The sequence below is a fragment of the Manis pentadactyla genome, chromosome 10 (assembly GCF_030020395.1).
Source record: "Manis pentadactyla isolate mManPen7 chromosome 10, mManPen7.hap1, whole genome shotgun sequence".
Lineage (NCBI taxonomy): Eukaryota > Metazoa > Chordata > Mammalia > Pholidota > Manidae > Manis > Manis pentadactyla.
The window spans coordinates 99,716,411-99,860,589 of NC_080028.1; the positions used below are offsets into that span (position 1 = coordinate 99,716,411).

The window sequence follows — 144,179 nt, forward strand, 5'->3', positions numbered from 1 at the left end:
GAGCCTCCTACAAGGCCCGCGGCGCGCGCGGCCCACGGCGGCCTTCGGTCTCGGGGCGCTGGGCGGAGAGCGCGGCGCGTTCGGACTGCTCTCTCCGCGGGAGCCTAGTCCACGCCCAGTGGGGGGCCCGGGGAACTGCGTCTGGGGAGAGGCCGCTGTTGCTGCGGGGTCTCTATCCCCGTAACGGCCGAGGCTGCCCATCGCCGCCAGAGACGGAGCGAGTCCCGCCGGATGGCGGATGCGGAGGTAAGGCCTCTGCTGCCGGGTCAGAGCCGCCTGCTGTGCCGGGGGTGCCGGCGCCCCGGAAGCCCGGCTCCCTCGCTCCTCAGTCCGCGCGGCGAGCCGCGGTGGAGGCAGATGATGGGCGCGCCTGGTGGGGGCGGCCGGCCCATGTCCTCGGCCTGTTGCTGCGCGGGTACGAGTCGGCTTAAGGTTTCTGGTAGCTGTGTTCGCAGAAAGGCAGGTCTGGGGCCCCTGATGAAGGTTCCAGCGAAAACGAACTTGCCCTCTAGGCCCACCCGGAACAAAGTGTTGGATTCTCCCAGAGGAGGACGCCGCCCCAAATCACTCACGGAAGGCGTCTCTTGATGCAACAAGCAAGAGGAATTTATTCAGAGGCCAGCTAGCTGGGGTCCACGCATTAGCCCAACGCAGCAGGTCTCAGCGAGGACCCCGAACTCACAAAGCCAGAAGTTTTCATAGCATTTTCAAAGGGGCAGTATTTTCTACAGTCACAATACAGTTTTATTTTTATTTTTATTTTTAGACACATAAATTTTCGGCTGACGCCTCATCCTGGGGGTCTGATTAGATAAAATCACTTTCGGAATGTTTAGGGTGGTTCTAGCAAGATAAGCTTAACTGATTGAGGTTGGCTAACTAAAGGTCACTACAATTAACACTGGCTGACTAACTTGTTTTTCAAAGTTCTAGTAATTTTTCTCCTTCTAGGTTAGAAAATGGTGTTTGAGCCTTTAAGATGGCTGTGCTTATGCTAACTTTTGATTCTTCAGGTTCTACATTTCCCCACTTCTCTTTAAGGGCATTCCAATCATGGAATGTCTGTATCTTCCTGTTGGGTGAGTGAATGATATTGTTGCTGCAACATTAGTACATGAACGGCACTCACTCTTTCTCTAACAAAAGTTATCAGCCGATTTAATATGCAGGGTCCCAAAGTGAGGAGCAACACAAAGATGAGTAAGGGCCCAGCCAGAGTGGATATCAAGGTCGTAAACCACGGGGACCTAGTGAACCAAGATTCAAATAGCCCTTGGCCGGCTTCTCGTTCTCTCTTTCTCTGGTCTAGCCTCTCCCTAAGCTTTGACATTGAATCTCTTACTATTCCGGAATGGTCTGCATAAAAGCAGCATTCTTCCTTTAAAGCTGCACACAATCCTCCTTCTTTTAGAAACAGCAGATGCAGCCCTCGTCTGTTCTGTAAGGCTACTTCAGAGAGGGAAGTCAGAGATTCTTCAAGTTTAGTAATGGATTGCTCTATGGTTTTTAGGTCTTCATCAATAGCTGTCCTTAGTCCCTCATAATGTTGGTTCCCTTGGATAATAGCAGCTGTCCCTGTTCCTACTCCGGCTGCGACTCCTATCCCTAACAACACGGCTAAGGTCAGTGAGACCGGCTCCCTCCTATATCTATGCCTAGGTTCAAATTCAGCTACGAATGAGAGGTCATCATGATACATCAACCTGGGCACCAGCTGAACCATGATACAGAAATCGCGGGAGGAGTTGAAGGCAGAAGTAGAGGCACATGGGGTCACTCCAGTGTTACAAGCCCACCACCCTTCGGGAGGAGGGACTAGATACTCATTTTCATCTGAGGAGGTCACAGCTATGGTTTCATTACACAAAGCTTTATGGGTGGGAGGGACTGAACGTAAACATTTTTCTCTTCCGGTTACTTCAGTCAGAGTTAGCTTCTTGTGGCTTCCCCAGCTACAGATCTCGTGACGGGTTGTCCTGTTAAAACTGCCTAATAATCCCAATCCTTCATAATAAGGCGGCCCAGAAGAGAAACACAACCAACAGGATTCAGTAGTGTTAGGGTTGGTGGTATTTAAGACCTGAAAAGCCCCTTCAAGGAGGTTGAGAAGGCGTTGTCCGGTGCCAGGAAGGGAGGTGGCTCGGCCAAGAGTGGAGGCGGAGGGAGTGGTGGCAGAGTCCATAGGTGGGGCTAGGGCCTGTTTTGGGGCTGGGGCTGGGAGACGCGGTTGATCCCGCAAGACAGCGTTGGGTCCTACTGGGGCAGCTGGAAGGGTCTCAACTTTGAGCCTGATAGTAAATATGAGGCTTTTATCATATCCAGATTCATAGTATCTGAGCCCCCACTGTCGTCCAGTGACCCATCCATCATACTGGCGCCCCTTATCACTGAACGTGATATTTAAGGGGTTGCATAGCCCTGTCTGCTCACAGTTGGGGGATGTGTGGTTCAGGACTACTTTAAGGAGGTCCCAACTGGACACGGGGTTCCAATAAACATTACCCGTAGTTTCACAGCCCCAAGAGCTACAATAAAAGGATTCTAAGCCCCCACACTGTCGGGCTTGTTGGTGGGTTCGTCCGTCACGGGGACAGACATAGAAGGTAGTGGTTTTTATTCTATTGCGTGCTCGGGGATAACTACACCCGCTGTCTCCATAGGAAACCTGGCTCTGGGCTGCAGAATAATCGCGGTCTGGTGGTCGAATTAGGTGGGCCTGTCTCCAAGGTATATTAGGTATGTCCCAGGTATCTAATCCAGCAACTAGGGCGCAAACATCAGGGTGCAGGGATGGCCACCAGGTCTTAAGGGGGGCAGTCTTAGAAACAGACCACACTGCCTCTCCTGTCTGAGAGAAAACCTGCCATGTCAGCAACCTGGGTTCATGGGGGTTAGGGTTCTGGAAGGTGGGAAGTAACTGGGTCATTAGAATTAGAATTGTTAGTGACACAATCATTTTTACACAAGCGAAATTTAAGAGGGTTATCAGTTCGAATTACTCGCCAGTCCGGGTCTGGTTGAGGCGCTTTCTTCAGATGTGAAGCATGTATCCAGGAAGAGATGCCATCTACTTTCACAGCTGTAGGTGTGGTCAAAAGGACGATGAAGGGTCCTTTCCACCGAGGCTCAAGATTGTCCGTTCGATGTCGCCTTACGTAGACAGAGTCTCCCACTTGGAATGAGTGAGGTACTGAAATGTCCTCTGGCCGATAGGCTTCTCGGATAGAGGCCCACACTTCTTTCTGCACAACTTCCAGAGCCCGTAACCTTTCAAGCAGAAACTTATTAGTCACAGATTCAGGGGATATGTGGAGGTGAGCTGCATTTAGTGGAGCCGGGGCTCCAAACATAATTTCAAAGGGTGTTAGTCTAAAACGGCTGGGGGTGTTTCTAACTCGGAATAAGGCGAAGGGAAGGAGGACCAACCAATCATATAAACCAGTCTCTATGGATAATTTAGTCAGGGTCTCTTTTAGAGTTCTATTCATCCTTTCTACCTGTCCTGAGCTCTGGGGCCTGTATGCACAATGCAATTTCCAATTCGTCCCCAAAATCTTGGCCAATCCCTGACTTACCTGGGCAACAAAGGCAGGGCCGTTGTCGGAGCCGATTACCTTTGGGATTCCAAACCTGGGAAATATTTCTTCAAGGATCTTTTTAGACACCGTCTGAGCTGTCTCAGTTTTGGTGGGGAACACCTCTGTCCATCCTGAAAATGTGTCTAAGAAAACTAGAAGGTACTTATATCCATACTTAGCAGGCTTGATCTCAGTGAAGTCAACTTCCCAGTAAGCTCCTGGGCGATCCCCTCGAAGTCTTTTCCCAGATGTTACTGGATTTTTACTCACATTTACTAATTGGCAGGGAACACAATTTCTTACAACCTCGTCAGCCAGTTTTCCTAATCCAATAACATGATAAGGGGAGTCTTGAACCAAGGTCTTTAGGTTTTTTGCTCCCAAATGTGTCAATTGATGCAATTGCCTTAAGTATTCTTCTGCCTCTCTCTTAGGCAGGACAACTCTCCCTTTTTCAGACTTGTATATCTCCTGGGGTGAGGAATTTTTAAACCCTAATTTGTTTATACAAGCGAGGTCTTCGGGTGTATACTGGAAGCTCTTAATACAAGTGGCCTCTGGGTACACTTGGAGGGGTAAGATATTCATTCCCTGGGCTGCTTGTTTTGCAGCTTGGTCAGCCCTTCTGTTTCCTTGAGCTATTAGAGAGTCACTTTTTTGATGCCCAGGGCAATGTATTATTGCCACTTCTCTAGGTCTATGGATGGCTTCTAACAAATTTAAAATTTCTTGTTTGTTTTTAACATCTCTCCCGGCAGAAGTCAATAACCCTCTCTGTCTATAAATAGCCCCGTGTATGTGAGCGGTGGCAAAAGCATATCGGCTGTCGGTATAGACGTTAAGTCTCTTACCTTCTGCCATCTTTAGAGCCTGAGTCAGAGCGACAAGCTCTGCTCGCTGTGCAGAAGTGCCCGTTGGAAGTCCACTGGCCCACACGATTCGGTTATCATCCACTACTGCAGCTCCCACCATTCTCTTACCATCCATAATGTAACTGCTCCCGTCTGTATACCAAGTCAGGAGTCCTGGCCCTTCTAAAGGCTGATCTTGTAAGTCCTGGCTGGTCCCCGTCTCCTCAGCCAGGATTTCCTGGCAGGTATGAAGTACTTCTTTTCCCAAATCGGGGAGCAGAGTAGCTGGGTTTAGGATGGCGGGTGGGGCAAATTCCACACGATCACGATTCAGGAGTAAGGTCTGGTAGTGAGTCATTCTGGCATTTGACATCCATCTTTCGGGTGGTTGCCGGATTATGCTCTCCAACGCATGTGAAGCAACCACAGTGAGTTTTTGTCCCAGTGTTAGTTTGTCAGAATCTTTAACTAGGAGGGCCACAGCTGCTACTACTCTCAGGCAGGCAGGCCACCCACTACTCACGGGGTCTAATTTTTTTGACAGATAGGCGACAGGTCTCTTCTAAGGTCCCCATTGTTGGGTCAACACTCCTCGAGCTACTCCGCTCCGTTCGTCCACAAAAAGGACAAATGGCTTAGTTACGTCTGGCAATGCTAGAGTGGGTGCTGAGAGGAGGGCTTTCTTGATATCATCCAAGGCCTGTTGTTGCTCAGATCCCCAAACAAACGGGGCTGTCCCCTTGGTAAGGGGGTACAGAGGGGCGGCCAAGGAAGCATATCCGGGTATCCACAATCTACAAAACCCTGCTGTCCCCAGAAACTCGCGAACCTGGCGTGCTGTAGTGGGGACCGGAATCTGCGTCACAGTCTGCTTCCGGGCTTCAGTAAGCCACCTTTTCCCTTTTCTCAGGGAATATCCCAAATAAATCACTTGTTGTTGGCAGATCTGTGCCTTCTTAGCAGATGCTCTATACCCTAATTTGGCAAGTTCAGTCAAAAGGGCTTCAGTGGCCTCTTGGCAGGTCTCCCGGGTGGGAGCGGCTATCAATAAGTCATCAACATATTGCAGCAAAGTTACCTGTGGGTTTGAAGCTCGGTAGAAAGCCAAGTCCTGATGTAAAGCCTCATCGAAGAGGGTGGGCGAGTTCTTGAATCCTTGTGGCAAACGAGTCCAGGTCAATTGCCCAGTAGTTCCTGTGGTGGGATCTTTCCACTCAAAGGCAAACAGCGGTTGGCTGTTCTGGTGCAAGCGCAGACAAAAGAAAGCATCCTTTAGATCTAAAACTGAATACCAGATGTTTTTTGGGGCCAGGGAGCTTAGTAGGTTATAGGGATTTGGCACGGTGGGGTGAATGTCCTGTGTCCTTTTGTTAACTTCTCTTAAATCTTGTACTGGTCGGTAATCTCCCGTTCCTGCCTTTTTTACAGGCAGCAAGGGGGTGTTCCATGGGGATTGACATTTTACTAATATTCCCTGTTCCATAAGCTTCTGGATATGTGGCCTAATTCCATCCCTGGCTTCTTTACTTATTGGATATTGCCTCACAGTCACTGGCAAGGCTGAAGCTTTTAGTTCTATGATTACAGGGGGCTGGTTCTTGGCGAGCCCCATGCCCGCCGTCTCCGCCCAGGCTCCTGGGAATCGGTCGAGCCACTCCTGACTAATTCGGGAGAGCTCTGGTTCCATAAAAAGACAGTATTCGTCTTCCAATCTTATGGTCAGAATACTCAAGTTCAAAGGCTTATTTTCCTGATTAGTCACCAGAGGTTTCTCAGCTTGAAAAGATATTTGGGCTCCTACTTTGGTCAAGATGTCCCTTCCTAACAGGGGCGTAGGGCATTCCGGTATAATGAGGAACGAGTGACTTACTCGTCCTACTCCTAAGTCTACTGCCCTTCGGGTGGTCCATGCATATTGTTTCTGGTCTGTAGCTCCAATCACCCAAGACTTTTTGCCAGAGAGAGGGCCCTTGTCTTTAGTTAATACAGAATGTTGAGCACCGGTGTCTACTAGGAACTCAACGGGTTGCCCCTCCACTCTCAGAGTTACCCTGGGCTCGGGGAGGGGTTCCGAGCCCCGTGCTCCCTAATCTTCGTCTTCCAGCAGAGACAACACCTTTTTTGGAGGCTTCTGCAGTGGCTTTTTAGGGCATTCTTTCACCCAATGTCCTTTCTCTTTGCAGTATGCACATTGATCTTTATCCAAAGGAGGCCGGTTGCCCAGGTGCCCTGCCTTACTAGTTCTACCACTAGAGGGCGGGCGTCCCTTACCTTCTACTACTGCGGCCAAGATTTTTGTTAAATTTCTCTCATGCTTCCTATCCCTCTTTTCCTCTTTACTCTCTTTTTCCTTTTCCTTCCTTAATTCCTTCTCTTCCTCAGTCTCTCTCTTATGATAAACTTTCTCAGCTTCTTTCACCAAATCTCTCAACGACAAATCCTGTAAGCCTTCTAGTCTCTGAAGCTTCTTTCTAATATCAGGCGCTGATTGCCCAATAAAGGCAAGAGCCACTGAAGCACTGTGTTCCTCAGAAGTGGGGTCAAAAGGAGTATACCGCCTGAAGGCTTCCATCAGGCGTTCTAAGAACACTGCGGGTGCCTCAGCGGCTCCCTGACTAACCTCTCTTACCTTGGCCAAATTGGTGGGGCGCCTTGCAGCCCCGCGGAGACCTGCCACCAGAGCCTGGCGATAGATGGTTAGTCGCTCCCTACCTTCTGGAGAATTAAAGTCCCAGTTGGGTCTGGTCAGTGGGAACCCCCTTTCTATATCATGAGGGAGTTGCGACGGTCGTCCGTCAGCTCCAGGCACGTTCTTTCGCGCTTCCAGGAGGATCCTTTCTCTTTCTTCCGTGGTGAAGAGTACCTGTAAGAGCTGCTGACAATCATCCCAAGTGGGCTGGTGAGAGAACATCAGGGACTCTATCAGTCCCATTAGTCTCTGCGGTTCCTCTGAAAAAGGAGGGTGGTTAGCTTTCCAATTATATAAATCGGCAGAGGAGAATGGCCAGTATTGCAGAGGTTGGAAAGGCGGGTCTCCTTCCTCCCCGAGAATGGGGGCCCCATAAGACCTGAGGGGAAAAATACCTGATGGGTCCAATGTGGCCCCTCGGCGCTGCCGAGTTCCCTGGGCCGGTCCCGGAGCTGGCCCCGATGCCTCGGTACCAGAGGCTAGAGGCATCGGAGGTGCCGGGGCCGGAGGCACTGGGGCCTCGGCCGCTGGGTCCTCGGGCGCCGGGGCAGAGGCAGGAGGGTAAGGAGGGGGATCATCAACCATGAGCAAGTCTTGAGTGTCAGGGTGTATTTTGGTGGTCTCTTTCCCTTTTCCCCGAGGTTGAGCCTGAGCCAATAAGACTCGAGAGTTCGCTTTCTTTCGCACCCAGGGCTTTACCCAGGGCGGTGGATTTTCCACCAATTCTTGCCAGACCACAATGTAGGGCTGCTGATCCGGATGTCCCCGAGTTGAATTCTGGAAAACAACAGCTTTTACTGCAAGCAGAGTGGAGAGGTCAAAAGTCCCCTCCGGGGGCCATCCAACGTTAAAAGTGGGCCACTCGGAGGTACAGAAAGTCTGCCACAGCCCTTTTTTAACTTCTACCGACAAGTCATGCGCCCTTGCTCTCACTTCTGTCCAATGACCTAACGTCAGGCTAAGGGGGGTCGTCACGGTCTGTCCCATTGCCAGTATAACAATTATTAGACACGTAAAGGACACATAAAACAGAGACACACAGAGATTAAACACACAGCGGCCGCTTTTTGTCTTCCTCAGATTTCTGACCAAGAACCGGAAGGAATCAGTGGGCTGATACTCTCGGCGCCCAAAAACCAACCCTATCTCATCCGGTTCACTTTTGCGGAAAAACAGGTGGGAGGCCACCAGGCATCCCTGGCCCTCCAAACTCCCCGGGGCGTCCCCCAGGGTTGCAGCCTGCGGTGCTCCAAGTACGTCTACCGACCGCAGTCGCGACCCCTTACGGGACCGGGACGGCTGCCAGACAGAGGGTACCCTTTTCAGAACTCCGACCGGTCTCACTGAAAAGCAGAACACAGAACACAGACAACTCAAGGCGCCACTAATCTTACCTCTTCCTCCAAGAATGGCTTCGGGAGTGAAGCGGGGTGAGCGCACGATCCCGGACGAGCCCCCAAATGTTGGATTCTCCCAGAGGAGGACGCCGCCCCAAATCACTCACGGAAGGCGTCTCTTGATGCAACAAGCAAGAGGAATTTATTCAGAGGCCAGCTAGCTGGGGTCCATGCATTAGCCCGACGCAGTGGGTCTCAGCGAGGACCCCGAACTCACAAAGCCAGAAGTTTTTATAGCATTTTCAAAGGGGCAGTATTTTCTACAGTCACAATACAGTTTTTTTTTTATTTTTATTTTTTAGACACATAAATTTTCGGCTGACGCCTCATCCTGGGGGTCTGGTTAGATAAAATCACTTTCGGAATGTTTAGGGTGGTTCTAGCAAGATAAGCTTAACTGATTGAGGTTGGCTAACTAAAGGTCACTACAATTAACACTGGCTGACTAACTTGTTTTTCAAAGTTCTAGTAATTTTTCTCCTTCTAGGTTAGAAAATGGTGTTTGAGCCTTTAAGATGGCTGTGCTTATGCTAACTTTTGAAAGCTAACTTTTGATTCTTCAGGTTCTACAAAAGCATCTTCACTGAGGCGAGACGAAGCGGGTTCGGGCGCAGGAACCTCCCAGAAGGAGACCCCTTCTCCTCCCGTGTCTGACCGAGACCCATCAGAGCTTCCGGAGAAAGGCAGGAGACTCCCAGAGAAGGAGATATGGCCCTGAGGGGCCAAGGCTGGAGGGATTTCACCTCATTCAGAAGCTGTCAGTCACTGCAGAAGAGGGAAGGGAGCTGGGGCCGAGGATGGTGGCAAGGGGCAGGCTGGGTGAGAAATGCCCCCTCAGTGGTAGATGCCGAGTTTTATCTTCAGCCCCCACCCGACCCTCCTTTCCTTCTCCACCAGTTCTTCACAGAAGCTGGGCGGCTTTCTAACCATGTGCTGTCACCATGTCGCTCATCTGGAGATGTTCTGTCTTTCCGGATCCTACAAGGTTAAGAGTAGTAGTTCAGAAAGCTATAGGGTTATCTTTGTCTCATTTGACAGGAGGGAAGAAAGAATCTGAAAAGGGAAAGGACTTGTTAGGATCAGGAAGAGGTGGGTAGAAGTCAGTCACGGACTCCTGGCTTGCTGCTGTCCACACAGACGTGCTTGAAACAAATTTCCTCTTAAAAGATCCTTTTGAGGAACCGCAATCAAATTAGGAAAGAGAGTTTTAAACAAAACCTTTGTTTAAGGCACCTATTCCCTTTTTGCAAAACTTCATGAGGATTCTCGGAATCAAGGGGTTAACATTATTGGTAGTAAAACAGATAAACAAAATAGCCTTTGGTTGTTTTTCTCCCCCTGGAACATCAGTTTTAAAGAGGGCATCATATTTCATATTATGAGATGCTATTGTTTGCTTATTAATTCTATTTTAAATGTTTCTGTGTTCGTGAGAGGGAGCATAGTAGTTAAAGCAGAAAAGAACATTGCAGGTTCAAACAGGCACTAAGGAATGCATGTTATCTTCCTTTTCTTCCTCAGGATCAAAGATGACCCAGCTGGTGTATAGTTTTAGTAGAAAATTGAGGAGACACAAGGACAGCCAGCTCTCATTATTCTGTTCCTCCTTCCTTCTCTTTCAGGTGTGCCTTTGCAGGTCTCTCTGCTCTTCCAAGAACAACAGAAAATGAACAAATCCCAGGTGAGTTTCTTTTATTCCCTGTTCCATGTCCCAGTGGGTTTCCTAGCTTCTATAAATGTGTTCACATATTATGTTGGAAATATGGAAATAAGTAAAAAGCTTCTTCAGGTAAATGAAGAGTGAGTGAGTGGCCCCTAAGTAGCGGCAGAGGTGACTGTCATCTGTGTAGATTATGTGATTCTAGAGTCATCAAGGGTGAGTGGCACATTTGTCTTTGGTCTTCCTGATCTACACAGGATTTTCACTGATCACAAAGAGAAACATTCCAGTATTACGGGCACAGAAGGACTTTCTGGACTGGAGTGTGGAAGAAATGTCTTTGAAGGTCTTCATGTAGTGAATGGCCTTGTAGGAACCCCCCTGTTGCCTGTAATTGTTCTTGGCTGGAAGTGGAGGGCAGAACTCATTAGAGTTCCAAAGAGAGCTTTCTGAATATCCACTGCGATCAGGGAAAAAACCTAAGGCCGTCTGGAGGAATGAAATAAATGGACTGCGTGTCCTTAAAATAACTCCTGAAACTGTATAGGTTGGACAGCAGATAGTTCAAACTCATTATCTTTGGCAAGCGTTTATCTGTCCATTCACATTTTTTTATTAAGGTATCATTGATGTACACTCTTATGAAGGTTTCACAAGGAAAACAATGTAGTTATTACATTCACCCTTATTTTTGAGTCCCCCCCCATATGCCATTGCCGTCACTGTCCATCAGCTTAGTAAGATGCCACAGAGTCCCTATTTGTCTTCTCTGAGCTGCACTGTCTTCCCTGTCCATTCACATGTTTTTATCATGGTAAAATATACATAATAAAATTAGCCATTTTAGCTGTTTTTAAGTGTACAATTCAGTAACATTTATTACATTCACAATGCTGTGTCACCATCACCACTATTTCTAAACCTTTTCATCACTTTAATCAAAAACTCTGCAACTCCCCGTCCTCTCACCCCCCCATACCCTGGTCACTTCTCATCCACTTTTTCTATGAATTTCCCTATTCTGGATATTTTATATAAGTGGAATCAATAACCTTTGTCCTTTTGCTTCTTGCTTCTTTCACTTAATATGTTTTCAAGTTTCATCAATGTTGTACATGTGTCAGTACTCATTTCTTTATTTTATTTTATTTTATTTTATTTTTTAGATAATTATTTTTTATTGAAGGGTAGTTGACGCACACTATTACATTACATTAGTTTCAAGTGTACAACACAGTGGTAGAACATTTATATACATAATTCTAGGTTCCAGCTATCACCCTACCAAGCTGTTACAATATCTTGACTATATTCCTTATGCTATACATTACATCCCGGTTACTTATTTATTTTACCATTGGAAGTCTGTCCTTTTTTTTTGTGTGTGAGGGCATCTCTCATATTCATTGATCAAATGGTTGTTAACGACAATAAAATTTTGTATAGGGGAGTCAATGCTCAATGCACAATGATTAATCCACCCCAAGCCTAATTTTCGTCAGTCTCCAATCTTCTGAAGCATAACGAACAAATTCTTACATGGAGAACAAATTCTTACATAGTGAATAAGTTACATAGTGAACAGTCATCACAGAAACTTTCGGTTTTGGCTCATGCATAATGAACTATAAACAGTCAGTTCAAATATGAATACTCATTTGGTTTTTATACTTGATTTATATGTGGATACCACATTTCTCTCTTTATTATTATTATTTTTAATAAAATGCTGAAGTGGTAGGTAGATACAAGATAAAGGTAGAAAACATAGTTTAGTGTTGTAAGAGAGCAAATGTAGATGATCAAGTGTGTGCCTGTAGACTATGTGTTAATCCAAGCTAGACAAGGGCAATAAAACATCCACGTATGCAGAAGATTTCTCTCAGAACGGGCGGGTGAGGTTCTAAGCCTCACCTCTGTTGATCCCCAATTTCTCACCTGATGACCCCCCTGCGACTGTGCCTGTCTTAGTTTGTTCCTCCCTTTGAGGAATCTTACCCGTCTCTGGATAACCAGTCATTTTCCGGGGCCATACAGGGAAATGTAAAGTTGGTAAGTGAGAGAGAAGCCTTATTGTTTGAAATGGTTAGCTTTTAATTTCTTTGCCTATTTATGCCCTGTAGCTTCTATGTCCAGCATTTGTCTTGGGGTATCTTTACCACTTGGAAGAATTATGATACTCGGTAAATTTGATATGAGGCACGAATTCAATTTAAGGGTTGTAATTAGGAAGGAAGAAGAAAAGCTATAGAAGTAGCAGGCGGAAGAAAACATGGAAAGATTGATTATTTCTTTGACATATCTTCTTGTAGAGTAACTTCAGCATGTATAGGTTTTAAGCTACTACTTAAATTGCGCACACACATTAACATAATAGGAGTATAGTTACATAACCAAAGCATATCTGTAATTACCAGCCATCTCCAGTGAAACCAAGAAAACCAGTTAGGCACCTTAGGCATTTGTGAAAACTTATCTATGATATGGTGGATATTGTCCAACTGAACTTGAACAGTCTGAGAGAAATCAGACAAATTAAAACAACCCATTCCTGGGGAATGTTCACATCCCTTATGTTCTTTTAACAGTAAATAGTCTGTAGTTGTAAGATTTCGGAGCGCTACAATTTGCACTTCTCCTAATTCTTGGTTGAGTTCCAACAGTATAGATCCAGTCAAATTTGTTGTTTTACTGTATGCACAGGCCAGCTTAGATATCTCCTTCATTCCCATGGCAAGTCCAGGAGCTGGTGGGATGAGTGCATCTACAGCTGTAGCAGTGTGTGGATCTTTGTTGGGGTTTTTTGATGATCATCTTCTGGCATGAGTCTTCCAGAGAGTGCTGATGTTGGAAGTTCTCTTTCATATCGTATCTTAGTTCATTTTTGGGGTAGCCCAATTAGGCTTTGATCCTCTGTATAAACACAAACAGACCTTTGCCTACACTTTTATATGCCCTTTATACCCTTGTGTAGAACTCATTGGAGGTTACCACACAGGAACTGCCATTTTTTTTTTGTTTTTTTTTGTGTTTGTTTTGTTTTGTTTTTGGTATCACTAATCTACACTTACATGACGAATATTATGTTTACTAGGCTCTCCCCTATACCAGGTCTCCCCTATAAACCCCTTTACCGTCACTGTCCATCAGCATAGCAAAATGTTGTAGAATCACTACTTGCCTTCTCTGTGTTGTACAGCCCTCCCTTTTCTCCTGCCCCCCCATGCATGTTAATCTTAATACCCCCTACTTCTCCCCCCCTTATCCCTCCCTACCCACCCATCCTCCCCAGTCCCTTTCCCTTTGGTACCTGTTAGTCCATTCTTGAGTTCTGTGATTCTGCTGCTGTTTTGTTCCTTCAGTTTTTCCTTTGTTCTTATATTCCACAGATAAGTGAAATCATTTGGTATTTCTCTTTCTCCGCTTGGCTTGTTCACTGAGCATAATACCCTCCAGCTCCATCCATGTTGCAGCAAATGGTTGGATTTGCCCTTTTCTTATGGCTGAGTAGTATTGCATTGTGTATATGTACCAAATCTTCTTTATTCATTCATATATCGATGGACATTTAGGTTGCTTCCAATTCTTGGCTGTTGTAAATAGTGCTGCGATAAACATAGGGGTGCACTGATCTTTCTCATACTTGATTGCTGCATTCTTAGGGTAAATTCCTAGGAGTGCAATTCCTGGGTCAAATGGTAAGTCTGTTTTGAGCATTTTGATGTACCTCCATACTGTTTTCCACAATGGTTGAACTAACTTACATTCCCACCGGCAGTATAGGAGGGTTCCCCTTTCTCCACAGCCTCGCCAACATTTCTTGTTGTTTGTCTTTTGGATGGCAGCCATCCTTACTGGTGTGAGGTGATACCTCATTGTAGTTTTAATTTGCATTTCTCTGATAATTAGCGATGTGGAGCATCTTTTCATGTGTCTGTTGGCCATCTGTATTTCTTTCTTGGAGAACTGTCTGTTCAGTTCCTCTGCCCATTGTTTAACTGGGTTATTTGTTTTTTGTTTGTTGAGGCGTGTGAGCTCTTTATATATTCTGGACGTCAAGCCTTTATCGGATGTGTCATTTTCAAATATATTCTCCCATACTGTAGGGTTCTTTTTTGTTCTATTGATGGTGTCTTTTGCTGTACAGAAGCTTTTCAGCTTAATATAGTCCCACTTACTCATTTTTGCTGTTGTTTTCCTTGCCCGGGGAGATATGTTCAAGAAGAGGTCACTCATGTTTATGTCTAAGAGGTTTTTGCCTATGTTTTCTTCCAAGAGTTTAATGGTTTCATGACTTACATTCAGGTCTTTGATCCATTTTGAGTTTACTTTTGTATATGGGGTTAGACAATGGTCCAGTTTCATTCTCCTACATGTAGCTGTCCAGTTTTGCCACCACCAACTGTTGAAGAGACTGTCATTTCACCATTGTATGTCCATGGATCCTTTATCAAATATTAATTGACCATATATGTCTGGGTTAATGTCTGGATTCTCTAGTCTGTTCCATTGGGCTGTGGCTCTGCTCTTATGCCAGTACCAAATTGTCTTGATTACTATGGCTTTATAGTAGAGCTTGAAGTTGGGGAGTGAGATCCCCCCTACTTTATTCTTCTTTCTCAGGATTGCTTTGGCTATTCGGGGTCTTTGGTGTTTCCATATGAATTTTTGAATTATTTGTTCCAGTTCATTGAAGAATGTTGCTGGTAGTTTCATAGGGATTGCATCAAATCTGTATATTGCTTTGGGCAGGATGGCCATTTTGACGATATTAATTCTTCCTAGCCACGAGCATGGGATGAGTTTCCATCTGTTAGTGACCTCTTTAATTTCTCTTAAGAGTGGCTTGTAGTTTTCAGAGTATAAGTCTTTCACTTCTTTGGTTAGGTTTATTCCTAGGTATTTTATTTTTTTTGATGCAATTGTGAATGGAGTTGTTTTCCTGATTTCTCTTTCTGTTGGTTCATTGTTAGTATATAGGAAAGCCACAGATTTCTGTGTGTTGATTTTGTATCCTGCAACTTTGCTGTATTCCGATATCAGTTCTAGTCGTTTTGGGGTGGAGTCTTTAGGGTTTTTTATGTACAGTATCATGTCATCTGCAAATAGTGACAGTTTAACTTCTTCTTTACCAATCTGGATTCCTTGTATTTCTTTGTTTTGTCTGATTGCCGTGGCTAGGACCTCCAGTACTATGTTAAATAACAGTGGAGAGAGTGGGCATCCTTGTCTAGTTCCCGACCTCAGAGGAAATGCTTTCAGCTTCTCGCTGTTCAATATAATGTTGGCTGTGGGTTTATCATAGATGGCCTTTATTATGTTGAGGTACTTGCCCTCTATTCCCATTTTGCTGAGAGATTTTATCATGAATGGATGTTGAACTTTGTCAAATGCTTTTTCAGCATCTATGGAGATGATCATGTGGTTTTTGTCTTTCTTTTTGTTGATGTGGTGGATGATGTTGATGGACTTTCGAATGTTGTGCCGTCCTTGCCTCCCTGGGATGAATCCCACTTGGTCATGGTGTATGATCCTTTTGATGTATTTTTGAATTCGGTTTGCTAATATTTTGTTGAGTATTTTTGCATCTACGTTCATCAGGGATATTGGTCTGTAGTTTTCTTTTTTGGTGGGGTCTTTGCCTGGTTTTGGTATTAGGGTGATGTTAGCTTCATAGAATGAGTTTGGGAGTATCCCCTCCTCCTCTATTTTTTGGAAAACTTTAAGGAGAATGGGTATTATGTCTTCCCTGTATGTCCGATAAAATTCCGAGGTAAATCCATCTGGCCTGGGGGTTTTGTTCTCTGGTAGTTTTTTGATTACCGCTTCAATTTCGTTGCTGGTAATTGGTCTGCTTAGATTTTCTGTTTCTTTCTGGGTCAATCTTGGAAGGTTGTATTTTTCTAGGAAGTTGTCCATTTCTCCTAGGTTTCCCAGCTTGTTAGCATATAGGTTTTCATAGTATTCTCTAATAATTCTTTGTATTTCTGTGGGGTCCGTCGTGATTTTTCCTTTCTCATTTCTGATACTGTTGATTTGTGTTGACTCTCTTTTCTTCTTAATAAGTCTGGCTAGAGGCTTATCTATTTTGTTTATTTTCTCGAAGAACCAGCTCTTGGTTTCATTGATTTTTGCTATTGTTTTATTCTTCTCAATTTTATTTATTTCTTCTCTGATCTTTATTATGTCCCTCCTTCTGCTGACCTTAGGCCTCATCTGTTCTTCTTTTTCCAATTTCGATAATTGTGACATTAGACCATTCATTTGGGATTGCTCTTCCTTTTCTAAATATGCTTGGATTGCTATATACTTTCCTCTTAAGACTGCTTTTGCTGTGTCCCACAGAAGTTGGGTCTTAGTGTTGTTGTTGTCATTTGTTTCCATATACTGCTGGATCTCCATTTTGATTTGGTCATTGATCCATTGATTCTTTAGGAGCGTGTTGTTAAGCCTCCATGTGTTTGTGAGCCTCTTTGCTTTCTTTGTACAGTTTATTTCTAGTTTTATGCCTTTGTGGTCTGAAAAGTTCGTTGGTAGGATTTCAATCTTTTGGAATTTTCTGAGGCTCTTTTTGTGGCCTAGTATGTGGTCTATTCTGGAGAATGTTCCATGTGCACTTGAGAAGAATGTATATCCTGTTGCTTTTGGATATAGCGTTCTATAGATGTCTATGAGGTCCATCTGCTCTACTGTGTTGTTCAGTGCTTCCGTGTCCTTACTTATTTTCTGCCCAGTGGATCTGTCCTTTGGGGTGAGTGGTGTGTTGAAGTCTCCTAGAATGAATGCATTGCAGTCTATATCCCTCTTTAGTTCTGTTAGTATTTGTTTCACATATGCTTGTGCTCCTGTGTTGGGTGCATATATATTTAGAATGGTTATATCCTCTTGTTTGACTGAGCCCTTTATCATTATGTAGTGTCCTTCTTTATCTCTTGTTACTTTCTTTGTTTTGAAGTCTATTTTGTCTGATATTAGTACTGCAACCCCTGCTTTCTTCTCACTGTTGTTTGCTTGAAATATGTTTTCCATCCCTTGACTTTTAGTCTGTACATATCTTTGGGTTTGAGGTGAGTTTCTTATAAGCAGCATATAGATGGGTCTTGCTTTTTTATCCATTCTGTTACTCTGTGTCTTTTGATTGGTGCATTCAGCCCATTAACATTTAGGGTGACTATTGAAAGATATGTACTTATTGCCATTGCAGGCTTTAAATTCGTGGTTACCAAAGGTTCAAGATTAGCCTCTTTAGTATCTTACTGCCTAACTTAGCTCGCTTATTGAGCTGTTATATACACTGTCTGGAGATTCTTTTCTTCTCTCCCTTCTTGTTCCTCCTCCTCGATTCTTCATATGTTGGGTGTTTTGTGCTGTGCTCTTTCTAGGAGTGCTCCCATCTAGAGCAGTCCCTGTAAGACGTCCTGTAGAGGTGGTTTGTGGGAAGCAAATTCCCTCAGCTTTTGTTTGTCTGGGAATTGTTTAATCCCACCGTCATATTTGAATGATAGTCGTGCTGGATACAGTATCCTTGGTTCAAGGCCCTTCTGTTTCATTGTATTAAATATATCATGCCATTCTCTTCTGGCCTGTAGGGTTTCTGTTGAGAAATGTGACGTTAGCCTGATGGGTTTCCCTTTATAGGTGACCTTTTTCTCTCTAGCTGCCTTTAACACTCTTTCGTTGTCCTTGATCTTTGCCATTTTAATTATTATGTGTCTTGGTGTTGTCCTCCTTGGATCCTTTCTGTTGGGGGTTCTGTGTATTTCCGTGGTCTGTTCGATTATTTCCTCCCCCAGTTTGGGGAAGTTTTCAGCAATTATTTCTTCTAAGATACTTTCCATCCCTTTTCCTCTCTCACTTCTTCTTCTGGTACCCCTATAATACGGATATTGATCCTTTTGGATTGGTCACACAGTTCTCTTAATATTGTTTCATTCCTGGAGATCCTTTTGTCTCTCTCTATGTCAGCTTCTATGCGTTCCTGTTCTCTGATTTCAATTCCATCAATGGCCTCTTGCATCCTACCCATTCTGCTTATAAACCCTTCCAGAGTTTGTTTCATTTCTGCTATCTCCTTTCTGGCATCTGTGATCTACCTCCGGACTTCATCCCATTTCTCTTTTATATTTCTCTGCATCTCTGTCAGCATGTTTATGATTCTTATTTTGAATTCTTTTTCAGGAAGACTGGTTAGGTCTGTCTCCTTCTCTGGTGTTGTCCCTGTGATCTTTGTCTGCCTGTAGCTTTGCCTTTTCATGGTGATAGGAATAGTTTGCAGAGCTGGGACGAGTGACGGCTGGAAGAACTTCCTTTCTTGTTGGTTTGTGGCCCTCCTCTCCTGGGAGAACAGCGACCTCTAGTGGCTTGTGCTGCACAGCTGCGCGTAGACAGGGTTTCTGCTTCCTGCCCGGCTGCTATGGAGTTAATCTCCGCTGTTGCTGTCGGCGTGGCCTGGCTCGGGCAGCTACTCCAAAGTGGTGGAGTCGCGTTGGAGGGGTAGCGGCCAGGAGGCTATTTATCTCTGTGAGGGCATCCTTGATCCCTGCTGCCCAGGGGGTTAGAGTGCCCAGAGATCCCTGGATTCCCTACCTCTGGACTAAGTGTCCCACCCTCCCCCTTTAAGACTTCCAGAAAACACCTGCCAAAACAAAACAACGACCACAAAAAAATAATAAATTAATTAAAAAAATAAAAAAATTAAAAATGGCCGCTCGTTTTCCGTTATTCTCTGGCTCCAGCCTCAGGCAGCCGCTCACCAGTCTTGCTGCCCTGTTTCCCTATTATCCAGGGCCCCGCACATGCACTGTGTCTGCGCTCTGGTCCGGATGGCTCGGGATGGCTGTTCAGCAGTCCTGGGGTCCCTCTCCCTCCCTGCTATGACTCCTCTCCTCCCGCCGGGAGCTGGGGGGAGGGGTGCTCGGGTACTGCCGGGCCGGGACTTGTATCTTACCCCCTTTGCGAGGCGCTGGGTTCTCGCAGGTGTGGATGTGGTCTGGGTGTTGTCCTGTGTCCTCTGGTCTTTATTCTAGGAAGAGTTGTCTTTATTATATTTTCATAGATATATGTGGTTTTGGGAGGAGATTTCCACTGCTCTACTCACGCCGCCATCTTGGCTCCCTCTCTCATTGATTTTTTCTATTGTTTTATTCTTCTCAATTTCTCCTAGGTTTCCCTGCTTGTTAGCATATAGGTTTTCATAGTATTCTCTAATAATTCTTTGTATTTCTGTGGGGTCCGTCGTGATTTTTCCTTTCTCGTTTCTGATACTGTTGATTTGTGTTGACTCTCTTTTCTTCTTAATAAGTCTGGCTAGAGGCTTATCTATTTTGTTTATTTTCTCGAAGAACCAGCTCTTGGTTTCATTGATTTTTGCTATTGTTTTATTCTTCTCAATTTTATTTATTTCTTCTCTGATCTTTATTATGTCCCTCCTTCTGCTGACCTTAGGCCTCATTTGTTTCTCTTTTTCCAATTTCGATAATTGTGACATTAGACCATTCATTTGGGATTGTTCTTCCTTTTTTAAATATGCTTGGATTGCTATATACTTTCCTCTTAAGACTGCTTTTGCTGCGTCCCACAGAAGTTGGGGCTTAGTGTTGTTGTTGTCATTTGTTTCCATATATTGCTGGATCTCCATTTTAATTTGTTCGTTGATCCATTGATTATTTAGGAGCATGTTATTAAGCCTCCATGTGTTTGTGAGCCTTTTTGATTTCTTTGTACAATTTATTTCTAGTTTTATACCTTTGTGGTCTGAAAACTTGGTTGGTATTATTTCAATCTTTTGGAATTTTCTGAGGCTCTTTTTGTGGCCTAGTATGTGGTCTATTCTGGAAAATGTTCCATGTGCACTTGAGTAGAATGTGTATCCTGTTGCTTTTGGATGTAGAGTTCTATAGATGTCTATTAGGTCCTTCTGTTCTAGTGTGTTGTTCAGTGACTCTGTGTCCTTACTTATTTTCTGTCTGCTGGATCTGTCCTTTGGAGTGAGTGGTGTGTTAAAAGTCTCCCAAAATGAATGCATTGCATTCTATTTTGTCCTTTAATTCTGTTAGTATTTGTTTCACATATATTGGTGCTCCTGTATTGGGTGCACATATGTTTATAATGGTTATATCTTCTTGTTGGACTGAGCCCTTTATCATTATGTAATGTCCTTCTTTATCTCTTGTTACTTTCTTTATTTTGAAGTCTATTTTGTCTGATACTAGTATTGCAACACCTGCTTTTTTCTCTCTGTTGTTTGCATGAAATATCTTTCTCCATCCCTTGACTTTTAATCTGTGCCTGTTTTTGGGTTTGAGGTGAGTCTCTTGTAAGAAGCATATAGATGGGTCTTGCTTTTTTATCCATTCCATTACTCTGTGTCTTTTGATTGGTGCATTCAGTCCATTTACATTTAGGGTGACTATTGAAAGATATGTACTTATTGCCATTGTAGGCTTTAGATTCGTGGTTACCAAAGGTTCAAGGTTAGCTTTTTTACTACCTTACTGTCTGACTTAACTCGCTTATTGAGCTGTTATAAACACAGTGTGATGATTATTTCTTTCCCCTCTTTTTCCTCCTCCTCCATTCTTCATATGTTGGGTGTTTTGTTCTGTGCTCTTTCTAGGAGTGCTCCCTTCTAGAGCAGTCCCTGTAAGGTACCCTGTAGAGGTGGTTTGTGGGAGGCAAATTCCCTCAACATTTGCTTGTCTGGGAATTGTTTAATTACTCCTTCATATTTAAATGATAATTGTGCTGGATACAGTATCCTTGGTTCAAGGCCCTTCTGTTCCATTGCATTAAATATATCATGCCATTCTCTTCTGGCCTGTAAGGTTTCTGTTGAGAAGTCTGATGATAGCCTGATGGGTTTTCCTTTGTAGGTAACCTTTTTTCTCTCTCTGGCATCCTTTAATACTCTGTCCTTGTCCTTGATCTTTGCCATTTTAATTATGATGTGTCTTGGTGTTGTCCTCTTTGGGTCCCATCTCGTGGGAGTTCTGTGTGCCTCTGTAGTCTGAGCAACTATTTCCTCCCCCAATATGGGGAAGTTCTCAGCAATTATTACTTCAAAGACACTTTCTATCCCTTTTTCTCTCTCTTCTTCCTCTGGTACCCCTATAATGAGAATATTTTTCCTTTTGGATTGGTCACACACTTCTCTTAATATTGTTTCCTTTCTGGAGATCATTTTATCTCTCTCTGCATCAGCTACTATGTGTTCCTGTTCTCTGGTTTCTATTCCATCAATGGCCTCTTGCATCTTATCCATTCTGCTTATAAATCCTTCCAGAGTTTGTTTCACTTCTGTAATCAACCTCTGGACATCTGTAATCTCTCTCCAGACTTCATCCCTTACCTCTTGCATATTTCTCTGCAGTCTGTCAGTATGTTTATTATTCTTATTTTGAATTCTTTATCAGGGAGACTGGTTAGGTCAGCCTCTGCAGATCTTTTCCCAAGTGTAACTGTCTTGGACTGGACTTAATGATTTGCCTTTTCACGGTGATACCGGTGGCTGTAGGCAGGTTGCGGGTGTGTGAGCTGGGAGAAAAAAGTCCTTTCCTGCTTGCTGGATGCCTTGCCCTTCTCTGCTGCCTTTCATGGTTACCTGCACTCCTGGAGCAGCCACCGTGTTAGTCCCCTAAGCTGCTGTGGGTGGGGTCTCCATCAGAGCAGCACGGAGCCCTACGGGGAGTGGCAGGTCCTCTGCCCATTTTTTAATTGGATTATTTGCTTTTTGTTTGTTGAGGTGTGTGTGCTCTTTCTATATTTTGGATGTCAACCCCTTATGTGATATGTCATTTATGAATATATTCTCCCATACTGCAGGATGCCTTTTTGTTCTACTGATGTTGTCCTTTGCTGCACAGAAGCTTTTCAGCTTGACATAGTCCCACTTGTTCATTTTTGCTTTTGTTTCCCTTGCCCGGGAAGATATGTTCCTGAAGAGATTGCTCATATTTATGTCCAAGAGATTTTTGCCTATATATTTTTCTCAGAGTTTTATGATGTTCCTGACCTACATTCAGTTCTTTGATTCATTTTGAGTTTACTTTTGTGTGTAGGGTTAGACAATGATCCAGTTTCCCTCTCTTACATGTAGCTGTCCAGTTTTGCCAACACCAGGTGTGGAAGAGGCTGTCCTTTCCCCATTGTATATCCATGGCTCCTTAATCGTACATTAATGATAAAGTATGTTTGGGTAAATATCTGAACTCTCTATTCTGCTCCACTGGTCTATGGGTCTGTTCTTGTGCCAGTAGCACATTACTGTGGCTTTGTAGTATGGCTTGAAAATGGGAAGCGAGATCCCCCCTGCTTTCTTCTTCCTTCTCAGGACTGCTTTGGCTGTTCAGGGTCTTTTGTGGTTCCCTATGACATTTAGAACTATTTGATCCAGTTTGTTGAAGGATGCTGTCGGTATTTTGATAGGGATGGTTCAGGGACCTGGTTTGTGTGTCAAGTTCATGGGGGTTGTCTGGTTGGGTAAAGCCACAGTTATCCCAGGTGTGGTCATAGACAAGGTCCAGGCTTTCCCCACGCCTACCACTGTGGCAGTGAGTCGTCCAAGAGCTTTTGGGTGTTTTGGGCTCCTGGAGGGTGTTTACCCTGCACTTGGCACAAATTCTGAAGGCCTCATGCCAGTTGGTACAAAAGGGCATCAAGTGAGACTGTGATGAGACCTGTGCAGCTGTGTTCACTGCTACTGAGCAGGCAGTCAAGGCCGTTGTAGTCCTTGAGTGTAATGGATTCATGAAGGCCCTGTGAGCTAGATGTTCATGTAAATGGAAACAGTTATGGATGGGGCCTTTGGCAGTGGCTTGAGTGGACACGCCAACCTGTTGGATTCTGGTCACAATTATGGAGAGGAGCAGAGGTCTGGTGGCTGTTAATAGAGGAGCAACTGGCTTCTGTGTATCACGCCTTGCTGGCTATGGAGGCCATCATCGGAACAGGTCCGACCAAGGTAATAACCACCTATCCCATCGCAGGGTGGGTGCGAGGCTGGACCCAAAGCCTGGGAGTGGTATGGCACAAAGGCCTCCACTGGCCAAATGGGGGTGCATACTTGCAGCAGCATAGCATCCTCTCCAATAGCCCCTTGAGTAGAGATCTCCGATGCTTATTTGGGCAAGTGACGTATACAAGTGGAAAGCAAGAAGAACTTGCCCTTCAGCCATTGGTAGGCAAGAGTCCTTATCACCAGGGAAAAGCCCCTATTCCTGAAGATACCTGTTATACAGATGGCTCCACCTCTCGGCAGCCCCCTAAGTGGAGGGCTAGGACTTTACATCCTAAGACTAAGTCAATATGTGTGTTAGAGGACGCAGCGGGGAAGAGCATTCAGTGGACTGAGTCACGGGCAGTATGGCTCACGGTCATCCAGGATGATCATGGCCTCCCGTCTAGTTGTGTGCACTGACAGCTGGGCTGTGTGCCAGGCTTGACCCTGTTGCTGCCGACATGGTACCATGCCAACTGGATGGTTCGTCACTGGCCCCTTTGGGGGCAAGAGCTGTGGCAAGACCTATGGGCCTTAGTCAGACTAAGACAGTTACTGTCTATCATGTGTCTGGCCATTTGCCTTTGATGTCCCCAGTGAATGATGAAGAAGACACATTATTGGCCCAGATGCGTGGTCTGGAAAGAAAGTCTGCCTCCGCTGTATCCCAATGTTTGGGTCCGCGTTTGTTGCACACATTGCAAAAGAGAATTGGCGCTACCCTAATCTACAAAATTTGGTACTGGAACAAGAACAGAACAGACCCATAGACCAGTGGAATAGACTCTGGAGCCCTGATATAAACTCACCAATATATGGTCAATTAATATACGAAAAAGGACCCATGGATATACAATGAGGAAATGAGAGCCTCTCCAACAGCTCATGTTGGCAAAAGTGGACAGCTACTTGCAAGACAATGATACTGGATAATTCTTTGACCCCGTACACGAAAGTAAACTTGAAATGGATTAAAGACTTGAATGTAAATCATGAAACCATAAAACTCTTCAAAGATAACTTAGGCAAACATCTTCTGAATATAAGGATGAGCAAGTTCTTCATGAACGCATCTCCTCGAGCAAGGGAAACAAAAGCAAAAATGAACTCGTGGGACTACATCAAACTAAAAAGTTTCTGTATGGCAAAGGACACCATCAACAGAACAAAAAGGCATCCTAAAGTATGGGAGAATATATTTGTAAATGACATTTCCGACAAGGGGTTAACACCCAAAATATATAGAGAACTTAACACGGCTCCACACCCAAAAAGCAAATAACCCGATTAAGAAATGTGCAGAGGATATGAAGAGAGACAGTTCTTCAAAGAAGAAATTCAGATGGCCAACAGACACATGAAAAGATGCTCCACATCACTAATCATCAGAGAAATGCAAATTAAAACCACAATGACATATCAACTCACACCAATAAGGATGGCCATCATCGAAAAGTCTAAGAAGAACAGATGCTGGTGAGAATGTGGAGAAAGGGGAACCCTCCTACACTGGTGGTGGGAATGTAAGCTAGTTCAACCATTGTGGAAACAATCTGGAGGTTCCTCAAGAATATAAAAATAGAAATACCATTTCACCCAGGAATCCCACCCCTTGGAGTTTACCGAAAGAATACAACTTCTAAGATCCAAAAAGACATATGCACCCCTATATTTATCACAGCTCTTTTTTACAATAGCCAAGCTAAGTGTCCATCAGTAGATGAATGGGTAAAGAATATGTGGTTCATATAGAGAATGGAATGCTATTCGGCCATAAGAAAGAAACAAATCCTACCATTTGGAACAACATGGATGGAGCTGGAGGACATTATGCTCAGTGAAATAAGCCAGGCGGAGAAAGACAAATGCCAAATGATTTCCCTCATTTGTGGAGTCTAACAATGAAGCACAACTGAAGGAGCCAAATAACAGCAGACTCAGAGACTCCAAGAAGGAACTAGTGGTTACCAAAGGGGAGGGGTGTGGGAGGGCGGGTGGGGAGGGAGAGAGGGAGAAGGGGATTGAGGGGTATTATGTTTAGTACACATGGTGTGGGGTATCACGGGGAGAACAGTGTAGCACAGAGAAGGCACATAGTGGATCTGTGGCATCTTACTACACTGACGGACAGTGACTACTTTGGGGTATGGGTGGGGACTTGATAATATGGGTAAGTGTAGTAACCACATTGTTTTTTCATGTGAAACCTTCATAAGAGTGTATATCAATCATGCCTTAATAAAAAATGAATTAAAAAAAAAAGAGAATTTGGGCTGTAGCCCGTCGGTGGGGCTTGCCATTGACGTTTGAAGAAGTCAGCAGAGCCCCGAAGGAGTGCCTGTGGGATTATGATGGGGATTATGTTCAATCTACAGCCGTTATAGGAAGAAGCATCATCCAACTGAATCTTCGAATACGTGAACACGTCACCTCTTTTCATTTATTCAAGTCTTCCTTAGTTTTTCTCAGTAATGTTTTTTATTTTTTTATTAAGGTATCATTGATATTCAATGTTATGAAGGATTCACATGAGCACCGTGGTGGTCACTAGATTCACCCATATTACCAAGTCCCCCCACCCCCCATCGCAGTCACTGTCCATCAGTGTAGTAAGATGCTGTGGAGTCACTATTTGTCTTCTCTGTGCTGTACTGCCCTCCCCACTACCCCCCTACATTATGTGTGCTAATCGTAATGCCCTTTAATCTCCTCCCCCCTCTCTCCCCACACACCGTTTCTCAGTATGTTTTCCTGTTTTCACTGAAGTTTGCCAGCGGTCCCCTCCCCATCCCCTACACGTGAGGGAACGTTTCCCCCTCCCTGCTGGATGCAGCGTCCTCTCCCTAGCGACAAGGTTCCCGCCGTGGAGCGAGCGGCTCTAGGTCTGAGGAACGTGGTGTCGTAAAGCCGCGAGTGTCGTAAACCAGGTGCGGCGCGGAGAGGCGCAGGACGTGGCTGGAGCATTGGGACGGCCGCAGGAGGAGCAGACGGCCGGCCTCAGGTGTGGGCGCGGAGAGCCGGCGGTGCAGCAACGGTGAGTAGCGGAGGGGAGCGGGGAGCGGCGGAGTGAGGGGTAGCCGGGCAGCTGGGGCGGCCGAGCAGGAGCGGCCAAGTGGATCGGAGCGCTGTCTGCCCGCCGCAGCTGCCGGAGCCGCGCCGCGCCGCGCCGCGCCGCGTCCGCTCCGCTCTCCCTGAGCCGTCGCGTCTCTCCCCTGGTCTGTGTCCGGCTGGCCGCTCCTGCCGCCGCTGCCGCCCCCCGGGACGTTTCGCCGCCGCCGCCTACCCGGCCCTGTGGTGGCGGCGGGAACGCGGCCGGCCAGTTTTCTGGTCTGGGCTGAGCGGGTTTTGCCCGGTCTTCAGCCCCTCGCCGGGCCGGGCTGCGGGCTGCATGTCGGCGAGCGCGGGTCCCAGCGTAGCGCGCCGCACGCGGACCGGTCTGGGCCGCCGGTGATGAGGTTGGGGCCGGCAGGCGAATCGCACCCGCGTAATGAACGTGGCGGGACCGCTCCGCGGGGCCCTCAGCGGCCCCGTTCCTCGGGTTCCAGCTGGCCACGGCGAGGCGATCCCCGAGAGAGCGGTTCTCGTTCCGTGGTGAGCTGGTGCGGCGGCCGGGGTCTCCGGCCACCAGCGGGCACCTACTTGCCGCCGTGGGAGACCTGGAGCTGGCGGCGAGATGGGCGGCAGGTGCTTTTACGGAGTTGTTACCCGGTCTCAGGGACGGGGAGGCACCACACCCAGATCCCCTCGCCCGGGAGAGCTGCTTTTCTGCGCCAGCATGGGGCTCTGCGTGGACGCCTTTTTTCTCTTTGGTGTTTTTGGGGAAGTCGTTATCCGGCCAGAGTAGCGGAGCGCTGCACCCGGGTAGTGGAGCTTGGATGGCGCGCTGGGTCTGGGGTGGCAGGCGGGTGGGGGAGGAGCGGACGGATCGAGGGTTTTTGTGTGAGTTTTGTGAGTTGCTTGCATGTGTGCTTATCTCGGGGGCGATACTGTGCTGTTCTCTACCTCTTGTTCAGTGAGCAGTGAAATGTCTGCTGCCTGCTGTTGTCTGGACAGGTCCTGTGGCGAGAGGAGGGAGACTTGTGCGCCCGGAGGCGGCGGGCACTGGCGAGGTCCCCCGCCTAGAGATCGGGTACCTGTTTGTATAGTAATGGGCGGTAACGACCCTGCCGCCGGCTGCAGCCCAGGCTGTGTTAGGAATTTCGCGTAGCTATCCGACCAAGCGGCACCTTTTGGCTCTTGCGTTGTTTTTATTTATTTATTCATTTATTTTGGTATCATTAATATTCACTTACCTGAGCAGCATTGTGGTTACTAGTTTGTCCCCATTATCAATTATCCACCACATTCCCCATTAGAGTCACTGTCCTGCGTTATTTTTAAAACTAGTTTTTAGAACTAGGGCAATAAAGGTGCCTATGTTCGTTGGATTGCTGTACCTTCCAGTAAAATGAGGAAATGTGTGTTTGAGTGCCAACTCTCTGCCGCTACCCAGGCTCCCTGGCTCCCTTTCTCCCTCCCCTCCTGGACACAAAACTCGAGTTTCTGTAACTAACCGTTCCTGGCAGTTTTAGATTTTGTGTGGGATTTCCTGTCTAGAAGCAGATACCAAGATTTTAACTGGTTCATGATGTTTCCTTCCAATTGTAAACACTTACAGTATATTGGACTGACCCTGAAATCACTGCTTTCATGAGTGATTTTTAGTTATTCGAGTAAACATTTGCTTTTTTAATTAATTGATTATTTATTTATTTATTTTGGTATAATTAATATACACTTACATTAGCAACATTGTGGTTACTAGATTTCCCCCTGTTATCAAGTCCCCACCACATTCCCCATTACAGTCACTGTCTATCAGCATAGTAAGATGCTATAAAATCACTAGTCTTCACTGTGCTATACTGCCTTGCCCGTGCCTACCCTCCCCAACCCCCTATATTATGTGCAGTAATTGTAATGGCCCTTTTCCCCTTATCCCTCCTTCCTCCCCATCCTCCCCATCCTCCCCAGTCCCTTTCCCTTTAGTCACTGTTAGTCCATTCTTGGGTTCTGTGATTCAGTTTTTTCTTTGTTCTTATACTTGACATATGAGTGAAATCATTTGATACTTGTCTTTCTCTGCCTGGCTTATTTCACTGAGCATAATACTCTCTAGCTCCATCCATGTTGCTGTAAATGGTAGAATTTGTTTTCTTCTTATGGCTGACTAATGTTCCATTGTGTATATGTACCACATCTTCTTTAACTATTCATCTACTGTCGAACACTTAGGTTGCTTCCATTTCTTGGCTATTGTAAGCGGTGCTGTGATAAACATAGGGGTGCATCTTTTTCAAACTGGACTGCTGCGTTCTGAGGTTAAATTCCTAGGAGTGGAATTCCTGGGCCAAATGGCATTTCTATGTTGAGTTTTTTGAGGTACTTCCATAATGCTTTCCACAATGGTTGAACTAATTTACATTCCCACCAGCAGTGTAGGAGGGTTCCCCTTTCTCCACAACCTTGCCAGCATGTGTTGTTGTTTGTCTTTTGGATGGTGGCCATCCTGACTGTTGTGAGGTGATATCTCATTGTGGTTTAAATTTGCATTTCTCTGATAATTAGTGATGTGGAGCATCTTTTCATGTGCCTCTTGGCCATCTGAATTTCTTCTTTGGAGTTGTGTGTGTTCAGGTCCTCTGCCTATTTTTTAGACGGGTAATTTGCCTTTTGGTTGTTGAGGTGCATGAGCTCTTTATATTTCGGCTGTCAACCCCTTACTATATATGTCACTGATGAATATATCCTCCCATACTGTAGAGATGCCATTTTCTTCCACTGATGGTGTCCTTAGCCGGACAGAAGCTTTTTACGTTGATAAAGTCCCGCTTGTTCATCTTTGCTTTTGTTTCCCTTGTCCGAGGAGGCATGTTCATGAAAAAGCTGCTCATGTTTATATTCAAGAGACTTTTGCCCATGATTTACTTCTAAGAGTTTTATTGTTTCATGACTTACATTCAGGTCTTTGATCCACTTCGAGTTTACTTTTTTTGTATGGAGTTGGCCCGTAATCCCATTTCATTCTCTCTCTCACATGTAGCTGTCCAGTTTTGCCAACACCAGGTATGGAAGAGGCTATCATTTCCCCATTGTATGTCCGTCCATCCTTCCTTTATCATATATTAATTGGCTGTGTATGTGTGGGTTATATCTCCGTCTTCTATTCTGTTCCTTAGATCTACAGGTCTGTTTTTGTATCAGTACCAAATTGTCTTGATTACTGTGACTCTGTAGTAGAACTTGAAGTTGGGGAGTGGAATGCCCCTCACTCCCGCTTTATTCTTCCTTCTCAGGATTTCTTTGGCTATTCAGGGTCTTTTGTTGTTCCACATGACTCTTAGAGCTATTTGCTCCAGTTTGTTGAAGAATGCTATAGGTATTTTGATAGGGATGGTTCAGGAACCTGGTTTGTGTGTTAAGTTCTTGGGGGTTGTCTGGTCGGGTAAAACTAAACTTACCCAGACGTGGTCATAGACAAGGTCCAGGCTTTCCCCACCCCTACCACGGTGGCAGTCCGTCGTCCAAGAGCTTTTGAGTGTTTTGGGCTCCTGGAGGGTGTTTACCCCGCACTTGGCACAAATTCTGAGGGCCTCATGCCAGTCAGTACAAAAGTGCATCAGGTGGGACCTTGATGTGACCTGTGCAGCTGTGTTCACTGCTACTAAACAAGCAGTCAAGGCCGTTACAGTTCTTGAGTGTAATGGATTCATGAAGGCCCTGTGAGCTAGATGTTCATGTAAATGGAGACGGTTATGGATGGGGCCTTTGGCAGTGGCTTGAGTAGACACGCCAACTTGTTGGATTCTGGCCACAATTATGGAAAGGAGAAGAGGTCTGGTGGCTGTTTAAATAGAGGAGCTACTGGCTTCTGTGTATCACGCCTTCCTTGCTATGGTGCGCATCACCGGAACAGCTCCAACCAAGGTAATAACCACCTATCCCATCGCGGCGTGGGCGCGAGGCTGGACCCAAAGCCAGGGAGTGGCATGGCGCAGACGCCTTCACTGGCTAAATGGGGGCGCAAACTTGCAGCAGCATAGCACCATCTCCGATAGCCCCTTGAGTGGAGATCTCCGATGCTTATTTGGGCAAGAGACGTATACGAGTGGAAAGGAAGAAGAACTTGCACTTGAGCCATTGGTAGGCGAGAGTCCTTATCAGCAGGGAAAAGCCCCTATACCTGAAGATGGTTGGTATACAGACCGCTCTACCCGTGGGCATACCTCGAAGTGGAAGGCTTTGTCTTTCTGTCCTAAGAGAAAGACAATATGGGTGTTAGAGGGCAGAGAGGAGAAGAGCAGTCAGTGGTCTGAGTCACGGGCAGTATGGCTCCCGATCACCCAGGATGATCACGCCCTCCCCTCTAGTTGTGTGCAGGGGTCATACCTGCGTGTGTTCCTCGGCCTGTGTCTCGGGACGGAGTCAGTGTCTGGAAGGGTGACTTCCTAAGCCGACAAAACGAGGCGCTCTGTCTGCACCTGAGGATCCAGACTTCCCTTCTTCTGGGCCGGTGAGCCCAGGCTTCCGTGGTCCCGGGAGCACTCACACAGCGAGCAGGCTGCGGTCTCGCCTCCACACCGGGAGCTCTGGGTCAAACGCTTGGATCTGGAAGGCAGGTGGCTCTGGCCTGAGGTGGCCCTTCATTCATCACCCAGCCTACAGTTCCTTTTCGCCTCCAGATCCCACGATCCCGTGTTCCCCCACTGCAGTCCGGCCCCCCTACCCACAGATCCCAGCTGCTCACACACCTCCTCACACTCTTCCCGGGAGACCCAGGCCTTCCAGCCCATGGATTGGGCGAATTGGACTCGCTGTTGGTGGAACAGACGACTCTTGGAACGGTCGTTCCCATAGAGGTGCCAAAGGATGGCCAGTTTGTGGCCTTCGTCCTCCTCCATGTCGTTGGCCAGGTAGCTGGGGAGAGACATCGGGCTGCTGGTCAGGAGCAAGACGGGAAGGATCCCCAGCCGAGGTTAGCTTCCAAGGAGAGGCACAGGCTGAACTTGATAAAGGACCTATGGGAGCCCTACCAGCGTCACACAGGGCCACCCAGTCATCAAGAAGCCACTGCGGGGCAGGGACCTGAAGGGCACCTCTCACAGCCGGATGCTGAAGACAAAGGCCCTCGGGGAGGCCTGAGGGCGAGCAGTGCAGTTTCCATGCAATGTCCCCATCATCTTCCCTGTGCCCTTTAAAGCGGTTGTATGTGCGCACCCTGTGGCTCCCTGCGGAGGGAGGATGTCTGCACATCCAGAGGGCAGGAACTGACTAGCCGGTTTCTGTAGTCCTAGCTTCCCTACCATGTGGCTCAGGCTGGAGGATGGGTGCCACATGCCCTTCTCAAGGCTCTCCTCCTCACCCTCCTAGTCCCTGGCACGGAATGCAGTGTACAAGATTTCGTTGAATGAATGGATGGACGGATGGACGGACGCTTTTGTCTCACAGTCAAATGCCATACTGATCGCCTCATGGACTCAGTGTAGCTGAAACGATTACAACACAAAGTAGTGTGCTGAGGGCTTTATGAACATGTGGATATTTTGACAAGACCTGCCTGCAACGGTGTCTGGTCTGATGGTTTGGAGAAGGGGAGGGGGGACATAGGAAGTGAAGTAACTATTACCGAGAACGTGACATGACACTAGGATTTTAGCTGATGTGCTACTGGGGGACCACAGTCCAGGGTCCAGGGGAGGCGTGGGAACAGTCGTGCTCTTTGCTCCGACTTTAAGGATAGGTCATTTTCTTCCAACATATATATGTCTGAAAGACACCTACAAGTCAGAAGACACAATGTGAAAACAGAGGGAAGGGATTTCAGACGGAGCATTGGAAGAAAGCAGTGCAATGTCAGGACCATAAGCAAGTGTGATGCTGACTGTGGGGAGGGTTGAGTTCAGACTGAGAAGGCTGGCCTCGGCTTAGAACCCCCTTAGCCGGTGGCATTGCTGAGGAGGGGTGGGGAGCATTAGACCTGTGTTCTCCGAGGATTTGGGGCGTGTAAAGCCTCGTAGGGAGCACGGGTGGGGAATGCTTACACTCGGTCTGTGTCACATGACGAGGGCCTGCATTGTGGCGTCCGCCTGGGAAGCCAGAGGAGGACGGTCCACTTGATGTGGACTCAGGCAGGAGAGTGGCCGAGGCTTCTGAGGGAGGCGGTGCGGTCTCAAGCCTGGCCACCTGGGGACAGCGTGGTGCCCATTCTGTCCCTCCTCTTAGGAGGGTTTTGTGTGGTCTTTTGTTTGTTCCTGTGTTTTAACTGGTGTTAGGCTTGTCTGTCTCCACAGACAACAGTATAGAAACCGCTCTGTTATAATCCTATCCTTGGTATACCAAAGTGAACAATACATGTGGAGTAAGAAAAGAGAACAGATGCAACGTCAGCGTCCCACACCTCTCCATCCACCCTCCCAGAGGACTGAATGTTGACGGCCGGCCACTGACAGCAATACTCACAGAGCTATGAAGAAGTGAATTCGCTGGTACTGCCAGGAGGGGAGGCCAGCCCGGCTGAAATACACTATGACCATGGCCAGGAGATACTGAGGAAGAGGAGAATGCCACAGGAGAGTTGTCACATCCCAGAAGAGGAAGGACGGAGGGGTGAGGGAGGGGGTGGCTGGGACAGACCCTGCCCGTGTGGGGAGAGGGACTTTAGGACGCTCCTGGATGGCAGGCTTTGCCGGTGGGACGCTGGGTGTTTAGGACAGCCGCCATCAGAAGGGTCTTTGATAAGCTGGCACAAAGGGGAGTCCCCAGGGCTGAGGCGAGAAGGACTTCCGGTGGCAGCCATAGGGGCGGACCCCAGAGGAGTGGGAGTGGGGGTAGGCTGCCCCTTCACACACAAGGTGCCTCCAGGCCCCGCAAAGGGCAGTGTGGACAAGGCACCGAGTTGGAGAGAGAGGGGAGACTGTGGGTTTAGAAGGCTTCCCTCTAGCCCCCCCAAGGGTAGATGCTGGAGAGGGAACACATCTCAGTGGAGAAAGTTACCTTGTCAGATACCCTCAGATTTTTGTCCCAGGCCAGGAATCTTTTCACAACACGGTCCCCTGGGAGGAGAGGCACAGGTTAGATGGACAGCCGGAGCAGGGCCGAGCAGAGAGCAGCCGTGCCTCCTGACGGGACCTTTTGGGGTGGGGTGGCTGAGGTGCACTCATTGGGCCAGAAAGGCGGTGCCACCCTTTTTTGGTGACTAGGGGGGGAAGGCATTGTCTCCCTTGACGGTCACATCAATGCTCCCAATGGCCTGTCAGCACCCTGCACGCTGACGGAGGCATTTAGATTTGAGAGCCCCAGGGGTGCAGTGGAAGCCGAGCTTTTGTGTGCCGAGTGTAGACTGCTTCTGCCTCTGGCCTAATCCTGCCTCATTTCTAAGTGTTCCTGGAGGAGTCCTCTGGGAACAGAGAGGTCACCAGCTGACAGGGAATTCTTTTCCATTGGAAAAGTATAGTCACTGGAAGTTTCTCTAAAGGGGAATGGGCTCAGGGTTCCCCCTACCAAGCAGCCTTTTGAAGGCCTCGTGGTGCTCGGGCAGCACCGGGGACACCCGCCGTCGCTTCAGCCTCATCTTGAGGCCGCACAGCATGTCCAGGTCCCAGGCGTCCTCCTCGCCTGTGGCTGCCTCCTCCGACTCCTCCTGGAGAGCAGCTGACCTCTCTCGCTTCCCGTGCCGCCCGGAGCCCTCTGGCAGAAGGCTGCTGTGTGCCTGGGCTGCTGGGCAAAGAAACCAGGTGACAGCGTCCAGCTGTTGTCTTTGCGATTCATCCCTCGCTCCCTGTGTCCCACCCCACTCCACTCCAACTGTCCCCAAAAGACAAGCTGCCCCCAGTGTCTCTGCTGTAGCAGACCATGGCCTTCTCCCCAGCCATCTCTCCATCCTTCTCCTTTACTGGCAGCCATTTCTAAGTGTCCCCGGAGGAGTCCTCTGGGAACAGAGAGGTCACCAACTGACAGGGAATTCTTTTCCATTGGAAAAGCATAGTCACTGGAAGTTTCTCTAAAGGGGAATGGGCTCAGGGTTCCCCCTACCAAGCAGCCTTTTGAAGGCCTCGTGGTGCTCGGGCAGCACCGGGGACACCCGCCGTCGCTTCAGCCTCATCTTGAGGCCGCACAGCATGTCCAGGTCCCAGGCGTCCTCCTCGCCCGTGGCTGCCTCCTCCGACTCCTGGAGAGCGGCCGACCTCTCCCGCTGCGTGCGCCGGCCGGAGCCCTCTGGCGGAGGGCTGCTGTGTGCCTGGGCTGCTGGGCAAAGAAACCAGGCGACAGCGTCCAGCTGTTGTCTTTGCGATTCATCCCTCGGTCCCCGTGTCCCCTCCCACTCCACTCCAACTACCCCCAAAAGACAAGCTGCCCCCAGTGTCTCTGCTGTCGCAGACCGTGGCCTTCTCCCCAGCCATCTCTCCATCCTTCTCCTTTGCTGGCAGCCATCTGCTCCCATCCACTTTGCCATTGTTTCGTCTCCCCATTCTCAACACCCTTCGTCATTTATATAATTCCTCCAGGTGCCCTTCCCCGTGTGTGTCCTTGTCCCCACACCTACACTCTCGTCCTCCAGTGCCTGGCCTTCTGAGTGTCTCCTTCCTTCACACAAGCCCCCCTGGGTAGGCCTTCCTGCCGTCGGCTCCCCGTCCTCAAGCCCCTCATCCCTCCGCTGCCTCACCTGGCTGTCCTGGTCTCTGTGTGTCCAGCATCACGTCCGGCTGGTGCCCGGAGGGGCCAGGCTGGGGCCTCTGGCTCACAGCCTGGGAACTCGATGGAACACTGGCCATGATTTCTGCCCGTCTCACCCTCTCCAGGACCAGACCCTGTCCAAAATCCTCTTGTGGTTTCTCACTGAATGTGAGCCCGTTTTCCCTGTTCCAAGCTAAGGAGACGCTAGGAGTAGAGAAAGCTCTGAGAAGGTGCTTCTGGCTACCTGTGCTGCCAAGCACCTGTCAACCAGGAGGGTTGGAACCCTTGTGAGGTCATAGGTTGCTGCAACCTAGCAACCAGTTTGAAGGAAATGCAGCCAACTGCCCGTCCAATCCCAACATGGGCAAACAGTGTCTCCTGCCACTGGCCCAAGTTGTGACCACTCCCGAAGATGATCCTCAAGCTGTCCAGGTCACCTTTCAGCCCTCCCCCACAGATGACTTGTCCTCTCCACTCTCCACTTGACACACGGGTGGACTCTCGCCCTCTGTCACATTCTCCTACGGAGCATGTCTAGTGAGTGGCTAGGAAATTCAGGGTAAGAAGAAACAGCCCTACAAGAGTAACATAGGTATGTAAGAAAGATCCCAGGTACATTGACTTGGCCTCAAAAGTTAATGTTAAAACACTTGACAGAACAGAGCTCTTCTGCTCAATATTCACTGACACTAGAGGGACTGTAGTACAGACCACTGTACGGAGGGACGCATCCTCACCCCTCAGGCACCTTTGAGCCCAAGAGGACATTTTGAGGACCTGGAATCATAGAATATGGTACCTGTGCTCATGCCCACTTCAAATGGTCCCTACAATTTCAGCAAGTTTATGGATTTCCCGGAGCCTGCCCCTCAATTCCAATTAAGTAACTCCATTCTCTGTATAAAACTTCCGATTATGTGTATCACGTTTTCCCGGAAATTTCACCACCATTTGTGTATCATATGAATAAAATGTCACATGCACAATGAAAAGGAGTTAAATACCTAGGAATAATCCTAACCAAGGAAGTGAAAGGCCTTTACCCTGAAAACTACAAGACACTCTTAAGAGAAATTAAAGAGGACACTAACCAATGGGAATTCATCCCATGCTCTTTGCCAGGAAGAATTAATATAGTCAAAATGGCCATCCTGCCTAAAGCAATCTACAGATTTAATGCAATCCCTATCAAAGTACCTACACCATTCTTAAATGAACTAGAGCAAATAGTTCTGAAATTCATATGGAACCACAAAAGACCCCAAATAGCTAGAGCAATCCTGAGAAGAAAGAATAAAGTGGGGGAAATTATGCTCCCTGACTTCAAGCTCTACTACAAAGCAACAGTAATCAAGACAATTTGGTACTGGCACAAGAACAGACCCATAGACCAGTGGAACAGTATAGAGGAGGCAGATAATAACCCAAACATATATGGTCATTAATATACAACAAAGGGGCCATAGATATGCAATGGGGAAATGACAGCCTCGTCACCAGCTGGTGTTCGCAAAACTAGACAGCTACATGTAAGAGAATGAGACTGAATTATTTTCAAACCGCATACACAAAAGTAAACTCAAAATGGATCAAAGACCTGAATGTGGGTCATGAAACCATAAAACTCTTAGAAAAATAAAATAGGCAAAATCTCTTGGACATAAACATGAGCAACTTCTTTATGAACATATCTCCCCGGGCAAGGGAAACAAAAGCAAAAATGTACAAGTGGGTCTATATCAAAATAAAAAGCTTCTGTACAGCAAAGGACACCATCAATAGAACAAAAAGACATCCTACAATACGGGAGAACATATTCATAAATGACATGTCTGACAAGGGGTTGACATCCAAATTATATAAAGAGCTCACGCAGCTCATCACACAAAAAGCAAATAAGCCAACTAAAAAATGGGTAGAGGAGCTGAACAGACATTTCTCCAAAGAAGAAATTCAGATGACCAACAGTCACATGAGAAGATGCTCCACATCCCTAATCATCAGAGAAATGCAAATTAAAACCACAATGAGATATCATCTCACAGAAGTTAAGATGCCAACATCCAAAATACAAAGAGCAACAAAGATGCCAAGAAAGGAGAACCCCCCTACACTGCTGGTGGGAATGTAAACTATTTCAACCATTGTGGAAAGCAGTATGGATGTTTCTTAAAAAACTAAAAATAGACATAACATTTGACCCAGAAATTCCACTCCTAGGAATTTACTCTAAGAATACAGCAGCCCAGTTTGAAAAAGACAGATGCACCCCTATGTTTATCGCAGCACTATTTACAATAGCCAAGAAATGGAAGCAGCCTAATTGTCCATCAGTAGATGAATGGATAAAGAAGATGTGGTACATATACACAATGGAATATTATTCAGTCATGAGAAGAAAACAAATCATACCATTTGTAGCAACATGGATGGAGCTAGAGGGTATTATGCTCAGTGAAATAAGCCAGGTGGAGAAGGACAAATATCAAATGATTACACTCATCTGTGGAGTATAAGAACAAAGAAAAAAGTGAAGGAACAGCACAGAGGCAGACTCATAGAACCCAAGGATGGACTAACAGTTACCAAAGGGAAAGGAACTGGGAAGGATGGGTGGGAAGGGAGGGTTAAGGGGGAGAAAAGAGGCATTACGATTATCACACATAATGTAGCAGGGAGCATCACGGGAAAGGCAGTGTATGCAGAGAAGACTAGTAATGATTCTGTAGCATCTTGCTGCACTGATGGGTAGTGAGTGAATGGAGTATGTGGGGGGGACTTGATATTGAGGGGAGTCTAGTGACCATAATGTTCAAGTAATTTTACATTTACGATACCAAAATATACAACAACAACAACAAAAATGCCACATGCAGAAAAAGACTTAGTGGGAAAACCTCCAATTCAGGAGAGACAAGGATGTTTTGTGAAGGTGGGGGCACACAGGGGCACAGACGCAGACTGGAAACCACCCACTTGAAGGCCTGCCACAAGCCAGGTGGCTTCTCCTGAGCTCTGAGCCTCTCCTTTTCACCTGGGCATCTGAATCTCACGTTTTCTTTTTCAATTTTTACTGTGGTAAAATAACATAAAACTTACTGTTTGACCCATTTTTAAGGGGACAGTTCTGTGGCACTGAGCACTTTAAACTTTGCAGCTGTCCCTGACCATCCATCTCCAGATTGACACTATACACTCATTAAAGAGCACCTGCCCCGTCTCCCCTCCACTCCCTGGCACCCACCATCCTCCCCTCTATCTCTATAGCTTTGGCTCTTCTGGGTCCCTCATTTAAGTGGAATCCTACAAAACTGGTCCATTTGTGTGTGGCTTATTTCATTCAGCACAGTGTCCTCAAGGGCCACTTATGTGGCAGCACACACCAGAACTCCCTTTTTAAGGATGAATAATATGCATTTTATATACATATACACATACCACATTTTACTTATCCATCCATCAGATATTTGGGTTGTTCCCGCATTTTGGCTCTGCGTCTTACTTTTGATCTGTTGCTTGAACTTTGGTGAGAAGGACATCCCTTTTTCAGGATATGCCTGAAGTTTTATTTTGTATTTTGATGACTTCCATTGTCATCATTGGAATGTTTTAGACCATACCAAGGATGAGTAAAGTCCAATCAGTTCATCTGGAAAACAATATGGAGGTTCCAAAAAGATTAAAAATAGAACCGGCATATGAACCAGCAATTCCACTTATGGGTGTTCATCCAAGGCAGATGAAAACAGGATCTTGAGATGTGTGCACTCCCATGGCCACCTCAGTATTATTCACATTTTCCAAGATAGGGAAGCAACCTAAGTGGCCATCAGCAGATAAATGGATAAAGAAGATGTGGTTTACATAGATACTGATCTGCACAGAATGGAATATTATTCACCCACGAGAAAGATGGAAATCCTGTATGGATGGACCTGAAGGGTATTATGCTAAGTGAAAGAGGCCACACAGATAAAGGCAAGTTCTGTGTGGTCTCACTTCCATGTGGTATCTAAAAAAAAAGGAATCAAATTTAAAGAAACAGAAAGGAGAGAAGGGTTTCCCAGGAGCTGAGGGGTGGTCTCTGAGCTTCCCCTTCTGTGACCCATATTGAAGCCCCAGGAAAATGACAGTGAGTCCTAAAGGACAGAAAAGAATTCTGTGATGGGGACATGGAGAGGTGGTGCTTGGTACGGAGCTCTCAGATCCTGTGCCTGAATTAAGGGCTACTTATTAAGGGCAACTGCTGGTGTTTAACTTTTATGCATTCCCCCTCCCCTATGGCTGAGACACTCTTAGTGGACCCCAAAATAAGCTTAGTTGTATTGTTGTCCTTGCCTCTCTGACAAGTGTTACAAAAAGTGACGTAAATACCAGAGTGCCCATTTCCATGCTCTGCTCTTGTTTTGAAATAAAGATTCATCCTTTGTAAGACATTTTCAGGATTGTCTCATTTTCTTTGTTGAGATAGCAAGTCCTTCCCCACCATCTGGGCTTAAATTTCTTCATCTATAAAATAAAACACTTAGGCCGAACTGAAAGGGGCTTTCCTGTGTTAACATAACCAAGGCAATGAGAAAGCAGCCACAGGAAAATTGACAGAACCGGGGACATAGTGTTTGGGGTGAATTGTATCCCCCCAAAACTCATGTTGGAGTCCAAAACCCTACTTGTAGTTGGAAATAAGGGCTTTACAGATGCAATCAAGTTAAAGTGAGGTGATTAGGGTGGACCTTAATCCAGTATGACTAGTGTGTCCTTTTAAAAAGGGATATTTGAACACAGATACAAATAGAGGAAAGACACTGAGAAGAGAAGGAGAGAGAGCACAGCCATCTAGAAGCCAAGGAGAGAGGCTGTGAACACATCCTTCCCCCACAGCCCTCAGAGAGAACCAACCCTTCTCACAGACACCTTGACGTTCTGGCCTCCAGACTGTAAGACAGTAGACTTCTGTGGTTTAAGCCGCCTGGTTAATGGTTTTTGTTACTGTGTCCTTAGGAAACTGATAGAACCAGTATTTTGAATGAGAAGGAATTCCGATTTGACAGTCACTTTCCTGACCCTGCTGCTTCCCCTTCCTTTAAAGTAAGATGGGTCCCTAGCCCTCAAAGAAGAAACCCTTTTTTTATGCCAAATCGGAAACATGAGCTTTCTTAGTTTCTGATGGTTCCCGGTCAGAGTAACCTCATGAGTTTTGAAGAGACAGTTGAAAGCTTTTAAGAAATAGAATGATTTCCAAATCTTGAAGATGGGTGCCAGTTATCTTCATAAAATTGATGCATTAAAGAGAAAGAATAATTAGGAGTAAACACGGGAAACAGCTTAAAAAATTAAGGGTGGGAGAGGCTTCTTCAAGTAATGTCAAAACATGAAAAGTATGAGGAGGAAGTGAAACAATTGTACACAACAGATTAACAATGTCTATGAGAAAATAAAAGTAAGTTAAAAAAATAGATGACAAATTGGAGAAATAGTTGTGTTTTACTCAAATACAAATACAAATAGAGTTTTCTATTCTAAATAGCAGTATATAAAGAGAGCTGAATGAAGCCACAGTAAAAGGTGGACTTCTGGCCAAGATGAACTCACAGGGTAGAACTCACCCTCCCAGATTCAACAAGCTTTCAATACGGGGGATGTGAACTGACTATTTTTAGCGGTTTGGAGGGAGGGGTGAGCACCGTGAGCAGCTCATGGCCCAGAGTGACCGGGTCACTGTACAGCGCAGGGGACCTGGGAGCGCAGGGATGGAGTGGAACGTTGAGTGGGGCACGGCAGCTGGGAATCAGCAGACACAGAGCCAGAGCCGGGCGGGTGCAAAGGCCATCCCAGTCTTGAGATGAGCACTGTTCCGTGCAGGTGGGCAAGGGAAAAACTGGCGGCCAGGACCCAGATTAGGAGTGCTGTGTGCCTTCACGGTTGGGTGCCAGGTAATCAATGCAGCTTCCATCCTTTACCTGGTGAAAATGGAAAAGAGCAGAGAAATGAACCATTGGAGGTTTCCCAGAGGACGGTGGTCCCTGTCACCTGAATTCCAGCATTCCATCGTTAAGAATTCTTGCACTGCCATGCTTAACAGCAACAAGAGCTGGGAAAGACTTCCTGGTGATGCAGCCACTGTGAAGAGCAATTTTGGAGGCACACGTTTTGTGTAGGATTAGTTTAGTACAGTAGTTTGGCAGGGGAAATCGGGAATGGGTTATATGCTCATTCATTTGGATGAATCCGTACTGACTAATTCCCTGTACTAATTCCCTTTTTAAAGAAAATTTGCTTGAGAAAAGTGTAATATAAATAATTCCTCTGTCCCTTTCATATGTATCTAAATCTTTTAAAAAACTAAGTAAGTCCCTTGTCAGCATTACAACCCAGGAATGTCTTTCCTTATGGGTGAGAGCCATTGCTTTGAAATGTAAACCTCAAAGAACACTGTCCTTCTCCCCATCACCGCAGGAGTTTAGGCTAGCAGGTAGGCACGTTGTTCTGAACTGTAACCACTGCTTGTCAGATCTGAGAAATTTTCTTTTCCCTTTGGATAAGGGCAATTAACTAGCATAATGGTGACCCGGATTACCAGGTGAATTTACCATGAACTATGGCAGAATATATAGCAAAAAACGCTTTTACATGAAAAAGGTTACCGTGTATCTTGAGTTCATGTGTGTAATGAGTTGTATCTGCTGACCTATATAAAAAGATGAGCTACATAAAATCACGAGGCTCATGCCTTCCTAATTTCCACATATGTGAAGATGTTCCCTGTTGAAGGGAGATTTCAACACCCTCCCAACCCCCTGCTTCAAGAAAGGATTGACCACGAACAAGGTTATATTATTTCATCCAAAAACAGTGATAAATCATTGTCCTCAGGATCCCACTTTTGAAAAGTGACATTTTTACATAACATAAACATAATCCTGTTTAAGAAGCAAGATCCCGAGTATGTTTTCTTTTTTCGATTCCTGTGTGTTCTCTGATTTTTTTACTTTTTATGCATTAGTTATGTAGAAATGCTACAATTTCCATTTGCGTCCCCTTCCTTGGAGGAACCATATGCCCGTGGTAATACGGTTTTATATCACGGCTGGGCATTAATCGCATCCTATTATCACTAGTACTTTAGTGCACCTTCTATTATCTCAGTGAAGTGAACACGGCACACACCCTTTCCTTCCTCTTCTGCTTGGGGGGAATCTCAGTTGTAACCCGAAAGACCTCAGGGCAAAGGACCAGGGATCCGAGACGCAATCACACAGGCTCTGCTGAGGTGGCACCTTTCCCTGCTCCTGAACGTAAGCTGGTCGCGGAACCCCCCGTCCCGCCGCCCTAGCTCTCGCACAGCGCCCCAAAGCCGCCAGGTGAGATTTAGACTGGCAAGAAATTCCCTAAGCTGACGGCGCATGGATTTATGGGAAAGAGAGTTCTGGCATTTGTGGGCCTAGCGGGTGTGTGGCCCCGGCAGACGGACTTCCGGCGTCCTCAGCGCGAGTGCCGCTGGCCGTGGGGGAGGGTTCGCACCGGCGCAGTGCTGCCGCGTCGACCTCGCTTCCTGCCCGTGCGCAGATCACCGCTAGCACCGGCTCCGACGTGTCGGCCAACGGCGGGTGAGGATCCCGGGCCTCTGAAGCTGGTTTCTGTCCGGTTGGGCCGGCAAACAGTGAGCGCGAGGTTGTGGGGTCGAGGGTTCACACGGGCCGGTCGAGGCGCGGTCGGGAAAGGCCCGGATGCCGCTGCGGGCCACGAGGCGCTTGTCCCGTGGGCGCAGGGCCCGCCCCTCGTTCCGCGACAGTGCGCTGTGTAGCGGAGGAGGCCGGAAGGAATCGTCCGCAGGAGCAGCACCCTAGAGCCCTGAGAGCCGCGGGCGGATCGTCGAGTGCCGGCGCGGTAGGTTGTGCGCCGCGGTCCTGGCAGCGGAGCGGGGCTCGGGAGAGCGCGCCCCGAACGGGACAAGAGCGCCGGGCGAGACTGCGGCCGTGATCGTGGCCGGTGCTCTCCGGGCTTCGGAGTTGCAGGTTGCTGAGCAGCAGGCGGGTCCCCAGCCTCGGCCGCTGACGTGGTCCCCAGTTCAGCCGGCACACCCGACACCGCCGCCTCCCCTCGCCCTTCCAGACTTCGAACAGGTCACCTGGGGTCCTTCAGTACCTTTGTTGTCTCGCCTGAGTGAAGCTGATCCCCTTGGTTCCGCCCTGTGGAGCACACAGTGTAGTCAGTGCGGGACAGGTGTGCAGGGTTCTCTCCTGCCACCTCGGTTGACGGAGGAAGAGGTTCGACCTGAGAAGGAAGGTGACTTGTCCAAGGTTCTGGGTCTGTGGTGGGATTCTTAACAGGGCTCTAACTTCCTAACAAGTGTTCTGGCCTGTATATTAGTTTTCTTAGTAATAGATTTTATGTGCAGTGGTAACCAAGTTTAATCAGGAAAATCAGAAACAAAACCGTGCCTCAGTGCACATTGATCCCATTTTTGACAGCTCATGTTCTCCGTTCCTGAGGATTCTTTGCTTCTAAACAGTTTAAGGGAACAGTAATGAAATACATAAGCAGTATAGTGGGGTTAATTTGTTTCTGTACCTTTCATTTAATGGTGCCAAGCTTTTAAGAAAAGGAATCAATGGTTATATTCATCATAGGAGGCTCCCATCGAGCTGTCTTCTGCTCCTGTTGGATGACGTGTTTTTCCTGGATGCCCCTTTTAGCCCCTTCTGAGTATTCTCAGGGTGTCCGATTTTAGGGAGCTTTTTGGTGGTTCTTACGCAGGCGTTTCCTGCCTTGGCAGGCCGCATTACTCATGACTCACTTATTTGCTTCTCCTCCTCTAGGTCCACCGTTAGCAGCCTCTACACTTTTCCAAGAGCAGCAGAAAATGCACGACTCCCAGGTGAGTTCTCCTATGTGTGTGCTCCTGCACTTTGATAGTGCATTTTAGGAGGCTTATAAGATCCATACTTGAAAATGGGAGTGTGGAAATAGGGAAAAGGCATTACCATGTAAAAAACAGTTATGAGAGTCTCAGGTCAGCACCAAGAGTCTGTGGAGGTCATATGTGTAGGTAGCACGATACTTGAGGGATATTGAAATAGAGCTGCAAAGGTGATTGGTGGGCCTGACAGTCACAGAGAAAGGGGAGACTTTTACATGACTCGGATCAGCAGTGTGAGTGGCTGACACTTTTGTTACTTTTGGGTTTTTAAAATTTCCTACTACTTATAAAAACGTCCTTGTTAAAGCTAACATAATTGTAGACAGCTTTCCTAATACAACCCTTAATTCGTTCTAATGTGTGCCTTAATCTTGGTGCCTGTCTAAGCCAAGGGCTTGCTGCCCAAGGAAAACTTGGTGCCTGTAAAATCTAGACACCAAAATACTATGATCTAAGGTATGGTTTGTCTATTTCACTTTGCAGTTCTGCCGGTTTTCGATTCATGTTTATCGTTAGGTATGTAAACACTGAAGACTGTTGTATCCTCTTGGTTAATTAACCACTTTGTCGTTGTGAAATGGCCTGTTTTGTCCCTGTTAGTTATTCTGACATGGAGTTTCTCTGACATTTATGGAGCCACCCCTGCTGTATCTTACTCCATTCTTTTACGTTTAAGTTTGCACCTTTCTAGTTAAAGTGATTTTCTTGTAGACAGCATATGATTGGGTCTTACCTTTTTATCCAGTCTGACCATTTGTGCCTGTTAACTGGGGTGTTGAGACCACTTCCATCTGACACAATTATTGGTGTAACTGGGTAGCTTGTGGTCTGTTGTCTTTGCGGTGTGTCCCATCTTCTTTGTCTCCTTTTTCTTCTTCATCTTCCTTCCTTTCACTTCATTGCATTTTTTGATTCCATTTTGTAACCTTTGTTGGGTTGTTGGCTGTAACATTGTTATTTTAATAGGTGCTTTAAGGTTTATACTATGCACCTTTAATTTATCATAGTTTTTCTTCAAGTGATCTATCATTTCACTAGAGTATAAGAAGCTCACAGTTACTTCCAATTCTCCCCTCGTGGTCTTTGCAGTGTTGTTGCACTTTACTTTCACAGTAGTACTGATCCCACAATACATTGTTATTTGCAATGACACAGTCAGTAAACCTTTTAAGAGACTTAACTAATAAGAGAAAATATATAGTTCCTATTTCTTTTACTTTCATTCCTTTTGTATAGATCCAGATTTTTATGTGCTCTTCTATTCCTTCTGCATGAAGGACTTTTTGGTGACATTTCTTGTAGCTAATGAAGAACCTTTCAGCTCTCATAGGTCTGAAAATGTCTGTATTTTGCCTTCCTTTTTAAAAGGATCTTTGCTGTTTTTTCCTCCTGTACTTCAAGTGTGTTCCTTCCTTACATTTTCTCCAAGACAAATTTGAGGTCATCTTCATCTGTTCCTCTGTATGGAACATACTGTTTTTCTTCTTCTCACTGCTTTAAAGTGTTCTCACTGTCACTGGTCATAGGCGATGTGCTGTATTCATCTTGGCTGCGGTTTCCCTCGTGTGTCTGTGCTTGGGGGTCATGCAACTTGTTGGATCTGTGTGTTTACGGTTTCCATCAACTTTGGGGAAAGTTTGACCGTGTGTCTTCAAATGGCCCCTTTGCTTCCCCCAGCCTCCCTTCAGGGATTCTCATTACCTGTATATTCCACAGTTTGACACTGTCCCACAGCTGACCGATGCCCTTCCTTTCCCTTTAATTTTTTTTTTCTCTGCATGTTTCATTTGTAAGTGCTTCCACTGCTGTGTCTTCACATTCACTGATCCTTTTTTTGGCAGTGCTGTTATTCTAACCCAGTGTAATTTCCATCTTACGATGCTGTGTCTTTTCTATAGAAGTTTTGTTTGAGTTTCATTTTATATCTTCCCTGTCTCTACTCAGTTCTTTTTAAATATAAAAAATATGATTATAAGTTATTTTAATGCTCTCTACTCATTGTAACATCTGGTAGTTCTGGGCCCATTTCAGTTGATTATTTTCCTGACGGGTTGTACTTCCCTACATTTTCCCCCCAGTTTCTCAACCCTTTCTCCCCACCTCTGTCTGTGTGCTCCTGCACTGCTGCGTGGCTGGAAACTCTCAGGGCAGGGGCTGTAGGGCTCACCCTGTTTATTTCCTGTTTCACGGGTTACTGTCCTTCACTGCCCGTCAATCAGTGTCTCGGAGACCCCTTGCTGTGCATATGTTCTCTTGTTTTTTTTTCTTGGGTTCCAGATATGAGGGTAAATGCAGTCTGCTCATCTCAGGTAAAAGCAGAAGTCCTAATTATGTTTTGACTCACTATTCGAAAGCCTACATGAAGGTTCTGGGGAAATTCACCAATTTTTTTGGTCATATTAATTTTTTACATTTAGATCACTGATCCAATTGGACTTTTTTTTTTCTACGAAAGTGTCATTGATATGCATTCTTAAGCTAATGATTCACATGAGCAACATTATGGTTACGATGTTCCCCTATTATCAAGTCCCCACCACATACCCCTTTGCAGTCACTGTCCATCAGCATAGTAAGATGCTATAGCATTCCCACTTGTCTTCTCTGTGCTACACTTCCTTCCCCGTGCAACCCCTATATTACGCATGTTAATCATAATGCCCCTTAATCCCCTTCTCCCTCCCTTCCCACCCACCCTTCCTAGTCCCTTTCCTTTGGTAACTGTTAGTCCATTCTTCGGTTCTGTGAGTCTGCTGCTGATTTGTTCCTTCAGTTTTTGCTTTGTATTCATACTCCACAGGTGAGTGAAATCATTTGATACTTGTCTTTCCCTGCCTGGCTTATTTCACTGAACTTAATACCTTCTAGCTCCATCCATGTTGCAAATGGTAGGGTATGTATTCTTCTTATGGCTGAATGATATTCCATTGTGTATATGTACCACATCTTCTTTATCCATTCATCTTCTGATGGACACTAGGTTGCTTCCATTTCTTGGCTATTGTAAATAGTGCTGCGATAAACATAGGGGTGCATATGTGTTTTTGAAACTGAGCTCCTGCATTCTTAGGGTAAATTCCTAGAAGTGGAATTCCGGGGTCAAATGGTATTTCTATTTTTAGTTTTTTGAGGAACCTCCATACTGCTTTCCACAATGGTTGAACTAGTTTACATTCCCACCAGCAGTGTAAGAGGGTTCCCCTTTCTCCTCATCCTCTCCAGCATTTATTGTTGTTTGTCTTTTGGATGTTGGCTATCCTAACTGGTGTGAGGTGATATCTCATTGTGGTTTTAATTTGCATTTCTCTGATGATTAGTGATGTGGAACATCTTTTCATGTGCCTGTTGGCCATCTGAATTTCTTCGGAGAAGTGTCTTTGATTATTATGCCTCTAATTGTTCTTTGTAATTGAAGATAATGAACATTTTACCTTGTTCCTGACCTTAGTATGAATTTGTCTAGTGTTTCTCCATTAAGTAAAATCCTGACTGTAGAACTGTGAGGACTGAAGCATAAATATATGCGTGTGTTTATGTGTCTGTGTAAACTTAAAAAGTATATATGTATATATATGTGTGTATTTGTGATTGAGATGTATACATCTATGTGTCACATGTGTGTACATTACCCTGCGCATAATCAGGTATAAGTGTGTGTATATATACATGTGTATATGTTCATGTTACTTAAGTATCCATCAGTTCCTATTTCTTACTTTTTTTCAATCAGGTGTGCATTTTGAATATTGTCAGCAGCTCTTTTAGGATCTTTGGAGGTATAAGATTTTTCTTTGTAGCTGTATTATTATCAGACATTATATTAATGGATTTCCCAGAAGTAAACGAGTCTGTATTCTTGGAATACATCCCATTTCGTTAGTATATATTACCTGTTCAGCCTAGTGTTGAATTTTGTGTGCTAGTATGTCATTTTGAGCATTTGTGTTGATGCAAGGAATGTTGATATTTTCTTTCTTTTATGAGTTGATTGGTCAGTCGTCTAAACCCTCTCACTGTTTGTCCTTTGGACTAACTTAACATGGAGCGCTGTCATTAAGTGATTTTAAAGGCTCACCTCACTTGCCCTGATCACCTCAGCTGTCCTACTCAGGTTTCTCAGTCTGTCTGCTCTGCTGCTGTGACCTGCACCAGTGCCTGCAGCGGTGTGTGTAAGCCCTTCATAATAATGGGGTGATGAAATGTGAATACTGAGCGCTTCCCGTCTAAATAGGAGTTAAACGTTTGCGGTTCCCAGAACTAATGCTGGGCTTCTTGTTCACAGAGTCGAAGAATGAACTTCACAAACAGTAAAAGTAGGAGAGCGAGTGACAGGCCTTTATATAGAGATAAAGTAAGAGGAAAGATCTCCTGGCTTGCACCGGGAGGGGACAAGAGAGCCCGTAGTTCTGTGTTGTCTAGGGGCTTTATAGGCAGTTGAGGATTTTCGGAACCGTGATAAGGGACTTAGGGGTGTAGGCTTGTTAACTGGTCCCTGAATATTTAAAATTAACACAAGAAATTTGCTGCTCTGATTTTTCTGAGATACTGGCATCTTGGTCTGGCCGCATATCATACAAGACTGCCTGCCCAGCCCCCAAGGTGGGCTGAGCTATTGACTGTTTGCTTAAGAGTATGTTAAGAATCTACTTATCTTCCTGGGTATTAAAGTGCAATCTTATCTTTAAGGTGGAATCCTTCCTGCCTTTTACTATGTTGTTTATGGCTGGGCTTGCTTGCCATTTTTAATTGCCCAGATTGCGAATAACCTCATCAGATTTGAAGGAGGAAAAACAGCACATAGGCCTTTTAGCATGTTAAAGTGAATCTTACACATGATTATAAATGATTAGCATAATAAAAAACCTGGGCTACTTTCCTTTATCTGGGGAATATTAACTGCTCTCCCTGAAAAATGACTCTAGAGCTTAACGTTTAACACAGAGTTTTGGTAGGGGGTTTCCTTGCATGTTGTTACACTGCTCTGACTATAATTACCCTGCCTTGCTTTTTCCGGAGGCCCTCACCCTACTCTGACTACACCCATGGTCCCTGTCTCAGAACTGCTCCTTAACAACAGCTTTGAAAGCCCTGTTTTTGCTGGTCTTTCAGTGAAGTTCCTGTATCCCCGTGTTCCTCTCTGTTGGATCTTGGGTCTCCGTGGATTATATCACTGAATGTTTTCAGGAAAGTCTTTTCTTCAGTGGTAATAAATTATCTTGCTTTCCTGAAAATACCTTTACAGTGTCCTTAGGCTTCCACGGTAGTTTGGAGTGGGGTACAGTTCTAGGTTCCAAATCCTTTCTCTTTCAAAAGTTGTGGCCATTTCTCCATTTCCTCTCTGACAAGGAGGGGGAACATCAGTTACCACATGAACTAGTGTTTTTTTTTTTCCTTTTTAGGAATTTTTATAAAGTTTCAATTTTGGATATTTTATCAGGAAATTTCTGGATCTCTGTTTCACCCCCAATATTATTGCTTGAGAATTCTATGGCCTGGTGACGTGAAGGCTCACGTGACTCCTAAGCTCAGGTATCATTCTGGTCTGCCTTGGACCATTTCCTGTTGTTCCTCTTCCTCATTCTCCCCCTGTGAAAATGTTGGATGTGTTGATCTGGCTTTTACGTCTCACATTTTCTTTCATCAGTGTAATTTCTTTTTGTCCAGGCAATTTCCTCAGTTATATATTCTCAGTTCCATTTGTTATTTGAGCTTAAGGATTTAAAAAAAATTCAACAATCCAGTCTTTAATTTCTATATATTCTCTGGTAGCTGTTTCCTAGCAGAATGTTCTTCTTTTATGGAGCTAATATCCCTCTTAATTTATTAAAAACATAAATCAATAGATATGTAAGGTGTTTCTTCTGTGGGTTTGGTCTTATCATTGCTGACTTGTTTACTTTGATTCTCATCTTTTATTTGTGCTGTTTTCTTCAATTAGCTGAAGATTTTTTATTTTCTTAATTTCAATTTTTTTGGAGAAAATCGATAGCTAATGTGAATATGCTCACCTCTCTCCTTTATGGACGGAGTGGTTGCAGAGCTCTAGAAGTGAATAGGGGGGATGTATATTTAGACAGACATCACTTCACTTTTATCTCTTCCAGTTTTTATTTTTTTATTCTGTTTACTAGGCTCCCCCTTCACCAAGTCCCCCTCACAATCACCAATACAGTCACTGTCCATCAGCATAGTAAGATGCTGTAGAACCACTACTTGTCTTCTCTGTGTTGCACAGCCCTCCCCATGCCCCCCTGCACATTATACATGCTAATCATAATGCCCCCTTTCTTTTTCCCTGCCCTTATCCCTCCCGTCCCACCCATCCTCCCCAGTCCCTTTCCCTTTGATAACTGTTAGTCCATTCTAGGGTTCTGTGATTCTGCTGCTGCTTTGTTCCTTCAGTTTTTCTTTGTTCTTATACTCCACATATGAGTGAAATCATTTGGTGCTTGTCTTTCTCCACTTGGCTTATTTCACTGAGCATAATACCTTCTAGCTTCATCCATGTTGTTGCAAATGGTAGGATTTGTTTTCTTCTTATGGCTGAATAATATTCCATTTTGTATCTGTACCACATCTTCTTTATCCATCTACTGATGGACCCTTAGGATGCTTTCATTTCTTGGCAATTGTAAATAGTGCTGCAATAAACATAGGGGTGCATCTGTCTTTTTCAAATTGGGCTGCTGCATTCTTAGGGTAAATTCCTAGAAGTGGAATTCCTGGGTCAAATGGTATGTCTATTTTGAGCTTTTTGAGGAACCTCCATACTGCTTTGCACAATGGTTGAACTAGTTTGTTTTCCCCCCAGCAGTGTAGGATGGTTCCCCTTTCTCCTCAACCTCGCCAGCATTTGTTGTTGTTGGTCTCTTGGATGGTGGCAATCGGTACTGGTGTGAGGTGATATCTCATTGTGGTATTAATTTGCATTTCTCTGATGACTAGCAATGTGGAGCATCTTTGAATGTGTCTGTTGGCCATCTGAATTTCTTCTTTGGAGAACTGCCTGTTCAGCTCCTCTGACCATGTTTTAATTGGATAATTGGATTATTTGCTTTTTGTTTGTTGAGGTGTGTGAGCTCTTTATATTATTTTGGATGTCAACCCTTAATCGGATCTGTCATTTATGAATATATTCTCCCATACTGTAGGATACCTTTTTGTTCTGTGGATGGTGTCCTTTGCTGTACAGAAGCTTTTCAGCTTGATATAGTCCCACTTGTTCATTTCTGTTTTTGTTTCCCTTGATATGTTCATGAAGAAGTCGCTCATGTTTATGTCCAAGAGATTTTTGCCTATGTTTTTTCTAAGAGTTTTATGATTTCATGACTTACATTCAGGTCTTTGATCAATTTCGGATTTACTTCTGTGTATGGGGTTAGACAGTGATCCAGTTTCATTCTCTTACATGTAGCTGTCCAGTTTTGCCAGCACCATCTGTTGAAGAGACTGTCATTTCCCCATTGTATGTCCATGGCTCCTTTATCATGTATTAATTGGCCATATATGTTTGGGTTAATATCTGGAGTCTCTATTATGTTCCACTGGTCTGTGGCTCTGTTCATGTGCCAGTACCAAATTGTCTTGATTACTGTGGCTTTGTAGCAGAGCTTGAAGTTGGGGAGCGAGATCCCCCCCACTTTATTCTTCCTTCTCAGGATTGTTTTGGCTATTTGGGGTCTTTGGTGTTTCCGTATGAATTTTTGAACTATTTGTTCCAGGTCCTTGAAAAATGCTGTTGGTAATTTGATAGGGATTGCATCGAATCTGTATATTGCTTTGGGCAGGATGGCCATTTTGACGATATTAATTCTTCCTAGCCAAGAGCATGGGATGAGTTTCCATTTGTTTGTGTCCTCTTTAATTTCTCTTAAGAGTGTCTTATAGTTTTCAGGGTATTGGTCTTTCACCTCCTTGGTTAGGTTTATTCCTAGGTATTTTATTCTTTTTGATGCCATTGTGAATGGAATTTTTTTCCTGATTTCTCTTTCTCTCAGTTAACTGTTAGTGTATAGGAAAGCCACAGATTTCTGTGTGTTAAGTTTGTATCCTGCAGCTTTGTTGAATTCTGATATTAGTTCTAGTAGTTTTGGAGTGGAGTCTTTAGGGTTTTTTATGTACAATATCATGTCATCTGCAAATGGTGACAGTTTGACTTCTTCTTTACCAATCTGGATTCCTTGTATTTCTTTGTTTTGTCTAATTGCCATGGCTAGGACCTCTAGTACTATGTTGAATAACAGTGGGGAGAGTGGGTATCCCTGTCTTGTTCTCAATCTCAGAGGAAAAGCTTTCAGCTTCTTGCTGTTCAGTATGATGTTCTTTGTGGGTTTATCATATATGGCCTTTATTATGTTGGGTTACTTGCCCTTGATACCCATTTTGTTGAGAGTTTTTATCATGCATGGATGTTGAATTTTGTTTAATGCTTTTTCAGCATCTGTGGAGATGATCATGTGGTTTTTGTCTTTCTTTTTATTTATGTGGTAGATGATGTTGATGGATTTTCGAATGTTGTACCATCCTTGCATCCCTGGGATGAATCCCACTTGGTAATGGTGTATGATCCTTTTGATGTATTTTTGAATTCGGTTTGCTAGTATTTTGTTGAGTATTTTTACATCTACGTTCATCAGGGATATTGGTCTGTAGTTTTCTTTTTTGGTGGGGTCTTTGCCTGGTTTTGGTATTAGGGTGATGTTGTCTTCATAGAATGAGTTTGGGAGTATTCCCTCCTCTTCTATTTTTTGGAAAACTTGAAGGAGAATGGGTATTATGTCTTCTCTGTATGTCTGATAAAATTTCGAGGTAAATCCATCTGGCCCGGGGGTTTTGTTCTTGGGTAGTTTTTTGATTACTGATTCAATTTCTTGGTGGTAATTGGTTTGTTTCGATTTTCTGTTTCTTCCTTGGTCAGTCTTGGAAGGTTGTATTTTTCTGGGAAGTTGTCCATTTCTTCTAGGTTTTCCAGCTTGTGGGCATATAGGTTTTCATAGTATTCTCTAATAATTCTTTGTATTTCTGTGGGGTCCGTCATGATTTTTCCTTTCTCGTTTCTGATTCTGTTGATGTGTGTTGATTCTCTTTTTCTCTTAGAGGCTTATCTATTTTGTTTATTTTCTCAAAGAACCAGCTCTTGGTTTCATTCATTTTTTTTCTATTGTTTAATTCTTCTCAATTTTATTTATTTGTTCTCTTATCTTTATTATGTCCCTCCTTCTGCTGACTTTAGGCCTCATTTGTTCTTCTTTTTCCAATTTCAATAATTGTGACGTTTGACTATTCATTTGGGATTGTTTTTCCTTCTTTAAATATGCCCAAATTGCTATATATTTTCCTCTTAAGACTGCTTTTGCTGCATCCCAGAGAAGTTGGGGCTTTGTGTTTTTGTCATTTGTTTCCATATATTGTTTGATATCTATTTTGATTTGGTTGTTGATCCATTGATAATTTAGGAGCATGTTGTTAAGCCTCCATGTGTTTGTGGGCCTTTTTAGTTTCTTTGTACAATTTATTTCTAGTTTTATACCTTTGTGGTTGGTAAAGTTGGTTGGTAGGATTTCAATCTTTCTGAATTAGTGAGGCTCTTTTTGTGGCCTAGTATGTGGTCTATTCTGGAGAATGTTCATGTGCACTTGAGAAGAATGTGTTTCCTGTTGCTTTTGGATGTAGAATTCTACAGTTGTCTATGAGGTCCATCTGTTCTAGTGTGTTGTTCAGTGCCTCTGTGTCCTTACTTATTTTCTGTCTGCTGGATCTATCCTTTGGAGTGAGTGGTGTGTTGAAGTCTCCTAAAAAGAGTGCATTGCATTCTATTTCCTCCTTTAATTCTGTTAGTATTTCTTTCACATATGCTGGTGCTCTGTTGGCAGCCGCACCCAGAGGGTGGCGCTCAACGTGGGGCAACTGGAAAGTCCCATACTTCCCAGTTGCAAAATACCCTACGTCACAAAACCACATGCTAATCACTCCTTAGCATAAGAACCAATCAGATCTACTAAAAATTGCCATGCTAATGAAGCATGTATAGCAGCACCAGTCAGCACAGAGCATGAGAGCTATATAAGCTGGCCCCTTCGTTTAGTCTGGGTCCTGCCCGACACATTTGTTTTACAAAGAGCTGAAGATTAAAGCTTTCTGCAGAAGAATCCTGCTGTTGTTGCGTGCTGTTCTTGCTGGCGAGGACGGGGCGCGCGACAGTGCTCCTGTGTTGGGTTCATGTATATTTATAATGATTATATCCTCTTGTTGGACTGACCCCTTTATCATTATGTCATGTCCTCCTTTATCTCTTGTTATTTATTTTGTTTTGAAGTCTATTTTGTCTGATACTATTCTGCAACACCTGCTTTTTTCTCCTTGTTGTTTGCATGAAATATCTTTTTCCATCCCTTGACTTTTAGTCTGTGCATGTCTTTCGGTTTGAGATGAGTCTCTTGTAAGCAGCATATAGATGGGTCTTGCTTTTTTATCCATTCTATTACTCTGTGTCTTTTGATTGGTGCATTCAGTCCATTTACATTTAGGGTGATTATTGAAAGATATGTAATTATTACCATTGAGGGCTTTAGATTCGTGGTTACCAAAAGTTCAAGGTTAGCTTCTTTAGTATCTTTCTGTCTAACTTAACTCACTTATTGAGCTATTATAAACACTGTCTGATGATTCTTTATTTCTCTCCCTCCTTATTCCTCCTCCTCCATTCTTTATATGTTAGGTGTTTTATTCTGTGCTGTTTTGTGTTTCCTTTGACTGCTTTTGTGGGTAGTTGATTTTATTTTTTGCCTTTAGTTAGTATTTGGTTGGTCTGCTTTCTTTGCTGTGATTTTATTTTCTCTGGTTACATCTATTTAGCCTTAGGAGTGCTCCCATCTAGAGCAGTCCCTCTAAAATACCCTGTAGAGGTGGTTTGTGGGAGGCAAATTCCCTCAACTTTTGCTTGTCTGGGAATTGTTTAATCCCTCCTTCATATTTAAATGATAATTGTGCTGGATATAGTATTCTTGGTTCAAGGCCCTTCTGTTTCATTGCATTAAATATATCATGCCATTCTCTTTTGGCCTGTAAGGTTTTCCTTTATAGGTGACCTTTTTCTTCATCTCTAGCTGCCTTTAAAATTCTGTCCTTGTCCTTGAACTTTACCATTTTAATTATTATGTGTCTTGGTGTTGTCCTCTTTGTGTCCCTTCTGTTGGGGTGTCTGTGTACTTCGGTGGTCTGAGTGACTATTTCCTCCCCCAGTTTGGGAAAGTTTTCAGGAATTATTTCTTCAGATACACTTCCTATCCCTTTTTCTCTCTCTTCTTCTTCTGGTACCCCTATAATGCGGATATTGTTCCTTTTGGGTTGGTCACACAGTTCTCTTAATATGTTTCAATGCTGGAGATCCTTTTATCTCTCTCTGTGTCAGCTTCTATGCATTCCTGTTCTCTTGTTTCTAATCCATCAATGGCCTCTTGCATCTCATCCATTCTGCTTTTAAATCCTTCCAGAGATTGTTTTATTTCTGTATTCTCCCTCCTTAGCTCTTGCGTATTTCTCTGCAAGTCCATCAGCATGGTTATGACCTTAGTTTTAAATTCTTTTTCAGGAAGATTGGTTAGGTCTATCTCCCCAGATTCCTTTTCAGGGGATACTGTCTGGGTTAATGTGGTCTGTATCAAATTCCTCTGCCTTTTCATGGTGATAGAGATAGTCGTGGGTAGTTGGTACATGTCAGCTGGGAGAACGTCCCTTCTTGCTTCTTTGTGGCCCTTGTGTCCTGGGAGAACAGCGACCTCTAGTGGATTGTGCTGGGCAGTTGCATGCTGACAGGGTTTCTGATTCTTGCCTGGCTGCTGTGAAGGAAGCTCCGTGCACCATTGCTATGGTGGGGCTGTGCCGGAGTGAGATCGGTCGGGAGGCTGTTTATCGCCGTGAGGGGCCTCAGAGCTGCACTGCCGCCTACGGGGTTAGGGTGCCCGGAGTTCCCCGGGTTCCCAGCTGCTGAGCTGATTGTGCCGGGACGCCTCCATCCATCTGTGGGGTCCCAGTCCCTTTAAGAGTTTCAAAAAGCACTTGCTTTTCTTTGTCCCAGGGGCGCCGGCTGTGGGGATCCGCTCGCAGGTTTTAGTGTCCCATTTCCCTAGTATCCATCACCCCGCGCACTGGGTGTCTGCACCCCCTTTGTGGATGGCTAGGGCTGGGTATTTAGCAGTCCTGGGCTCCCTCTCCCTCCCCGCTCTGACTCCTCTCCCCCCGCTGGGATCTGGGGTGAGAGGCACTTGGGTCCCGCTGGGCTGCAGCTTGTATCTTACCCCCTTTGCAAAGTGCTGGGTTTTTACAGGTGTAAATGTAGTCTGGCTGTTGTCCTGTATCTTCTGGTCTCTCTTTTTGGAATAGTTGTATTTGTTGTATTTTCAAAAATATATATGTTTTTGGAAGGAGATTTCCGCTGTCTTACTCAAGCTGCCATCTTGGCTCCTCCTCTTCCAGTTTTTTTAGTGTAGTAAAATAAATCACAGAATTTACTGTTTTAACCACTTTTAAGTATACAGTTCAGTGGTATTAAGTACATTCGTATTATTGTGCAGCCATCTTGTTCCAAGTCCTGAACATGTCTCATGTTGCCAGACTGAAACTCTGTCTCTCCTAAATACTAACTCCCCATTTCCCACCCTCCCCTTCGCACCCCTGACCCCCACCATTCTCCTTTCTGTATAATTTTGATGATTGTAAGTACCTCATCTAAGTGGAATCATACAGTATTTGTCTTGTGACCGGCTTATTTCACTTTGCATAATGTCCTGAAGGTTCATCCAGGTTCATGCTGCCAAAGCAGGTCTCCAGGGCTGGGTGTTCAGCAGTCCTAGGCTTCCACCCTCTCCCCGCTCTGTCTCTCTCCCTCCCGTTGGTGAGCTGGGGTGGGGGAAGGGCTTTGGTTCCTCAGGATCAAGGCTTTGGTATGTTACCCTGTTTCATGAGGTCTGCTCTGTTCTCCAGGTGTATGCAGTCTGGTGCAGCCTTCTTTCCTGTTGCTCTTTTAGGATTAGTTGTATTAACTATATTTTCGTATTATATGTGTTTTGGGGAGGAGTTCTCTGTCTCACCTCTCATGCTGCCATCTTTAATCCCTTTTGTCTATATTTAACTTTTAACCAGAAAAAGAAGAGATCAATTAGGCTTATCATTTTTGGGTGGATTGGCAGGATACATATATTATTTATTTAAAAATAAATTTTGGGTACTAAAAACTTTGTTGTTAGGGTGTTGATGAAGTATTTTGGAGACCACTAAACTACAGGAATAAGTCCAGAATTGCTCCATAATGTATTCCAGAATATCTTTGCACCTCTTTCTCTTCTCCCAGGTCTTTCTTAACCCTGTTCTCTCACACTGCTACATGCTTTTTAATGCTTCTTTGTCTCTGCTTATGTGATGGTGCCACATTACCCAAGATCTATTCATGGAAGCCCAGCATCTAACAATAGAAAATACAGCCATATTTCCTACCATTGTTAATTATAAATGATCCTAGCATGGTTGTCATAATATCTTATTACAGGATAGATGTTCATAACTATGATTGGTCTCTACTAAGATTTAAGCTGCTTAAGGGTAGGAAAAAAAAGATTGATTTAACTACTTACATTCCTGGAAGTTTTAGACAAATGGTAAGTACTTTTAGTTTTTTTGTTTGAATTAATAAGTTAATATACTGTCTGGGTTTTCCTATCATGGTATCACTTTATCCTACAAAGTAAAACACAAAAGTATAGAGTAGGCAACCTATATGATATTTATAGCAAATTCTTAAAATAAACATGTTATTTCATTTATTGTAATACATGCCTTTCTTGTCACCCACTGTGATCTCTTTGGCTTGAACAGAAATGTGTTTGTCAGGTATCCATGTCATTCAAGGACGTGACTGTGAGCTTCACCCGGGATGAATGGCTACAGCTGACAGGTACACAGAGGACCCTGTACCAGGATGTGATGCTGGAGAACTACAGCCACCTGGTTTTTGTGGGTGAGGCGTTCTCTCTGTGTAATACCTTACAGCATGCATTTCTTTCTTAGCTGTCAAAATTTATGGGCTCTCAGTGGAGTTTAATAATATTTGTGTGTACATCTCATGGGTCAAAGATAAATTTTCCCATTCATTCCCTCCATAATGAAAGGTTCAAAATGGCACCTTTATCATGTGACTCCTGAAGCTGCACCTTCCATGTCCTTCAGAGGCCCCAGTGTCCCAGCAGCTCATAAGAAGTCTTATCTCTTACCTCCCTCGGAGGGTATTGCGTCACCAAACCAGAGGTGATCTTCAGGTTGGAGCAAGGAGAAGAGCCTTGGCCACTAGAGGGAGAATTCCCAGATCATTGTGATCCAGGCGAGTTAATCATTACAGGGGGAAGCCAGAAGCCAGAGGAAACTGGGTCCCAGGTGTGTTGGTTCTGAGGTTGGGACCTGTGTCCTATGTCTTAGGATTTCTATTTACTGTCCTCAGCCCTTTAGAAGTAACTAAACAGCAAGCCAGCATACCTCAGATAACCTTCCATTTATCACTCTGAAATACAAATGCTTTCCTTTTTTGCTGTTAGGGAAATAGGCCATTCCTGTCCCCAGTATTGAAACCCTGCCTGTCTCAACTTAGACCTTCGTTCTTGGCTCCTCTTTTTCTAGTATTCCTTTCCCTTCCATTTTCATGGCCTCTACCCGCACCAGCAGACATTAATTAATTCTTCAAATGTTCCTACTATGCCACCCATCATCTTGGTGTTAGCGATATGCTGGTGAACATAAGTGTCCCTCAGCTCTTAGAGCTTACCTGTTAGCAGGGGAGATAGATGTAAAAAAATAAACCTACTTACCAAGTGGTGACAAGAACCATGAAGAAAATTAAAGCAAGCTAAAAGGAGATAGGGTGTGGGGTGTGCTCTTTTAAAGATTTTCTTTTTGATGAGGTCAGCATTAGAGCAGATAAAGGAGTCAGGTGCATTCTGGGGGTTCCAGACAGAAGGGAAAGCTGGGCCAAGTTCTTATGGCAGGATTTTATTAGAGGTACTCTGGGAATAGGGAGGCCAGTATGGCTTTAGGGAAGCATATGAGAGGGATGCTGGTGGGAGTGACATCAGAGAGCTAGCCAGAGGGCAAGTGATGTCTTTCAGGATGGCAAGGGCTTTGACTTTATTTTGAATGAGATGGTTAGCTATTAATGGGTTTCCACAAATGATTATGTTTTTTTTTATTAGGTATCATTGGTAAACAATCTTATGAAGGTTTCACATGAGCGACATTGTGGCTACTACATTCACCCATATTATCAAGTCCCCCACCCCACACTCCATTGCAGTCACTGTCCATCAGCATAGTAAGATGCTATAGAGTCACTACTTGTCTTCTCCATGCCATATTGTCTTCCCTGTGACCTACCTATATCATGTGTGTTAATCATAATGCCCCTTATTCCCCTTCTCCGTTCCTCCCCACCCATTCTCTTCACCCCCTTCCCTTTGGTAACCACTAGTCTCTTCTTGGAGTCTGTGAGTCTGCTGCTGTTTCGTTCCTTCAGTTTTGCTTTATTGTTATACTCAACAAATGAGTGAAATCATTTGGTACTTGTCTTTCTCTGCCTGGCTTATTTCACTGAGCATAATACCCTCTAGCTCCATCCATGTTGTTGCAAATGGTAGAATTTATTTTCTTCTTATGGATGAATAATATTCTTTTGTGTATATATACCACATCTTCTTTATCCATTCATCTACTGACAGACACTTAGGTTGCTTCCATAAATTGGCTATTGTAAATAGTTGAGCGACAAACATAGGTTTGCATATGTCATTTTGAATCTGGGATCTTGTTTTTGGGTAAATTCCTAGGAGTGGAATTACTGGGTCAAATGGTATTTCTATTTTTAGTGTTTTGAGGAACCTCCATATTGTTTTCCACAATTGTTGAACTAATTTACTTTCCCATCAATGGTGTAGGAGGTTTCCCCTTTCTCCACATCCTTACCAGCATTTGTTGTTTCTTGTCTTTTGGATGTTGGCCGCCCTAACTCACAACTGATTATGTTTTAAAAGAATTTCTTTGACTACCATCCAGAGAAAATTTGAGACAGAGGCAGGGGTGGTGGACAGAAATAGAAGCAGAAAGACAATGTGAAATGCTGGCTCTACCAAAGCACCACCCAAATCACCCATTGGTAAGGGAAATTTGTTTATTGCACACCCTGACAGTCTTAGTAGCATGATGATGGAGGGGAGTAAACAAAAAAAAAATTTTAATGAAGTTTGAGAATATGAATTAAAGTATATTTTTTAATGCAGGGGCTTGATAACCACTGGGTAAGGACACTAATGTAATAGTTTAGGGTTTGTGGACACAGCAAGGATTGAAGAGTCCTGGAGAATAAAAGTTCATTATTTGTTGGAAAGTTGAGCAGTTTGTTTATAAGGTTTTAGGGAAGCTTCTACAAATGTGAGAAATAGGTGAACTTGAAACCATGATATAAATGGAAGAACTGTTGAAAGCAGTAAAAAATCAAATGAACATTAAAGTCATTTGCAACTTTTAGTTTCCTGGGCAAGACTTTCCTGATGTAGTAAAGTCCTATTGATGAAAACATGGACTGGTAGTCAAGTTCATGTGGAGACAAAGCTGTGGGGGTGTTGATGGTTTCTGCTTTCCCCAGGGGAGGTGCTTGCAGGGCTCAGATGAGAAACAGTTTGTGTGGGTAATGTAGCAGTGGAGGGGATGAACATGGCTGTGTGTTCAGAGTAGGACTTGCTGTTGAATAGAATGTGGTGTGTGGGATAAAGGCAAACTCAGTATTTGAGCCACATGAGGAGGTGGGTGGTGGTCACTGAGATGGGAAAGTTGGTAGGAGCAGCTTGGGAGAAAATTTTTAATTGATTATTTTCGGAATTGTCAGTGATTTGAGATGATTATTAACTTTTCAAGTTTAGATATTGATGAAGCATTTGGACATACAAATCTGGAGTTGGAGAAGACAGGAGTGCAGATTAAATTGGGAAGTTGCAAGTTAAGAGATATTCTGCAGTGATGACCAAGCCTTGGGGAGTGATGTGGAAAGGTAAGAAAAGAGGCTGGAATCCAGGGCTCTACAACACTTAGATGTCAGTGTGTAAGATAGAAGGAAGCCGAAAGCATATTCTGGAGACCAGCACGGGTGCTTTTCAAGGAGATAATGAATTTCTGGTTTGAAGATGGAAATGTTAAGTGAGCTTTTTCCCTTTTCTTCCTGTAAGCCATCTAAAACCAACCAGGGGAATGAGAAATGAGTTGCAGACTCCTATTTCTACAAATATGAGAAATAGGTGAACTTGAAACCATGATATAAGTGGAAGAACTGTTGAAAGCAGTAAAAAATCAAGCTGTGTACTCGCACCTGGAACCAGAACGAGACTTGCAGAAGGAAATGTGAGGTGTATGACCCTTAATATAGCATCAGGAAGAGATTGAACACAATTGTGGCAAGAACTTCTCTATTACCTGATTTGGTTCTGAGAAGCAGAGGAGTGGAGTTCAAGTGGAGTTAAGCCTTAGCTGCATAAAGTATTGGTTTTTGTAGCAGTCTGGGGAGAAAAAGGACTTTGAATATGAAAATGCCCAGAGATTTTCCAGGAGAAATAAAAGCTATTCAAATTCAATAAAAGTCCTTGGTCCACAGCGGCCAGTGTAGGATGCATGGAAGTTTTCATATGAAAAAAAAGGCATGAATGAAGAACACTCACCTGAAAAATATTGTCATAGAAGATAAATATTGTGACCAAGTATTTTACTATGAACATCTTACAACTTAATGAAGCAATTGCTTTTATGATGTAAAAGTACATAGGCACTATAAGAACTTAGGTGGGAGGTAAAGGAGATGGAGAACCACAGGAGATTATCTGTAAGCTTCCAGTGCTTGGGAGTGCATCTGAAGAAAAAAAAATCTTAACAATAAAACGTGAAATTGGAAGGAGCACAATGATGCTGAAACTACAGGAACAAACCTGTAAGAGAGAAAGTGAGCAAGATGGGCTGGAAACAAAAAGTTGAAGAGATTACATGTGGGAGACTGAAAAAGACCCAACATACATACAATTCAGTCCCCAAAGTAGAAAGCCAAAAGTAATTGAATAGAACAAATGCATAAAGAAAAACTTCCTAATGTAAAAGAAGACTGGAAATCTACATAAAAAGAACAGTGTAACTTATGAAAAATGACTCAGAACGGTCACCACCAAGATTTACCCTAGGGAAGTTTCTGTATTTTTAAAGAAAGTTTCCTTTTGGGTTGCCAAAATGAAAAATTATGTCATGTTTTAAAACTTCATTGACGAATCATTGACAAATGTAATTGTATATATTTAAAGTGTATAGCATGATGACTTGATGTGGATACATATTGTAGAATGACTACTAAGATCAAGATAACACATCCATTACCTTATGTAATAATTAACATGGGTAATTTTATGTGTGTGTGGTGAGAATGATCAAGATCTACTCTCAACAACTTTCAAGCATACACCACCATATTATTAACTATAGTCACCACTAGTAACAACTGTATATTAAATCCTCAGAACTTGAATTAAGTCATTTTCAAGAGAAAGAAAAAAATCAAACTGATTTCAGACATCCATAATAGTATTCAGTGCTAAAAGCAGTGTAGAACTATAAAATCCTTAAAGATTAAAAGTACATCCCTATAATTTTATATGTAGACAAAATGTCATTCAGTTAAAGTGACAGTGATAAAATAAGTTTGTATATGCAAGAATGCAGGGAAATAATGTTCTCATGAATTCTTCTTAAGGAATCTATTAGAAAATGAACTCCAATCAAGAAATGATAAACTAATATAGAAGACTGTTTTGAGTAGTGATTTAACAGAGAACTAAACTTAAGACTTAAGTGGGGATTGGATATCAGAATGGAATTAAAATGTAAAGGACATCAGATTTTAGTTACTAGATAAAAAATTTTTAAATTTGGAGGAGTAAAATCCCAAAATAACCAATGCACTTTTTGAAGCCTAAAAAGAATGAGGTTGGGGAGCTTGCCCTTTCAAATATCAATGCTACTTATATGACTTGTTATAAAGAGTGTGATACTGGTGTAAAAATAAATGGAACAAAAATAAGATCCCATAACCAGCTCCACCTATACAGAAATCAGGTATATGAGAGAACCAGGAAAGGGGAAATTATCCAATAAGTGATACTGAGAAAATTATTTATCTATATGGGAGAAAACATTTTTGTCTATTACCATTATACAAAAGTCAGTTTAAAATAAATCAACTTAAAAAAGTATATAAATACTGTAGAAGATAAAAAATAGGGGCATATATGTATGATCTTGATAAAATGTATCATCATACATGTGTGATCCTCAGGAAAGGATTTCCCAAACAACACATAAATACTATAAATTGACTTATTAAGAACATTCATCACAGAACATAAGAAATCAAGAGATGACATAAAGTAAAATAACTTATTTATAATGTAACCAGAAAAGGCTTATTATCAAAAATACATTTATGGCTTCTATCAAACAGAAATTGAAATAGGGCATTCTACATTATTCATTTTATTGCTGCTTTTCCCACTAGAATATAAACTTCACAAGAACAGTATTTGGGGAACTTTTTCATTTCTGCATTTCCACTGTGTAGGATAGTGCCAAGCACATTTTATCAGTCAGTAAAATTTTTTTGAATAATGAGTTTCTACAAATTCATAAGAAAAAGTCTTAAAATGAGGTACCCAACAGAGAAATGGACAAAGGACATACATGAAAAAAAGGCAAATGGGAAATAAACACAAATGATAAATGAGAACATTTACAACTTCATTAGTAATCAGATAAATAAAAAGTGTGATAGTGAAATGGCATTTTTTACCAATTTTGGCAATAATTAAGGCATCTTACAATAACAATTTTTTAATCATATTATCACACTTCTGGGAAGAGTTTGTCAAGACTAGGTCTTCGAGGGACATTCTCTATAACACTTTCCCCTGTGCCTCATCTGTTCCCAAGACTTAAACTTCTTTCTTTACCCGATGATTGAAAAATCCCTATCCCCCTCATCTTTACTTCTCCGCTCTGTACTCTCCATTTTACCTAGGTGCTCCAGTACTCTCATTGTCAATGTGGCAAAAACCCTAAAATAATTTCTTCCAAATTGTAGTTCTTCTCACATTCCTATTCCTGAAAATCATGTGTAATACTGATCTTTCCTAGTTGCTCTTATTTTCCTTTGAACACTCTTCTGTAGTCTTTACTTTTACCTTCCAGTGACTTCACTCAAACCAGAACCTTATTTCTCCTCATGCCTTACTTCCCTCCTACTTCTAAGTACCTCATTTCAAGACTAAACTATCCATTTTGCCTTGTTGCTGGCCATATATATCAACTTAGGGTTGCCCTCTATTCCTTAAGAGGGCACCTCTCTCTTCTCAGAATGAATATATCATTCCATATTCATCTCTTTTTTGTTATTGCTATTGCTCAGAAACTCATAAGGTCCATTTGATACAGCCTCCTAAATATTACTCCTACATCTTGCCCACATCTGCAGTTTTTCTTGAGGTTGCTTGTCTAGATCCTTAAGAAAGGACTTAGCACTGCCTGCCATGTAGTTTGTTGTGCTTATCTTTACATGTAATTTGTGTCTGAGCTAAATCTTTCATCTCTGTTTTTAAGTGCTGCTTAATTACTGTAGTGAACATTCATCTCTCCCTTAGAATTCCCATTTCAGTTATGGGCTAAGTCGTAAGAAACTCAGACTTGATCAAATACTGTGATAACTGAAAACATCTGTTTATTGCCTGAAGCTTTTGTCCCCATATGGAAGGTCTCTTTTTTTTTTTTACTTTATATATTATACATCCTTTTTTTCATGTATGTAATATATATATTCATTTGTTAATCCCGATAGGTGTTCAGAAAGCATTTCCTAAGTACATACGACTACATAACATTCCTGTAGATTCTGATTCATAGGGTCTGCAGATTGACATGGGACCATGACAATCTATATTCTGTGTTTTGAATAAAAATTTCCAGGTAATTCCAATGCATACTGCTTGTTGAGGGCTACCAACTCTATACTCTGGATTCAAAGGCAACTGGAGATGCATTAAAACCTGCTAAGAACATAGGTTGAAGTTATGTAATTAACATGGGTGAACAAAATCATGTGACATATTATGAAATTCAATGTCATCAAATGCCATTTAGATAAAGTTAACGTTTTCCAGAATGTTCATGAAAAATGACTATAATGTTCAAGAAAATGGGGCTTGAGGCCTGATTTGAAAAATGTGTGTGTGTGTGTGTGTGTGTGTGTGTGTGTGTGTGTGTGTGTGTGTAAGAGAGAGAGAGAAGAAAGATGGGGGAAGGAGGAAAAAAAGAAGAGTAGGAGAAAAACGCCTTTGTGCAGAACATCTGAGTTTTTAGTAGAACCAAAGCTGAAAACAGACTAGCTGATTTAAGAATCTGTATCAGATTTGTGACTTGAAGTTGGAGATCAACAGTTTTTAAAAATATAGTACATTTTTAAGTATATCTTGAACAACTGTGTAAATCTTATTTTATCTATTAGTATATAGATAGTGGGCTGTATTTATACAGATATAGATCATATGTTTTATCCCACACCTAAGACTTCCTATGCTATTTCTCTTGAACATCCATGCATGCTAGTAGCATCTATTCTACTTCTATTCACAGCTTTTGCTGGGTTACCCAGTTATCTGTGAATTTCTTTGCTGTGCTTTTCCCCCAGTTCACTTTTTCTTGTGCTTAGTTTCCCCTTTTTAGTTCTGAAGGTCATATTTTAAAAATAGCAAATATATGGTGTGTTTACTATAGTTGTACTTTACTTTTTCCACTGTAGCAGGTACTTTATATTTTTGTTTTTTTTCTGATCCAAGGAGGAACACATGCTTGGGATTTCATCCTAGGAGTTTGGGAATGAAAATTGAGAATCAGTGATATAATAAATTCTACTTAGCTAGGAAAAGTGTTAACATTTTTAAAGTACACCTAATTTTTCTTATTACCTTATAGACAGGAGCCAGGAAAACCAAGATAAGCATTTGTGGCAAGTTTCATTCATCAATAAAAAAACACTAACTAAGAAGAGGGAGAATGTTTTCAGAAAAACACCCTGTCAATATGACTCACATGGGATGAGTTTGGAAAATGTTTCAGAATCAGTTATTAGTGATAAAAACCATTCAAGTAAGAACTCTGATGAAGTCAGTTCATGTGGCAAGTTGCTTCTGGATAATAATCAAGAAAAAACTCATACTGGAAAGAAATCTAATGAACATTAACCGAGATGGAAATCCCCTAAGTCATAAAGAGGACCTTATTGAGCAACAGGAAATTCACACTTTGGGACCACCTTTTGAAAACAGTGAATGTGAAGAAGACTTCCTTAATAAGGCAGCTATTATTATACATAAAAGATTTGAAACAGAAGAGAAATCCTGTGATTATAAGGAACATGGGGAAAATAGTGACAAGTCAACCCTTGAAGGCCATCAAGAAACACACACGGAAGAATCACTCCAAAGTTAGTATGAGAAGTCAGCCCTATTTAAGCATCAGAGAGTTAATGTGGAAGAGAAAACCCATGAATCTTATGAAAATGAGAATAATTTCAGCAAGATGTCCCAACCTCATAGAACTCATACAGAAGAGAAAACCTTTGAGTGTAGTCACTGCAAGAAATATTTTCACCAGGGGTCCTGCCTGCCTCACTAAACATCAGGAGACACATATAAGAGAGAAATTGTGTGAAGGTAATGAATGTGGAAAAACCTTCCAGAAATCACAACTCACTGACCCTCAGATCTCTCACAAAGGAGAGAAACCGAGTGGATGTGATGATGTTCCTATGAAGTCAGCCCTTACTGATCAGCAGAGAACTCAGAGAAGAAGTTTTATGTATGTAACGAATGCAAGAAATCTTTTCGTCATAGCTCAGTCCTAAAAATCCATCAGAGACTTCACATAGGAGAGAAGCCCTATCAGTGTAATGAGTGTGGAATATCTTTCTATGCAAAATCAAACTTCAGTCATCATCAGAAAACACATACAGGGGAAAAAACATTTAAATGTAATGAATGTGTGAAAACTTTCTTACAGAAGTCACAATTTGCTGACCATCAGAGAACACACACAGGGAGAAACCCTATGAATGTAATGAATGTGTAAAATCCTTCCATTGTAAGTCAGCCCTATGTGTACATCAGGGAAAGCATACAGAAGAGAAACCTTACAAATGTACTGAGTGTGGAGAATCCTTCTGTTATAAGTCAGCCCTAATTATAAACCAGGTATCTCATACAAGGAAGAAGCCCTATGACTGCAACGAATGTGGAAAAACCTGTGTGGAGTCAAATCTCACTAAACATCAGAAAATCCACACTGGTTTGAAGCCCTGTGAATGTAATAAGTGTGACAAATCCTTTTTTATGAATTCCATCCTCATTGTACATCAAAGAACCCACACAGGGGAGAAACCCTATGGATGCAAAGAATGTGAGAAGTCCTTCTACAAAAAGTCAGCCCTCACTAAACATCAAAAGACACACACAGGGGAGAAGCCACATGAATGTAATAAGTGTGGGAAAGCCTTCCACATGAAATCAACCTTAATCACACACCAGAGAAGTCATACTGGAGAGAAATCCTTTAGATGTAATGAATGTGAAAAATCATTCTATGTGAAGTCACTTCTTAATATTCATCAGAGAAATAACACTGAAAAGAAACCCCATGTATGTAATGAATGTGGGAAAGCCTTTTCTATGAGGTCAAACCTCACTGACCACCAGAGGACACATTCAAAAGAGAAACCCTATGAATGTAATGAATTCCAGAACACCTTTTGGCATAAGTAAACCTTAACTGTACACCAGAAAACTCATACAAGAGAGAAACCCTATGAATGCAATGAATGTGGGAAGTCCTACATGAAGTCAGCCCTCAGTCAACACCAGAGAATACACACAGGGGAGAAGCCTTATGAATGTAAAGAATGTGGAAAAACTTTTTTCCAGAAGTCACTAAACATCAGCAACCACACACAAGGGAGAAGCCTTATGAATGTAAGGAATGTGAGAAAACCTTCCAGAAGTCAAATCTCATTGAACACCAAAGAACACACACTGGGGAGAAGCCCCGTGAATGTAATAAGTGGGAAATCTTTCTGTTACAAGTCAGTCCCAACTATACATCAGAGAACTCAGAAGAGAAGTCCTATAAATGTAGTGAATGTGAGAAATCTTTTTGTACGAAATCACACCTCACTGTGCATCAAAGAACTCACACCGGGAAGAACACCTTTGAATGTAATGAATGTGGGAAAACTTTTTATGTGAAGTCAAACCTCATTATCCACCAGAGAACTCACACAAGAGAGAAGCCCTATGAATGCAAGAGATGCAGAAATTCCTTCTGTGTGAAGTCAGCCCTCACCGTACATCGGCGAACACATACAGGGAGAAGCCTTATGAATGTAACGAATGTGAGAAGTCCTTCTGAAAGAAGTCAACTCTCACTAAACATCAGGTAATTCACACAAGAAAGATACCCTGAGTCACTCAAATGTGAAAAATTTTACTGTGTGAAGTCATATTTTGTCACAGCATTGAGAACTCACAGGGGAAAGTTTATGAATGCAATAATATAATTTGTGTAAATTCAGCCCTTAGTTGGCATCAGAAAACTGATGGGGATAGGGTTAGTGGGCTTTCTGTGAATGAAATGAATATTGGAAAACTTTCTGTGTCATCCCTTACTAAATAGCAGAGAACTCATGGAGAGAGAACCTGAGAATATCCTATATATTAATGTTGTCCACCTAAGAACCAAACATGAGCTTCATAGAAATCATAGGGGGAAAACAGAAAGAATGCAACAAAAGTATAGAAACATTTACAAAGTCACAACTTATGAAATACAACTTACCAAATCAGGTAATTGATAGAGTGAAACTGTGTAAATGTTTTATATGCATGAATGCTTTTGAGAAAAAAATCAAACTATTATGTAAGAAAGGAATTACTGCTAAGGGGAAATCTGTCAGTTTAAGAAATGTGGGTACATTGTTTTCTCTAGAAATAATGTAATACTCAAATCATGATTCCAATGTAGGATCAAATTCTAAAAATGTGACATAAGACACATCTAATGCCAATGTTGCTCATTAGTGGAATATGAAGCCTTTTGAAAACTGCAAGTTGTAGTATCAAGCTGACAGCTGAAGTGTACTTGGGATAAGTATGCAACATGTGCATGTTGTGAATGTTTGACATAGTGGATGTCAAATCAATTATCAGTAGGTAATATCTCCCCATAGCTGAATAATGATTGTGGGAGACACCTCTAAATGCCAATGTTTCTTTGTATTTTTATACTACAACATGCATTATAAATGACACGTTTGACAAATTTGAAGTACTGCACCACAATGTTATTGAGAAAAACTAAGTACAGAAAACTATATATAGCATACTACCTTTTCTTTAAGTAAAAGGAAATAACACACACACACACACACAAATTGCTTATTTTGCAAAGAGAAACACTAGAAGGATAAACTACAAACTAACAAAATATCTATGGAGGCAGGAGTGAACAGGGTGGTAGAAATGGGGATGGAAGCCAGGTTTCTTTGATTATACCTTTCTATGAAATTTTGACTTGAACACATGTAAATGTTTACATATCCAAAAATAAAAGCAGATTCTAAATTGAAAACAAATCAACAACTTTATATAAAATTGGTAACTTACCCACAGAGAAAATAATTCAAGAAACTTTGAACATGGTATTATGACCATACATCCTTAATTGGATATGTTTAAGGAGAAAAGGGCCTGCAAAAATTTATAAATATCACACATTAATTTTAATGTTGTTTTGAATCTATTTTATGTACATTATAAAATAAAGAAATTTTAGAGTTTCTAGGAACCAAAACCTCCAGTTTGAGAAGAGACAACCGTAAAATCAAAGAATTTATGTAAAACTCTATAATGACAAATATGACTTGAAAATATAATTAAAATTATATATATATTTCCTATCTCTGTCCACTGAGAGGGCCTATAAGCAATGAGCAGATTCAGTACCAACACTGCCTTACTGCGAGGAACTGGACTCCATGGGGAAATAGTCAATGCTAGATTCGGGCCCTGAAGTGTCTGTGGTGAGCCTGGACCTTGTGTCAAAACCCAGGGAGGCACTCCAAGATTAATGGGGATATGCTGAAGGGCATGGAGGCTAGCTTGAAGGGTTCCCTCTGGTCAAATTTGAGGTAATTTGATAGTTAAACAGAATGATCGTAACTGATGGTAACATTGGAATAAACAAAACTCTTGAGTCCACAGTAACACACAAAAAAGAGAAAGGCTAAACTCCCGTCCACCATTAGAGGCAAACCTTACACAGACTCTTTACTCTGTAATCAGAAGGAAAGAATGGGCTTTCCCCCTGTCCTTTGAGTAGGAGCAGTTGTCCATCTCCAATTGTGGGAAGACTGTAGAAGAAAAAATCAGCTAATGTAGAAGGAATGACAGAATTTGAAAAATTGCCCCTTTGCATCTAGGCAAAGATGGTCAGTGGATGCTAAGATCATTAGATGCAAAAGAAACAGGGTATTTGTGTACTGCCAGAGTATCACCCACATATCTTTCTCATTGGAACTGGAAAAGTGTGTCTTTACAATGGAATGATTGCCCCACTTTAACCAGGTGATCAAATGCATTATGAATAGCAATGACACGTGCCTCTTGTTGAGAAGCATGTGAAGTATTTAATGTTGCTCTGTGGATTATTCTTGCCAGAATAATATGTCTGATCAAGTATTTAGTCTTTTAGTTTACAAGAAATACAGGAGATAGTGAAACAGCTTCAGTGCAGAAGACAGACAAATCTGGGACATAGGGCATTCTACAGGACAACTGGCCTCACTTCAAAAAGTCAATGTCCTTATAAAAAGAAAGGTGTGGGAACTTTTTGATACAGAGACTGAGACAAATGCAGCACACAAACCTTGATTGGATTTAAAATAATCTGTCTCTAAAAGACATCTGCATAGATTATTTGGAGTCAATTGGAGGAATTTAAATGTGGAATGGGTATTAGATGATGTTAGGGAATTAGAGGTAATTTTTTCCTAAGTGTGATAATGGTGGTTATGAAGTGTTTCTAGGACACTCATGCTGAATTTAGAATGAATTGGCATGATATCTGAACTTTCAAATGATTCAGAAACAAAATAATTTATAAGTAGATGAAGCAAAAGAATTTTAGCAAGCACTGAACTTAGTGGTAAGCATATAGGTGTTCACTATATTTTTCTTAAGTGAGCTCTGAAAGTTTTTGTAAAAGTTCTGGGAAAGCACAACACTTATCTATTCTCTTACTGGTTTTTGGCATCCATAAGTAATGATGCTATCATTACTGGTTTGCTCTTCAATAAAGAAGCCAAACAATGCCTTTCTTTAAAAAGTGTTTGCCTGTCTTGGTTTAGCTGGTTTAATGAAAACACATTCATAAAGTCGGCAAAGGCAGGTGTCTTGCCAATGGGTTTCAGCCCTGGGCAAGTTCGCTGTGGATTCAGTGTGACCAAAGAAATCGACAGCAAAATGTTCTTGGGGTGAAAGGGTTATACCCAACTTTATTTCCAGGTGGCAGGTCAGTCAATAAAATCCCGTTCACTCAGAGTGAGTCTGCATGCAGCAAGCTGGTCTCTGCCTCTGGGCTCCTCTGTCCACACAGCCGTCCTCTGGGCCTCTGTCCTTGGCACTGCCACCACCCCAGCCTCTGCTCTGCTCTCCTGCAGCCTTGCAGCCCTGCACCACGTCATGCCCAGAGCACTGGGTGGAGCTCTTTATATATATAGTCAACAGCCATGTATTGCCCACAGGTGTGCAGTGAGCTAGTCAACCAGGGTCAGGTGAGAATCCTGGGCACAGGAACTCTCGTTTTATCCACACTCCACCCCTCCAGGATTCTCTCCTCTCAATCCATGTGCCCTTAGTTCTCTGCAATGGTTCCTGTGCAAGGAAGCTCGAACATTGTTCTCCAGCCTCTCCAGCAAAAAGTCTTGCAGACACACAGGCTGGACTTGTGGCTCTGTCTCTGACCTCTCTTTGGTCTTAATGGCTGGAACTGCTGCTCGGTTTCAGCTGTTGCCATAGCTCTAATAAGATCCTGTTGAACTTTCCATCTAATTTCCTTCCATCTGCTCCTGCCTGTATTAAATCAACCCACATCTGGGTCCTCATAACCTTCATAGGGCCCTGTAAATTGTTCTTGTGAGTAATAGGTCTTATTTCTTTCCGGATTCTTGCTTCTGCCTCTCCTAAGTCTGCTATTGTACGTGTCACCTTACTTATGGGATGCCCTAAGTGAGGGGAAAGAATGGCTACTAGAGACCCAAAGAGGGATGTAGGAGCCATTTGAAGTATAATATTTCTCATCCCAGTAGTGAAAATCTCTTCATCTGGGTTATAATTCTCTGGACTATAGATGGCACTTCTTATGCCTCGTTCTCATAGCACCTGTAGGAGTTCAGCATATGTCTGCCTTCTAACAGGAGAGGATGGCAGATCATCCGGATTGGGCCACACAGCAAGAAGTGCAGCCATAAGCCAATCAAGGAGGGACTGACTCCTTGCCATCTGATGTGCATTTTGTAATTACTGCCTCAAGGCAGGCTGCACTGTCAGGGAAGACAGCTTTCCCATCTCTGATCCTGACAGAACAATTCCATCCACCCCTAAGTCCCACAGACGCAGGAGCCAAGCTGGTATTGACTCCGAGGGCTTCTGCCTAAATCGAGAGCCCAAATCCACCAGCTCAGCCTCTGTATAGGGGTGGACCATAGAGTGCTCCACGACCTGGGGAGGCGGCTGCTCCTCTCCTTGGGGAACTTTCAGCTGCTGGGTCTTTATTTTCTTTACAACCACTGGGCGTGTTTTCAATACAGGAGGCACCAGTGCCTCCGGCACCACCCCTTCATCCTTCTCCAACTCCTCCATTTCTGGGGCTGATGGCACCTTTCCTCTCCCCTGAGTGCCTCTGCTACAACCTTTACCTTCTCTACTGTGCCTCGCAGCAATGCTACCCCATTCTTCAGAAGGTTTCTTACCTTCAGCTCAATGCTTCGCAGCTGATGTTCTCATGCCACCTCCGCCTGTGCTTCCCCCAGGAGTTTGTTTTTTTCCTTGATGGCCTCTTCCTCCTTCAGAGCACGCAGCAGCGCTGCCGTCTCGTCTCCAATGACACCTTGCTGCCGGCGCTCTCGTGCAGCCTCCTCTTGCATCAAGGCCATCTCCTTCCTCGGAATCCACGGAAGTTTGCAGCTCGCATTCTCATGCAACCTCTCGCACCAATGCCATTTCCCTCCTCAGGGAATCTACCAAAGTTTGCAGCTTGCATTCTTGTGCCGCCATTTCTTGGGTCCCCCCTGTGACTGTGAGAAGCCGCCAACCCACAGTCCCTGCTGCCTCACGGGCACTCTGCTTCTCAAACGATCTGCTTACTGTATCAAGGGCCACCCCTACTGCCTTGGGTGTCACCTCCACTTGCCTCCAGTCCTGGGGTGGGGCCCAGTCCTCTAGGAGTCAAGCCACCTCAGACCACATACTCATTGGGGGATGATCCACTGTCTCCCCATTCACAGGGGCAGCCCGCTGAAGCACCCCCTCCCATAAGGGCAGCCTTTTTCCTTGGTCAACAATGAACTCTGCCGACTTTAGCCAGTTGTCTTGCCAATGGGTTTCAGCCCCTGGCAAGTTCGCTATGGATTCAGTGTGACCAAAGAAATCGACAGCAAAACGTTCTTGGGGTGAAAGGGTTATGCCCAACTTTATTTCCAGGTGGCAGGTCAGTCAATAAAATCCCGTTCACTCAGAGCGAGTCTGCATGCAGCAAGCTGGTCTCTGCCTCTGGGCCCCTCTGTCCACACAGTCATCCCGCACAGCCATCCTCTAGGCCTCTGTCTTTGGCACTGCCACCACTCATGCCCAGAGCACTGGGCGGAGCTCTTTATATAGAGTCAGCAGCCATGTATTGCCCACAGGTGTGCAGTGAGCTAGTCAACCAGGGCCAGGTGAGAATCCTGGCCCCAGGAACTCTTTATCCACAGCAGGTCATGCACTGTTGACAATAAACGTTTGTATTAAGGAATAGTAGCAAACAGTGGTGTTCATTACTCTGAAAACAGTGCTGTGTTTAGAAAACCTATGGTTTCTACTGATGGGACTCAAAGGGGTGCCTGCAGAGATACAGTGTATGTACCCTAATGTTAAGAACCGTTTGCAGAGTAGTGGGGCAGAGACTGTGCCTTGATTCTTCCTACTTTACCCCATTCCTGTTGGCTGGTTGGCAGGCTGTTCTCTGCTGCTATCTGACTGGAGAGCCTTGGTGTGGCCTATTTTTCTTCCCTTCACCAGGGATTGTTTGGGGTTGGGCTTATGACCACCGGATGTTTAGGGAAGTATTCTGGGTGATTTGGGGGTAAGTTCTATCATTGATAAAAGAAGCAAAAGCAGAACGGCATTTTCCATCTGTATGCAACTGTTGATTTTGTCTTGTTGCTCAGGGCTGGTAGTCTGAGGATGTGGAGCAGGGAGAGGGAGGAACCCGGGACAGCAAGCATACGGGGCCTTGAATTAACCAGCTCTGAAGCTGCTCTGCATTGGCAAGACCTGAGGTCATATAGTAATGTTGGCTAAAGCCTATTGTAGTTGAGATTTTTCCGTTACTTGCAGCTATAAGGTCCTGATGCTGCAGAGGTATACTTTAAAAAAAAAATGTGATTCAGGAGTGTCAGATACAGGAATTTGGGGACAAAAATGATTTCTTTTGATAAAATGGTTCAGTGACTATTTTCTGCCCTGTAAACTTTCATGTAATGGTGAAATTTATCTTTTATTTGAAAGAAATGGAGCAGAGTTTGCTTTTGGAACCTAATTACATATTAAATGTTCTTTATATATTAAATAACCTTTAAAAAAATTAAAATAATTATTCACTGATCTTTTCCCATTTTTTTTCTTGACAAGATGTGGCTTGTTGTAAGGGTCTTATTTTTATTTTCCTAACGAATGTCCTTACAACATATTATTAGCCTTTTTGTCCCTGATTTGAAATACTATCTTTACCCTGGATTAAATTATCATTTGTAGTGGCTTTACTTCTTGTCTGTTGCCCACATCTTTCCAGAAAGAGAAGCAGAGACCTCACAGCCAGCACATTCCCTGGTGGCCAATCATGGCACCCATCCATTTGGCCCAGTTTGGTTGTTCCTAGGATGGCCACTTCCTCTAAGGTCAGAGTCCATGGGAGTTCTTGCCAGGGCTCTTCGTCAGGGGAGGTGACCGCAGACCAGTGATTGGTGCGCTTTGATACTGGAGCAGCTTGGTTATGTTGGGCTTTCTCTTATTTGCAGTCTGAGTCCTGACTCATAGCTTGTAAGTGCTCTCATTTTTTTGTTGTTTTATTGAGCTATTTTATAATTATGCTAAATAAGATGATGCTTTCATTGCTCTTGTTTTGTAATGCTTTTCTATATATTGAAGAGCAAGTCCCACTTCATCCTATTTTTCAAAACACTTTTCCTGTGTGATTCTTAGAGACAACCTTTAGAATGGATTCGTCAGGTTCCCCTCCAAAGCCTTTTGGGATTCTGATTGAATTTGTGTTTAAATTTGGTCTCAAACACCTGCCCAACATGAGCGGTGCCCTCCTAACTCGGCTGGCTGGGAGTATTCCCCGCTGACCAGAGACAGGGAGCACATGGGCAGGGCTTCTGTAAATCTCCTTTTCCTGTGAGTGGGCCATATTTTCTTTTTTCTTTGCATGTTTTGTATGTAACTTTTTTGCTGAAAACTGGACATTTTAATAATGTGACAACTCTGGGAATCAGATTCTGCCCTCTGCCCCAGGGCTCTTGTTGTTTGTTTTGGGTTATTGTTGTGTGCTCCTTTGTTGACTTCTCCAACATTTTTAAAGTACATATTCTTTGTCATGTGTGGCCGCTGAATTCTTTGTTCCATTAACTCAGAAGTCAGGTGTGTTTTGCCAGTTTCCTCAGACACGGAGACAGAAAAATAAATAAATAAAAAGAGAAAACTACTTCCTCAGTCTTTGTAGACTGGTTGTGTGGCTGGTACTCCTTCAATGTGTAGCCCAGGTGGTTACAATTCTGCATTAGCCTTCACTTCAGCTCATGCTGAGCCTGTGAGCTGGTCCAAGGTGGGACAGAGACTCGGCAGGTCTGAGCCTGTGCCCCACCCTGGGCACATTGGACTTCCTCCACACAGGAGCTGTGAAAGCCCTCATTTCCACACATACCTCCTTTTTCAACTCTTCCCTCCTGGGCTTCTCAGAATGTCTACATGTCTACAGCTCACCTTGCCTCATTCCTGCCCCAGGGTGTGCAGCTAGTACGTGTGCCTTTAAGTGCTCTGGCACAAGCAATCTGGGCAGCAGGCCTGCTGCTGAGCAGAAGAAACAAAAGGGAAGCCCTTGCAACAGTTTCACAGATGATGGCCCCATAAGTGAAACCCACAACCACAGTGTCCTGAGATTAAGGTAATTCTCCCCCAAGCGCAGCAGCTCTTCTGGAGTGCAAGCTGCCTTTCATTTGGCCCCAATCCCAGGTGTGGGGATGGCAGATGGGCTGGTTAAGTCAGCTCTCTCACTAAGCTGCTGCCTCCTTCCCCATCCCTCCCCTGGTGGTTGTAACTTTGGACTAGATTTCTAGAGTTCTGCAATAGTTGCCTGCTACTTAGTTGTTCAAGTTGGGGGAAAAGAGCCCTTGATTTCCCTATGCTGCCATTTTTGGTGAAGTCACTTCCTGTCAATTCTTGGGCCCTTCCTGTTTACTAGTACAAATCAATGTTCTATACTTTTAGTTTTTCTAATTAGCTTTAGAATAAGCTGCTATTCTAAAGAGTTCTGGTTCAGTTTAGTGGAGAATAATATTTAGAAATGAGCTTGGCACCCATTTTTCTAAAGATGAAAATACTGCATATTGGGAACTTTTTAAAACTTTTTTAATTTTGGTATCATTAATGTACAATTACATGAGCAACATTATGGTTACTAGACTCCCCCTATTATCAAGTCTCCACCACATACCCCATTATAGTCACTGTCCATCAGTGTAGTAAGATGCTATAGAATCATTACTTGTCTTCTCTGTTATACTGCTTTCCCCATGCCCTACCCCCTACATTATGTCTGCTAATCATAATGCCCCCTTTTCCCCCTTATCCCTCCCTCCCCACTCATCCTCGCCAATCCCTTTCCCTTTGGTAACTGTTTGTTCATTCCTGGGTTCTGTGAGTCTGCTTCTGTTTTGTTCCTTCAGTTTTTTCTTTGTTCTTATACTCCATAGATGAGTGAAGTCATTTGATACTTGTCTTTCTCCGCCTGGCTTATTTCCCTGAGCATATACCCTCTAGCCCCATCCATGTTGTTGCAAATGGTAGGATTTGTTTTCTTCTTATGGCTGAATAGTATTCCATTGTGTATACGGACCACATCTTTATCCATTCATCTACTGATGGACACTTAGGTTGCTTCCATTTCTTGGCTATTGTAATTAGTGCTGCGATAAACATAGGGGTGCATATGTCTTTTTCAAATTGGGCTCCTGTGTTCTTAGGGTATATTCCTAGGAGTGGAATTCCTGGGTCAAATGGTTAAAACTGTTATTTTTTATTAGGATTGCTCCGTTTGATTTTGCTAATGCTCTTATGTTGTTACAAAGGTTTTGCTGCCTTTTACTTCTTCCATGACTTACTCTTTTATTTAGTCTCATTTCTATGCTACTGTTTTGGAGGAATGTTGCATTTTAGAAGAAATAACAAGTTCATTTTTGGTCGGTTAATTCTGTATCAGTGTTGGGCTGGCTGCCAAGTAAAGTGGCTGAACGAAGATGACTGTTATCTCATGTACAATTCCAAACTAACAGGTGGTCCCAGAGAAGTAGGACAGTCCTGACCCATGAGGTTCACAAGAGACAAGGGTCCCTTTATCTTGTTACTTTTCCATTCCCTAAAGAAGGAGTCAGCAAAATATGGTTCATAGGTCAAATTGGGCCCACTGCCTTTTTATACAGCCTGTCAGCCAAGAATGGTTTTTACATTTTTGTTTTTTTTAATAAGAATATTTTATGGCACATGAAAATTATATGAAATGTAAAGGCTAGTGTCCAGCCCTAAGTTTACTGGAACACAGTCAGTCTCATCTGCACATGTGTGGAGGTGCTTTCCTACCACAGCGGCAGAGCTGAGCAGCTGCAAGAGGCCTGACAGCCTACAGAGCCTCAAGTTGCCCACCCCTGCTCCCAGGTGTTGTCCTTGTTCTCAGGGTAGAAGCTAGCTCAGCAATACCATGGTTCTATCACACCCAACAGAAGAGGAAAGAGGAAGCAAAGAACCAATGGTCTCCTTTTCAGAATGTGACCCAAAGATGAGTTATTTCCCCTCCCACCCCACAGACCAAAGTTTAGTCACTGGGACCTGCCTGGCTGAGGGTGGGGAAGTTAAATCCCCAGTGGTGTGCCCTGCTGCAGCGCAAGGGGAAGGGAGCATCTCTTATAAACAAAGGGCAGCACTGCAGTTGATGAGCAGCCCAGTCTTACACTGAATGAAATCTACAATGTGCTGCAGACACTTTCATCACAGGAGGGACATTTAAAAGTACAGAATGCCCAACGGGTGAAGCAGCCACTAAAGTTTTTTTTTTTACTAAAGTTGGCTTGGGTTGAAGATATCAAAAAAGGTACAGACGCCATTTAGGCACCTGAGCCTTAAAACTAGGTAAACTGAACAAAGTAAAATACTAGGATCTTAATTTTTCTGTACATTTTAGTGTTTCTGGAGGAGTCCTGAGGTTCAGACTACTCATTTCAGAACGTGTTTGTTAGCCCTGCTGGTTTCTGTATGTGTCCCATTCTCACTTTACCTGATTCCTCTTCATACCAAGCTTCAATTCCATTCCCTTCCTTTCCCCATAGGCATGCATACTAGTCAGTTCACAACTTCAAGCACATACACTTTAACCTACGTGGGGATTAACAGATTGTCAAATTCCTTAGGGGAAGAGACAACCACACCAAGAAGTGAATATCCAACGAAGAGATTTATTAGCGGTGGTGAGGTGGCTGCCTGTGAGAGTGAGAGAGCAGCCATGCAGGCTGGGGAGCTTTGGCTTATATATCCTATTAAGGCACTTGGCATGAGCTGATTGGTTATGGATTCATTGGGGTCAGCTGGTGGGACCTTATTGGTCTGCGTCACAGAGTTTTTTGTTCATGAGTGGGAAGCTGAACCTAATCTTGGGAAACCGAAAAAACGGTCACCATCTTAGGTCGAGGAGTGTGGGAGTCGGGCACCATTTTGACTAACATTCCTCCCTTTTTGATTTAGTATGGGAGAGGGGATGTTGTCAAATTCTCTGGCTACTTCCTGCTGGAAGGGGGTGGTGATGGGGGGGCAAAAGGGAAGAGTTATGGTCAGACAAGGTAACAAGGTTTGGGGCCATCAGTCCCATAATGGCGTATACCCAGGCCCCAAAGGTGAAGATTTCTTCCTCAGAGAACTCAAGAAATGTTCCCTGGATCCAGATTTTGAACAGTCCCTCGAACCAATCACTGGTGTGTTGGATATCTGGAAGGAGCCAGCTATCTTCCTGTAGCGCCTCAAGGAATTTCAGCACTTGTCTCATCCACATCTTTCAGCAACTAGTAGTCCCTAAGGAGGAGCTGGTTGAAAGTCTGGTTAGAAATTTTGCTGATTTGGTTTTGAATGAATTTAATTATGCAGGGCAGGAAGGTGCAGAAAAGAAAGATTATGAGTAAAGGACTGAGGATAGGCAGGAGCCAAGTGAGGAGAGGGGACTGGAAGAGTCCCATTATGCTAGTCTTTGTGGGGTACCTTTAGATTTTCTGCAAGATCGGCCAGTCTGTTCGTTTTCTATCACTAGTCCTGACTCATTGACATAATAACAGCATTCTTTTTTAAGGAAGAGGCAAGTCCCTCCCTTTTCGGTGGTTAGAAGATCTGGGGCCCGCTGGTTTTGAAGGGTCACTTGGGCTAGAGATGTAACTTGTCTCTGTAGTCAGGACAGGGATTCCGCAGTGGAATCTAAAGCTGTTTTTAGCTTGCCATTAAGGTCATCTACTGCCCATAGGGAGTGTCCTAAGGCTTCTCCTGAGAGGCCCATTCCTGCCACAGATGCGGAGAGGGATATCCCGACCATAATGGGAAGAAAGGCCGCTCAGCGGGTTCTGGAGTGAGGAAGCAACCATTGTACTTTGGACCTGCTGTATAATGTTAGTTGAGGGACAATAGTGACAAGAAAACAAGGATCTGATTGATTGGGTAGAATTTGGTTTAAGAGAGTGCCGTTACACCAGAGGAAGTCTCCTGGTTGCGAATAGGAGGTTGTAGAGATGGTTTGGTTATAAGTGCAATTGCCTCTCCCTAGAGAGACATTAGTAAGGGAGTTTCGAAAAATGCAGGCATGTAAGGGGAGTGAGATATTGTCTGTTTCTGGTTCCCATAAGGGAACATTGGTAATTGGGCTGATAGGGGTTCCTAAGAGGTCAAGAAGGTATAATTTGTGATGCTAAGAGGGACTGCAGCTAATAAGGGCCGAGCTGAAGAGGCACAAAAGAAACAGTTTGTTGGCTTCAGGGTCGGGGTAGTGTGGTTTAAGAAGGCAAGAGTGTTTTGTATGATATGGAGCCAAGAGTAGAGTGAAGGGGATGAGGAGGGATCTGAGGGGGGAGAGACAGGGTCTGGGATTTCTAGCTGACTAACAAGTATTTGCTCAGAGCATTGTATGCTGGATGATAGTTGGGAGTGTTGGGTAGCAATGGAGACATACTCTCTGCTTAGGCTGAACTCCCTGAAGGGGTGAGATGAGTACCCATTGGAATAGAATTTTCCTGTCACTCTGGTTGCCCATCGGGAATCCCATGGGTTAGAAATTGTTAAGGTGAAGGTTTTTGTGTTTGAGTTAAATTTGAACATTCCTGTGCCATTGTATGTATCATGTATTTTGCACGCCCAGTAGGGGGAGCCCCCATAAATTTCAACCCACCAGTTGCAACAGGACTCTTTTGTCTGGTTGAAGGTGGAACATAGGGCCAAGTGGCTCGGAGTTGTGTAGGGAAATTGTAATGGCGGAAGCACAGCCTGTTGTGGGGCAATCAGCTGTGGCTGCTAGGGCAGTGTTTTTTGTGGGGTTTTTTGTGTATGTTTCTCTCACCTTGAATCTCCAAACATGATGTATTGGCAAAGGGAGTAAGGAAGCAGAGGGTAAGAGTGAATAAGGTGGGGGTGCTAAGATCCATCCTCAGAATGGTGAGGGGGGAACTTTAGGCAGGAGAGGCAAGAGTTTTAGGGGGTCTGTTGTGCAGGGGGTGCAGGTGAAGCGTGGAGGAGTTGGATTTGAGGCTTTTTCTCCTGAGCTGTCTCCTGGAGGTCTGGCCAGCTTCAACCTGGAGATATGAATCCATGAGGTTAATTTTCCAGGGAACTACTCTAATTGAGCAGCAGTGGGGGTGCAGAGAATGATTTTTAGAGGTCCTTTCCATTTCGGGGTCAAGGGAATGGAGTCTGCGGAGGGAGGAGAGAAGTATACCCAGTCACTCGGAGTCAGGGGTAAAGAGATGTGAGACCTCAGGGGATCGGGTAATAGGGCTTCTTGATGTCTCCAGAGCTGGGAGAGAATGAAAGAAAGAAGGGGGTAAGAAAAGTGTTCAGGGAGAAGGTGAGGGGAAGGAGTTATTCTGGGGTGCAGCAGAGGTCTACCATACATGACCTCAAAAGGGGATAATAATGAAGGTTTTTTGGGGAGTACTCAAAGATGAAACAGAGCTAGAGGAAGAAGTTTGATCCAATCAGTATGTAGTTTGAGACAGAGTTTGGTCAGAATGTTTTTTAGTGTTCGATTGGTTCATTTCACTTTCCTGACGATTTGGGATTATAAGGAATATGGAAGTGCAATCAGATGTTGAGGGCTCCTGTAATTCTTTGTGTGATGTGGGAAATAAATTCTGGGCCATTGTCTGATTGAAATGAGGTGGGCATTCCAAATCTCGGGATTATATCTGAGAGAAGAATAGAAACAACAGTGGAAGTCCTCTTGTTTGAAGTGGGGAAGGCCTCAACCTATCCCAAGAATGTGTCCACAAGTACCAGAAGATATGTGTTTTTTCAGACTCTGGGCATGTTAGTAAAGTCAAGCCGCCAGTCTGCTCCGGGGATATGTCCTCTAGCCTGATGAGTTGGAAAAAAGCTGGGTTTCAAAGGGGTGTTAGGATTAGATATTTGGCAGATATGACAGTCAGTGGTTAGCTCTTGGATGTATTTGAGGTCTTTGGCGGTTAGAGGAAAGAAGGTGTTGAGAAACTTTTAAATTTTGTGGACTGGTGTGACATAGAGAGTGTATGTAGGAAAAGAGGTCATGTTTGGGAGGAAAATTATCAGGAATGTTGGAAGAGCAGTAGGGAATGGCTAGAGCAATGGTTGGGTTTTCTGACATAGCTGCCTGTCTTGCGGCCTGGTCTGCTTTAGAGTTGCCTATTGTTATTGGGGATGAGTCGGATTGGTGTGAGCAGAAGTGAATGATTCCTATCTCAAGAAGGAGGAGAGAGGAATGGAGGAGGTCTGTGATAAGTTTAGAATTGGTAATGGAGGTGCCTTTGGTAGTTAATAGTCCCCTATCTTTCCAGATTGATGAGTGAGAAAGAAGGATGTGGAAAGCATACTTGGAATCAGTGTAAAGTGTCAGGGAGCAATCAGCGGCTAGTTCGAAGGCATGCTTGACTGCAAAGAGCTCGGCCAGTTGGTTGGTTGTGTTTTGTGGTAGAGATTTTGCCTCAATGGTTTCAGTTAGGGAAACAATGGCATATCCTGCCTGCTGTTCCCTGTTCATTAGAAAAGAACTGCCATCAGTGAACCAAACATGAGTAAGATTTTCTAGGGGTCCTTCTTTTATATGGGAGGGACATGGGAGGAGGTCTTTGAGGGTTTCAATACAGTGATAGAAGGGCAGGTCTTGTGTAACGGGGAGTAATGTAGCAGGATTTAGGGGTGAGCAGGCCTGAAAGGTGATAGAAGAATCATGTAGAAAGGAGACGAGGAGCAAAATGATTCTGCAGGGAAGAAGGGTCTTTAAGCCCTTATATGTTAGGAGGTCCTTTAAGTGATGGGGTGATACGATTGTGATCATGCCTCCAAAAGTGAGTTTTTTTGCCTCCTGGATTAGGACATATGCCGCTGCCAAGGCTCTTAGACACGGAACCCATCCTTGAACTGTAGGGTCTAGCTTTTTGGAGAGATAGGCTACAGGAGCGAAAGTGGGGCCTTTCATTTGTCCTAAGACTCCTAAGGCCAGTCCTTTGTTTTCATGTACGTATAGAGTAAAAGGTTGTTGTATGTCTGGTAAGTGAAGGGCAGGAGCTTGGAGAAGAGCTTGTTGGAGCTTTAAGAAAGGAGTCTTGGCAGAGTAGCGACAACTCCTCTGTTGAGTAGGGGTTCCCTTGAGTCTCCTTTTGTTAAACTGTAAAGGGGAGCAGCTAGGAGGGAGAAGTTGGGAACCCAGGCTCAAAAGTGCCCTGCTAGACCTAGGAATAAGAGTATTTTTTCCTTTGTTTTTAGAGTGGGTAATTCTCGAATCAGTTTTCTTCAGTCTAGAGTGATGGCCTTGGAGCCATGTGATAGTTGGACTTGTAAGTATGTGACTTTGTTGAGATAACTGAACTTTATGTGGGGAGACCCGGTATCCTTTTTCTGAAAGAAAGTTAAGAAGGGTAATGGTATCGGCTTCAGAGACTTGAAGAGAGGGGCTGCACAGAAGGAGATCATCAACATATTGAAGGAGTGTGGACTCAGGGAGTGTTAGCTCCTTAAGGTCATTTGCTAGGGCTTGTCCGAATATGTGCGGGCTATCTCTGAAACCCTGAGGGAGTACTGTCCAAGTGAATTGTTGGGATTGGTGTGTGTGTGTGGGTCAGTCCAGGTAAAAGCAAAGATGTCCTGAGATTTGGGGGATAAAGGGATGGTGAAGAAAGCATCTTTGAGATCAATAACTGAAAAATAGAGGGAAGAGTTGGGTATGGAGGATAGTATTGTATATGGGTTTGGTACTAGTGGGTGGATAGGTTTGACTGCAGTATTTATGAGTCTTAAATCTTGGACTAAGCGGGAAGAGCCATTAGGCTTTTTTACAGCTAAAATGGGGGTATTATAGGGAGAATGTGTGGGCCTAATGAGTCCCTTCTTATGTAAATCTGCAGTGACTGGCTGAATCCCTAGAAGGCTAGTGGTGGGCAGGAGATACTGGGGTTGGCAAGGAAAGTGTAGGGGGTCTTTGAGGTGAATTTTAACAGGCGTGCATTTTGCTAAAGAGGGGGTAGTTGTGTCCCAGACTTGGGGTTCACTGATGGGGGGTTGGAAGGGCTTCGATTGGGTGTTGGCTCAATAGCTTCTGCAAGAATGAGGATAAGGGAAGGAGTGAGGCTAAATGAAATGGAAGCTTGGAATTTTGATAATATGTCTCGTCCTAATAAGGGAACAGGGCATTGGGACATGACTAGGAATGTGTGAGAGAAGGGGTGACCAGAGAATGAGCAGGAAAGTATGGGGGTCTTTTTTGGAAATATTGTTTGGCCCCCTACCCTAAAAATACGGGATTTAGATGGAGAGGTAGGTCCCCAAAACTCCCTCAATACTGAGACCATGGCACTCGTGTCTAAGAGGAAGTTAATGGGACATCCATCCACCAGAATGGTTACCTTGGGCTCCTGGAAGGTGATGGCATTCGTTGGGGAGTCTCAAGGCCTTGTCAGTCATCTGACACCAGGCCTAAGAGGTCTGGGTTTGGGTTGGAGTGATCCGCCCCCACCCTGCGGGGCCGGGGCAATTTACTGCCCAGTGACCTCCGGAATGGCACTTGGGACACGGTCCTGATGGTGGCCTGGGATTGGGGCATGCGCGGGCCTAATGTCCTTCCATCCCACACTTAAAACAGGGTCCCGGAGGCATTTTTGGTGGAGGAAGTCCTTATTGTCCCTGTCACAGTGGATGGGCTGGGGTTTTGTAGGGCTTGCGCTAGCATCTGGTACTTTTGCTGTTTGGCTTTTTCATCTCTATTGTGATAGACTTTAAAAGCTGTGGCTAAAACCTCCGTTTGGGGAGTAAGAAGCCCCCTCTCCAATTTTTTAAATTTAGCCCGTATGTTGGGGTGACTCTGGGAAAAGAAATAGGTTATGAGGAGTTGTCGGCCATCTGGATTTTCTGGATTGAGATTGGTGTATTGCTGAAGGGCTTTAGTCAGTCTATCTAGAAAAGTGGAGGGGTTTTCATGTTTTTCTTGAATGATTTCCTGTAGCTTTTCAAAATTGACTGCCTTTTGCGTGGCTCGTTTAAGTCCCGTGACTAGGCAGATGGAGAATTGATCCTGGAGGACCAGTCCACCAGGAGTGTTGTAATCCCAGTTAGGATCTTGGTCTGGAACAGCCTGTGCCCCTATTGGATGGGCAGGGGTAGTTTGATGAACTTCATCAGTACAAGCTTTTTCCCATACTCGCCTGCGCTCTTCTGGGAGCAGTGTATTGGAAAAGATCATATAGATGTCATATGTTACGCTGTATGCCTGGAGTAAATATTGAAATTCTTTGATGTATGAGGCTGAATTGGTGTTATAGGAGACTAGACACTTTTCAATTTGGAAGAGGTCTGCCATACAGAAGGGAACATGGACGTGGACTATTCCTTCAGTTCTGGCCACCTCCTGAAGAGGGGCTATAACCTTTGGCAAGTGAGTAGATTGGGTGTGGGAGCAAGTGGTGGGAGGACTGAAAGAATGGGAGGTGGGGGGAGGAGCAGAGGGAGTAGGAGGAGTAGAGGGAGTAGGAGGAACTGGTACCAGTGGAGTTGGTGCTGGGGCTGGTACTGGGATTGGAGGAGGGGGGTGGTTGTGAAGCCTGTCGTCTGTAGGGAGGTGGCTCATCCACTGGGTCAAACTCCGTCTGGGAAGAAGGGATGGCTGAGGGGAGTCAATATGCTAGTAGGACATGTTTCGGGTTACAATTTGTGCATAAGGACGGATTAGATGGGAGGAGAGAGAAAGCCTGAACATAAGGAGTCTCTACCCATTTTCTCGATCGCTCACAATAGTTGTAAAGATCTCACAGGAGTGCGGGATCTAGGGATCTGTGAGGGGGCCATTTATTTTGGTTATCTAATGGGTAAGTGGGCCAATCTTGGGTACAAAGTTTGATGAGTTTTTTTGGCCTAATATCTGGAGTTAGGCTGAGAGTATTTAAATTGTCTAAAAGACATCTTAGTGGGGAGTTGGCCGGCAGAGAAGACACCCCCCCATGTGGATATAAGGGTGTTGATATGTTGACTAGAGGGGTGACCCTGCTCAGATCAAATACCAGGTGAGATCTTGGGCTTTGGGATTCAGTCATCACTGAGTCCCAATAGCTCAGGGACCCTGAGGGGTCGGAGGGCCTTGGGTCACCTGGCACTGGGGTTTTTGGAGAGCAGGAGAAAAGGTGAGACCCAGGCTGAATGAGAGGATAGGAAAGGGTCTGGTCTTACCGCCGGCCGAGCCCCTGGACTGATGAGAATCCCTCAAGGACCACTGCAACCACAAAGGTCTGAGTGGGGTGTCTTCCTCGCTCACAGGTGGCCCTGGGAAGTGCCAGACGATCAACAGTCAGCTTCCCATTTTGCAGCCCTTCAGGTTGAGGGATTCAGGATTGGGGAACTCACCAATCTCGAAGCCGATGGTGGATGTGAAGAAGGCGATCGAGATGGGTGCAGGCTGGCTGTTATCTCAGGGAAGTCTCAAGCGGTCTCATCCTCTAACGGATGGGTGTCCCACTCCTGGTGGAGGAGCCCCATCCGAATCACAGCACCAATAAAAGACCATCAGATTCCTTAGGGGAAGAGGCAACCACACCGAGAAGTGAATATCCAACCAAGAGATTTATTAGCAGCGGTGAGGTGGCTGCCTGTGAGAGTGAGAGAGCAGCCATGCAGGCTGGGGAGCTTTGGCTTATATATCCTATTAAGGCACTTGGCACGAGCTGATTGGTTATGGATTCATTGGGGTGAGCTGGCGGAACTTTATTGGTCTGTGTCAAAGTTTTTTGTGTTATGACTGGGAAGCTGAACCTAATCTCGGGAAATCAAAACTTAACGGTCGCCATCTTAGGTCGAGTAGTCTGGGGGTCTGGCACCATTTTGACTAATGGGTGGGTTGTGGATGTGTAATTTTAACGAAGACAAATATGGTTTAGTTACGTAGAACCTCATTCCAATTTTTTCATTCATATCTAAAAGATTTGATCAAACGTACTACATGCAAATATAGCATATACTTGGGGCCAATGGACAGCATGCCACCGTGTGACCCACATTTTACTTACTTTTTTTAGTGACATTCACCTAGGAAAGCTCAGAAGTGTTGCAATGGAATTCCCCATAACACTCTTGTGTATGGAATTTCTCTGGGGTATATAAACGGATTAGGGTACCACTGCATGGTAAGGCATTCACATTAATTTTAAGATATTTCCAGGTCAATTGCTCAGAATGGCTGTATCCACACTTCCACAGTATACAAACATTACCTATTACCATGACATCCTCACCAGTATCTACCTGGCTGTAATGCTTGCCATTCTGATGTGTGTAAAGGTGTGTCTTTGTTTTGCCTTGCATTTCTAATAATGTCAAATGCTGCCATGTGCACAGCCCTTGACTCCTGCCCTTTTCTCATTACTCTGCTGGACAGCCTTGTAGTCTAGTTATTGGTCCTGTTTTAGGTTAAATACATTTTCCTTTCTAGATGAGATCTTCTGTATTTTTCCTTTTGGCATTACAGAGGCACCTTTCAATTTCCCTTTTTCATTTTGTGAAAATTTTAATTGTGTATTTTCTTTCCATCTTGCCCCTTTTTCTTTGAGGATCCCAGTATATGGATATTATCTCTACTGTCTTCTACATCTCAGTCTTTTTTCACATTGCACTCATTCTTTCTGGAGTGCTGGGCCAATTATTTGCCACTACCACACAGCCCATTAATAGCTTTTTTTTCTTTATGAATTGTTCTTAATCTCATCTATTGAATTATTTATTTTATGCCCAATACCTCCTCCCCCTTTCTTGGATAAACTATCTTTTTCTGCTTCATATTATCAATATATTTTTCTTCAAGGATATTAAAATTTTGAAATCTGGATTTCCACATCCCATCAAGCTTGCCAGCTATGTACATGGTATGATGTGCTCTTAGTAAACTTCTCAAATGTCTTTTTTTCTGGAATTCATTTTCACTGAGGTATCCACAAACCCCTAGTTCCTCCTCCTGAGGGTGTTTTAGTAGAGATGTGTGATGTACAAAAGAAAGACATCCCCAATCAGACAACAAAAGAAATAAAAGGCATCCAGATTGCCAAGGAAGAAGTTAAATTGTCTCTGTTTGCAGATGACATGATATTGTACAAAAAAACCCTAAAGAATTCACTCCAAAACTACTAGATCTAATATCTGAATTCAGCTAAGTTGCAGGATAAAAAATTAATACACAGAAATCTGTGGCATTCCTATACATTAACAATGAACTAGCAGAGAGAAAAATCAGGAAAACAATTCCATTAACAATTGCATCAAAAAGAATAAAATACCTAGGAATAAACCTAACCAAGGAAGTGAAAGACCTATACTCTGAAAACTACAAGACACTCATGAGAGAAATGAAAGAAGATACCAATAAATGGAAACCCATCCCGTGCTCATGGATAGGAAGAATTAATATTGTCAAAATGGCCATCCTGCCTAAAGCAATCTATAGATTCAATGCAATTCCTATCAAAATACCAACAGCATTCTTCAAGGAACAAGAGAAAATCATCCTAAAATTCATATGGAACCACAAAAGACCTCGAATAGCCAGAGCAATCCTGAGAAGGAAGAATAAAGCAGGGGGAATTACACTCCCCAACTTGAAACTCTACTACAAAGCCACAGTAATCAAGACAATCTGGTACTGGCACAAGAACAGACCCATAGACCAATGGAACAGACTAGAGAGCCCTGATATAAACCCAAACATATATGGTCAATTAATATATGATAAAGTAGCTATGGACATACAGTGGGGAAATGACAGCCTCTTCAACAGCTGGTATTGGCAAAACTGGACAGCTACATGCAAGAGAATGAAACTGGATTATTTTTTAACCCCATACACAAAAGTAAACTCAAAATGGATTAAAGACTTGAATGTAAGTCATGAAACCATAAAACTCTTAGAAGACAACATAGGCAAACATCTCCTGAATATAAGCATAAGCGACTTCTTCCTGAACCCATCTCCTTGAGAAAGGGAAACAAAAGCAAAAATGAACTCATGGGACTACATCAAACTAAAAAGTTTTTGTACGGCAAAGGACATCAACAAAACAAAAAGGCATCCTACAGTATGGGAGAATATATTTGTAAATGACATATCCGACAAGGGGTTAACATCCAAAATGTATAAAGAACTTACACACCTCAGCACCCAAAAAGCAAATAACCCGATTAACAAATGTGCAGAGGATATGAAGAGATGGTTCTACAAAGAAGAAATTCAGATGGCCAACAGACACATGAAAAGATGCTCCACATCACTAATCATCAGAGAAATGCAAATTAAAACCACAATGAGATATCACCTCACACCAGTCAGGATGGCCAGCATTGAAAAGACTATGAACAACAAATGTTGGTGAGGATGCGGGGAAAGGGTAACCCTCCTACACTGCTGGTGGGAATGTAAGCTAGTTCAACCATTATGGAAAGCAATATGGAGGTTCCTCAAAAAACTAAAAATAGAAATACCATTTGACCCCGGAATCCCACTCCTTGGAATTTACCCAAAGAATATAAGTTCTCAGATTCAAAAAGACATATGCACCCCTATGTTCATTGCAGCACTTTTTACAATAGCCAAGATATGGAAGCAACTTAAGTGTTCATCTGTAGATGAATGGATAAAGAAGATGTGGTACATATATACAATGGAATGCTATTCGGCCATAAGAAAAAGCAAATCCTATCATTTGCAACAACATGAATGGAGCTGGAGGACATTATGCTCAGTGAAATAAGCCAGGCAGAGAAAGACAAATGCCAAATGATTTCCCTCATTTGTGGAGTATAACAATGAAGCAAAACTGAAGGAACAAAATGGTAGCAGACTCAGAGACCCTAAGAATGAACTAGTGGTTACCAAAGGGGAGGGGTGTGGGAAGGTGGGTGGGGAGGGCGGGAGAAGGGGACTGAGTGGTATTGTGTTTAGTACACATGGTGTGGGGGATCACGGGGAGAACAGTGTAGCACAGAGAAGGCACATAGTGGATCTCTGGCAACTTGCTGCACTGACGGACAGTGACTGCATTGGGGTATGGGTGGGGACTTGATGATGTGGGTGAATGTAGTAACCACATTGTGTTTTCATGGGAAACCTTCATAAGAGTGTATATCAATCATACCTTAATAAAAATTAAAAAGAAAAAACCATCCCCTAACTGGGATGAACCCCCTTCCTGACTGATCCCTCTCTCCTGGGCACTCCACATCATCACCAAAAGTACTTCCACCCAGAAAAGCATGCCTGCTTATTAGCCCTGGCTTTAGAGTGGGAGAGGACACCACGCTGACACTTTGTGTCTGGTGTGTCCCCCTCATCTCAGCTTGGACCAAAGTGCTGCCCTAATGGAACCCAAACTGTCATTGTCAATGCTCCTTCTCTCCTGTCTCATGATGTGCCATGGTGGCAATACTGTGCTTGTGTCACTACCATGGAGAACAAAAGCATAGTGTAAAAAAATATTATAATCCAGAGGCTTTCTTCAGCACCTGGCTCTCTGCTGTCTCTGGCAATACCCCCCCCAGAGAGCCACACCTGGCCATCCAGCTGCAGAGCTTCCCCACCCAATCTAGCGCCCTGTACCCAGGAGCTGCTCTTACTCCTGTGGCATCTCAATTTGGGCTATGGAAGTAGGTCAACAGCCCATACTAGTTCATCAATTTGGCAGGATCACAGATTTTAGATTCAAGGCAGAGAAAAGCCATTTATGGGTGTAGTTATCTCTGGGATGAAAAAAAAAAATTTCCTTGTGTTTAATGACAGGCATTCTGTAAGCTGGCAACTATTTGGGCTGCAATCACTTGGTTCATTATACAAACTGCTTTGGGGAGTGTGACAGCCCAGCCAGGCATATTGAGATGGAGCAAAGTGAAGGACTCTGGTCTCAGAACCCTGGTGTTACCACCACATGTGCATTTTCACCTATTTGAAGGCATGGCAACAATAAATGAACCACCACTTCCATAACCCTAAAATGATTAAAAAGTTATGAGAATCTCACACCTCCACCTGCCAGGAAGGGCCAATCTCCTGCCCAGGCCTTGAAAATCCCTCTGAGTTCTTAATCTGCTCACAGTCCACATTGTGAGGTCACTGTGATAAAAAGCAAGCACTCCTGCTCTGCCCCAATTCCGCTTTCAGTCCCTGCTGCCTGCCAGGTAAACTGAGCCAGTGCCCCCAGTGCTGCACAACTCAGGCCTGTGCGCCTTACAAGCTTGCCAGGGATAGTTAAAAACTTCAGTACTGCATTCCACCAAATCTAAGACAAACCATTATTTTAAGTACCTCTACGGAAGAATGGAAAAAATGCGAGTTAAAGTAGAACATGCTATTGATCCTAATTTTAGAGACGTAGTAATAAGAAAACACTGACATCTCTGAAAACAAATTACATTACTACGTATTGAAGAGGCAGTGTAGGACCACTTATGCGTACTAGGCCCTTTTATGTGCAAGCACTCCATGGAGAAAGAAAACATGGTAAACCATTTAAACTTTTCAAATATTTTACTTAAAATACATACTGTATATTTAAGCTATTATGAACACACTAGTGTGGGAAACCTTTGTAGATATCATTTCTACAAATACCTATGAATATATAGTTCCTACACAAAACTCTATAACCTACCAGACTTTTAATTCTTGTGATGTAGCATACTCACTAGAAGATCTAGATTATGGAGGAACAACAGTGCTGAGCCACAAAAACAGGCATCATTAAGTTGACTCAAATACATGAAAATAGGACATTTCAGCTCAGTGATAAGGGGTGAATTCAAATAATATAGGTTATCAGGCTAATCATTGGAAAGCAAACAAAAGTAGTTCCTTACCTCCTACCAAATACTGTCAACTAACATTGCAGCAATGACTCATGAATAATATAAATTAATCTAAACAAAGTTTATGCCATGCATTATAAAAAGGAAGGTATACTTGACATATCAGGTTCCAAAGGTTCTTAGGTCAGTAATTAACAATTCAAGGAACTATACATATCTATTCCAAGATAATTTCTAATGCTTAAAACTGTTCACAACAAAATCTGTAGAAAAAAAGAAATCGAAGTAAATAACTTATTTTTGATGTGGTATAAAGTCCACTTCTCAACTGCGTAATTCCTACAGAAGTGTAACTTTGTATCTTCAGTTATCACTAAGTGAGCAACCTAAATCAACTGGCTTAAAAATACATTTCATCTTTCACCAAAGAAAACAGTCCAGAGGTGGAGCGCCTACACCACTGGTTAGTTCGGTGCAATAACATCATCCGTGTTCCAGGTCCTTCCCATCTTTTTCCTCTACCATGCTTAAGTTACAATTCTTTGTTGAGAGACATAACCAAGCATTACATCCAGAGGAAGAAATGTTCAGTAAAAGACCCCATACTATATCTTGTTTGATTCCTTGAATCCTTAAGGAAATCTTTTTCAGAAATAACCTGTCAAATATCTCCTTCATCTGTCCAGAATAGAGTCTTATAACCACTCCATACCAATTGCTGGCAGTGAAAAGGGATTATCAATATTGGTTGAAACTAATCAGGATTTATCCCGTGTTCCATTAGGAAGAATAGATACCCAAACTCTGCCAGAAAACAGTAAGTAAGGAGCAAGTGGCCAGGATGGTCACTCAACATCTGCCACAAACCCCTGTGAATGTGTTAATTCACTCAGGACTAGGTAGGAGTAGAACTCACTTTAACAACAATATCCTATGAAAATGCAGATAATTTCCAAGTTACATGGTATGCAGGCTGTGCACACTTAAACTTAAATCCAAATAAAAGGACTAAAATATCATAAAAATGGGAATATTTTAAGTACATTTTAAAACTGTATAGAGTCCAATGAGTACTACAACTGTTTCTCACTACTGCAGATGTTAGGCATTATTAACAATTTAAAGTTACCTATGCAGTTTTCTATTTTATGAATAGATTTCTATCTTTTCCTGGTTCAGACACAGTTGAAAACATAAAAACATTAACTTCTTTATGGAAGATTTAGTTCATTAACATGATCAAATACATTTATAAACACTGGGGAAGAGTACAAAATGCAGCATACTTTATGCCTATTAGTCCAATGACAATGCATATTAAAATACACAGTGGTATTTTAAATGGATAATCTTACCATACGTCTTACAAATTATTCTAATAAAGGTACAATGCCTTTTCACATGTGATTCAAACTAAACATACAGTCCCAGTAATGTAGCATCCTAAAAAGCAAACAAACCAAAAAATCCTCAAAATCCTAAGTCCTACATTCTCAAGATCCACTCACATGAATGTAAGGTTGCTATGTTGCCATCTTAATTATTATTATTTTACAGTCTCTACTTACACTGAATATATTTGTTCACAACTGTCTTCTGTATTTTTTACAAGAAGTTTTGTATTATATCAGAAACATAACTTTTAATATTACTAATTTCATAAAGAGTGTATTTTCCACATTCTTTAAATGGAAAGATTTCCCCTTGGTATAAATTCCCTGATAAGTAGGATAGTTTGAAGCCATGGCAAAACATATATGTACATTCTAAATATAAATCTTTACTCTTATAGAGTATGTTATCCAACAAGTCACATGGTCTTGTTTAAATTGTGGTTTCTACCCTGTGAACTTTCAGATTTCAAGTCTAATGCACAAAGGCTTGTCCACATTCACCTGTCAATTCTGACTTAAAATGGTAGTTTCTTCTTACTCTTTACACTAAAAGAGTTCTCTGACCAAACAAGGTCTCTTCAGAGAAGCCTTCCCCCATCAAGTACATTCATATTCCCTCTCCTATGAATTCTCTGATGGCTATTGAAGGCTGATTTGTGGTAGAATTTCTTCCCACATTCATTACATTCATAGGGCTTCTCTCCTGAATGAGTTCTGTAGTGTACAGTGAGGTATGACATCCGAGAAAAGGCTTTTCCACACTCGTTACACTCAAAGGGTTTCTCTCCTGAATGGATTCGATGGTGTATAGTGAGATACGACATCTGGGAAAAGAACTTGCCACATTCATAGCACTCATAGGCTTTTTCTCCTGTGTGCGTTCTCTGATGTCTATTGAGGGCTGAATTCTGGCAGAAGGTTTTCCCACATTCGTTGCATTCATAGGGTTTCTCTCCTGAATGAATTCTATGATGTATAGTGAGGTACGACATCTGAGAGAAGAACTTTCCACATATATAACATTCATAGGGCTTTTCTCCTTTATGTATCCTCCGATGTCTACAAAGGGCTGAATTCTGGTAGAAGGTTTTCCCACATTCGTTACATTCATAGGGCTTCACTCCTGAATGAGTTCTATGATGTATTGTGAGGTACGACAACTGGGAGAATAACTTTCCACATTCATTGCACTCGTAAGGTTTCTCTCCTGTGTGTACTCTCTGATGTCTCATGAGGGCAGAATTCAGGTAGAAGGTTTTCCCACATTCATTACATTCATAGGGCTTCTCTCCTGAATGAGTTCTGTAATGTACAGTAAGATATGACAACCGTGAAAAGAATTTCCCGCATTCATTACACTCATAGGGCTTCTCTCCTGTGTGAGTCCTCTGATGAGTAGTCAGAGTAGATTTGCGGCAGAAGCACTTCCCACACTCATTACACTTATAGAGTTTCACACCTGTGTGAATTTTCTGATGGTCATTAAGTGCTGACTTCTGGGAGAATGTTTTTCCACAGTCATGACAAACGTAGGGTCTCTCTCCTGAATGTGTTCTCTGGTGTTGTGTGAGGTGTGTCTTCTGGCAAAAGGACTTGCCACAGTAACTACATTCATAGGGCTTCTCTCCTGAGTGAGTTCTCTGGTGTTGAATGAGGTGTAACTTCTGGTAGAAGGTTTTCCCACATTCATTACATTCATAGGGCTTCTCCCCTGTGTGTGTTCTCTGATGTACAGTGAGAGTTCCCTTCTGGCAGAAGGATTTCCCACACTGATTACATTCATAAGGTTTCTCTCCTGTATGGGTCCTCTGATGTATAATAAATTTGGACTTTTTACAGAAGGATTTCCCACAAGCATTGCATTCATAGGGCTTCATTTCCATATGAGATCTCTGGTGTACACTGAGATTTGACATTTGGAGAAAGGCTATTTCAGATTCATTCCACTTATAGGGCTTTTCTTCCATATGACTAACAAAAGCTGCATCCTTTGGAAAGGCTTTCTGACATTCAGTATATTCAAAGGGTTTCTCCAAAATATGAATGTTTTGATAAATACTTTCTTCATTGAGTGTATAAGCTTCTCGATCTTGATTAAACTCACAAGATTTATCTCCTGGATGAGTTTTCTCAAGCTTAACATGGAGAAGGGATTTCCCACATGCACTACATTCATCAGGTTTCATTCTTGCATAGCTTCCGTCACTACTAATATATTCTGAGATAGATTTTAAACTCTTTTCACATGAGTCACATTTATAGGACATTTTTCTTGAAGGAACAGGGTTTGTTTCCACATTAAAGGTCTTACCAAGAACTTTACCTCTCTCTTCAGTCAGGGTTTTGTGGTTGATGGATACAATTTGCTTTGAATCTCTGTCTTCATTTTCCTGGATTCTCTGTATCAGATCATCAACTTTCCAGACTTCTTCTAAAAAAGAGGTAAAATTAACATTTTGTAGATCTTCCAACATAAGATACAGAATGTGACATAAACAAGCACATCATTATGGCATAGGTGTTAGCTTCATGGACAGATAAAAATAATTCCAAGTTCCTAACTCTTTGGGTTTGGAACAAACACACACAAGCACATGCACATACACAATCTCCAGTGGTGAGAAAAGAAAAATGTACCCTAACAAAATCATAAGCACCTATGATCTTTGCTACTTTTTAAGATTTTGTTTAAATCTGGGCATAGAAGATAAAGTATAAACAGCGTAATAGAAGACAAAGGATGTTGATGACTGACAAGGTTGGCATGAAGGACTACAGAAAATGGGGTAAACCAGTAGGGCTGTGAGGGTGCTGCTGGACAAGGAGGGTCCTCAGATGTCCACAGGGGGATGTTTTTGGAGGAGGTGGATCAGCACCTTATACCATGACATTTCATATTGAGTTGTGAGAGAACGATTACGATCTAAGGCATAATTGCCTTTTCCTGAGGTTGCTATGGTAGTATTTTGCCTAGTCTAGAGCCTTCCAAATGATTTTGCTTTTTTTCCAAAACCTGCACAGTAGTGCCAATAAACTTGCACTGAATCTCCTCATGTTTAGCATAACAGTCCTGTAACCAAGGCTCTAGCTGTGTTTCACTTGGAAGGAGTCCCAGGAACATGGATGCCCAACAGGTAGGACAAAACAGATCACAGAGCATGCCATCTTTTCAACGGTTTAGATTTCTTATACATGCTAATGGTGTTATGATTTAAAATGAACTCATCCTACCATGTTCTCTTTCTTCCTATTTGAACACATAGCACGAACTCTGGCTAGAGGACCTATGGCAAGTTACTTAAATGCCTTCTGGCTCAGGGTCATGCACCAGGAAGATGCAGTGATGCCTACTTTAGGGCTGTTGTGGGATTACATAAATCAATAAATATAAAGCACTTCAGAACAAAATGCATGCTCAGAAAGTTTAGCAGTTATTTTTCCCATTGTCAACCTCCTAGCAATTTCCTTAGTCTTGTTTTCAACATACCACTGTTACCTAATTCTGACTGTGAACAGACTACTCTATTCCTGAGTCCCACTTAGAAACAAATGGTAATAATCAGATTCCTCAACCTGCTCCTAAAATAGTGATCTTTATTTTTTATTATCTTAAAAATTTTAGATGAATGTGAGCCCTGTACTTGTTATCACCCACATCAAATGAAACCATATCAATCTTGTACTCCAAAATCTCCAGTTTTCCTAAGTCCACTGCCAAAATATCAACAAATAAAAATGAGAGAAAAAATCTGAAAAAGAATACTTTTCACCACCTGGATTCTCAGTGTGATTCCAAATTAAGATTATACTAGTCTACTAAAAATAATGGCTGCTCGAGGAAAACCAAGCTATCTATTTGACAAGAAGTGTCACCTGCCATGTTCAAGGAGGGGCTTTTTTAAGGAGGAAGTGGATCAGGACTTCACACCAGGCCGTTTCCTATCAAGCTGCAAGAGACAGACAACAGTCCAAGACATTGCTGGCTTATACTGACTGTGCCTAGCACACTTTCACCCACTTTTCACCTCTGCCCCTGTGGTTTTACTCAGTTTGCTTGACTTCCAGCCTTGCTCTACTCAAAACCTTTCAGGAAATTTCCACGCTTTAAAAAAAAAAAAAAAAAAAGAGCTCTTCAAAATCCTTTCTCACCTCAATTAGCTCCATTTTCCCTTAAAGTTGAAAATAATTTCTCCCCACACAATTATTTTAGCATAAAGTGCCTCAGCCTCACATGGGAGCATGAACATTGTATGAGATGGCTCTGCTCATGTGGCCCTGCTCTCATTTCTTAACCAAAACCTGCTTCTTAGAAAGTAGGACTCTTTTTCCTTCAAGCCCCTAAATAGAAATCAGAGAAGCTGCTCTCAACCTAAATCATATGGGCATCTTAAGAGTACTTGCAGAGTATATGGGGATGTGACCTAGGCATACATATTTAAAAATAAGTACATATAAATTATCCATGAATGGATGGCCAAGAAAGATTTTTCACCTGCCTGATTCCTTATTCAAAGAAATAAACATAGTATACATTCCATATTACAGTGAGGAAAGAGAACATGCCCTTTTTTATAAGACTATAATCTGGGGGAGGAAAGAAGCTCAAGCAAAAAATTTATACTACCAAATAACAGATTACTTGATCAGACCTAACTTTTTTAAGTTATCACGAGGTGGAGTCAAAGCTGACAGAAAAAAGAGAGTAATGACAAGAGCTGGAAGGAAAAACTTAAAGGAGGGGTAAAAAATTTGAGCTCAGACAAGTAATGTGTTATCTGGGCAAATAAAGCATACCCCCACTGAAATGCTGTAGGGAAAATAGTCACATGATCAGACATTTAGGAGTGTGGACCAAATGAAGTTTAGCAGATTTTGGGAAACAATAGAAAATTAATTTTTCCAGGCAATATACTGCCAATATTGTGATGACTAAGTCTTAAAGAACAAAGAATTTAAATTCCCTTTATGAAGTAACAGGGAATCACTATCAGCTTATCCTGACTACTGAGATCCACTGAAACTTCAGATGGACACATCTGGAAAATCCAATCAGAAGGAAGGGGTGTGGTGCTGCTACACAGTAACACTGAGCAGGGACAGGGAAGACAGCAAAGCATAAAACAGACAAAACCCTCGACCTGAGACAGGAGGAGCCTTCTGAAGAACTCGGGAAACAAAGAAACCACCCAAGGTAGAAGCAGATCTTTCAGAGACATTTCTGGAGGGGGAAGGAGAATAAATGAGTTATAATTCACTTCTGTATTTCAGACTCACTGAGCACCTGCTAGGATGTTACTCAAGGTGCTGTGAACAGAAGAGTAAATAGGGACAAAAATGACTGGGGAAAGCGGGAGAGCCAGGAAATGCTGTCACTGGACATCAGAAGAACTGGATCTCAGTAACAGTGACCAGCACAAGTACGCACAACAAAGCTGAACTGAGAAGGCTTAGGCACTGGTGGGAGTTTGGAATATGGACTGAAAGTGAGGAGTGCATGGGGTAGAAACCAGTCTGAGGCATTTCACAGTGTAGAAGAAGAAAAAAGAAAGGTAATATAAGAGTCACATAAGTTATTTTTTAACAACAGACTTATAATGCCAAAAAAAAAAAAGAAACTATGATCATAGGTTACTGAAAATGCTGTTAAGAGCAAGGCCTAAAGTTTCAGAGGAAGAAGTGGTGATGGGATTTTTGGTTCGAGGCAGAGGTATGCACAAAGAGCTCTACATACATACGTTTTCACAGGGCAGGAAGAAGCCTTTGAAAGTGAGACTCAAGAGAGCTAAAGCTAACAAGGACCTATCTTCAGTAATTTCTAAAGGTCCGGGACCATTAAAAATTCCTGGGGAAAACACTTCCAAGTCACCGATCTCCTCACTGCCTCCCCTCACACACCTGGGACACTCTGAAGTAGTAATTCTCCTTCTACTATCCATGGTTCTTCTCCTTGCTCCAACTTGATGATAACTTCTGGTTTGATTATGTGACAGCCTGTTAATAGAAGAGAGATAACTTGAGCCTGGCTGCTTGGCTTCAGAATCTCTGTCATATGAGCCAAGTGCTGCCTTATGAGCCACACAACATAAATGCCCAAATGAGCTGCATCAAAATTAGAACCTTTCACCGGGGAGGTCAAGACCAAATGCCCTGCCTGGTGCCCAGAACAGATTACTCACATTTGTTCCATCAATTCAAAGTTAAAGTTAGTCAATCTGAGAGAAACCCATGTATTTTAGCAATGGAGAAGGCAAGTGCTCCTCACCCACGGAGACAAGGTGACTGTAGTTCTCCAGCATCACATCCCTGTAGGTGATCTTTTGCTCAGGGTCCAGCCGCTGCCACTCCTCCTGGGTGAAGTCCACAGCCACATCCTTGAATGACACTGGTCCCTGTAAATGGCACCACGATTGGAAATGGGTGACAGAGAGGGTGTACAGGGAAAAGAGCTTACCAAGCTCATTGGTAAAATTAACTATGAACACTGTATGCCTTTTTGTGTTACAGATTGTGGAAGGAAAACAAACATTAGAAATACACTGCCATGAGTTCATTCAGTATACATCAAAGGAAGAAAACACTTGTCTTGCACTGTGAGGCAGGAACAATCCTGGCTGTTGGTGACACTAAGGCCAGTAGACACAGCTCCTGCCTCTGAGAAGCACTCATGGAAACCCAGGATGCACTCTGCTCCCTCATGTTGCTTCCAGAACATCAGCAATGTCGGTTCTCCTCTTCCCTGACCACTCCTCCTCAGTCTCCTCTGCTGGCTCCACCTCTTCAAAAAGTCATCCTGAAGTTCAAGGGCCCAAGGCTCATTTTTTTTTTATCCTTTCCTCTTTGCTATCTGCACTCACTGCTCTGATGGTGATCCCATCTGTCCTCATAGCTTTAATTACCATCTATATATCTACATTCTCCAACTTTATACCATCAACTCAGGCTTCTCTCCTGAATTCCAGACACATACGTCCCAGATCTCAAACTCAACCTGCCTGAAATTCAACTGCCGTTCCAACCCAAACCTGTCCTTATAGCTTACAGAATGAGTTGATCTGTAATGTTGCCACAGTTATCAAAGCAACAAGCAGTCAGACAACATGCAACCTGGTTTTGTATTTTATTGCAAAGGGAAGCCTGCAGCAGGCCTGACCACGGCCTGCCACAAGAACTGTCAGTAACAGCTTGATTCAGCTGTCCCTAATTCCCAGCTGGGGAACTCAGAATTCCCTTTCTTCCCATTACACATTCCGTGAGGGAAGAGCACATTCCTGAAGAGGAATCCTAGCCATGCACACCTGCTCATTTTGAGAACATTTTTTAAATGCATAGTAATATCTGGAAGTGCAAATATTAAAGAATCACATGGCAATGCTGGAAAATAAAAGGGCAAATAAGCTTGGAAGAAAATGTTTACTAACATGACACAAACTAGAAACATAAATATTTTAAGACTATTTGGTTTAAACAAAATAGTATAGGGGTAGAAAGGCTGGTGGTGGGCATCAACAGGCATGTCACATAAAAACAGAAATGGGCCAGTATGGAAAGGCTATATACCGTATGAGTCCAACTGTGTGACATTCTAGAAAGAAAAAACTAAAGAGATGGTAAAGGATCAGTGGTTGTCAGGGGTTGGGAGTAGGGGGTAGCAAATGAACAGGTGGTGCCCAGGGGAGTTTAGGGCGGCAGGTCTGTTCTGTGTGGCACTGTCCTGGTGGATCCATGTCAGTATGTGTTTGTCAAAACTGGAACCATACAACAAGAGTGCACCCTAAGGCAAATGATGGGCTTGAGGTCACAATGACGGATCACTTTGGGTCTGCCATGTGAAACAACGTACCACACCAGTAAGACATTAACAATACTGGGAAAGGGAGAGGGTGTGTGGAACTCTTTTTTTCTGTAAGCCTAAGATTGCCCTAAAAATATCTACTAAAAAACAGCTTCTAAATATGTGGAAGTATACTCAACCTCACTCATGATTAAGAAAAGAAAAAACCCAAGCTACCATCCCAGCACTGGGGCCTGTATCAGCGGGCTACTCCAAGTCGTGTTCCTGTTCTGCCTGGCATCTCACTAGAACCCATGGCCCCACTGCCGCCACCCCTGCACTTCATGCCGCTCACAGCATCGGTCTCTTTACATATGACAGCTTTTTACCAGGTGACTCACTTTCCCAATTGAAAGGTTTCAGGTTCTCCACAGGATGAAAGGCCAGCTCAGGGCAGGCAGGCTCTCAGCCACACTCACTGCTCACCCACTCCATCTCTGTTCCCTATCAGGAGGCCCACATCCTAAGGAAGCAGATCCTCGCTGGCACGTCTGGAGCCTTCTCCAGTCCACCTCACACTGTCCCTGAGTGCCCTCACCATCTGCACCTACCCAGATCCTGACCTCTGAGGGCTGCCAGACTGCTTGAGGCCACTGATGCTGAGCGACCAGGCCGCACATCCTGAGGATACATCTGAAGCCAGACCGTGCTTTGTTGCCCTTTCAGAGATCCCCCTGAATTGACCAAGATTCCAATTACCTCCTGTAATCACATCCACAAATTACCTCAAGAACAGAAGCTCCTTGAGAGAAAGAATTCCCCCTTAAAATCCTGTAGAGAACCTGAAGGCACTTGATAGTAATTTCTGAGAAGACAGACAAAAGGCTAGATGATGTGCAGGAACACCAAAGCCAAGGGCTGAGCGAGCAGGAAGCTTCCGTGGGGAGCTCTGCCGTCAGCAGAACCATGGGTCTCCACAGGCCCAGAGCCAGGAGCTCCAGGTGCCAGGAGCTGAGAAGCACCCCTATAATCCCAAGCTCCCAAAAAAGTAAACAACATCCACAGTGTGAGAAAGATGGAACTTCAGAAAGAGTAGGAAAATGCCAGTCTTCCCAGGTAGTGGGGTCTCCAACCCCCAGCCTCAGCCAAGGAGCTCCCTCCCTGAGAAGGGGGGGCAGTTCCTGTGCCACTGTCAACCCAGCTCTGCTGCCCAACTCTCTACAAGGCCCTCGGGCAAGTCTCCCCTCGCTCCCTGGTGTTAACTGTTCCTCATGCTCTCCTGGACCATCCCCATTGCTATTTTTCTCATCAGAACAAAGCAAAATATAAAATCCTTTCAACCTCAACTCCAACTTCAGCTACTGTCCAATTTCTCTCTTCCCTATTATAGGGCAAAATTTCTTCACAAAATTAGGACTAGATTAAATCCAGTTCATTTACCCCTCTTTCCAAGATCTTCCCCATCAGGATTTACCCTATAAACCCACCCAAACTAATCAAGGAGCCACATCACCTCCCCAGTGCTAAAGTCAACAGCTAATAATATGTCCTCATTCCACTTGACTGTTAACAGCAATTGACAGTTGCTCACCCCTCTTGGGAATCGTCATTCCCATAGCTTCTAGAACTTTGCTCCCCGGTTTTCTGTTTTGCCTTGTGACAGCCCCTTAGTCTCTGCTCCTCCCAGACTCTTCAAGAGGGAAAACCCCTGGTCCCCCTATATCTGCATGCGGCATGCTCCCCTCCCAACCCAGGCTTGTCTCCGAAACCCAGTCACACACATCTCCTACCTTCACTTGCATGGCACACAGCTCAGATTTAAAGTGCTTAGGACCTAATTCTGGCCTTATCTCAAAACACTGCTTTTCCCAAAATCTTCCCCATGTCACTGTAATGGTAACCTCTTTCTTCTAGTCACTCAGAGAGCCTCTAAAGTGCTTTCCACACTGAGACAAAATGATGTGATGAGTATTTTAGGAGCAATACTCAATGTGGAAAAAGCTAGTGGAGGAAACAAGCAGCAGCACAGAAAGAAACTTTATAACAGTCCGAGGGATGAGAAAATAAATAATTTAATGGTAGCAGGCACAGGGAAGGGGAGGCATAAGAGCCATTCAGAATATAACATTAACAAGCCTGAATAATCTAATGTGATAACTGAGGCTGGAGAAGGAGTTCAGAATGAGTCCCTTTTTTCTGGCTAAGGGGACAGGCTAGATGATGGGACAATGAACCCATAGCAACAAAAGGAGAAGGCATAGGAGGGGGGTTGCAAATAGCTATTTTGGTGTCTGTTGGGTCTATTAACTTGAGGTGTCCTTTGTACAAACTCCATGTAGACACTGGCAGGTGGCTGGACAGAGGCAGCTAGGAGAACTGAAAGAGCAGGTGGATAAAACACAGGAGGGTGAGATCAGACAGGTCTGAGTCATAAGCCAAGGGGTGTTGGGAGGGAACAACACATGGAGACAGAATCAGTCAGTAAAAGAGCAAAGAGAGTTCTGTCACAGAAACCAATAGAGGAGACGCTGCAGCTGGGAAAAGTGTCAGAGGGGTCCAAGGCAAGGACCAGCCAGTCTCCACTGGGATGGTGTATATTAGGTCTCAGGTACCCATTACCAGATCACGTTCAGAGGAGAGGCAGGGGCAGGGGCAGAACCAAGACTGAGAGACCAAATGTGAACGGGAAATAAGGCATCTCTGCCAGAGATGTCACTGCACAGTCTAGCATGCAACCTAAATAGAACAAGGGAGACATATTTGTAGGATGAGAAGACCATTCCTCCAGATCGTCCTCATCTTATCCCTTGGTTAAGCAGTAAAAACAATGTATCTATGGGACAACAACATTTTAATTATCAGAAGAGTTATATGCACTGAGTGCCCCCTGGACTTACAGCTTACAGGAGATACAAGTAAGGCACTTATGAAGGTTAGTAACAATTATAGTGAGACAAACAGAAAAATCTTTAACACCCAGGAGAAAACAAAAGTGGGCAGGTCATGCAAGTCAAGTATGGAATGGTATTTGTCACATTTTGCAACTAACATCAAGAACCTGAGGGGTCTTTCAACATTGGCTTTAAGGTCCGTGAAGAATCAGACTATCTACACAAGCAAACAGGATGGAAATGCTTGGTGCTGACCTGCTGCTCTGTTTCATCTATCCATATCTTTTATCTATGTCTATTTTCCCATTTTAAAGTTTGAGCTATTCACCTCCTAAGGTGTATTATAAAGCAAAATGGGGAATAAATACATAAACAGAAAAACTCACCAGAGACTTATTCATTTTCTCCTGCTCTTGGAAAAATGTGTAACACTGTGGAAGTGGAGGCCTGGGGAAGGAAAAGGCAAACAATGAAGCAGTGCATGATTGGGGCTGGCAGGGAAGCAGCTCCTGCGTAAGAACTTATCAGAAAGTCTCATCAAAGACACACAAAGGAGGCTGTCCCCTTAACCTTCGGAAAGGACTGGAAGAAGTGACAGGAAGCACCACCTATACGTCTATACCTCCTACGGGATTATGTGGTGACTGACCGGAAGCATTTCTCATTAGTGAAGGAACACAGAACCCTATTGAAATAATCCTTCTCATTAAATACAAGATAACACAACTAATTTAATTATAGTGATCTAATTCTCTTACTAACTTAAAAACTATTAAAGAACAGAAAATCCACAGGACGCTGTGTAAGGGATACAGGTGGGCAAGGCTAAATCTTTCAGTTATCTGTACAAACTTGGGTGTGCTGCTAAAAATAATCTTTTATCAAGAAAATGACTTTGATTTAAATGTAACACAGTGGACAGAACACCTGCCAGGGAATTTGAGCCCTGTTAGCAACTCAAGCACAGACCCGGGACCTTGGACAAGTCCCCTCCCTTATCAAGTCCAACCTCTTCCTCCATCAACCGAGGCGGCAGGAGAGAACCCTGCACAGCTGTCCCGCACGGACTACACTGTGTGCTCCACAGGGCAGAACCGAGATCAGCTTCACTCAGGCGAGACAACAAACGCCCTTAAGGCCATCTAGAGACCTGTTCGGAGTCTGGAGAGGGCGAGGGGAGGCAGAGGTGTCGGGTGCGCAGGCCGGACTGGGGACCACGTCAGCGGCCGAGGCTGGGGGCCCGCCTGCTGTTCAGCAACCTGTGCAGCTCCCAACCGCGGGGAGCAATGGCCCCGAGCCCGGCCGGAGTGTTTCGCGCGGCGCTCGAGTCCCGTTCGGGGCGCGCTCTCCCGAGCCCCGCTCCGCTGCCAGGCCCGCGGTGCACAACCTACCGCGCCGGCACTCGACGATCTGCCGGCGGCTCTCAGGGCTCCAGGGCGCTGCTCCTGCGGGCGATTCCCTCCAGTCACCTCCGCTGCACCGCGCACGGTCGCGGGCCGAGGGGCGGGCTCGGCCCCCGGGGACAAGCGCCTCCCGGCCAGCAGAGGCCTTCGGGCCCTTGCCGATAGCGCCTCGGCCGGGCGTCCGCCCGCCGGCCCCTCGCCAGCCCGTGTGAACCCTCGCCCGCACAGCCACGCGCCCTCTGGGTGCCAGCCCGGTCGGACCGCCACCAGCTCCGGAGGACCGGGATCCTCGCCCGCCGGAGGCCAAAGCCTGGGAAACGGGGTCAGCGGTGACCTGCGCACGGACAGGAAGCGAGGTCGACGCGGCGGCACTGCGCCGGCGCGAACGCTCCCCCACGGCCAGCGGCACTCGCGCTGAGGACGCCGGAAGTCCGCCTGCCGGGCCGCACACCCGCTAGTTCCACAAATGCCAGGACTCTCTTTCCCATAAGTCCTCGCGCCGTCAGTTTAGGGAAATTCTTTCAAGTCTAAATCTCACCTGGCGGCTTTGAGGCGCTGTGCGGAGAGCTAGGGCGGCGGGACGGGGGCTCCGCGACCAGCTTACGTTCAGGAGCAAGGAAAGGTGCCGCCTCAGCAGGGCCTGTGTGATTGCGTCCGGGATCCCTGGTTCTTTGCCCTGAGGTCTTTCGGGTTACAACTGAGATTCCCCCCAAGCAGAAGAGGAAGGAAAGGGTGTGTGCCGTGTTCACTTCGCTGAGATAATAGAAAGTTCACTAAAGTACTAGTGATAATAGGATGCGATTAATGCCTAGCCGTGACATAAAACCGTATTACCACGGGCACATGGTTCCTCCAAGGAAGGGGACGCAAATGGAAATTGTAGCACTTATACACAACTAATGCATAAAAACTAGAAAAATCAGAGAATACCCAGGAATCGAAAAAAGAAAACAGATACCTGGGATCTTGCTTATTAACCAGGATTGTGTTTATGTTACATAAAAATGTCATTTTTCAAAAATGGGATCCTAAGGACAATGATTTATCCGTTTTTGGGTGAAATAATATAACCTTGTTCTTTGTCAATTGTTTCTTGAAGCAGGGGGTTGGTGGGGGAGGGGAGGTGGTGGTATTGAAATCTCCCTCCAACAGGGAACATCCTCTCCACATATGTGGGAATTAGGAAGGCATGAGCCTCGTGATTTTATGTAGCTCCTCATTTTTTAATGTAGGTCAGCAGATACAATTCATTACACACATGAACTCAAGATACACGGTAACCTTTTTCATGTAAAAGCTTTTTTTGCTGTATATTCTGCCATAGTTCATGGTAAATTCACCTGGTAATCCGGGTCACCATTATGCTAGTTAATTGCCCTCATTTAAAGGAAAAACAAAACTTCTCAGATCTGACAAGCGGTGTTTACAGTTCAGAACAAGGTGCCTACCTACTAGCCTAAAATCCTGTGGTGATGGGGAGGACAGTGTTCTTTGAGGTTTACATTTCAAAGCGATGGCTCTCACCCATTAGGAAAGCCATTCCTCGGTTATAATGCTGACAAGGGACTTATTTAGCTTTCTAAAAGATTTAGATACATATGAAAGGGACAGAGAAATTATTTATATTAAACTTTTCTAACAGAAATATTCTTTAAAAAGGGAATAGTCATAGAATTAAAGATGGTGGCGTGAGAGGTGAGACAGAGACCTCCTCCTAAAACCACATATAATATGAAAATGTAATTAATACAACTAATCCTGAAAGAGCAGCAGGAAAGAAGACTGCACCAGACTGCATAAACCTGGAGAAAAGAAAAGACCTCATGGAACAGGGTAACATACCAAAGCTGTGACCTGGCTGGGAGAAAGAGAAACAGAGCGGGGAGGGAGTGGAGATGTAGGACTGCTGAATACCTAGCCTTGGCGGTCTACTCTGAGAGCATGAAACTACATTGCATGGTGCTCTGGTGAATAGTGGGGTTGGAAAGCTAAAACAGGCAGAATACCTGGAGAGACTGAGATTCCAGCTGCTTGTGGAAAACAGGGATTCATATCTGACTAATCTGGATGGGCAGTCTGAGAGACTTCCTAAAAGCAAGAGGGCTGCTAAAGGGGCAAGGATTGCACAGAACTTACTGATCAGGAGAAAGGACAGGCAGACAAAATTGTCCAGATTCACTCTGCCCAGCAGGTTGGGAACTTTCACGATCTTCAGGTGCTCCATCCCCCTGGCTGTCCATGCTCCAAGGCCCCCCACAGTGATATGCAGCCTGCTGCTTCTTCCTCCCGGTCAGCCCACACCTGGCTTGCAAACCAGCAAAACCTGCCCTGGTGTCAGGCCAGCCAGAGGGAAGCCCCACCTACAGCAGCTACAAACACAAAGCATAGAGGATTACACCTGTGTGTTCTGCCCACTGGTTCAGGCAGTGGAGACAGGCATAGCAGCTGGGAAGCAGCTCTTTCCTCCCCCCAGGCACCAGCACCACTCCCCTGCAACCCCCAACATCACTCCAGGGGCTGAGCAGCTCCAGAGAGTAGAGCTTCTGGGCACTAAAGGGCACCACATACAAATATGAAATGTCAAAGGAACCTGGTTCAATGCAAAATTTCAACACCAGAAAAAGGATCAACTGAGAATGAACTAATAAATCTTTCTGAAAGAAATTTCAAAATAAAAATCATAAACATGCTCCTGGAGGTACAGAAAAGTATTCAAGAACTCAGAAATGAATTTATGACAGAGATCCAATCGTTGAGGAACAAAATGGAGGGTATTAAAAGCAGATTAGATATGGTGGAGGTGACGATAAATGAAATAGAAATTAGAGAAGAGGAATAAAAAGAAGCTGAAGCACAGAGAGAAAAAAGGATCTCTAGGAATGAAAGAATACTGAGAGGAATGTGTGACCAAATGGAACAATATTCACATTATAGGTGTACCAAAAGAAGAAGAAAAGAGAAAAAGGGATAGAAAGTGTCTTTGAGGAGTTAAATGCTGAAAAATTCCCCAGTCTGGGGAAGGAGACAGTCTCTCAGGCCATGGAGGTGCACAGATCTCCCAACACAAGGGACCCAAGGAAGACAAACACCAAGACATATAATAATTAAAATGGCAAAGATCAAGGATAAGGACAGACTATTAAAAGCAGCCAGAGAGAGAAAAAAGATCACCTACAAAGGAAAACCCATCAGGCTATCGTCAGACTTCTCAGCAGAAACCTTACAGGCCAGAAGGGAATGCATGATGTATTTAATGCAATAAAGCAGAAGGGCCTGGAACCAAGAATACTCTATCCAGCAAGAATATCATTTAAATTTGAAGAAGGGATTAAACGATTTCCAGATAAGCAAAAGCTGAGAGAATTTACCTCCCATAAACCATCTCTACAGTGTATTTTGGAGGGACTCCTATAGATGGAAGTGTTCCTAAGGTTAAATAGCTGTCACCAGAGGTAATAAAAAGGGACAGACAAAGAATACAGAATATGATTAGTAATATATCAAGAATGGAGGAGGATATTGGGATTCAAGATGGCAGCGTGAGAGGTGAGACCGGGAACTCCTCCCAAAACCACATATAGTACAAAAATATAGTTAATACAACTAACCCTAAAACAGCAACAGGAAAGAAGGCTACACTAGACTGCATGCAGACCTCATGAACAGAACAGATGTCACGAAACAGGGTAACGCACCAAAGCCTTGATCCAGCGGGACCCAAGCCCTTCCTCCACCCCAGCTCACCAGCGAGAGGAAGAGAAATGGAGAGGGGCGGGGGTGGAAGCCTAGAACTACTGAACACCCAGCCCTGGAGGTCTGCTTTGGACCACAAACCTACATTGTGTGATGCTCTGGAGGTTGGTGGGGTTGGGGAGCTGCGATAGGGGAAGTGCTTGAGAGACTGAGATTCTGGCCATTTTGGGAGGAGGTGGATCCACATCTGGCCGCTCTGGAACAAAGAAAAGGAAAGGCAGGCAGTCTGAGAGGCTTCCTAGCTCTGAGAGGGCTGGTGAAGGGGCGGGATTTGCACAGAGCTTGCTGCGCAGGAGAAGGGATAGGTGGACAAGGTTGTCTGAGCGTGCTCTTCCCAACAGGTTGGGAACTTTGAGGAGCTTCAGGTGCTCCATTCCCTTGGCTGGGTACTCATCTACGAGGCCACCCACTGTGAAATGAAGCCTGCTGAGCCTTCCTCCTGGCCTGCCAGCACCTGCTCACAAACCAGCAGTCACTGTGCTGGTATCAGGCCAGGAAGATGGAGGACCCACCTACAACAGCTAGAGATACCAAGCAAGAGGCTTACACATGTGTGCTCGGCCCACTGACTCTGACACTGGAGACAGGCAGGGCAGACGGGAATCAGAAAACAGATATTTCCTAACCCTAGGCACCAGCTCTGCTCCCCTATGACCCCCAACCTCACTCTAGGGCCTGAGCAGCTCCAGAGACTGGAGCTTCTGGGCAGTAGAGGGCACCACATAGAAATATGAAATGTCAAAGGAACGTGGTTCAGACCAAAATCTCACAAACCCTAGAAAAAGGGCCAAATGAAACTGAACTCACTAATCTTCCTGAAAGAGAGTTCAAAATAAAAATCATAAACATGCTCATGTAGGTACAGAAAAATATTCAAGACCTCAGGAATGAATTTAAGATGGCGATTCAAACATTACAAAATTCCATATTTACAATGAAACTTACAATGGAGGGATTTAAAAGCAGATTAGATGTATTAGAAGAGCCAGTAAATGGAATAGAAATTAGAGAAGAGGAATACAAAGAAGCTGAGGCACATAGCAAAAAAAAGGATCTCTAAGAATGAAAGAATACTGAGGAAACTGTGTGACCAATCCAAACGGAATATTTGCATTATAGGGGCACCAGAAAAAAAAGAGAAAAAGGGATAGAAAGTGTCTCTGAGGAGGTAATTGCTGAAAACTTCCCCAATCTGGCAAAGGAGACTCTCTCAAGCCATGGAGGGGCACTGATCTCCCAACACAAGGGACCCCAGGAAGACAACATCAAGACATATAATAATAAAATGGCAAAGATCAAGGATAAAGACAGACTATTAAAAGCAGCTAAAGCGAGAAAAAAGATCACATACAAAGGAAAACCCATCAGGCTATCATCAGACTTCTCAACAGAAACCTTACAGGCAAGAAGGGAGTGTCATGATATATTTAATGCAATGAAGCAGAAGGGCCTGGAAACAAGATTACTTTATCTGGCAAGGTTGTCATTTAATTAATTTTGAAGGAGGGATTAAACAATTTTCAGATAAGCAAAAGCTGAGAGAATTTACCTCCCACAAACCATCTCTACAGTGCAATTTGGAGGGACTGCTATACATGGAAGTATTCCAAAGACTAAATAGAAGTCACCAGGATAAATAAAACCACAGCAAAGTAGAACAATTAATTACTAAGCAGATGTAAAATCAAATCAACTACCCCCAAAGTCAATCAAGGGATAGACAAAGAGTACAGAATATGATACTCAACATATAAAGAATGGTGGAGGAAGAAAAATGAGGACAAAAAAAAAAAGAACCCTTAGATTGTGTTTGTAATAGCATACTAAGTGAGTTAAGTTAGACACTTAGATAGTAAGGAAGTTACCTGTGAACCTTTGGTAACTACGAATCTAAAGCCTGCAATAGCAAAGAGTATATACCTACCAATAATCACCCTAAATGTAAATAGTCTAAATGCACCAATCAAAAGACATAGAGTCACTGAATGGATAAAAAAACAAGATCCATTTATATGCTGCCTACAAGAGACTCTCTTCAAACCCAAAGATATACACAGACTGAAAGTAAAGGGATGGAAAAAGATATTTCATGCAACTAATGGGGAGAAAAAAGCAAGAGTTGCAATGCTTGTATCACACAAAATAGACTTCAAAACAAAGAAAGTAATAAGAGACAAAGAATGACATTACATAAGGATAAAGGGTTCAGTCCAACAAGAGGATATAACCATTAAAAATATCTATGTACCAGAGAAACCAAGATGGCAGCATGAGTAGGGCAGTGGAAATCTCCTCCCAAAACCATATAAATTTTGGAAATACAACAAATACAACTATTCCTAAGAGAGAGACCAGAAGATACAGTACAACAGCCAGGCTACATCTACACTTGCGAGAACCCAGTGCCTCAGGGAGGGGGTAAGATACAAGCACAGCAAAGAAAGCAGACCAACCAAATACTAACTAAAGGCAAAAAATAATATAACTACCCACAAAACCAGTCAAAGGAAACACAAAAGAGCACAAAATAAAACACCTAACATATAAAGAATGGAGGAGGAGAAATAAACAATCATCAGACTGTGTTTATAATAGATCAATAAGTGAGTTAAGTTAGATGGTAAGATAGTAAAGAAACTAATCTTGAACCTTTGTAACCACGAATCTAAAGCCTGCAATGGCAATAAGTACATATCTTTCAATAATCACACTAAATGTAAATGGACTGAATGCACCAATCAAAAGACACAGACTAATAGAATGGATAAATAAGCAAGGCCCATCTATATGCTGCTTACAAGAGACTCACCTCAAACCCAAAGACATGCACAGACTTAAAGTCAAGGGATGGAAAAAGATATTTCATGCAAACAACAAGGAGAAAAAAGTAGGTGTTGCAGTACTAGTATCAGACAAAATAGACTTCAAAACAAAGAAAGTAACAAGAGATAAAGAAGGACATTACATAATGATAAAGGGGTCAGTCCAACAAGAAGATATAACCATTATAAATATATATGCACCCAATACAGAAGCACCAACATATGTGAAGCAAATACTAACAGAATTAAAGGAGGAAATAGAATGCAATGCACTCATTTTAGGAGACTTCAACACACCACTCACTCCAAAGGACAGATCAACCAGAAAGAAAGTAAGGACACACAGGCACTGAAAAACACACTAGAACAGATGGACCTAATAGACATCTATAGAACTCTACATCCAAAAGCAGGAGGATGCACATTCTTCTCAAGTGCACATGGAACATTCTCCAGAATAGACCACATAAGCCACAAAAAGAACCTCAATAATTCAAAAAGATTGAAACTCTACCAACCAACTTCTCAGACCAAAAAGCTATAAAACTATAAATAAATTGTACAAAGAAAGCAAAAAGGCACACAAATATATGGAGGCTTAACAACATGCTCCTAAATAATCAATGGATCAATGACCAAATAAAAATACAGATCAAGCAATATATGGAAACAAATGACAACAACAACACAAAGACCCAACTTCTGTGGGATGCAGCAACGGCAGTTTTAAGAGGGAAGTCTGTAGCAATCCAGGCATATTTAAAAAAGGAAAAACAATCCCAAATGAATAATCTAAAGTCACAATAATCAAAATTGGAAAAAGAAGAACAAATGAGGCCTAAAGTCAGCAGAAGGAGGGACATCACAAAGATCAGAGAAGAAATAAATAAAATTGAGAAGAATAAAACAATAGAAAAAAATCAATGAAACCAAGAGCTGGTTCTCTGAGAAAATAAACAAAATAGATAAGCCCTAGCCAGACTTACTAAGAGAAAAAGAGAATCAATACACATCAACAGAATCAGAAATGAGAAAGGCAAAATCACGACGGACCCCACAGTAATACAAAGAATTATTAGAGAATACTATGAAAACCTATATGCTAAAAAGCTGGAAAACTTAGAAGAAATGGACAACTTCCTAGAAAACTACAACCTTCCAAGACTGACCAAGGAAGAAACAGAAAATCTAAACAGACCAAGTACCAGCAACGAAATTGAAGCGGTAATTTAAAAAACTACCCAAGGGCAAAATCCCCAGGCCAGATGGATTCACCACGGAACTTTATCAGACATACAGAGAAGACATAATACCCATTCTCCTTCAAGTTTTCCAAAAAATAGAAGAGGAGGGAATACTCCCAAACTCATTCTATGAAGCCAACATCACCCTAATACCAAAATCAGGCAAAGACCCCACCAGAAAAGAAAATTACAGACCAATGTCCCTGATGAACATAGATGAAAGTAAACTCAACAAAATATTAGCAGACCAAGTTAAAAAATACATCATCATACACCATGACCAACTGGGATTCATCCCAGGGATGCAAGGATGGTACAACATTCGAAAATCCATCAACATCATCCACCACATCAACAAAAAGAAAGGACAAAAATCACATGGTCATCTCCATAGATGTTGAAAGAGCATTCGACAAAATTCAACATTCATTCATGAAAAAAACTCACAAAATGGTTATAGAGGGCAAGTACCTCAACATAATAAAGGCCATATATGAAAAACCCACAGCCAACATCATACAGAAAACCAAGAAGCTGAAAACTTTTCCTCTAAGATCGGGAAAAAGACAGGGGTGCCCACTCTCCTCACTGTTATTCAACATAGTACTGGAGGTCCTAGCCATGGCAATTACACAAAACAAAGTAATACAGGAATCCAGATTAATAAAGAAAAAGTCCAACTGTCACTATTTGCAGATGACATGATATTGTACATAAAAAACCCTAAAGACTCCACTCCAAAACTACTAGAATATCGGAATTCAGCAAAGTTGCAGGATACAAAATTAATGCATAAATATCTGTGGCTTTCCTATACACTAACACTGAACTAACAGAAAGAGAAATCAGGAAAACAATTCCATTCACAGTTGCATCAAAAAGAATAACATTCCCAGGAGTAGTGAAAGGAAGTGAAAGACCTATACCCTGAAAACTATAAGGCACTCTTAAGAGAAATTGAAGAGGTCACTAACAAATGGAAACTCATCCCATGCTCCTGGCTAGGAAGAATTAATATCGTCAAAATGGCCATCTTACCCAAAGCAATATACAGATTCGATGCAATCCCTATCAAATTACCAACAGCATTCTTCAATGAACTGGAACAAATAGTTTAAAAATTCATATGGAACCACAAAAGACCCTGAATAGCCAAAGCAATTCTGAGAAGGAAGAATAAAGTGGGAGGGATCTCGCTCCCCGACTTCAAGCTCTACTACAAAGTCACAGTAATCAAAAGACAATTTGGTACTAGCACAAGAACAGAGCCACAGACCAGTGGAACAGAACAGACACTCCAAACATTGACCCAAACATTGATTTTTGGGTCAATTAATACACGATAAAGGAGCCATGGACATACAATGGGGAAATGACAATCTCTTCAACAGATGGTGCTGGCAAAACTGGACAGCTACATGTAAGAGAATGTAACTGGATCACTGTCTAACCCATACACAAAAGTAAATTCGAAATGGATCAAAGACCTGAATGTAAGTCATGAAACCATAAAACTCTTAGAAAAAAACATAGGCAAAAATCTCTTAGCGATAAACATGAGTGACTTATTCATGAACATATATCCCTGGGCAAGGGAAACAAAAGCAAAAATGAACAAGTGGGGCTATATCAAGCTAAAAAGCTTCCGTACAGCAAAGGACACCATCAATAGAACAAAAAGGCATCCTGCAGTATGGGAGAATATATTCATAAATGACAGATCCGATAAAGGGTTGACATCCAAAATATATAAAGAGCTCATGCCCCTCAACAAACAAAAAGCAAATAATCCAATTAAAAAATGGGCAGAGGAGCTGAACAGACAGTTCTCCAAAGAAGAAATTCAGATGGCCAACAGACACATGAAAAGATGCTCTACATCGCTAGTCACCAGAGAAATGCAAATTAAAACCACAATGAGATATCACCTCACACCAGTAAGGATCGCCACCATACAAAGGACAAACAACAACAAATGTTGGTGAGGTTGTGGAGAAAAGGAAACCCTCCTAAACTGCTGGGTGTGTGTGTAAATTAGTTCAACCATTGTGGAAAGCAATATGGAGGTTCCTCAAAAAGCTCAAAATAGAAATACCATGTGACCCAGGAATTCCACTTCTAGGAATTTAACCTAAGAATACAGCAGCCCAGTTTGAAAAAGACAGATGTACCCCTATGTTTATCACAGCATTATTTACAGTAGCCAAAAAATGGAAGCAACCTAAGTGTCAATCAGTGGATGAATGGACAAAGAAGATGTGGTACATATACACAATGGAATATTATTCAGCCATAAGAAGAAAATAAATCCTACCAGTTGCAACAACATGGATGGGCCTAGAGGGTATTATGCTCAGTGAAATAAGCCAGGCGGAGAAGGACAAGTATCAAATGATTTCACTCATATGTGGCTTTTAAGAGCAAAGAAAAAACTGAAGGAACAAAACAACAGCAGGATCACAGAACCCAAGAACGGACTAACAGTTACCAAAGGGAAAGGGACTGGGGAGGAGGGTGGGAAGGGAGGGGTAAGGGGGATGAGGGGGAAGAAAGGGGGCATTACAATTATCATGTATAATGTGGGGGAAGGCACAGGGAGGGATGTGCAACACAAAGAAGACAAGTAGTGACTCTACAGCATCTTACTCCATTGATGGACAGTGACTGTAATGGGGTTTGTGGGGGAGACTTGGTGAAGGGGGAGCCTAGTAAACATAATGTTCCTCATGTAATTGTAGATTAATGATAACAAAAAAAGAAAGAAAATATCTATGCACCCAACACAGGATCACCTATATATGTTAAACAAATACTAACAGAATAAAAGGGGGAAATAGGATGCAATGCATTCATTCTAGGAAACTTGAACACTCCACTCATCCCAAATGACAAACCAACCAGACAGAAAATAAGTAAAGCGACAGGGGCACTGAACAATGTCTGAGAACAGATGGACTTAACAGACATCTACAGAACATTTCTTCCAAAATCAACAGGATACACATTCTGCTCAAGTGCACATGGAACATTTTCAAGAACAGATTATATACTAGTCCACAAAAAGAGCCTCAGTAAATTCAGAAAGATTGAAATTATACCAACCAGCTTCTCAGATCACAAAGGTATGAAACTAGAATAAATTACACAAAGAAAACAAGAAAGCCCACAAACACCTGGAGGTTTAATAACATGCTCCTAAATGAACCATGGATCAATGACCAAATAAAAACAGAGATCAAGCAATATATGGAGACAAATGACAACAATTCAACACCACAATATCTGTGGGACACAACAAAGGCCATGCTGAAAAGGAAGGATATTGCAATACAGGCCTACCTCAGAAAAGAAGAACAATCCCAAATGAACAGTCTAAACTCAAAATTTATGAAACTAGAAAAGGAAGAACAAATGAGATCCAAAGTCAGTAGAAGGAGGGACATAATAAAGATTAGAGCAGGAATAAATAAAACTGAGAAGAATAAAACAATAGAGAGAATCAATGAAAGTAGGAGCTGGTTCTTCAAGAAAATAAAAAAATAGATAAACTCCTAGACAGACTATCAAGAAAAAAAGAGAGTCTACACACATAAACAGAATCAGAAATGAGATAGGAAAAATCACTACAGACACCACAGAAATACAAAGAATTATGAGAGAATACTATGAAAAAAACATATGCTAACAAACTGCATAACCTAGAAGAAATGAATAACTTTCTAGAAAAATACATCCTTCCAAGGCTAACTCAGGAAGAAACAGAAAATCTGAATAGACCAATTACCAGCAAGGAAATTGAACTGGTAATCAAAAAACTACCTAAGAATAAAACCCCTGGACCAGATGGTTTCATTGGTGATTTTTTAAAATTTTGCTATTATTAATGTACAACCACATGAACAACATTATGGTTACTAAACTCCCCCTATTATCAAGTCCCCACCACCTACCCCCATTACAGCCACTGTCCATCAGTGTAGTAAGATGCTATAGAATCACTACTTGTCTTCTCTGAGCTATAGTGCCTTCCCCATGTCGCCCCCTCTACATTATGTGTGCTAATCCTAATGCCCCCTTTTCCTCCTTATCCCTCCCTTCCCACCCATCCTCCCCAATCCCTATCCCTTTGATAACTGCTAGTCCATTCTTGGGTTCTGTGAGTCTGCTGATGTTTTGTTCCTTCAGTTTTTTCTTCTTTGTTATACTCCACATATGAGTGAAATCATTTGGTACTTGTCTTTCTCCACCTGGCTTATTTCAGTGAATGTAATACCCTCTAGCTCCATCCATGTTGTTGCAAATGGTAGGATTTGTTTTCTTCTTATGGCTGAATAATATTCCATTTTGTATATGTACCACATCTTCTTTATCCATTCATCTACTGATGGACACTTAGGTTGCTTACATTTCTTGGCTATTGTCAATAGTGCTGTGATAAACCTAGGGGTGCATCTGTCTTTTTCAAACTGGGCTGCTGCATTTTTAGGTTAAATTCCTAGGAGTGGAATTCCTGGGTCAAATGGTGTGTCTATTTTCAGTTTTTTGAGGAAACTCCATACTGCTTACCACAATGGTTGAACTACTTTACATTCCCACCAGCAGTGCAGGAGGGTTCCCCTTTCTTGGCATCCTCACCAGCATTTGTTGTTGTTTGTCTTTTGGATGTTGGTCATCCTAACTGGTGTGAGGTGATATCTCATTGTGGTTTTAATTTGCGTTTCTCTGATGAATAGGATGTGGAGCATCATTTCATGTGACTGTCTGCCTTCTGAATTTCTTCTTTGGAGAAGTGTCTGTTCAGCTCCTCTGCCCATTTTTTAATTCGCTTATTTGCTTTTTGTGTGTTGAGGTGCATGAGCTCTTTATGTAATTTGGATGTCAACCCCTTGTCAGACATGTCATTTATGAATATGTTCTCCCATACTGTAGGATGTCTTTTTGTTCTATTGATGGTGTCTTTTGCTGTACAGAAGCTTTTTAGTTTGATATAATCCCACTTGTTCATTTTTGCTTTTGTTTCCCTTGCCCAGAGAGATATGTTCATGAAGAAGTTGCTCATGTTTATGACCAAGAGATTTTTGCCAATTTTTTTTCTGAGTTTTATGGTTTCATGACTTACATTCAAGACTTTGATCCATTTCGAGTTTACTTTTGTGTATGGGGTTAGACAACAATCCAATCTCATTCTCCTACATGTAGCTGTCCAGTTTTGCCAACACCAGCTGTTCACGAGGCTGTTATTTCCCCATTGTATATCCGTGGCTCCTTTATTGTATGTTAATTGACCATATATGCTTGGGCTTATATCTGGCCTCTGTAATCTGTTCCATTGGTCTATGAGTCTGTTTTTGTGCCAGTACCAAATTGTCTTGATTACTGTGGCTCTGTAGTAGAGCTTGAAGTCAGGGAGGGTAATCCCCCCAGCTTTATTCTTCCTTCTCATGATTGCTTTGGCTATTTGGGGTCTTTTGTGGTTCCATGTGAATTTTAGAGCTATTTTCTCTAGTTCATTGAAGAATGTTGTTGATATTTTGATAGGGATTGCATTGAATTTGCAGATTGCTTTAGGCAGGACAGCCATTTTGACAATATTAGTTCTTCCTATCCATGAGCCACAGGATGTGTTTCCATTTGTTGGTTTCTTCTTTCATTTCTCTCATGAGTGTCTTGTAGTTTTCAGAGTATAAGTATAAGTCTTTCACTTCCTTGGTTAGGTTTATTCCTAGGTATTTTATTTCACTGCTGAATTTTATCAAACATTTAGTGAAGACCTAATACCCATCCTCCTTAAAGTTTTCCAAAAAGGAGAAGAGGAGGGAATACTCCCAACCTCATTCAACGAGGCCGACATCACTCTACTACCAAAACCAGGCAAAGACACCACAAAAAAGAAAATTACAGAGCAATATACCTGAACATAGATGCAAGTAAACTCAACAAAATATTAGCAAACCGAATTCAAAAGTACATCAAAAAGATCATCCACCATGATCAAGTGGGATTCATCCCAGGAATGCAAGGATGGTACAACATTAGGAAATCCATCAACATCATCCACCACATCCACAAAAAGAAGGACAAAAATCACATGATCATCTCCATGGATGATGAAAAAGCATTCAACAAAATTCCACACCCATTCATGATAAAAAGTCTCAAAAAATGGGTATAGAGGGCAAGTACCTCAACATAATAAAGGCTATATATGACAAACCCACAGCCAACATTACACTTAATAGAGAGAACTTGAAAGCTTTTCCTCTGAGATCGGGAACAAGACAAGGATGCCCACTCTCCCCACTTTTATTCAACATAGTTCTGGAGGTCCTAGCCCCAGCAATCAGACAACACAAAGAAATAAAAAGCATCCAGATTGGTAAGGAAGAAGTCAAACTGTCCCTGTTTGCAGATGACAGGATACTGTATATAAAAAAAAACCTAAAGAATCCACTCCAAAACTACTAGATCTAATATCTGATTTCAGCAAAGTTGCATGATACAAAATTAATACACAGAAATCTGTTGCACTCCTATACACTAACAATGAACTAGCAGAAACAGAAATCAGGAAAACAATTTTATTCACAATTGCATCAAAAAGAATAAAATACCTAGGAATAAACCTAACCAAGGAAGTGAAAGACCTATACTCTGAAAACTACAAGATACTCCTGAGAGAAATGAAAGAAGATACCAATAAATGGAAACTCGCCCCATGCTCATGGATAGGAAGAATTAATATCGTCAAAATGGCCATCCTGTCTACAGCAATCTGCAAATTCAATGCAATCGCTATCAAAATACCAACAGCATTCTTCAATGAACTAGAGCAAATTGTTCTAAAACTCATATGGAACCACAAAAGACCCCAAATAGCCAAAGCAATCATGAAAAAGAAGAATAAAGCTGGGTGGATGACCCTCCCCGACTTCAAGTTCTACTACAAAGCCACACAATCAAGACAATTTAGTACTGGCACAAGAAAAGACCCATAGACCAATGGAAAAGACTAGAGAGCCAAGATATAAACACAAGCATATATGGTCAATTAAAATATGATAAAGGAGCCATGGATATACAATGGGGAAATGACAGCCTTGTTAACAACTGGTGTTGACAAAACTGGACAGCTACATGCAAGAGAATGAAACTTGGTAATTGTCTAACCCCATACAGAAAAGTAAACTCAAAAATGGATCAAAGACCTGAATGTAAGTTATGAAACCATAGAACTCTTAGAAGACAACATAAGCAAAAATATCTTGAATATAAACATGAGCAACTTTTTTCTGAGTGCATCTGCTCAAGCAAGGGAAACAGAAGCAAAAATTAACACATGGGACTACATCAAACTTGAAAGCTTCTGTACAGCAAAGGACACCATCAAGAGAACATGAAGGCGTCCTACAACATGGGAGAATATATTTGTAAACGGCTTATCTGACAAGGGGTTAACATCCAAAATATATAAGGAACTCACACGCCTCAACATCCAAATAGCAAATGACCCAATTAAAAAATGGGCAGAGAATATGAACAGACAATTCTCCAAAGAAGAAATTCAGATGGCCAACAGGCACATGGAAAGATTCTCCACATCACTAATTATCAGGGAAATGCAAATTAAAACCACAATGAGATATCACCTCACACAGGTGGGATGGCAGTATCAAAAAGACTAAGAACAGCAAATGCTGGCGAGGATGTGGAGAAAGGAGAACCCTCCTATATTGCTGGTGGGAATGTAAGCTACTTCACCCATTGTAGAAAGCAATATGAGGTTCTTCAAAAAACTAAAAATAGAAATACCACTTGATCCACGAATTTCACTCCTAGGAATTTACCCAAAGAACATAATTTCTCTGATTCAAAAAGGCATATGCACCCCTATGTTTATTGCAGCACTATTTACAGTAGCCAAGATATGGAAACAACCAAAGTGTCTATCAGTAGATGAATGGATAAAGATGTGGTACATATAAACAATGGAATAGTATTAAACCATAAGAAAGAAACAAATCCTACCATTTGCAACAAAATGGATGGAGCTGGAGGATATTATGCTCAGTGAAATAAGCCAGGCAGAGAAATATGAGTGCCAAATGATTTCCCTCATTTGTGAAGAAAAACTGAAGGAACAAAACAGCAACAGACTCACAGACTCCAAGAAGGGACTAGCAGTTACCAGGGGGGAGGGGTGGGGGAAGGCAGGTAGGAAGGGAGGGAGAAGGGGATTGAGGGGTATTATGATTGGCACACATGGTGTGGGGGGATCATGGGGAAGACAGTGTAGCACAGAGAAGGCTAATAGTGACTCTGTGGCATCTTACTATAGTGTTGAGCAGTAACTACAATGGGGTGTGGGGGGGACACGATAACATGGGTGAATGTAGTAACCACATTGTTTTTTCATGTGAAACCTTCGTATGTATATCGATAATACCTTAATTTTTAAAAAGGGAAAAAATAAATAAAATAAATAAAAAGGGAATAGGTAGTATGGATTCATCCAGATGAATTGGCCCAAAACCCATTCCCAATTTCCCCCACCAAACTGCTGCATTAAACTAATCCTGCGCAAAACGTGTGCCTCTCCACAATTGCTCTTCATAGAAGCTGCGAGACCAGGAAGTCTTTCCCAGGTCTTGCTGCTATTAAGCGTGCCTGAGCCTGAATTCTTACCGATGGAATGCTGGAATTCAGATTGATAGGGAAAAAATTTACAAGGACAGCAATCTAGTCCAGGTGGCTCCCTTCTACTACTCTTCTTAGCAAAGAAAAGAGAAACTCCATTAACTTCCCACTCCCCTTCTCTCCCCGCTATGCCAGGCACTTACTCCCTAACCTCACTCCCTAAACTTACTCCCCCTTGCTTGCTCGTTTGTCGTTGCACGTAGAAATGCTGCAGATACGGAGGCAGAAAGATAAATATTGTTCCCCTTGCCTTTGTTCGGGGCCCAGACCTTGGGAGATTACTCCCCTCTAAGCCCGCAGGTGTAAAATAAAACCTCAACACTCCAAGACCTCCGAGAGTCGCTTGGTTCTTCCGTAACTGATCCAGTTCAGGTTTTCCAGTATTTTCCGTAAGAAGATGACAGGGACCACCGTCCTCTGGGACACCTCCAAGGGTTCATTTCTCTGTTCTTTTCCATTTTCACCAGGTAAAAGGTGGAAGCTGCACTGATTACCTGGCGCCCAACCGTGAGAACACACAGCACTCCTAATCTGGGTCCCGGCCGCCAGTTTTTCCCTTCCCCGCCTGCACTGACCGGTGCTCACCTCAAGACTGGGATGGCCTCTGCACCCGCCCGGCTCTGGCTCTGTGCCTGCTGATTCCCAGCTGCCGTGCCCCACTCAACATTCCACTGTGTCCCTGCAGCTCAGCGCCGTGCTGCGCTCCCAGGTCCCCTGCGCTGTACAGTGACCAGGACACTCCCTGGGCCGTGAGCTGGATTGCTCTCGGGGCTCACCCCTCTCTCCAAACGGCTAAAAACAGTCACTTTACACCCCCTGTATTGAAAGCTTGTTTAATCTGGGAGGGTAAGTTCTGCCCTGTGTGTCCATCTTGGCCAGAAATCCACCTTTTACTGTGGCTTCATTCAGCTCTCTTCATATACTGCTATTTAGAATAGCAAACTTTCTCTATTTGTATTTATATTTGAGTAAAACACAAATATTTCCCCAATTTGTCATCTTTTTAACTTAATTTACTTTTATTTTCTTATAGAGACATTTTTAATCTGTTGTATCCACATCTTTCACTTCCTCCTCATACTTTTCATGTTTTGACATTACTTGAAGAAGCCTCTCCCACCCTTAATTTTTTAGGCTGTTGCCTGTGTTTTCTCCTAATTATTATTTCTCTTTAATGCATCAATTTTATGAAGATAACTGGCTCCCATCTTCAAGATTTGGAAATCATTCTCTTTCTTAAAGGCTTTCAACCATTTCTTCAAAACTCATGCAGCTACTCTGACCAGGAACCATCAGAGACTAAGAAGAAAGCTCACGTTTCTGATCTGACATAAAACAAGGGGTTCTTCTTTGAGGGCTAGGGACCCATCTTACTTTAAAGGAAGAGGAAGCAGCAGGGTCAGGAGAGTGACTGTCTAATCAGAATTCCTTCTTACTCAAAATACTGCTTCTATCAGTTTCCTAAGGATGCAGTAACAAAATACCACAAACAGGGCGGCTTAAACCACAGAAGTCTACTGTCTTACAGTCTGGAGGCCAGAACATCAAGGTGTCTGTGAGAAGGGTTGGTTCTCTCTGAGGGCTGTGGGGGAAGGATGTGTCCATGGCCTCTCTCTTTTTCTTCCCGGTGTCTTTCTTCTATCTGTGTGTCTCTGTGTTCAAATTTCCATCTTTTATAAGGACACTAGCCCCACAGTGGCTTCTTGATGACTCGGTGGCCCCGGGAGAAGCTGGTAGGGCTCCCATCGCTCCTTTGTGAAGATCAGCCTGTGCCTCTCCTTGGAAGCTGACCTCGGCTGGGGATCCTTCCCGTCTTGCTCCTGACCAGCAGCCCGATGTCTCTCCCCAGCTACCTGGCCAACGACACGGAGGAGGACGACGAGGGCCCCAAACAGGTCATCCTTTGGCTCCTCTATAGGAACGACCATTCCCAGCATCTTCTTTTCCACCAATGGTGAGTCTAATTTGCCCATTCCATGGGCTGGAAGGCCTGGGTCTCCCGGAAAGAGTGTGAGGAGGTGCGTGAGCATCTGGGATCTGGGGTTGGGGAGGCTGGACTGCAGTGGGGGGAACACTGGATCATGGGATCTTGAGGCGAGAAGGAACTGGAGGCTGGGCGAGGAAGGAGGGGCCACCTGAGGCCAGAGCCACCTGCCTTCCAGATCCAAGCGTTTGACCCAGAGCTCCTGGTGTGGAGGCGAGACCGCAGTCTGCTTGCTGTGTGAGCGCTCCCGGGACCATGGAGGCGTGGGCTCACCGGCCCAGAAGGGAAGTCTGGATCCTCAGGTGCAGACAGAGCACCTCGTTGTGTCTGCTTAGGAAGTCACCCTTCCAGACACTGACTTAGCACTCAGCCAAAGGCCAAGGACACACACAGGTATGACCTGGGTGAAACGTGTGGGTGCCAGATCTCAGGAAAAGCAGTTTATCACAGAGGCATGGATCTCGCTGAAGTCATTTCACTCTAAGTGACTGGGCCGAAATAATGGCTTCGATGAGATGTTGAGTCTTGGGAAAAGTGAGTATGTGTGCAATTTTTTCTATTTCTTCTGTTTTGACTTTCTCTTTTTATTGACATTGGCCTTTCATCCTCCACGTACCAACTACAGGCATTTATTTACAACCAAGTAAATGTCTAACAATAGGGTATCAGATGGAACAGTCTGCATATCCAACAATCAAACATAAATTATGCCTGGCTCTCTTTTCATGCAAATCTGCTTTAAACGAGCTCTCATGGCCACATTCCCTGATTTGTATCCCCCGGCTCACGATCTCTGCACTGATCTCCCCTCTTGTGCAAACCTTTCCCCTCAGCTTGATGGTCAAAGAAGTTTATCAGAACAGGGAAGTTTTAAGAAATACTAGCTTCAATGTGACTTACTGCAATCAACACATAGGGTTATAGATCTGAGCAGAGGATTAAGCAAAGATTTGTTTAGAATCTTATGAACTAGCTGTCTTGTCCACTTGGGCTGCTATACCCGAGCACTGCAGCCTGGGTAGCTTATGAACAACAGACGTTCATTTCTCACAACTCTGTAGCTCGACTTCTGAGACCAGGGTGCCAGCAAGGCCAGGTTCTGGTGAAGACCCTCTTCTGGGATGCAGACGGCCAACTTCTCATGATGTCCTCACATGGTGGGAGAAGCAAGCGAGCTCCCTGGAATCTCTTTTATAAGGGCACTAATCTCATCCATGAGGGCCCCTATGACCTGATCACCTCCCAAAGGTGCCACCTCCTGTAATACCTTCACTTTTAGGGGGTAGGATTTCAACATAGGAATTTGGAGGGACACAAACTTTCAGACAGTAGCCCTAGGACTAGGGCAAATTTAAGACTAAGCATTGTAGCCAAACATAGCATCCAGGGTTACGATTAGGTCAGTCATCTGGTCTCATGGTTCGTGATGTGGACATGTTACTGACATTTGTGGTATGGTTAGAAGTTCAGAATTTAAGTAGCACTAAAGGACCAAGGTGTGCAAAAGCATAAAGCGGCATTTTCTAAGTGTGCTCTGCTCTCTTAGAAGAGTCACCTGGAGTGCCCATTAGAAAGCAGACTGCTGGGTCTGACCTTAGGAATGTTAAGTAACTTTGGGAGTAAGGGTCACCAAAGCCCAAGAATCACAACTGAAAATAAATTGGAGTTTAGAATAAAGGATTAGACAGCAAACGGGATTTATAAGTTAGTGTAAGCATTGACTAAAATTGCCCAGGAACGTGAATAAGCTTTATATCTGGAGAGTTGCCTCCTTGAAATCTGACATCTTTTTTGCTTACCTCCAGATCATTGAGCCCGGGGAAGATGCACGTTTTCAGCAGGAAGTCGATCCAGACAGTTATGGGGGGAAGTGAGGAGCCTCTTGTGAGGATAATCTAGAAGAAGCCAGAATCTTCTAGAATGAGATGGAGCGTCATGTCATACTCCTGGGATTTGTGGCTACTTCTAGGAGTCTGTGGAGAATAATAAGGAACCAGAGTTTTTCCAGATTCCATCCCTTCCTAAGGCACTACCGGAATTTTCAGACTGTTTCATTCAAATCTCCCCTGAGGTAGAAGTTGGAGGTCCTGATTTTTCACGCATTTGGTTGCCACAATCTAGAACCATTTGAAGGTGGAGTAAAGGGACTCAGATTGGGAGGGAACTATTTTAAAAATATGAAATTAGAGACATAGGATTGTAATAGATAGCCTATCATGTGCCAAAAAGAGCACACATTTTGTAAATGTTTATTTTGAACATGTTGCCTTAAGGATTATATTAATTTTTATATTCTGTACTTATACATTTATCTTAACTAGTTTTGAAAGAGTCATGGTTTGAAAAGATGCTGTTCTTACAAAGTCTTGTGACATAATTCTAGCTGTTACATATACACAGAGTTTTGTTTACATTCTTCAGGGGGTTTCTGTGTTTTTATTATATTTATATAATATATCATTTATGCTTACAGTGAAGTAGGTAGTACTTTCAAGTTCCTGTAAATACATATTTTTATATTTAGTCTTCATTATTAATTTGTAAGCATTCCATTGTAATTTTTTAAAACTTGCCTTGAAGACATCTTTGTATATTGTTTTAGATTATGAAAGACAGTCGTGCAGTGCATCTGAGGGGAAATGTAATAAAGGTGGAAGTCTTCTCAACACTGTGGTGTGTGTGGCTGTCCTGGGCGGCTCACCTGCTCACTGTCAAATGATAATGTTGCTTCATGGGGTCTTGATTATTCAACAAATATTTTAATTCTGGAAAATAATTCCTGACTCAATTTTTTATGTAGAAAACCAATGGAAGATAAGGTAGATATTCAGCCAGAGCCTTAAAGCTGGAAACAATGAGAAGATACTGAGGGAGAAAAGTGGGGAGTAGAAAGAAGGAAGAAAGAAAGTGCACTGGGTGCCTAGATAATAATCCAAAATTCAAAATGAAGGAAAAGTGACTCAACAAAACACATACCTGGAAACAGTCCATGCCAAGCAGACCCACAGATGAAAGGACACGCACACAGCATTCACTACTTTAATCATGATGGGAGTCCTTGTCACAACCTCCAATTCTAGTTTTACGTGGTAGATGGAAAATCTAGAATGTGTGCTTAAAGAAGAAGAACTGAAAAGAAATGAGGATGCTGGGGAAATTTCTGAGACAAACAGGAAGATAGGAAGAGCTAAAGTTGTTGAGTAATTTAGATGTGGAGAAGTAAGAGCTAGTGACATGAACACTTGGAGGAAAGCACCTAGCAGATGGGAGCATCAGAGGACTGGAAAGTCCCAAATACCAAGCTTCTGTGTCCTCAAGATGCACCCCCTTCCTGCCAAGTAGATGTATATCACCCACCAGGAAGCTCACCTGAGTTTCAGTGGCCAGAGTTTTTTTTAGGGTTTCCCTTTGCAAGTGGGGTTGAGTCAATCTGTAGCCACACATTTGAACCCAATGTCCAGCCTCCTTCCCTATCCCAGAGATGGGCCTGATTTCATGGGGCTCAAATCCCCATTTCATCACACAGTTGTTCTTTCTGCATGGCTTACCCCTCTCCTGAGTTGCCTCCTTGGCACTGACTTGGTTGTGCTCAGTAGGGTAGGAGCCCAGCATGACTAACAGACAAAATCTACTAACACTCAGGAAATTCAAGGAGAAGCTCCTTCCCAGGAACCAGGAACAAGGACTGGCCAAATTCTTCACTGTACAACACAATGACCATGGCTCGAGGTCTGCCAGAACTCAGGTGGTCAGGGAAGGTAAATGTTTCAGGACAGAGCTATGACAGGAAAGGTTGGAGAAGTTGAAGAAATGAGAAGGGTTGAAACAGTGAGGTGCTCACAACGCAACTGGAATAGCTAGGAAGTGTGAGAAATTCAGCAGATGGGAGCAGCTCTGCACAGGAGTAGCTAATGACATGAGCAGCTGAGTGAAGAGAAGCCACAGGAAAAGCGTATGTGTGTGTCAGGGGTGGGGGTGCAGTTCTTCTAAATAACATCAATTGACAATCATGGAGCAACTGCAGAAAACCACCAAGGCCAGAAGAGCCACAGGGACTTTGGTGTCTAATTACAACAGCTCTAGGACGTGAACACCATTCACAAATGGGACAGGGCAGATGGTCTAAGGGCAGCACAGAGACTACATTCAGCAGGTGTGGAAACAACTATAGAAACATGGAGAAGGAACAATCTGATGGGAGCAGCTTGGAAAGTTATAGCTTCTAAGATCTGGAAACAACCCAAATGTCCCATAGACGAAGGGATAAAGCAAATGAGGTATACATACAATGGAATATTATTAAGGAAATCCCACTATTTGTGAAAACATGCATAGAACTGGGAGACTATGCTACGTGAAGTAAGTCCGTTGCAGTAGGACAAAACTGGGGATACCATTTATATGAGGTATCTAAGAGAGCCAAACATAGAGAACCATAAAATGGAACGGTGGTTGTCAGGAGATGGGGAAGGGGAAGAGGGAACGGTCAGTGGGCATAAAGCTCCAGTTACACAAGATGAATGAGTCCTAGCAAGCCTGCAATACTACATGATGCCTACAGGTAACAGTGAGCTGCTCTACTCTTGACAGCAAGTTTACCTGCTGACGTCACTGGGGATCTCGGGGAAGACTCTCCACCAAACTGTTAAAACATAAAGGTAAGATCATGACTCTCACACAGAGATACAAATGAGCATACGCTGAATATTTTATTTAAATCAAGAGGAAACCAGCAACTGTTATAACCGGTTCAAAAGAGATCTCGAGAAACACATTACAGATCAGGAATGTGGAAAGGAATGTGTAAATGGAAAAATGAAGGCAAAACTGGGTTTCCTCCGGGTGAGGCTGAGGCGGGCAGAAACCAGCTGAACTTAACAGCAGGCAGGACAAGATTTGCATCAGGTCGTTACAACTCAGGAGAGTGTAAAACAGCTCAAAGATCAAGAAAGGGCTGCAATCAAATAACGCAGGGGAATGCCCTCCAAACAATGCTCAGTTTTCTACTGATTTCAACACACATCATTCTCTTCAGGAGGTAACTTTATGGGTAATTTTTGTCCTTCGGTTTTGTATTTTTGTGACGTCTGTATAGTTGTCAAGAATTAAAAGTGTTTTGGAAAAGCTAGTATCTTTTCCCAACAAAAGGGAGCTATCTTAGGTTAATGCGCTATCATAACATCGCTGAGCTCTGTTAACGCTTCATTTGCGATCATAATTGAACACTTTTTCCCTCACTTACTAAGGGTGTGTGCAGACACTGACTCTAACCCTGTAGCTGTCAGAGCAAGGAAAGCACTAGGGCGACAGGAAGTACATAAGTTCCCTTAAATTAAGGGGACCTTGAGCCCTGGTCCACCTCTTTCCTCTCTGCAGAGTGCCTCAGAGGCGCCAGGTGAGTTATAGACATTCTCTAAGGTTACAGCGCGTGGACTTGCGGGAAACAGAGTCCTGGCATTGTGGGGCTAGAGGACGTGCTCCTCGGCAGGCGGACTTCCGTCGACCTCAGCGCGAGTGCCGCTAGCCGTGCGGTATCGTTCGCGCTGGCGCACTGCCGCGGCGTCGAGCTCGCTTCTTGTTCGTGCGCAGGCCTCCGCTGGCCCCAGTTCCCAAGCTTTGATCTCCCGCGGGTGAGGTCCTCGGGCCTCCGCAGCTGGAGGCTGCCCGACTGTCCGGCACCAAGCGGGCGCGGTGCCCTGCAGGCGAGGGTTCGCGCGGTCTGGCCGATCGGGAAGAGCCCGGAGGCGATGCGGGCCGGGAGGCGCTTGTCCGGAGAGCGCAAAGCCCGCACCTTGGCCCGCGACCGTGCGCCGTGCAGCAGAGGTGGCCGGAGGGACGCGCCGGCAGGAACAGCGAGCCTGGAGCCCCCGGCGCCCTGGACGGATCGGCGAGTCCCTGCGGGGAAGCTGCGCTCAGGTATGTGCTCCCCGGACAGAAGACGCGGGCCCTGCGAGAGAGTCTGCGGCCGTGCTCGAGGCCGGCGCTCCCCGGACTTGGGAGTTGCAGGTTGCTGAGCAGCAGACGGGCCCCCAGCCTCGGCCGCTGACGTGGTCCCCAGTTCAGCCTGCACACTCAACACCGCCGCCTCCCCTCGCCCTCTCCAGACTCCGAACAGGTCACCAGAGGTCCTTCAGCACCTTTGTTGTCTCGCCTGAGTGAAGCTGATCCCCTCCGTTCCTGAAGATTCTTTGATTCTAAACAGTTTAAGGGAACAGTAAGAAAATACATAAGCAGTATGGTGGGGATTAATTTGTTGTTGCACCTTTTATTAATGGCAAGTTTTTGAAAAAGAAATCAATGTTTATATTTATAAGAGTCACTGATTGAATTGCGTTCTGCTCTTGTAAGATGACGTGTTTTTCCTTTATCCGCCTTTCAGCCCCTTATGAGTATTCAGAGGGTGTACGATTTTAGAGAGCTTTTTTGGTGGTTCTTACGCAGGCGTTTCCAGCCTTGGCAGGCCGCATTACTCATGACTCACTTATTTGCTTCTCCTCCTCTAGGTCCACCGTTAGCAGCCTCTACACTTGTCCAAGAGCAGCAGAAAATGAACGACTCCCAGGTGACTTCTCCTATGTGTGTGCGCTTGCCCTTTGTTTGGTAATGCATTTTAGGAGGCATGCAAGGATCCATACTTTAAAATGGGAGTGTGAAATAGAGAAAAGTTTTTATCATATAAAAAACAGTTTTGAGAGTCTAAGGTCACCACCAAGAGTCTGTGGATGTCATGTGTGTAGGTAGCACCATACTTGAGGGATATTGAAGTTGAGCTGCAACCGTGACTGATGGGCTTGACAGTCACAGAGAAAGGGGATACTTTGCATGACTCGGATTGACTGTGTGCGTGGCTGACACTTTTATTACTTTTGGGTTTTTTAAATTTCTTACGACTTGTAAAAAACGTCTTTGTTAAAGCTGACATAACCATAGATAGCTTTCCTAATGACAACCTTGAATTTGTTGTAATGTGTGGTTTATTCTTTGGGCCTATCTAAGCCAAGGACCTGCTGCCTAAGGAAGAGTTGGTGCATGTAATTTTTGCAGACACCAAAACACTGTGATTGAAGTTGTGGTTTGTGTATTTCGCCTTGCAGTTCTGCTGGTTTTGGATTCATGTTTATTGTTATGTATGTAAACACTGAAGACTGTTGTATCCTGTTAATTAATTAACCACTTTGTCATTGTGAAATGGCCTGTTTTGTCCCTGTTAGTTATTCTGACATGGAGTTTCTCTGACATTTATGGAGCCACTCCTGATGTATCTTACTCCATTCTTTTACTTTTAAGTTTGCACCTTTCCAGTTAAAGTGATTTTCTCGTCGACAGCATATGATTCGGTCTTACCTTTTTATCCAGTCTGACCATTTGTGCCTGTTAACTGGGGTGTTGAGACCACTTCCATCTGACACAACTATTGCTGTAACTGGATAGCTTGTGGTCCGTTGTCTTTGCTGTCTGTCCCATCTTCTTTGTTTCCTTTTTCTTCTTTGTCTTCCTTCCTTTCAGTTCATAGCATTTCTTTGATTCCATTTTGTAAACTTTGTTGGGTTGTTGGCTATAACACTTATTTTAATGGGTGCTCTAAGGTTTATACTGCACATATTTATCATAGTTTTTCTTCAAGTGATCTATCATTTCACTAGAGTATAAGAAGCTCACAATTACTTCCAATTCACCCCTTGTGGTCTTTGCAGTGTTCATGCATTTTACATTTACACTAGTACCAATCCCACAATACATTGTTATTTGTAGATAAACACACAGTTAACCTTTTAAGAGACTTAACAAATAAGAGAAAATACATAGTTCCTATTTCTTTTACTTTCATTCCTTTGTATAGATCCAGATTTTTATGTGCTCTCCTATTCCTTCTGCATGAAGGACTTTTTGGTGACATTTCTTGTAGTTAATGAACAACCTTTCACCTCTCGTAGGTCTGAAAATGTCTGCATTTTGCCTTCCCTTTTAAAGGGATCTTTGCTGTTTTTTTCTCCTGTATTTTAAGTATGTTCCTCGCTTACATTATTTCCAAGAGAAATTCGAGGTCATCTTCATCTTTTCCTCTGTATGCCACATATTTTGTGTTCTTCTTCTTCTCACTACTTTAAAATGTTCTCACTATCACCGGTCGTAGGTGATGTGCTTGATTGTCTTGGCTGCGTTTCCCTCGTGTGTCTGTGCTTGGGGGTTATGCAACTTGTTGGATCTGTGTGTTTAGGGTTTCCATCAACTTTGGGGAAAGTTTGACCGTGTGTCTTCAAATGGCCCCTTTGCTTCCCCCAGCCTCCCTTCAGGGATTCTCATTACCTGTATATTCCACAGCTTGACACTGTCCCACAGCTGACCGATGCCTTTCCTTTCCCTTTAATTTTTTTTTCTCTGCATGTTTTACTTGTAAGTGCTTCCACTGCTGTGTCTTCACATTCACTGATCCTTTTTTTGGCAGTGCTGTTATTCTAACCCAGTGTAATTTCCATCTTACGATGCTGTGTCTTTTCTATAAAGTTCTGTTTGAGTTTCATTTTGTATCTTCCCTGTCTGTACTCAGATTTTGTTTTTTTTTTACCATAAAGAACATGATTATAAGCTGTTTCAATGTTCTCTGCTCATTGTAACATCTGTTCGTTCTGGGCCCATTTCAGTTGATAATATTCCTGACGGGTTGTACTTCCCTACATTTTCCCCCCAGTTTCTTGACACCTTCTCCCCACCTATGTCTGGGTGCTCCCGCGCTGCTGCGTGACTGGAAACTCTCAGGGCAGGGCCTGCAGGGCTCACCCTGTTTATTTCCTGTCTCACGGGTTACTGTCCTTCACTGCCCGTCGATCAGTGTCTTGAAGACCATTGCTGTGCATATGTTCTCTTGTGTTTTTTTCTGGGGTTCCATCCAGGTAGGAGGGTAAATGCAGTCTGTGTTCATCTCGGCTGAAAGCAGAAGTCCCGATACCTATGATTTGACTCACTGTTAGAAAGGAAGCCTACACCAAGGTTCTAGGGAAATTCACCAGTTTTTTTGGTCGTGTTGAATTTTTTACATTTAGATCCCTGATCCAACTGGAGTTTGTTTATTTTTTCTATTAAGGTATCATTGATATGCAGTCTTATGCTCAGGTTTCACATGAGCCACATTATGCTTACCACGTCCCCCCTGTTATCAAGTCTCCACCACATAAACCCATTGCAGTCACTGTCCCATCAGCATAGTAAGATGCTGTAGCATCAATACTTGTCTTCTCTGTGCTACACTTCCTTCCCCGTGCACCCCTATATTACGCGTGTTAATCATAATGCCCCTTAATCCCCTTCTCCGTCCCTCCCTTCCCACCCACCCTTCCCAGTCCCTTTCCCTTTAGTAACTGTTAGTCCATTCTTCAGTTCTATGAGTCTGCTGCCGCTTTGTTCCTTCAGTTTTTGCTTTGTATTCGTACTCCACAGATGAGTGAAATCATTTGGTACTTGTCTTGCTCCACCTGACTTATTTCACTAAGCATAATACCCTCCAGCTCCATCCATGTTGTCGAAAATGATAGGATTTCTTTTCTTCTTATGGGTGAATGAATAATATTCCATTGTTTATATGTACCGCATCTTCTTTATGTATTCATCTACTGATGGACACTGGGGTTTCTTCCATTTCTTGGCTATTGTAAATAGTGCTGCGATAAAGAAAGGGGTGCATATGTGTTTTTCAAACTGGGCTGCTGCATTCTTAGGGTAAATTCCTAGGAGTGGAATTCCGGGGTCAAATGGTATTTCTACTTTGAGTTTTTTGAGGAACCTCCATACTGCTTTCCAGAATGTCTGAACCAATTTACATTCCCCCCAAGCAGGGTTAGGAGGGTTCCCCTCTCTCCACATCCTTGCCAGCATGTGTTGTTGTCTGTCTTTTGAATGCTGGCCATCCTGACTGGTGTGAGGTGATATCTCATAGTGGTTTTAATTTGCGTTTCTCTGATGATTAGCGATGTGGAGCATCTTTTCATGGGCCTGTTTGCCATCTGAATTTCTTGTTTGGAGAAGTGTCTGTTCAGACCATCTGCCCATTTTTTAATTGGATTATTTGCTTTTTGTTTGTTGAGGTGCGTGAGCTCTTTCTATATTTTGGAGGTCAACCCCTTATGGGATGTGTCATTTATGAAAATATTCTCCCATACTGCAGGATGCCTTTTTGTTCTATTGATGGTGTCCTTTGCTGTACAGAAGCTTTTCAGCTTGATATAGTCCCTGTTGTTCATTTTTGCTTTTGTTTCCCTTGCCCGGGGAGATAACGTTCATGAAGAGGTTGCTCATGTTTATGTCCAAGAGATTTTTGCCTATGCATTTTTCTAAGAGTTTTATGATTTCCTGACCTACATTCAGGTCTTTGATTCATTTCGAGTTTACTTTTGTGTATGGGGTTAGACAGTGATCCAGTTTCACTCTCTTACATGTAGCTGTCCAGTTTGCCAACACCAGGTGTGGAAGAGGCCGTCCTTTCCCCATTGTATATCCATGGCTCCTTAATCATACGTTATTGATCATATATGTTTGGGTAAATGTCTGGACTCTCTGTTCCATTCCACTGGTCTATGGGTCTGTTCTTGTGCCTGTACCACATTACTATGGCTTTGTAGTACGGCTTGAAGATGGGAAGCGAGATCCCCCCTGCTTTCTTCTTCCTTCTCAGGATTGCTTTGGCTGTTCGGGGTCTTTTGTGGTTCCCTATGACTTTTAGAACTATTTGTTCCAGTTTGTTGAAGAATGCTGTCGGTATTTTGATAGGGATGGATCAGGGACCTGGTTTGTGTGTCAAGTTCTTGGGGGTTGACTGGTCGGGTAAAGCTACAGTTATCTCAGATGTGGTCATAGACAAGGTCCAGGCTTCCCACCCCTACCACTGTGGCAGTGAGTCGTCCAAGAGCTTTTGGGTGTTTTGGGCTCCTGGAGGGGGTTTACCCCGCACTTGGGACAAATTCTGAAGGCCTCATGCCAGTCGGTACAAAAGGGCATCAGGTGGGACCGTGATGAGACCTGTGCAGCTGTGTTCACTGCTACTGAGCAGGCAGTCAAGGCCGTTGTAGTCCTTGAGTGTAATGGATTCATGAAGGCCCTGTGAGCTAGACGTTCATGTAAACGGAGACGGTTATGGATGGGGCCTCCGGCAGTGGCTTGAGTGGACACGCCAACCTGTTGGATTCTGGTCACAATTATGGAGAGGAGCAGAGGTCTGGTGGCCGTTAATAGAGGAGCAACTGGCTTCTGTGTATCACGCCTTGCTGGCTATGGAGCCCATCATCGGAACAGCTGCGACCAAGGTAATAACCACCTATCCCATCGCAGGGTGGGTGCGAGGCTGGACCCAAAGCCTGGGAGTGGTCTGGCACAGACTCCTCCACTGGCCAAATGGGGGTGCATACTTGCAGCAGCGTAGCATCCTCTCCAATAGCCCCTTGAGTGGAGATCTCCGATGCTTATTTGGGCAAGTGACGTATACGAGTGGAAAGCAAGAAGAACTCGCACTTGAGCCATTGGTAGGCGAGAGACCTTATCACCAGGGAAAAGCCCCTATTCCTGAAGATACTTGGTATACAGACGGCTCCACCTGTGGGCAGCCCCCGAAGTGGAGGGCTGTGGTTTTCCGTCCTAAGACTAAGACAACATGGGTGTTAGAGGACGGAGAGGGGAAGAGCATTCAGTGGACTGAGTCACGGGCAGTATGGCTCATGGTCTCCCAGGACGATCGTGCCCTCTCCTCTAGTTGTGTGCACCGACAGCTGGGCTGTGTGCCGGGCTTGACCCTGTTGCCGCTGACATGGTGCCATGCCAACTGGATGGTTCGTCACTGGCGCCTTTGAGCGCAAGAGCTATGGCAAGACCTATGGGCCTTAGTCAGACTCAGACAGTTACTGTCTATCGTGTGTCTGGCCATTTGCCTTTGGCATCCCCAGTGAATGATGAAGCAGACACATTATTTGCCCACATGCGTTGGCTGGGAAGGAAAGCCTGCCTCTGCTGTAGCCCAATGTTTGTGTCTGCGTTTGTTGCACACATTGCAAAAGACAATGTGGGCTACTGTAATCAAGACAATTTGGTACTGGAACAAGAACAGACCCATAGATCAATGGAAGAGACTACGGAGTCCTGATATAAACCCACCCATACATGGTCAATTAATATACGATAAAGGAGCCATGGATATACAGTGGGGAAATGAGAGCCTCTCCAACCGCTGATGTTGGCAAAAGTGGACAGCTACTTGCAAGAGAATGGTACTGGATTATTCTTTAACCCCATACACAAAGGCAAACTTGAAATGGATTAAAGACTTGAACGTAAATCATGAAACCATAAAACTCTTTGAAGACAACTTAGGCAAACATCTCCTGAATATAAGGATGAGCAAGTTCTTCCTGAACGTATCTCCTGGAGCAAGGGAAACAAAAGCAAAAATGAACTCGTGGGACTACATCAAACTAAAAAGTTTCTGTATGGCAAAGGACACCATCAACAGAACAAAAAGGCATCCTAAAGTATGGGAGAATATATTTGTAAATGACATTTCCGACAAGGGGTTAACACCCAAAATATATAAAGAACTTACACGCCTCCACACCCAAAAAGCAAATAACCCGATTAAGAAATGTGCAGAGGATGTGAAGAGAGACAGTTCTCCAAAGAAGAAATTCAGATGGCCAACAGACACATGAAAAGATGCTCCACATCACTAATCATCAGGGAAATGCAAATTAAAACCACAATGAGCTATCACCTCACACCAGTAAGGATGGCCATCATCGAAAAGTCTAAGAACAACAGATGCTGGCGAGAATGTGGAGAAAGCGGAACCCTCCTACACTGCTGGTGGGAATGTAAGCTAGTTCAACCATTGTGGAAAGCAATCTGGAGGTTCCTCAAAAAAAAAAAAAAAAAGAAATACCATTTGACCCAGGAATCCCACCCCTTGGAATTTACCCAAAGAATACAACTTCTCAGATCCAAAAAGACATATGCACCCCTATGTTTATCGCAGCGCTTTTTACAATAGCCAAGATGTGGAAGCAACCTAAGTGTCCATCAGTAGATGAATGGGTAAAGAAGATGTGGTACATATACAGAATGGAATGCTATTCGGCCTTAAGAAAGAAACAAATCCTACCATTTGGAACAACATGGATGGAGCTGGAGGACATCATGCCCAGTGAAATAAGCCAGGCAGAGAAAGACAAATGCCAAATGATTTCCCTCATTTGTGGAGCATAACAATGAAGCAAAACTGAAGGAGCAAAATAACAGCAGACTCAGAGACTCCAAGAAGGAACTAGTGGTTACCAAAGGGGAGGGGTGTGGGAGGGCGGGTGGGGAGGGAGAGAGGGAGAAGGGGATTGAGGGGTATTATGTTTAGTACACATGGTGTGGGGTATCACGGGGAGAACAGTGTAGCACAGAGAAGGCACATAGTGGATCTGTGGCATCTTACTACACTGACGGACAGGGACTACTTTGGGGTATGGGTGGGGACTTGATAATATGGGTAAATGTAGTAACCACATTGTTTTTTCATGTGAAACCTTCATAAGAGTGTATATCAATCATGCCTTAATAAAAAATGAATAATAAAAAAAAAGAGAATGTGGGCTGTAGCCCGTCGGTGGGGCTTGCCATTGACGTTTGAAGAAGTCAGCAGAGCCCCGAAGGAGTGCCTGTGGGATTATGATGGGGATTATGTTCAATCTACAGCCGTTATAGGAAGAAGTATCATCCAACTGAATCTTCGAATACGTGAACACGTCACCTCTTTTCATTTATTCAAGTCTTCCTTAGTTTTTCTCAGTAATGTTTTTTATTTTTTTATTAAGGTATCATTGATATTCAATGTTATGAAGGATTCACATGAGCACCGTGGTGGTCACTAGATTCACCCATATTACCAAGTCCCCCCACCCGCCATCGCAGTCACTGTCCATCAGTGTAGTAAGATGCTGTGGAGTCACTATTTGTCTTCTCTGTGCTGTACTGCCCTCCCCACTACCCCCCTACATTATGTGTGCTAATCGTAATGCCCTTTAATCTCCTCCCCCCTCTCTCCCCACACACCGTTTCTCAGTATGTTTTCCTGTTTTCACTGAAGTTTGCCAGCGGTCCCCTCCCCATCCCCTACACGTGAGGGAACGTTTCCCCCTCCCTGCTGGATGCAGCGTCCTCTCCCTAGCGACAAGGTTCCCGCCGTGGAGCGAGCGGCCCTAGGTCTGAGGAACGTGGTGTCGTAAAGCCGCGAGTGTCGTAAACCAGGTGCGGCGCGGAGAGGCGGAGGACGTGGCTGGAGCATTGGGACGGCCGCAGGAGGAGCAGACGGCCGGCCTCAGGTGTGGGCGCGGAGAGCCGGCGGTGCAGCAACGGTGAGTAGCGGAGGGGAGCGGGGAGCGGCGGAGTGAGGGGGAGCCGGGCAGCTGGGGCGGCCGAGCAGGAGCGGCCAAGTGGATCGGAGCGCTGTCTGCCCGCCGCAGCTGCCGGAGCCGCGCCGCGCCGCGCCGCGTCCGCTCCGCTCTCCCTGAGCCGTCGCGTCTCTCCCCTGGTCTGTGTCCGGCTGGCCGCTCCTGCCGCCGCTGCCGCCCCCCGGGACGGTTCGCCGCCGCCGCCTCCCCGGCGCTGGGCGGGCGGCCGGGACGCGGCCGGCCAGTTTTCTGGTCTGGGCGGAGCGGGTTTTGCCCGGTCTTCAGCCCCTCGCCGGGCCGGGCCGGGCCGGGCCGTGCCGGGCCCGGCTGCGGGCTGCATGTCGGCGCGCGCGGACCGGGCTGGGCCGGCGGCGATGAGGTTGGGACCGGCCGGCGAGGCGCGCCCGCGGAATGGGGGGCGGCGGGCCGGGGGCGCGGGGCACTCAGCGGCCCCGCTCCTCGGGTCCCGGCTGGCCACGGCGAGGCGAGCCCCGGGAGTGCGGTCCACGTTCCGTGGGGGGCTGGCATGGCGGCCGGGGACTCCGGGCATCAGCGGGCACCTACTTGCCGCCGTGGGAGACCTGGAGCTGGCGGCGAGCTGGGCGGCAGGTGACTTTGCGGAGTTGTTACCCGGTCTCAGGGACGGGGAGGCACCAGAGACAGATCCCCTCGCCCGGGAGAGCTGCTTTTCCGCGCCGGGATGGCGCTCTGCGTGGACGCCTTTTTTCTCTTTGGTGTTTTTGGGGGAAGTTGTTATCCGGCCAGAGTCGCGGAGCGCTGCACCCGGGTAATGGAGCTTGGATGGCGCGCTGGGCCTTGGGTGGCAGGCGGGTGGGGGAGGAGCGAACGGACCGAGGGTCGTGCGCGTCCGCTGCCGGCGTTGCAGCTGCAGTGTTTATTGATTTGTGTGAGTTGCTTGCGTGTGTGCTTATCTCGGGGGCGATTCTGTGCTGTTCTCTACCTCTTGTTCAGTGAGCAGTGAAATGTCTGCTGCCTGCTGTTGTCTGGACAGGTCCTGTGGCGAGAGGAGGGAGACTTGTGCGCCCGGAGGCGGCGGGCACTGGCGAGGTCCCCCGCCTAGAGATCGGGTACCTGTTTGTATAGTAATGGGCGGCAACGACCCTGCCGCCGGCTGCAGCCCAGGCTGTGTTAGGAATTTCGCGTAGGTTTCTGACCAAGCGGCTCCTTTTGGCTCCTGCGTTGTATGTATGTCTGTATGTCTGTAAGTATGTAAGTATGTATGTATGTATTTGTTTGTTTATTTATTTATTTGTTTGTTTAACTATCTAGTTAGTTAGTTAGTATCATTAATATTCACTTACCTGAGCAGCATAGTGGTTACTAGATTGTCCCCATTATCAAGTCCCCACCACATACCCCATTACAGTCACTGTCCTGCGTTATTTTTCAAACGAGTTTTTAGGACTAGGGCAGTAAAGGTGCCTATGTTGGTGGGATTGCTGTACCTTCCAGTAAAATGAGGAAATGTGTGTTTGAGTGCCAACTCTCTGCCGCTACCCAGGCTCCCTGGCTCCCTTTCTCCCTCCCCTCCTGGACACGAAACTCGAGTTTCTGTAACTAACCGTTCCTGGCAGTTTTAGATTTTGTGTGGGATTTCCTGTCTAGAAGCAGATACCAAGATTTTAACTGGTTCGTGATGTTTCCTTCCAGTTGTAAACACTTACAATATATTGGACTGACCCTGAAATCACTGCTTTCATGAGTGATTTTTAGTTATTCGAGTAAACATTTGCTTTTTTAATTAATTGATTATTTATTTATTTATTTTGGTATAATTCATATACACTTACATTAGCAACACTGTGGTTACTAGATTTCCCCCTGTTATCAAGTCCCCACCACATACCCCATTACAGTCACTGTCTATCAGCATAGTAAGATGCTATAGAATCACTACTTGTCTTCTCTGTGCTATACTGCCTTGCCCGTGCCTACCCTCCCCAACCCCCTACATTATGTGTGCCAATCGTAATGCACCCTTTTCCCCTTATCCCTCCCTTCCCACCCATCCTCCCCCGTCCCTTTCCCTTTAGTCACTGTTAGTCCATTCTTGGGTTCTGTGATTCAGTTTTTTTCTTTGTTCTTATACTCGACATATGAGTGAAATCATTTGATACTTGTCTTTCTCCGTCTGGCTTATTTCCCTGAGCATAATACCCGTCTAGCTCCATCCATGTTGTTGCAAATGGTAGGATTTGTTTTCTTCTTATGGCTGACTAATATTCCATTGTGTATATGTACCACATCTTCTTTATCCATTCATCTACTGTCGGACACTTAGGTTGCTTCCATTTCTTGGCTATTGTAAGTGGTGCTGCGATAAACCTAGGGGTGCATCTGTCTTTTTCAAACTGGGCTGCTGCGTTCTGAGGTTAAATTCCTAGGAGTGGAATTCCTGGGCCAAATGGCATTTCTATGTTGAGTTTTTTGAGGAACCTCCATAATGCTTTCCACAGTGGTTGAACTAATTTACATTCCCACCAGCAGTGTAGGAGGGTTCCCCTTTCTCCACAACCTCACCAGCATGTGGTGTTGTTTGTCTTTTGGATGGTGGCCATCCTGACTGTTGTGAGGTGATATCTCATTGTGGTTTAAATTTGCATTTCTCTGATAATTAGCGATGTGGAGCATCTTTTCATGTGCCTCTTGGCCATCTGAATTTCTTCTTTGGAGATGTGTGTGTTCAGATCCTCTGCCTATTTTTTAGTCGGGTTATTTGCCTTTTGGTTGTTGAGGTGCATGAGCTCTTTATATTTCGGCTGTCAACCCCTTATGATATATGTCATTTATGAATATATCCTCCCATACTGTAGAGATGCCTTTTTCTTCCACTGATGGTGTCCTTTGCTGGACAGAAGCTTTTTATGTTGATAGAGTCCCACTTGTTCATCTTTGCTTTTGTTTCCCTTGTCCGAGGAGGCATGTTCATGAAAAAGCTGCTCATGTTTATATTCAAGAGACTTTTGCCTATGATTTACTTCTAAGAGTTTTATTGTTTCATGACTTACATTCAGGTCTTTGATCCATTTCGAGTTTACTCTTGTGTATGGAGTTGGACCGTAATCCCATGTCATTCTCTCTCTCACATGTAGCTGTCCAGTTTTGCCAACACCAGCTGTTGAAGAGGCTGTCATTTCCCCATTGTATGTCCGTCCGTCGTTCCTTGATCATATATTAATCGGCCATGTATGTGTGGGTTATATCTGCGCCCTCTATTCTGTGCCATTGATTACAGGTCTGTTCTTGTGCCAGTACCAAATTGTCTTGATTACTGTGACTGTGTAGTAGAACTTGAAGTTGGGGAGCGTAATCCCCCCTCATCCCCCGCTTCATTCTTCCTTCTCAGGATTGCTTTGGCTATTCGGGGTCTTTTGTGGTTCCATATGACCCTCAGAGCTATTTGTTCCAGTTTGTTGAAGAATACTATCGGTATTTTGATAGGGACGGTTCAGGGACCTGGTTTGTGTGTCAAGTTCTTGGGGGTTGTCTGGTCGGGTAAAACTAAAGTTACTATGGCTTTGTAGTACGGCTTGAAGTTGGGAAGCGAGATCCCCCCTGCTTTCTTCTTCCTTTCTCAGGATTGCTTTGGCTGTTTGGGGTCTTTTGTGGTTCCCTATGACTTTTAGAACTATTTGTTCCAGTCTGTTGAAGAATGCTGTCGGTATTTTGATAGGGATGGTTCAGGGACCTGGTTTGTGTGTCAAGTTCTTGGGGGTTGTCTGGTCGGGTAAAGCTACAGTTATCCCAGATGTGGTCATAGGCAAGGTCCAGGCTTTCCCCACCCCTACCACTGTGGCATTGAGTCGTCCAAGAGCTTTTGGGTGTTTTGGGCTCCTGGAGGGTGTTTACCCCGCACTTGGCACAAATTCTGAAGGCCTCATGCCAGTCGGTACAAAAGGGCATCAGGTGGGACCGTGATGAGACCTGTGCAGCTGTGTTCACTGCTACTGAGCAGGCAGTCAAGGCCGTTGTAGTCCTTGAGTGTAATGGATTCATGAAGGCCCTGTGAGCTAGATGTTCATGTAAACGGAGACGGTTATGGATGGGGCCTTCAGCAGTGGCTTGAGTGGACACGCCAACCTGTTGGATTCTGGTCACAATTATGGAGAGGAGCAGAGGTCTGGTGGCCGTTAGTAGAGGAGCAACTAGCTTCTGTGTATCACGCCTTGCTGGCTATGGAGCCCATCACGGGAACAGCTCCGACCAAGGTAATAACCACCTATCCCATCGCGGGGTGGGTGCGAGTCTGGACCCAAAGCCAGGGAGTGGCATGGCACAGAGGCCTCCACTGGCCAAATAGGGGCGCAAACTTGCAGCAGCACAGCACCATCTCCGATAGCCCCTTGAGTGGAGATCTCCGATGCTTATTTGGGCAAGGGACATACACGCGTGGAAAGCAAGAAGAACTTGCACTTGAGCCATTGGTAGGCGAGAGTCCTTATCAGCAGGGAAAAGCCCCTATACCTGAAGATGCTTGGTATACAGACGGCTCCACCCGTGGGCAGCCCCCGAAGTGGAGGGCTGTGACTTTCCGTCCTAAGACTAAGACAACATGGGTGTTAGAGGACGGAGAGGGGAAGAGCAGTCAGTGGACTGAGTCACGGGCAGTATGGCTCCCGATCACCCAGGATGATCACGCCCTCCCCTCTAGTTGTGTGCAGGGGTCATACCTGCGTGTGTTCCTCGGCCTGTGGCTCGGGGCGGAGTCAGTGTCTGGAAGGGTGACTTCCTAAGCCGACACAACGAGGCGCTCTGTCTGTACCTGAGGATCCAGACTTCCCTTCTTCTGGGCCGGTGAGCCCAGGCCTCCGTGGTCCCGGGAGCGCTCACACAGCGAGCAGGCTGCGGTCTCGCTTCCACACCGGGAGCTCTGGGTCAAACGCTTGGATCTGGAAGGCAGGTGGCTCTGGCCTCAGGTGGCCCCTCCTTCCTCGCCCAGCCTCCAGTTCCTTCTCGCCTCAAGATCCCACGATCCCGTGTTCCCCCCACTGCAGTCCGGCCCCCCCACCCCGAGATCCCAGCTGCTCACGCACCTCCTCACACTCTTCCCGGGAGACCCAGGCCTTCCAGCCCATGGATTGGGCGAATTGGACTCGCTGTTGGTGGAACAGAAGACGCTGGGAACGGTCGTTCCCATAGAGGAGCCAAAGGATGTCCTGTTTGGGGCCCTCGTCGTCCTCCTCCATGTCGTTGGCCAGGTAGCTGGGGAGAGACATCGGGCTGCTGGTCAGGAGCAAGACGGGAAGGATCCCCAGCCGAGGTCAGCGTCCAAGGAGAGGCACAGGCTGAACTTGACAAAGGACGTACGGGAGCCCTACCAGCGTCACACAGGGCCACCCAGTCATCAAGAAGCCACTGCGGGGCAGGGACCTGAAGGGCACCTCTCACAGCTGGATGCTGAAGACAAAGGCCCTCGGGGAGGCCTGAGGGCGAGCAGTGCAGTTTCCATGCAATGTCCCCATCATCTTCCCTGTGCCCTTTAAAGCGGTTGTATGTGCGCACCCTGTGGCTCCCTGCGGAGTGAGCATGTGTGCGTATCCAGAGGGCAGGAACTGACTAGCCGGTTTCTGTAGTCCTAGCTTCCCTACCATGTGGCTCAGGCTGGAGGATGGGTGCCACGTGCCCTTCTCAAGGCTCTCCTCCCAACCCTCCTAGTCCCTTGCACGGAATGCAGTCTACAAGATTTCGTTGAATGAATGGATGGACGGATGG

General features: G+C 44.0%; 3 protein-coding genes, 1 long non-coding RNA gene and 1 pseudogene across 16 annotated transcripts; 2 read left to right on the forward strand and 3 right to left on the reverse strand.

Annotated features, from left to right (window-relative positions):
- Nucleotides 1–2,022: 2,022 nt before the first annotated feature.
- LOC130679375 (uncharacterized) lies at nt 2,023–34,979 on the reverse strand. Its single transcript, XM_057487991.1, is given in 9 exon segments — nt 2,023–4,049; nt 4,134–6,377; nt 26,063–27,058; nt 30,435–30,463; nt 30,935–31,125; nt 33,762–33,924; nt 34,155–34,207; nt 34,293–34,452; nt 34,871–34,979. Coding segments are annotated over 9 exon segments (5,103 nt in total). The 3' UTR covers nt 2,023–2,891.
- Nucleotides 34,980–41,732: 6,753 nt separating this feature from the next.
- On the forward strand, nt 41,733–102,590 carry LOC118933652 (zinc finger protein 33B-like). Of its 7 annotated transcripts, none has more exons than XR_008992240.1 (5): nt 42,278–42,488; nt 43,701–43,759; nt 57,671–57,812; nt 57,964–58,176; nt 65,886–66,003. XR_008992240.1 is itself a non-coding variant. In XM_057487406.1 (5 exons), the coding sequence occupies exons 1-4, from the start codon at nt 42,293–42,295 to the stop codon at nt 58,165–58,167; spliced, it is 543 nt and encodes a 180-aa protein (XP_057343389.1). In that variant the 5' UTR covers nt 42,278–42,292; the 3' UTR covers nt 58,168–58,176; nt 65,886–66,003. The 7 variants fall into 7 exon arrangements, 5 of the variants coding, with proteins under 5 accessions (XP_057343391.1, XP_057343389.1, XP_057343390.1 ...); XM_057487406.1 differs by having other exon boundaries at nt 58,022–58,176; XM_057487408.1 differs by lacking the exons at nt 57,964–58,176; nt 65,886–66,003 and adding an exon at nt 101,756–102,590 and having other exon boundaries at nt 41,733–42,488; nt 57,686–57,749.
- ZNF12 (zinc finger protein 12) lies at nt 73,917–106,586 on the reverse strand. Of its 7 annotated transcripts, none has more exons than XM_057487399.1 (6): nt 105,527–106,578; nt 104,522–104,582; nt 99,736–99,862; nt 99,369–99,464; nt 95,785–95,904; nt 73,917–73,996 (listed from the first exon to the last, which is right to left on the reverse strand). In XM_057487399.1, exons 2-6 carry the CDS (start codon nt 104,534–104,536, stop codon nt 73,932–73,934), a joined length of 423 nt encoding a protein of 140 aa, XP_057343382.1. In that variant the 5' UTR covers nt 104,537–104,582; nt 105,527–106,578; the 3' UTR covers nt 73,917–73,931. The 7 variants fall into 7 exon arrangements, with proteins under 7 accessions (XP_057343382.1, XP_036784085.2, XP_036784084.2 ...); XM_036928193.2 differs by lacking the exon at nt 73,917–73,996 and adding an exon at nt 94,618–94,775 and having other exon boundaries at nt 105,527–106,571; XM_036928195.2 differs by lacking the exon at nt 73,917–73,996 and adding an exon at nt 98,612–98,691 and having other exon boundaries at nt 95,656–95,904; nt 105,527–106,586.
- A 17,087-nt stretch (nt 106,587–123,673) lies between these two features.
- LOC130679182 (uncharacterized) lies at nt 123,674–126,685 on the forward strand. Its single transcript, XR_008992247.1, has 4 exons — nt 123,674–124,005; nt 124,214–124,428; nt 125,097–125,283; nt 125,841–126,685. It is a non-coding gene; the product is annotated as an uncharacterized LOC130679182 (long non-coding RNA).
- A 16,567-nt stretch (nt 126,686–143,252) lies between these two features.
- Nucleotides 143,253–144,179, reverse strand: part of LOC130679376 (putative speedy protein E7) — a 4,351-nt pseudogene continuing 3,424 nt past the window's right edge.

What these genes read in the sequence shown, in the direction of transcription:
- LOC118933652 (XM_057487404.1), top strand. Translation starts at nt 42,293, where the DNA reads ATGGGAAAGAGAGTTCTGGCATTTGTGGGCCTAGCGGGTGTGTGGCCC. An exon ending in AGAAAATGCACGACTCCCAG is followed by an intron (nt 43,760 to 57,670) that starts GTGAGTTCTCCT and finishes TGGCTTGAACAG; the next exon opens with AAATGTGTTTGTCAGGTATC. An exon ending in CAGCCACCTGGTTTTTGTGG is followed by an intron (nt 57,813 to 65,881) that starts GTGAGGCGTTCT and finishes ATTACCTTATAG; the next exon opens with ACAGGAGCCAGGAAAACCAA.
- ZNF12 (XM_036928189.2), bottom strand. An exon ending in CAGTCACCTTGTCTCCGTGG is followed by an intron (nt 99,465 to 99,735) that starts GTGAGGAGCACT and finishes TTCTATTAACAG; the next exon opens with GCTGTCACATAATCAAACCA. An exon ending in ACTACTTCAGAGTGTCCCAG is followed by an intron (nt 95,905 to 99,368) that starts GTGTGTGAGGGG and finishes CCTCTTTTTTAG; the next exon opens with AAGAAGTCTGGAAAGTTGAT.